This window comes from Cyprinodon tularosa, unplaced genomic scaffold, assembly GCF_016077235.1.
Source record: "Cyprinodon tularosa strain WSP-4 unplaced genomic scaffold, ASM1607723v1 ctg172, whole genome shotgun sequence".
Lineage (NCBI taxonomy): Eukaryota > Metazoa > Chordata > Actinopteri > Cyprinodontiformes > Cyprinodontidae > Cyprinodon > Cyprinodon tularosa.
Genome location: NW_024038551.1, coordinates 638,074 through 744,940, shown reverse-complemented (window position 1 = coordinate 744,940; position 106,867 = coordinate 638,074). Strand labels below are relative to the sequence as shown.

Genomic DNA, 106,867 nt, shown 5'->3' with positions numbered 1-106,867 from the left:
GTTTACTTTTTATGTTTGCAAAATAACACATAGTATTGTCTACTTACTTAAAACTTTGACAAAGTTCTAAATACTTTTTTTCTCTTTTGTTACCGTGTCTTTACATACAGTTACAGTTTTACTTGAGCACATTGGATGACATCTTCCTCTTGGAACTTCCCGTATCCTCCATTTTAACTGAGCAAATAATTAGGAGCACACCAGGATACTACCCGTGACGATAAAGGACTAATAACATAACTTTGAGGTTTGTCTTTTTTTTATGGCAGTAAATCATTTATCTAAAATTGTTGCAGAGCACATTCCTTTTCTTTGATGCAACAGTAAGATATTAAAGCATGCTTCGATGCTTCATTGTAGTTTGCCAGGAGGTTTTTGACAAAAAGCCAAATTAAGAAGATAAAACAAAACAAAAAAACAAAACTGCTGCATCATTTTTTTAAAGCCTGAAAGCTGGGGGTAACTTTTCAATTTGCTGCATTACACTTTGAGGTGGATCCTCCGACCTAACATCGAAATCGAAAGTACATGTAAAAGTAGTTCTGAATATCTTCTAATTAGCGCATGAGAAATTCAAAATAACCACAGGGGTTTGATGAGTTCCAACATTTACTAATTAAACCTCAAGGCGGTTGGATTCGGTATTTCAAAATTATTCTCGGTGTTTCCGTAACATGAGTTAAGTTATTAGGTCAGTGAGAGGTTTGATGTCTCATTTCTAATTTTGTTTGTCACTGTCTACAGATCTATAAAGACTCCACAGAAAGGCTGTGAGAACAAGACGGTTGTCTTTCTGCTTTTGTCTTTTGTTTTCAGCTTTCAGCTAGTACTTCAAGTATTTTCTGGGCTGAACCTTTTCCTTGTGTCATATTTAAGACCTATTACATACAAATATTGCAGACGAATGGACCCATAGGTAATTTCCCATATTTTTCTAACCAAGTTCTTGAGTAGTATGAAATATCTTGACCAGAGAGAACCTTTTTCTTACCATCTCAGAAGTAAAACTAAAAATGGAAAAGGACATAGAATAAAGTAGCTAAAGCTACAGCTAGTAAAATGACAAGTTACTGTTGTGTGACTACTGTGTCCTGGTTAATATTTAGTAGTCAGACAAAGGATGTAGTTTGTGGTTATCCTAATAGTTATTATCATGTAAGCTACATGATAAACCATAATACAGATAAATTACACAACTTGAGTTTAAATGTTTTGACTCTGTTATAACACCATAGTGCTGTTGTGATGTATCTGATAGGTCTGATCAGATGCAGGATACAGCCAGTAACTGATGCCCAAAAAGTATACTATTAGAAAAGAAAATGTTAACCTTCTTTATGTGGTTTGACTAGTGATGACCATGGGTAGGTCAGTCTCCCATTAATTCCCTTTTACATGTAATGATTTATGAGTGCTTAGTTTCATTCATCACGCCTCAGAGCTGCAAGGCTACAAGGTGTCTAAAGGAGAGGGGTTGCTTATCCTATAAAGGAGTGTTTCAGATTAAAATTATGGTTCTTATGGTTATTTCATAACATTATGAGTTATTTCCAACTATCTGTCTTTGGGTAATGATATGTGGAGATCTTCACAGACTTTCTGCAGGGTTTTAATTAGTGAGACAAACATTGTCTAGATCAGAATAGGGCAGAACATCATACTGAGAGGGCTGTTATGATTGTCTTGCAAAGTCAAATATAGTGTCAACTGAGTAAAATCCATTGATCCCTATTTATTTAACTGGAGTGTATAGTTGAATACCACTAGAGGCCATAAAGACTTCTTCTGACCACCAATGTAGTTTCTGTGGGGAAAAGTACTGCAGGCAGACATAAGTTAATCAGAGTCAATCTAACTCTAGAGAGCTTTCACATGTACTGTAAGCATTAATTGCCCTAATGCAATACGAATAAATAATATTTAACAATCTGTAGTAAAGAGACACTCTTTTCTTTACTTCCTTCTCCAACTTAATGACACAAAATATGTCTCTAAACTCAGAGAAGCTACTTATCCATAGGTATTCCTGTCTAGTGCAGATAATTATGAACCCTACAGGAATCTGAAAAACAATTCTCAATTGAATATAATCAATAATGGCATTTTTTTCAACTGTCTAAGAACTGAAAAGCCACTTTTTGCCCTTTTTTGTTTTAAAGATTTGATAATAATTCAGGTCAAAAGAAGATTGTAATACTCTGCATTCATCTATATTTAAAAATGCAGACACATAATCATCATTATCGTTAAGATTTAGACCTGTTAACTAATAATAATCTCTTCTAGCAATCAAGTTTGGAAAACATTTGTGAGGCTCAAAAGTTCATTCTTAAAGCTCTTAGATCAATATTTTGGACCAAACATCCGTGCATTTCTGCTTTCAGACATGTTCTACAGCTCAGACTGGAAATCAACTCTTATTTCCATCATCGAAGAACTTGATGCTTCAGAGTTTGAAAAGATGCTGGAATACCTGGAAGAGATTCCAAAATCCAGGAGAAACCCAAAGTCGAGGATCCAAATGGCCCAGAAAATCATTGAGCAATATGGCGAAGAGAGGTCCATCTCTGAAGTCAGTCGAGTGATGGATCTTATACCAAGAAGGGATTCTACAATACAGAATCTGCTGCAGCCCTTTATTGATAAACTAAAGTCTGGATTGGGAAAAGACAAAATGGGTGAGTTCTCACTTATGCAGTTTTAACAACGCACCAGGCAAAACAACATGGCCCCTGGCTAGTGATGAACAACAAGATAACATCATGATCAAAACCTGGTCAGAACAGATCGACCAACAGCAGAAGGGGGACTGGGTCAGGGGTAACCACAACTCATTGTTGCAGATGGGAATTGAAGGACCCTTTGGTCCAATCCCTCAGACCTATAGTTGTGGATGCAACAGTAAGGAGTATATGCTGGTTTTGACAGAAAGGTGCCACAATCCAAAACGTGTTAGTTTGTTGTAGATGGGGCAGCAGACCAGTCAGGGTGCCCATACCAACCATCTCCACCACCAAACTGGGCATCAGAGGAAAATAGTACGTTTTATTCCCTTTGTACAGGTAGAATATGGTGAATTGACTTTTGTGAGTTTAAGTTGGGGTTAGGGTTAGGTTTGAACCAGTAATAGTTATGTTTAGGGTAAGGATCACAGAGTCAGGCTGTAGACATGGGTTAGAAATAAATGGAAGTATATGGAGAGTCCCCAGAAGGAAAAACAATTGTCTGTGGGGGTATGTTTGTATGTGTGTGTGAATGCAGTGATGTTTTTGTGTTAAGATCTGCCATTCTAGGATTTTTGGTTCTGTTTAGTTTTCACTTTGGGTTTTCAGTTTATGTTTATTCTTTTTTTACTGCTGAGAGTTATGTCATTTTTGAATTACTTCATAGTTTTAATATTCTCGTTTTGTGTTTTTTTTAGTCCAGTCCATTCGCCTATCCTCTAGTTTTTCCCTTGGTCATTCTTTATTTTCTAGTCATTTTTCTTATTTCCTCTTTTGTACATTTAGGTTATTTTCTACTTTTAGTTAAGCCCTGTTTACTCATTGTCATCTCTCTTTCCCGTTAGGCCAGGCAGACACTGTGCGATATTTTCAATCACTGTACTCAGCTACAGCTCAAACTGTATGATGAAAATGCAGAGTTTAAAAGTTCACGATGCATGCTCCCACTGTACGTCCAAAAACCACACATCAGACTTAGTGCTGATAGATGTTGCTTGTCAGACTCTTCAATCTGGAAGAAGAAAAAGAAGAGCTCCTTTGTTTGCACATTCACAGTGCTTGAGGTTCTGGTAAATCGGCTCATAGACGCTTGTAACTCAGAACCTTTCCAACCTTACCAGGGCTAACTGAATTTCAAACATGTTTGATTTTCTTCTGACCTTCCTGAGTGGGAGTTGGCCATGAAAGACTAATCGCCCTTTGTTAACCCCCTGTATACTACACGACGCAGGATGCACAATGAGGCTGAAACTCGGCCGGATCAAAATTTTGCTCGCACAACTGGAGAATCGGCCTGAAAAGAAAAAAATCGTACAGTGTATGCCCAGCTCCAGCTGATTCAGTTCATACCTGCTCCGATTTACACTACACTCATTGTTCTGTCTCCCATAAATATTCCTCCTCTGCAGTTCTTCAGTGCTGGATCATCTTCATTCCTCATGCATGTTCTTCTCTGGCATCTCCTAATTTTAGAGCCTGAGTTCCCTGTCTATAATTTTTGAATTTGTGCATTTGTTACCATCTATCTCTACGTTAAATCTGCAAGAAATTATCTCTGCCTTTTTGTCTCTGTATTTGGGTCCTCAACAAACATCCACTTAACCTAACAGTGGAGACAATTTCCCAGAAATATGCTTGAGATTTATAAGTAATTGTGGGTACCAGAAACTGGTCCCCACAAGGAAATGTCCTTTTATTGGAATGGGGGTTAGGTTTAATACTAAGGTATTCATTAAGTTTAGGTAATATTTAGAGTTAGGCATATGTTGGTAATGGTTACATTTAGGGTAAGGGAACGGGTCAAGGTAAGGCCATAGAAATGAATGCAATTAAATTCAGGTCCACACATGAGGAGTGCAGCACAACATGTGTGTGTGTGTGTGTCAGGTTAGGTGGAGGTTTGAAGGACCCAAATGCAGAGATGGAAGCTGAGGTGGATTCTTAAATATTTAATATAGTTTCAAATGGCAACAGAAGCAAAAGACCACAAACAAAATACTGAAATCCATGAAAACTCACTTGAAGGGCTAAGAAATGATGAGGAAGGAGTGACTGAATGGGAGGCAAGGAAAAGGTGTTGACAGAAGAATCTAGAGGGGAGCTAGGAGGACACTGACACAAGAGGGCAACAAAGGGTAAACAAGAAATACATAAGAACTATAATACAACCAAAAACAACTTGAATAGCACAAAATGGAAATACAACCGTTAAAAACTCATAAAGAAAACTTAAACAGAACCAAAACCACGACAGTGTGTATGTATTTGTATTTGCAAGCGAGATGGAACATATTTTACTAATAGAGGAATTTGATGTAAAGTAAGGACCTTGGACTATTCCTTAATGTTTTGGGCTTTGGGTTAGGCTTAGGATTAAGGAATGAGTTAGGTTTTTGTTAAGTGTGAGTCCATAGGAAACGTTAAAATGAATAAAAGTCAGTATGTAAAAAAAAAACAAGGAAGAGTGAGTTGAATAGTCTTTTGTGGGGACAGTGTAAGTGTACAGATCCTTGTGGGGACCTGTCAATTGGGTTAGGATTTCACTTATAAAGGGCAGGAGGTAACCCTCTTCTGCCCTTACAGGTTCTGGGACCAGCAGGTCTCATCCCTGCTTTTTGCTGATGACGTGGTTCTGCTGGCTCCTTTCTGCCAAGATCTACATCAGACAAGTTTGAGTTTGCATCGCCTGCGATGGGCATCAGCTCCTCCAAATCCAAGGCCATGGTTCTCGACCTCAAAAAGTGACTTGTCTTCTTCAGAATGAATAAGAGTTGTTGCCTGAAGTGGAGAAATTCAAGTTTCTTTGTGTCCTATTCATGAGTTAAGGGGAGTATAGATCGGGAGAGTGATAGACGGGTTGCTCTGGCTGCTGCTGTAATGTGGACCCTGCACTGGTCTGTTATGGTGAAGAGAGAGCTGAGCCAAGAGGTGAACCTCCCGATCTTCGTTTCGTTCTTCGTTTCAACTATCATTTAAGGTCATGAAATCTGGATATTGACTAGTAGTTAGATCTCATTTACAATCAGTTAAATTAGCTTCCTCTGCAAGGAACACTCTCTTAGAGATAGGACGAGGAGCCTGGTCATTTGAGAGAAGTTCAGAGAAGAGCTGCTTCTCTACAGGTGGAAAACATGTCTGAGTTGTCTCAGATATCTTTTTTGGATGGCCCCTGGACGCCTCCCCAGACATAGTCCCTCCAGCGATCCAGGAAACGCTGGAGGAAGGGAGTTGTGTCCACGGGAAAGGACACTAGTAACTGAAAGTTCTGCCTACCATTCTACCTCTAGAAATTCTTTTTTTTTTTTTTTTTTTTAATAATACATTTTATATTTGTACAGGTTATTTTTGTGTGATATATATATATATATATATATATATATATATATATATATATATATATATATATATATATATATATATATATATATATATATATATATATATATATATATATATATATATATATATATATATATATATATATATTTTTTTTTTTTTTTTTTTTTTTTTTACAGTGTCCTGTCTGGCTATGTGGCAATAAGAATAATTGTCTTGATGCCAAAAAGAGCCAAAAAGATTTTACTTTCACAAGTGTAGCCGTATGGCAATTGCCATATTGCTCCACTTGTTTCATGCATATAAATTGCTTTATTATAATTATGCAGGGAGTTTCACAGTTTATATGGACACTGCAATGTAAATAGAGCAGAAAAACAGAAGAAGAAAGGGAAAAAAAGAGAAAAGATGAAAGAAAGAAGAGATAGAAAGGAGACAATGACAAAACATTTTCAGTCTGCTTCATCACCTGTAACGAGATGAAAAAAGAACAGCACAACCGAAAGACATGGTACGAGACAAACAATAAAGCAACACCTTGAAACTATCGCTTAAGTAATATTATTAAGTCTGACATGTACTCTGTGTTACCTGAAGATATGAATGTGGGGTTTCTGTGTGGAAGTGCCTCTAGAAATTCTAGGAACCACTAGTAACCATGTAAATTCAGAGAAAAGTGCTCTGTTAGGAACATATGGAATAATATGAACCATGATAAAAGATGGAGCTTGGTTATTTACGACATCATATATGAGGAAGATTTTGAATTCTATTTTGGATTTAGCAGCATTAATAAAGTGATGCTAAGATAGGTGAAGTATAATCTCTTTTTTATTTTCATAAGAACTCTGATTGCAGCATTTTTGATCAGCTGAACTACAGTTTGGGGACTTCCTGATAATAAAGAATTAAAACAGTCCAGCCTAAAAGTAACAGATGCATGGACTAGTATCTCAGCATCATCCCTGGACAGGATATTTCAAATTTTTACAATATTCAATATTGTAAAAATCATACAATATACAATATTGGATCTAATTGGCAGGCCCTGATAAGCAACACCAAGATTTTTCAATTTATTATCTGAAATCAATTTAATCCCATCCAGATTAGGTGACTGACTGATCACCGTCTTTTTTAAAACCTCTGGTCCAAAGACAATAACTTCTGTCTGGTCTACATTTAGGAATAATTTAGATGAAGTTCCACTTTGTTCAAGTCCCTTTGGGCAATCTCTGCTAGAATATTTCATCCAGCAGTTATGTGGATTTGTGAGAGAGAGAAAAAAAAAAACACTCTTTAGTTTTTGCAGCACTTTAAAGTGTTGATAATTTGATATTGATTTCATGTAATTTTTCATTAAAACCATGCAGTAGGGCATACCAGGTGGTTCTGAGTTATTAGAAATCAAACATGCTTGTCATTTCAATCTGAAAAACTCACAGAGAGACAAAGATGCAATTAGAAGAGTTTATTGATACGATAGTTTGGACTTTGGCGCTCAGGCCTCGGCAGGAACCATAAACGCTGATTTATACTTTAATGCAGATAAACTGATGAATGAGAATAAGGATATTCCCCCCGGGCCTGAAACTGGTGGTGGAGTTTAGATAGACGAAGTTTGGTTAATCCATAGAGGCTGGTATACAAGGTGATGCTTGAGTTAGATGTCACTGAATGAACAAAGTTTGCATAAACTGTCCATGAAGAGCAAGCATGAAGCGACTGTGGAGAGAAAAATCTCCCCTTTGGGAAAAAATCTCTGGCAGAACCAGGCTCAACGTGGCGGTCTTCTGCCGGACCGTTTAAAGTGACAGGGAACTCCATGAAAGTCTGGAGGGAGTACACACTGGAGGTGAGGTTGAAGGAGCATCGAGGAGGAGTCGGATGTGCTTACTACAATGGTGGAGAAGGGGATGGAGGTGGGTTGTCTGAATCAAAGTCCGACATAGGAGCGATGGATCTTGCGCTTGTTGAAGAGCAGGCCTAGAGATGATTTGGAGTGGCTTTAAGTAGAGTGCTGGAAGATGATTGGGCATCGAGGAAAGTGGCTTGAAGCGGATTGGCTGCGTCGGAGGCGGATCAGCCTCAGATTGAATGGAAGTAATCAGAGTTTCTTCAGTTGAATTTCCGCCTTAGCTTCATTTTAACACAAATATCCTACATTAAGTAGATCTACAGCAGCACTAAGATTAAAAACCCATCTCCATGACGTCAGAAGGAGAACACTGTTGGAGCTAACTCGACATGTTATAATGGAGATGGATGGAAACACTCATGCTTGTGCCAGAACATCTGGTATGGAAGGTACAGGTTTCACCAGCATCCACACAGGTTTGTGTGGATGCTGGTGAAGATTCTAATTTATCCAGGTCATAGTGATCCAAAAAAGTTAACATCTTCAGACTTTGAAAACAAAGTCCAGAGGTTTGTTTTTTTAAACTTTTCCTGGTTAGTGTGCTTGAACCATCAGCCAGTTCCAGCTCAGGAGAGGGTAGTGATGCTGAGGAACATGGAGACATCACCGTTTCCAGGTCAGAACCATCCAGAGACGACCTCCAGCCTACAGAGTCAGACTCTGAAGGTGACGCTAATATGACCACAGCAGCCCCGCTAGAAAACACACAGCGGCGAGACACGCCTGCCATGCCTCTGGTACAGATAGCAGAACCAGTCGTTAGTATATAAAATAGAAATTAGTATATAATACTTTAAATGAACATGATTTCTAGGGTTGTCAGATCCACCTGTTTGTCGCCCAAGAACATTGTGAAACCCCCTGCTGTTGAAAAAAAAACAGCATACATTTCTGAACCTTCTGTTAAAACCATGAACCTATAAAACATCCAATACAGAACACAGTTCTTTATTGAATTTTCTGTTCTCTACCAGAAAATTTGGACACCTCAGAGGATGGATGGAGGGAAGCCATGACCAACATGTTCAAGAAGCTGGATGTAGCTCAATATAAAAAAATGTTGGAAGTTTTGGAGATGTCTGGATTTAGCCGACCAAAAAGGATCACTACCAAATTCAAAAATGAGCTGCCACAGAGAATTATGGAGATGTACGGATTAGAGGGGTCTATCTCTGTCATCAAAAAGGTAATGGAGGAGATCCCACGGAACGACCCAGCAATCCAGAACCTTTTAGGCCCCTTCCTGGTAAAAGGTAAAGCTCATGTCTTTTTTTAATAGTTCACTGAAAATGACTTTGTTGCTCACATACATCATAATAAATACATTTAATACATTTTATACATGGACTTATTATGGAGGGTTACCTAGGTAACCGCCTTAGCAACCAAATAACTATTCTGACCATCTTTCTATCAAATACCCACATTATGTCCAATTTGCATAAAATGCCATTTTAAACTAAATAAAAAAAAAGAACACAAAAAAAATGAAAATAATCATAGGTTTTGACAGCTGCTTTATTTGACAGCAATTTTAAGGAAGTCTAATCATTTTTCTAAGAGGCCCAAAATTGTCCCATTTTCTTAATTCAGGTTTAAGTGTGTAATTTGGGGCCTAATTTGAATTTAAAATACATTTCTAAGGAATATCTTGAAGATAATTTTAAAGGAATACATTTACAATAATATCTGACTGTTGAAGGGAAATGCAGAAATGTATGCTGGAATAATAAATTGTACTATGAAGTTTGAAACGCCGAAAAATTCTGTTTGTAATATTTTCTCCTGTTGTGTTTTCTGTTTTTAAGGAATGGAGATATGCTCTCTCTGCAGCAGGTTTGAAAAAGACTTTAATATAAAGAATTAAAGGATTATGAGAACTTCAGCACGAAGAGCCGAGTGGCTTAAACAACAAGCGTCAAGAGCCGCGGCATATAATCAGCAGGAGCAGAGGAGTATAATTCCATCGAACTGAATCAAACAGGCACTCATCCAGGGTGCCATCGAATGGAAGAGACCTGATTAAATAACAAAATAAAAAGTTATAATCAATGAATAAAATTATACTTTCTCTTGTTTTTTCCGTCAGAATTCTTTTTACAAATAAACTATGAACAAGTATTTTTGAGAAGATATTTTTGCTTTCTTTGCAATCTGCATAAGCAACAGCATCCGCCCCTGTCTGCAGGGACTATATAGAATAAAACAGGCTACTCAGGATGTTGCATGTATGATTGACCCTCTGGAGCTACAAACCACTTTGCTTAAATATATATTCCTTGCAAAACATGTAATAAATATCTACAGAGCTGACAATGGCCCCTTGAGAATTAGAGGCCTGCAAAGGCATGGACATTGTGATATCAGGCAAAGAAATCAATTAAAGAGGTTGGTAAAGTTCACAAAAAAAATGTGCTAATGTAAAAATAACACGACTTCATCGTATTTTTACTTAAGTGTAATTTAAAGGTAGCAATCCTAAAAAATTATGGTAGTATAAGAGAGAACTAGTCATAGAAAATCTATGTCCTTTTTCTTCAGGGTTTATATCTGAAACCCTACCGCATAAAAATGAAAAGTATTTACTCTAGATCTAGCATTTATAAAAAGAAATTAATGTTTTACATTACCACTTTATAGCTTGAAGATAAAAATCTGAAATCAGACAAAGACACTTTTAATACTTAGCTGGTGTGGTTTGTTTATAGTTTATTTTATGTTTTTATTTTTTGACTGTGTTTATTTACAGTTCATTTATTTACTTATTGTTTATTTTTTGTTTATGAAAGTTTAAATGACAACCTGCTGCTATTGGCCATTATTCTGCACATGAAAGACGTGCCAGAGCCACTTCATTAGTGTTAAAATACCAATTACAGAAGGCAACTACATCTTAGATTGGCAACATACCTGCATAGCATTCCAGTGAAGGGGAAACCTATGTTTTTTTGTATTACATGGTCATTACAGTGTGGAAGGACTCCAAGGCAGACATCTGGCACTGAACCGGTTGGAGACCCTCTCCAACCGGTTCAGTGCAGCATGTTTAGGACAAACACATAAATGAATTTAGATTGAAAACGCGAATATATATGAAAAGAGTAGCTGAGGAGAGTAGGAAGAGACCGCACAGTACAGATCTCCACCCCAATCTGCTCTGTCTCAGCATCCTCCTCGCAATTTATTGAAGTCAGGGGTTCCCTAGTTACAACAGCTTAGACTGCACTAAAGGGGGGGAACAAGATAAGGAATTCAGACTTACAGTCTCAGTTGACATGTCCTCTAAATTTCAAGGTTCAGTCAAAGTTTAAGTAGTTGTAGCTGTTGACCAAAGTTCAGCAGGTTTAATGCTGCTCGTAAATCAACCACAACCTCCCCAAAAGCAAGTCCACAAATCACAGTATACTTTAGAAAAGGTTGCTATGATCAGATGCACATAGCTTAATGCATTACAACATTAGACAGATACATTTATATACAATTATTCTAACACTTGTAGATCTCAGTCCAGTACAGGTACATTTCAAAGTGTTTCACATGATTTAGGAAATACAACAGAAAAAATAAATAAAAGCAGAATAAAAACAAATTAGGATAAAAGAAGGTAGCAAAACAAACAAAAAAGTTGAACCAAGAAAATAAATAATTAGGGCTGGGCAACGATTAAAATTTCTAATCACAATTGATCACATAGTGTCCCTGATTATTCATGATTAATCGCATTTTATATGCAAATTCCAATAATAAAATTAAAAGTAGAGTAAGGAGTAATTTTATTTCAATGTTCTGCCATATGAATGAAAGTACCATAACATCATGGAAAAACTCATATATCAAATTTGCCAAATGCTCGATGCCATTTTAAAAATTCTTAAATTTAATGTCAGAAAATTTAAATCAAACCGTGATGCATTTCAAATTGTATTTAAAGTCGTGGGGAAGTCATATTTGAATGTCAGCTCATTTGGCTTAAACATGTATATAAATGTACCCTTTATCAGACAATATTGTCCCAAAAGTTAGAAAATTTCTATAAAAAAAAAAAAATGATGTCTTAAAGTCTGTGGGTTTTTTTTCCCGTTATCTTATGCAGGCCAGTTAGTTATATGAACACCTAAATTCGGCCAATCATATATCAATGGTCATCTGTCAATAAAATTTTTTCCGTCATAGCATCTTGATTCATATGTCGCAGCTAATATCCCAGTGTTCACAGGGATGGACGTCTGTGTCTTCAGCAGGCGTAGAGCTAACAGAACTGGCAGCGTTGCGAGGGAAGGGCTCAAACATGTACGGCTCTAAGCCTTCTACGCCAAACCAAGCTTCTGCCGCCCTGGCGTCCTCTAAATAAGAAATGTACAAGGGAGGAGACTCATCCACGACCTCCGACACAAAACTCTCCTCCTCTTGCATGTTTCCACCGTCCATCCACTAAACCTGTTTGCTGCTAAATCTGCGGAAAATAATGGTCAACGATGTGAATACGATTATCAAAAGCAACTTCAAAGAAAGCACAGTTATTTTGAAATAGAATATAAGTAACAGGTAAAATAGTAATAGAAGTTTTAAAAATATAACGTGCAGATCGTGAGGTTTCAAGCAAGTTATATGTGTAGGCTCCAGCATGTGTGTTTTTCCCCATGTATTTGTGAGAGGATAATATTACATTTCTGTTGAGAAAGGTAAATGTATTGGTGGCTTAGCTGAGATTTCTATCTAAAGCAAAGTTCTTTAAATGAGACAAAACAAATGTCAATCTTTATTAAGGAATAAAGTACAAAACAATATAAAACACAAAATTGTACAATAGGGGCAAAAACAAATTGCATGATAAAAGAAATATATGAAATTAACTCTTGAGAAAAGTGGCCACATCTTCTTACACCAAGGAGTTCTGACAGGAGATAACAGCTCCATTGGTGCAAATGCCGTCGGAGAGGCATTTGCTTCGCTTCTTCAAGAGGCATCCCTTGGTGGGATAATGTTATCCCACCAAGCGGAAATTTGACACATAACCAAGACCATATAAAAACAGACTAATAGCAACCAATCAGGATAAATAGGAATAACAAAGAAAGGGTGAACAGGTTGTAAAGGAAAAGGGACAAGCAGAGTACATATTGTGTGGTTATCAGAAAGTCTTGACCCCTTTTTACTGAATTAGATGTGGAGCATAGTCAGGTGACATTAGTGACACCATGTAAACACTACTTGATGATAAAAAGTACCAAAATTGGTATGAAGAACATCATGAAGGACTCCAGTCATCCTGCACAGAAACTATTCCAGCCTCTCCCATCAGTCAGGAAGCTGAGATGCATGAGGTGGGAAACCGCCTACGTCATGTGCTCACTTCATGGCCTGCTGTTGTTGAATAATCTCTCTTACTTTTCTTTTCAGCGTGTGGCAACCAAGCCACTGTATAAAACAAGCATACTAATAACAGTGGAAATTGGGGAAAAAAAGCACTATGAAAACATGTTTTGCCAGAGATCTTTGCCAATAGGCAGTAATATGTAAATAACTAAATAAGGACACTGTAGAGGGAAAACAGGCCCAGTAAATGACAAATTCATCATTATGTCACTGATTTATCAGTAGAAATATATTAAAAAGACTTGTATTATTTCCAGTGTTGGCAGTGACATATAATTGACCTTTCTCCCACACTAAATTACTGACAAGAATTTACAGGATCAAAAATGGCCTAAAACAACAAACAGCAGCAGGTGAAAATTGTTGCACATGTGTAATCGATTGATCACACGCAACTATAGAGCATATCGTTTGAATCGGAAATTAAAGCAGCATAAATGTTAGTTTTAACCACACAAATCTGCACTAACAAAGCACTAAAAAAGGAGACTACTTTGGTTCAAATCGGAGTTTAATGGAGGGATGGTGACCTCTGTATGACCTAAAAAATTATCTTTAATATCACTTAAACAAAAGTAGCACAAACAATATTTTTTATGGACAAATCTGCATCAACATAGCACTAACCATTCAGTCTACTTGTAGAGTTTTTGACGTGGGTGGGGTGTCAGCTTCACACCTCCTCCTATTCTGTGGAGGGGAGGGCTGGAGTATGGTAGACCAATCCTGCCATAATTAAAAATAAATACAGAAATATATAAATGCTCCAAAAATAAATAAGCATACAATTAATTCCCCCCTAAAAATGCAGTAAACAAATAAATGTAGATAGAAATTAACTTATACAGTGAGACATAAATGTATATATCTCTTTTCACCCTTTTTTATAATTATAACAGACAATAAATAAATAAGAAAATTATTACAAAGGTGGAAAAAGAAAGAAGCTAATTAATTAGATTTCTATCTACATTTATTTGTTTATTGCATTTTTTGTGAGGAATGAATTGTATGCTTATTTATTTTTGGAGCATTTATTTATTTCTGTATGTATTTTTAATTATGGCAGGATTGGTCATCCATACAGTGCAGCGCGACAATTGGAAAAAAAAAGGCGCCTTTTTTTACTAGAGCTCCGCTTTGCTCAAGTCTGTGGAGAAATTTGAGCAGATTAGTTGAAGCTTTAATCTAAAAACGTGACTACTGAGCCACTAGTTATACTTACTAAAGATAGATATAGATTTCCGAGTTTAAAGGAAAATCAGTGGAAATCAGGAGAAAAGAGATTTGCCATTGGACGTGGAGGTGAGATTTCAGCAGATAGAAGAGATACTGAGCTAAATTAAAATCCTGTGCAAAGAAGAGTAAAATATTTTACTCTTTTTGCCACAGAAATCACCTTTTCAGAGGAAAACTTTAGTGATAAAAAGTTTTGGTGAGTAACAGACAAAGCTTTGGGTTTTTAAATAAAAGTATTGATTTATTTTAAATCAAATTCTGTTTAATCCTAAAAAAATATCCATACTTTAATTACTTTTTCTTTTCTTTCTTTCTTTTTTTTTTTTTTTTTTTTTTTTACTTTTGCTCTGATTCAGCAGCTCCTGATTATTAACTGAAGGTTAAAGTCCTCTAGGTTATTTTATAGCTTTGCGTTTGGTTTCGTTTCCTTAAAACCATTTCAGTTCTCTCTGATCCCATCAGTTCTGGTCACAGGTTTACATCAGCTCACTTAATTTTTTCTTTTTTTGTCCAAGTTTCCACATTAAAATAATATATTTTAGTTTCACAACAGCTATTTCTTCTGGAAGGTGTCAAGTCCTGTGAATTAATAATAATAATAATAATAATAATCATCATAATAATAATCATAATAATAATCATAATAATAATAATAATATACTCGGACTCGTCTTCCGCTTTTCTGTTATAGATGTGTAGGCCTATGTTCTGTCGCGGGAACGCGCACCGCAATGCACATTGATTATTAAAATATGTCTGATTCTGATTCTTTGGCTGAACCTAACCACTTTTCCTAACCACTAACTCCTATCCATCAAGTGTCACTCGAACAGCTATGAAGAGCATGTTGAACGGGACCATAGACATATGTCAATGGGTGAGTTCGATTTCAGAGGTTGCATCCTCAAAGGACGCGCTCTATCTGGATCCTTCGAGGGCTGTTAGAATAAGAGACGTTTTGGCTGTGAATTCAAGCAGGTGCACATAGACAATTATAGATTGCGTCCTAATTCATGGGATGCAGCCTCTAAGGGTGCATCTACCCGGACTGGATCCTTCGAAGTTTTGGCTGTGGATTCAAACAGACTTTTGGCTATCGCGACTTTTTTATTTATTTATTTATTTATTTTTTTTACCGCCGTACGCTCTGTCGCCTAGCAACCGTGAAAGTTGACACACAAAGCAGTTTCTTTTATTTTTTTATTATTGTAAAGTGAACAAAGACCACACTCATGACAATCCAGAGTGGAATAAAGGTGCCAATCACCGAGAGCATGAACAAATAAAAGCCAATGTAATAAAGATATGTGGTTCTCAATGCACAGATATCTTTTTTAAAATATTCTTTTAAAAATAAAAGTCCTTTAACTGGATTAGGATATAAGATATTTGTTGACACTTTTCTTTAAGATTTTTTTTTTCTTCATTTTTCGTCGATTATATTGATTCCTACAATAAATGTATTTTTAAGTTTAGGAACTGGAATATTACTGAGGCAGCCTTGAACTAAAGTGATCAGTGTTTTTGGGATATCAGTTATAATTTGTTCATTGGATGAGAATTAGGCATTAAATATATTATTTGAATAATCCATTGACAATAACTCTCCATCACTTCTGACTGCTGTTATGGGTGCTGATAACATTTTCGAGGATTTATAGTCCCCACACTGCACATATATTGTAATCTGTGCCTAAATTAGGGTGACCATATTTTCATTTTGCAAAACCAGGACACCTTGGAACGGGGGGGTGGGTGGGGGTGGGGGGGTGGACTCTGTTTTTATTGTATTTATTCAAAATTAATAAATAGCACAATGAAAGAAATAATGTCTCATCATCGGGATTTGCTCCGTGATCAGAGTAAATGTTACTTGGCGCCGAACAGTGGTGAAAATTGGAAGTTCAGTTTATTATAATTCAACTCTGTGAATAGTTCCGTCTGAAATTAATGAAAATAGTTGTTTTAATGGTTACTGAGTCAGATATGTGGCGGTAATGTTTGGTTTATCTAAATGTTTTTATCTGTTACTGTGTAAATGGGTTTGGCTGTAATTTAAGGACAGATTCTAATATATCTGCAGGGTGGGGACTATAAATCTGATAGGAGTTTAATTTTTTTATTGCTGTTTTGCACAATATGCTTAACTAAGTATTTTTTGTTGGTGAATATTACAGATTTTGCAGATATATTTTGTACGTACATTGTTTAGATTTACTTATATATTTCTAACCCTTTTATAGAATAGAAAATCCATTTATTGTCCCCCAATGGGCAAATTTACAGCAGCAGAAAGATTATTGAAAATGGTCACACAAATGCGGACCTTAGAAAAATTTGTAAGAATAACATAATAGGGAAGAGTTAAAATATAAAAAATAAAATTCTGTAAAGTGTTTTAACAATATAAAACTGGAGAATAAACAACCAATATGCAGCTATGGACATTTTTACAGTAATGGATATTTGAAAATAGCAGCAACATCAGAGATGTGCAAAATGACAGCAGCAGGTTATTTAACTGACTAAGGTTTCTATCATTACATTTGATTTGATTTGTTCCTGCTCCCGGTGGTTGGAATCTTTATTCCACTCTGGATTCTTGTGAGTGTAGTCTTTGTTCACTTCAACTTTTTTTTAAAAGTAAACAAATAAACAAACAGTTTTGATAACCTTGGTATTCATTCTTTTCCTGCTTTGTGTGTCAACTTTCATGGTTGCTAAGCAACAGAGCATACGAATTCACAGCCAAAACTCTTCCGGCCTCCTTATTTTCAAGGACTTCGAAGGATCCAGTCTAGGTAGACCGCGTCCTTGGAGGATGCAGCCCAGGTTTTCGAACAGAGCCTCTGATTAAGAACAGGGCTGCCCGCACTGACGCGGCTCAGGGATTACGTCACATGCAGCGTCGTGCGCAGTGCCCTAGTGCCTGTAAATTTAATGGTCCAATTAAGGTTATTTAAAAAATCAGGACATTTCCTCACTTTCTAAAAAAAAAACCGGGACATCCGGGACAGGACGTGAAATACGGATTTGTCCCGGGAAATACGGACATTTGGCCACCCTAGCCTAAATATCAACCAAACCATTTACACAGGGACAGATCAAACTTTTCAATAAACCAAGCATTACCTGCCAAATATCTGACTCAATAACCCGTTTAAAACAACTATTTGCATTAATTTCAGACAGATCTATTCTCATACGTGTATTATACTAAACTGCACTTACAATATTCACCACACTTCAGCGCCATTGACCTATTTTTTCCTGAGCAAGGAGCAGCCGGCTTGCTTGGACTCACAATAAATCACAAGATACTCAAGGCCAGGGCCGTGCAGAGACTGCTGGAGGGGCAGGTGCTCAAAGTTAAAAGGGGGCACATGGAGCACGGATTTAAAACACGATACAAAAACAATAAATAATAAATAAATAGATAATAATATAATATAATAATTTATAAAAATAATAATAAATAAAATGTTGCTATAAAACCGGTTGAATTGTACCAACGCACACTATAAAGAATGTAACATGGAATCACAACACACCATAAAACACATACATATTTGTTAGAGGTCAGTGCAAAGTGAAATGAGTCTGTGTTTTACCTAATGGGTGGATCAAACAGCTTCTGTTGAGGGGGTTGGGGCTGCTGTGTTGCTGGAGGTGGGCTGTATTGATCTGATAGTGTAGGAGAGATAGTAGCTTATTAAACAAATGGTATGCAAGATGCAAAGATAACTAACATTAAATATGGCTCACTGTGACTGATCTGCCTCACTGCTGATGGTTTGCAGGAGACTACTTGCTGACAGAGGCTGCTGCCAAAGCTGGCTGCTTAAAAGCAAGTGGCTAATTCAAAGCTAAAAACACAAACAAGACTTCAAGATTAAAGGTTTCCACTCCATGTAAATCTGAAAACCAGGCACACTTTCCTCTTGGATCAATCTAATTAACACCTCTTACGATGATCGATAATGTAGCAGAACAACTCTTTACTGTTGTTTTCTCTAACTGAATATATCTGTAAATAAGTGGTGCAAGTGTTACTCTTATCTTTTTGTGCTCTTTGTCATCCAGCAGGTGAGTGATCCACTGCCTTTTGCAGCCTCACACAGCTCCTTTTTTTTGTCTGAACCTCCTGTACTTAGTTGGCATCTCTGCAAAATGAAACACGATCCTTAAACTACAATCTGTTGCACATAAAACTCACATATTTAATCCAAATAATAATTTACCCTTTATTATTCCTAGTATTGTAAATAGAAAATTAATTAAATGATATAGAAATCAGTTATTCAGATATTTTTTGCTTTTATTTAGTTTGACTATTTACTTTGTGCACGACAGCATGGGTCTAACAGTTATATGATTTGTGTGCATATTAGCCTATATGGGCCTATTAAATTTTTAATTAAATAAATCAGAGGTTTAGAAAATCAAAACTTAAATTCTTCTATTTTTGTTGTCTTAAGAGCATAACTACTTATTGCCCGAGACTTATTCCTGCCATTGAGCTGGCTCCTTAGGACCTGCCTTACTTGTTGGAGGTATTTGACAATAGCTGCTTTCCTTGTCACCTCTTCGAGGTTGCCATTTCCTTGTGGGATTCCAAGGTACTTAAAGCTGTCCTAAATGTCTGCTATTGTTCCTTCTGGGAGTGAGACCCCCTCTGTGTGGACTACCTTCCCTCTCTCAGTTACAGTACCATCCAACCACACTTCTCAAGTCCGAATTACATCCCGATGTCTGTGCTGAAGATCTGGGTGGTATGGATCACTGAATCAATGTATCGCTCATTCTTAGCATATAGCTTGATGTCATCCACGTAGAGGAGGTTCCTGAGTCCGTATCCGTAGCCAGTCTTGTTGATTATTTGGCTGAGGGGGTTCAGACCTATGCAGAACAGCGGTGGTTACAGTGCATCTCTTTGGTAAGTGCCACATTTGGTGGAGACCTGTGTTGGTTTTCCATAACCTCTTTGAGTTTGCAATGAAGTCTCCTAGAGTCATGTTGATGTTGTATAGCTCCAAGCATTCAATGATCCAAGTATGTGGCATTGAGTTCTAGGCTTTCTTGTAACCAGTCCAGACATTGCTTAGGTTAGTGTTTTGGGTTCTGCAGTCTTGAGCGACTGTTCTATCTACCAGGAGTTGGTGTTTGGCACCTCTGGTATTTTTGTCAATTCTTTCTGAGCTGTGCTCATGTATTGATCCATGTGCCCACTTATTTTAGCTACTATGATCCTGGGCATGAGCTGCCACGTTGTGGATAGGCAGGTTATGTGCCGATAGTTGGATGGGACTGTACCCTTTGGGCAGTCCTTCAGAATCAGCATTGAGCTCCCTTCTGTTAGCCATTCAGGGTGGTTTCCATCTCTTAGCAGCTGGTTCATTTGTGCTGCCAATCGTTTGTGAAGAGCCGTGAGTTTCTTGAGTCAGTAGGTGGTATCATGTTGGGGCCTGGTGCTGTCCAGTTTTTCATGCCTGAGACTCTTTCTTGGATGTCTGCAACTGTGATGTTGACTGGGAGGTTGCTGTGGTCCTCCCTTTTGTGTGCTGGGTCATTCTCCGATATGCCTTGCCAGTACCTTTCAGTTTCCAGCCTTGGTGGGGTCGTTCTAATACTGTTCCCCTGCCACTGAGCTTTCTCTTGTTGAGTAGCGGCCGGCTTACCCGTCTGGCTTCATCGTCTCCCGTGTATCTCTTTAGGCATCTGGCCAAGGCTTGGAGCCTTTATTTGGCAGTTTCCAGTGCTTCAGGTATGGGCATCTGACTATACCTCTTGGGTACCTGCCTTTTTGTAGCCTCTTGTAGCCTTGGTCAATTGACTCACTTTTTTCCTTGTTACCTTGGTATTATCCTCCAGCCTTCTTTCAGGCTGCATATATATATATATACATATATATATATACATATATATATATATATATATATATATATATATATATATATATATATATATATATATATATATATATTAGGGATGAAATGGTTTATGAAAACCGTCCGAATCGTTCGGTTGGACTGTCTCGGTTCGATTCGCATGTGTTGCGTTCCGTTCATGCGCTGCTCCTTTTTCCCATAGGCAAAGTGTGTACACTCCAGAGCAGAAGGTGTCGTTACTGCGGCCAAAGCCAACCACCAGTAGTAAACAAGAAGAAGAAGCGAAGCAGCGTAGCTGGGTGTAGCAGAAAAAAATCAGTTGTTGTGGAGAATTGTGTGGGTATGGCGAGTGGGAAAAAGTAGGAGTTGGAAGACGCGCCAGCAGCACTTTATAGGTCTGCTCTATGGGACCACTTTGCATTTAGAGTGACCTACGATGACGGCGGAAAGAAAGTTGTGGATAAAAGTGCAACAGTGTGCAAGCATTGTGCAACACGTGTTATACTATACAAGACATAATAGATTTTCCTAACAATCAAAATATACCGAACCGAACAGAAAAAGGTGAACACGAAACCGTGAACCGAACCGTAGAAGAAGGCATAGACTGTGGCTGGGTCAGAGCATAAAGAGACATAAAATTATCTTGATTCTGGACCTCTCTCTTCTTCCATCAGACTTGGTATCTTTATTTCTTAATATAATTTAAACTTTGCTTTTATTTAGAATCTTTTATCCATAGAGCAGCAGCCCCGTTCTGTTTGTCCTCAAACCAGGAAAGATGACACCATTTTTTTCCCCTTTTTCCTCAGATTTAGTCATTCCTCTAATAAACCGTTTTGATTTTTCAGATAATGGCTTCTGAATTGGTGAGTAAAATCCTTGGTGTTCAAAAATAGCTCAGAGTATTTTAAACATCTATCTCTGTAATTAATTCATTTGTTTTTTAATTTTGTTAATTTTTGTTCTCATCCTTCTCTCGTGGATCAGCAGTGGAAGGTTGTCAAATTTAGACAAAATACTGCAATCTCAAAGACTAATCTCCCCAAGAACATGGAAGCAGGAAAAGTTTTCCCCATCAGAGATGTGAAAATGTCCACACAAATCAAATATGTTAGTGTTCAAGGCACTATAAAAGAGGTAAGAGTCCACCAGTTGTGAAGAATAAAAAAATCTTGATTGTTATTTTTGGGATGTCAGATGAAATATCTGCAGACTTCAGGCTTCAGTTTTTTTTTTATTGATTAAATAGCTCTGGTTCGCAGGACGAGTCTAACAGGTGAAGGTTTTGGTTATTATAGATGGCAGCTTTGTGAAACACTCTTTTTGTTCCACTAGCACCTTTTTCATGTTGATGTTTTTTCAAAATGTCAGACATTAGTGTTTTGTATTTTTTAACCCTTTAAACCCAGAGGGTCTTAGGAGCAATTTCCGCCTGAAATTACATATGTGAATTAAGTACAGCTCCCAAACTATAAATTGTCAATACAATTGTTTGTGTTTGTATAACAGAAAGTCATTGAGGAATATTTTTCAGGTGGAATCGCTATTTTAAATGTCACATGTCTGATTTATAGGTGATTAAAGAAAGAAAAAATTAAAAATATTTAGCCTCACCAAACCAACCTTCAGACTTTGTAGATCCACATCTTGACTATAACTCAAGCAAACTTGGACTGAATAAGCTGAAGCATGTTTTTTCACAAACGTTTTAGTAGTGCAGTAGCAGTGTGCTAGGTGGAAATGTGATTTTGGGACAGTGGTGCCAAAAATTGGCCAAATTGTGCCAAATGCATTTTTCCACTCATAAAAGGGAATCTAACCAGACAATATGCTGATTTAGATTATTGGAGCCCTTTACCTTTCGATTTAGCCATTGTTTTATTGAAATTTAGCATTAAACACACAATAATATAACCAAATTGAATAGAAAACAAGACAAATTGTATAATTTTTGTCACCAAACAGGGATATTTTATTGAAAACAAGAAGTAGAAATCCCAAAAAAAATAAACTGGAATCAGAAGCTTCTATCAAGAAAATGTGCAAAATATTTATTCATGCAATGTTTATGTAAAAAAATGTCCTAAAAATGTTTCAATTGTGAGGTGTGACCATTTAATTTTCTTTCCACCAGCTAGTATCCTTTCTGCATTTTGATTTGTGTTCCTAACAATGTTTAGGCTTGAGGCTGAACGTAGCTGCCTGGAAGGTGGCTGGTACTCCTCTTCTGGAGCATCATTGCTGTTAAACCAATCAAATATATGTTGAAGAATATATTTCCTCTAAAAACAATAACACTGTAGCTGCATCTGACAATGACTTCTAATTACCATAGGAATAAAAACCTACGGATGTTATAACACATCAGGACTAACATATGTATCTATTCAGGTCTTTGCAGAATGGAAATCTCACCTTGAAGAGAATGCAGTCTCAGCTGTAGCAGGGGACCTGGCCTGCTATATTTGTGATGGTCTTGGGACATCCTCTGGACTATAAAAATAAATAAAAGTAGTTCATTACAACAAAGTAGTTTATTACAATTAGTGATGCGCAATACCGATACTCTGTACCTTTCTGTGTAGTATGGGCCGATACCATACTGTTACCATCTCTTTGAAATTGATGTATTTGTATATATATGAAGAACTGCATTCTATTTGGATGTAAAATAATTGCCATCATGGCTTTGACAAGCTGCTGCCTACCTTTGTGAAGCAGGACATAGACTAATACAAAGTGAACCCAGTAGAACTTTGTATTTCCTACCTGGAATGGGTGACAATAGTTGAATAAACTTTTGGTTCTCAAAATGGTATCGGTGCCCTATTTGTTGGTACTCGCCAATACCATTGCCACCATTTTAGAGCAGTATCGGGGCCCCGCACCTCACAATCAAGGTTGCTGCTGTCTGACGATTTCTGAATTTCACCGTTACTGGTCCGCCAGATTTCCTCCAAAGCTTCTGTGCCATCATGGTTTATTGAAATAAAATTATATAGAGATCCTTGGGGCAGAAGAACATCGTGCGTAAAGTGAACCAAGCACATTGCTGATATCCTGAGAGCTTTTACGCATACAGCAAGCATATGTTACACATGCCTTTTACATCGCCTGAAACAGTTGCTCAATTATGTCCAGAACCTCGTGGAAAGTACTGAGCCTCTAGTTTCCAATGATGCTGGCTAATACGTGTCATAATCTGGCCTGATAGCTCACCTTAATTGTTCATTTCACTCACCTGCCTACCTCTGCCCCATTTTCTAATTATCGCTCATCTCATCCACCTGCGTCTGTTGCTTTGTATTTGGTTCAGCCCGAGCGATTGGGACCTGATCATTATTTGTTTTCCCTTTTTCTGTTTTGTTTTTAGTTTATTCCCTGGCTCCTAACCTGGTTCCTGGCGGCCATAGAGTTGAGAGGTTTCGTGTTTGTCTTGTCTTCTGATCCTGTTCTGATCCCTCTCCGTAGAGCCCTCAGGGTTTTAGCTCGGAACGCAGGGAGTTCGGTTTTATTCCCGTAAGCCTGGCTCCAAGGAGGAGGCCAGTTTAAAGTCCTGCATAAATCCTGGCACAACGTCTCAACTCTGCTTCCCTCAACCACTGAGCATGCCCGCCTCTCTCCTTCTGTGCATGTGTGTGTGGGCATCTGCACCTGTATGACTCTGGACTCTGAACCTGCCTGAAAGCTTTTTGGATTCCTCCGTTTCTGTTCTGTTCCTGTATGGATCTGTACCTTTGATCAAAACTGTCCATTTCTGACCTGGATCGGTCTCCTGTCAGCTCTCAGTGGTTGCTGCTCTGATCGGGGACACCCTGGACGGCTCTGCACTGGATCCCATTTGGGACTCCATCGGATGGAACCTGCCTATCATGCAGAAAATGGACTGAACTGTTAAACCAGAATCAGTGATGGGTTGCGCCCCGCCCCTGCAGTCGCTGCGGTCGCAGTTTCACAGCAACGCGCTTCTGTTCTGTCTGTTTTTGTTTTAATAGACATTTTAAACTTTCCTACATGCTGTCTCACCTGAGTCAGACATGTCAGGTGGAATTTTAAATCTCATTTTATTTGTTTACACAGCTATAGAACAAAAAGTAATTGTGAAAAAATTATTTTTGAAGCATTTAGAAAATTTAAAGCCGCATTTTGAAATGCATGTGAATGAAACACCATGGTACTGTGTTCTGGCCATTTCTAAAAATGGATGAACCTCAGCAGGTGTCGGTTCGGCCCGTTACTGGGCCCACTGGGCTTAAGAGTTTAACTCAGATGAGAAGATTATTTAGTTTTCAAACGTCATAAATTACCGTTTTGTATTTTTTTTTTAATCGGACGAGAAGATTATTCAGTTACAATAGGTTCAAGCTTAGTGAATTAGTTCTTTTGCCTAAAGAACCAACTGCATTTCTTTGTTTGGGTTCCTACAGATATATGATGTGAAAACCGTCCAAATGAAAACAGATAAAGGAATGAAGAAAGACAAGCAAGACTTTCAACTGGAGGACGGTACTGGATCCATCAAAATCAGTTTGTGGGGTGACGACACCAGACACTTGAATGGGATATCAGTCGGAGATGTTGTTCAGGTCAACAATTTAAAGACAAATATCTTTAAGGGCATAGTGTCTCTAAACTCCACGGACCAAACTACAATCACCAAGGTTGGTCTAAACACCAGCTCCCAACCCTTGTATTTGGATGTTTGAATGAATGTTTGAAATGCTTTGCACATATTTAGTGTTTTAAACATAATACCCACTGGTGTCCCCCAGGGTTCTATCCAGGAGTCTTTGTTCATCATTTACATTCTCTCCCTTAGTCACCATATCTGCAAATAGTAACTTTATAAGAAACTATCAACAAACTATTACAGTACACAATATAGACAATATTGAAAACAGTGGAGGCAGTCAGTGAAATACTGCAGACTGGAACAGCATTGATTTAAACATAGGGAAATTGTCAATATTATGAAAATATAAATCCCTGCTTCACCTCAAATTTCGTAAAATTAAATTTCAATTAAACTAAATTCATATTTAATATTGAATTTTCTACTCCCACTGCATGAAAAGTGAGATTTTCGTCCCCGTAAACCCCCGTAAACTCCCGCAGATCTGCCTGATTTTCGTCAGTTTCCGACAATTTGCAACCCGTGCTTGTCCGCGTTTGTCGTGCCACAAATTGTCGGAAACGTACCGTGACGTATGTGGAGAGCGATCAGCTGTACTAATGGCCCTAATTAGCATATGAATGCAGCAAACCCGCGCGGCTGGCCAGGTCTGGCTTGAATAAACTTCTCAGTATTGGCTGAAACCACTATTCTCAAACAAGTGAAATCGCTCGTGATTGGCAGCAAAACCACACATGGCCACGCCAGGCTTTAATTTTCTTACTGAGTATTGGACGGAACCACTTCTTTTTAAACAAGTAAAGTCGCTCGTGATTGGTTGGCATATATATATATATATATTTACATATATATATTTATTCATTCATATATATATATATATATATATATATATATATATATATATATATATATATATATATATATATATATATATATATATATATTCATATATTTATGCATTCATATATTTGTTCATTCATATGCTGTGTATTTATGTTATCCTACACTACTACACAATTATTATGCTACCATCAAGGACATGAATGAATTTATACAGGAAATGAAGATTTGCCAGGAAGCTGTTTATGCAAAGAAAGAGCTTTATTAAAACACACACAACTATATACAACGCGTATCCAAACACATGCGTATCTAAAAATTACAACTCCGTGAACGGTCCGTTTGCTTCCTCGAGGTTGGAGGTAACTGGCAGCATTCCCTCCGAGGCAGGTCCGATGTGCAGACGCCTACTGTGCGTGGCCCTGTACTTCGGCATCGCTTCTAACCGGGACTGCAGCTTAACACAGAGTTCAGTGAGATCCGGCCTACGAAATGGCGGCGACCGTACAATCCATCCAGAGACACCGCCGACGACGCCATCTTCTTCGTCGGACATGAGGTCGACGGTGGCGGACTTCCAGAGTTCCACTTCCTCATCTGCCAGCACACTCTGCCTCGCCTTCAGCAGCTGAAAAAAAAAACATGAATCAGCGCACTGCATATGGACACAACACATCTATCAATGCACCTGAAAAATAGTCACCAAATAAAGTCTTACCCTCTTTCTTCTGGCCCGACTCCGAGCAGATAGCCTGGCAGCCTCCGCACGCAGCGTGCTGGCTAGCAGCGTGTATCTGAAGCTCCTGCATACCGTCTCATAATACGTCTTACAGGCAGCTGGAAAACAATTAAATGAGAGTGGTATGAATAAAAAAAAAAATCAAACGCAAGTCACAGTAACAAGGAAGGAGAAAACATTAAAACAAGTCACTTACACACAATGTCGTCTTTATCAACATCGTGCAAATCCGAGCAAATAGGAGGTCACCGCCTCATTGTGAGGCGACTGTAGTCTGTGAAAAAAAAAAAAAAAAAAGTACAGCTATGGTCGGTATCCATCCGTATCCATGTCCTTTTACCACAGAATGAAAGCATATTCTTTAAACCTTACCCCTGCTCCGGTTCATAGCGCCTGCAATTAGTCTCCGAGTTGTTAAGACGGCATATTGCTTCCTGTGAATCACAAAAAATACACTTTAATAAAGCTTTAGGCTAGGCTGCTTTTAGCTTACCTAGCTAGGCTAGGTTGTCATTAGCTTGCCTAGCTAAGCTAGGCTGCTTTTAGCATAGCTACCAGTAATCGAACATATATTTACTGCTAGCGTGGCGTTGTGCACCCGTCTTCTCTTCCTCGAGTTCGTAGCATCGAATTCTCCAGCTGAGTGAGGCGCTCATTCATGTCGGCAGTATGTTGGGCAAGCTGACGAGACAGTCCGCTCATAGCAATCAGCAGTTTCTTCTCGTCAGTCTGCGGGCTGGCCGAAAGTTGTGGACTAAGAGCAGTTGGAGGCGAGTTGAACGCGAGACGTCGTGCAGCCATTGTTCACGTAACAACAAAATACAAACACGGTAACTGGAGATTAAGTTCACAACACAAACATGTCTGCTAATATGCTGGTCTCGCGAGAAGTCGTAGTGCACAAAAGCTCACACGTGATTGGACGATGGGGCCGAAGGCTCATCAGGCTCCTCCAATCACATACGACGTCATTGTTATACGGAAGGACTCGCGAGAAGAGCTTGCGTCGCTCCATTCTGGAAGGTGGCGGTAATGCACCTATAAATTGTTTGCAATTGCAATTGTTTGTCTCCATAAGATTGAATTTGAGCAGGTGGACATTAGAGATAATAAATGCAACAACAAGTTTTTGAATCAATATTCTATAAATAATATGTACCCAGGAAGAAAAAAAAGCACAGCTCTCTTACAAAATTTTAAGAAATCTATGATAGTCAAAATTAGGACACATTATTTGAAATTCCCAATTCCTCCTAAATATAAAGAATTACAGTTTAAAATAATAAATAACATATATCCTTCAAATGAGTTTTTAAGGGAGAGATTTAAGTTTAATGTTGAGAATTGTGGCTTTTGTACAACTCAATTGGAAACAACTAAACATCTTTTTTATGAATGTAAAGAAGTATTAAACTTATGGGATCAACTTCGAACCTTTCTGTCTTCTAAAACAATAAATTTAGATTTTATTTCCTGGCAAAATATTCAATTCGGTTTATCCATTAAAGAAAAAAAAATTGGAATTTTTAATCAATATTCTAATAATTGTAACAAAGTATTATATCCATAAATGTCGCTATGCAAAATGCTCCCTCTCAATCTCTGCTCTCAAAAATGAACTTTCCCTTTTCAAAAGATGTCTGAGAAAGATGCAGAATTTAAATGCAATTAAATTGTTTGAGTTAATTGAAGAATTTCAGTTGGTAGTCCCCACTGATTAATTTACTTTAACTACTATTATTATTTTATTTATTTTTATTTATTTTATTTTATTTTATACTTTGTTCCAGCCTGCGCATTTAATTTTATTTTTCAAAAGCAGGAGTTGTGATATTTCTTCTTGTATTGAAATATTTGTTATTGACTTGTTATTTGAGATTGTTATTGTTTTCTTATATATTCAATGACAAAAAAAAAAAAAAAGTGGAAATCTAAAAAAAAAAAAAAACATTACAGCCAACTGATTCTGATTAAAACTAATTTATTAAATTATTTTGTGTATTTTTTTTCACATAACATTTGCATACACAGTAATCTAGCGTACTTTAATTAAATAAATCAATTCAAGCTAAAATGTAAGAGTCTATAATTAGGCTATACTGAGCCTGATCTATTTCTACCATCTATTTGGGGGATATTTATTGCCACACTTTGGGCCACTTAAAACCAATTTAGCATGCTGACCTATGTCCTTATGACCACAGTGTACCAATCTTCTGATGGCTACTTCCAACAGGATAATGCGCCATGTTATAAAGTGAATCATCTCAGAATCACTTCTTGAAACTTTTCCACTTAAGTAATTGTGAATTGAGCATATTGACAGACAACATTTTATTTTTTATCTTAAATGCAAATTAAAAAAAAAAAATTACTGCTCTAAATGTATTGCTCTGTCAGCTAAAGATCTGTTTTGGTCTCTATACTTTAATTAAATAAATCAATTCAAGCTAAAATGTAAGAGGCTATACCTGATCTCTTTGTATCAGAGATTTTCTTACCCAGGGTTGCAGGGGGGATAAAACCCCCCCTGCAACCCTGGTTTGCATTTGTATAGCTCACAGCATGTTCATTTACATGTTAAAGCCTCCCCTAGAATTCCATGGGGGGGAGGCATGGGGGGAACACTGCCTAAGAAATTCCACGTCAATTTCTGACAATTTACGGGAGTTTTCGGCGAAGCCTGCAAATTGCCGTATACTGCCGCTAACCTGAAGTTCCACGACAATCTACAGTGCCGTATATTGACGAAAATCCCACTTTTCATGCAGTGTCCATCTTTGATTCTAGTCAAAGGTCTGGCTGTTATACTCAACAAAACCCTTTCCTTCACTTGCCATGTTAAAAACTTTGCTGGGACTCGTGCTATATTTATACCCTTTCTCTCATTCCTTACTCCAATAAAGTTCTTGTTCACACTCTGGTCACTTTTAGTTTTGTCTATAGAGACTTACTTGTTTTTGGTCTTCCTAATACAACCCTTTATAAATTACAAATGGTTTAAAACTCAGTGTCCTGTGGTGAGTAAAGTTCTTGGTGCTCAAAAACACCTCAGAGTATTTTAACCCTTTATCTCTTTGAGATAATTTTTGTTTGAATTTTGTTAATTATTGTTCTTATCGTTCTCTCGTGGATCAGCAGGAGAAGGTTGTCAAAGTTGGACAAAATTCCGCAATCTCAAAGGCTAATATCGGCAACAACATGGAAGCAGAAAAAGTTTTCCCCATCAGAGATGTGAAAATGTCCACACAAAAAAAAGACGTTAGCGTTCAAGGCACCATAAAGGAGGTAAGAGTGCATCATATGTGAAGAACAAAAAAATCTTGATTGTCATTATGAAATGAAACTCCAATTATGCTGCTTAAACATAACGGTCTTATCCAAAGCTAGAGGTAATTTTTGGGATGTCAGGTGAGATATCTACAGACTTCAGGCGTCAGCTTTTTTAGTAATTGATTGATTAAATAGCTCTGGTTCCAAGGACGAGTCTGATAGGTGAAGGTTTTGGTTATTATAGATGGCAGCTTTGTGAAACAGACTATTTGTGACCCACTGGGACCTTTTTCACGTTGGTGTTTTTTCAAACGTCAGAAATGACTGTTTTGTATTTTTTTTTTTAAATCGGATGAGAAGATTATTCAGTTACAATAGGTTCAAGCTTATTGAATTTGTTCTTTTGCCTAAAGAATCAACTGAATTTCTTTGTTTGGGTTGATACAGATATATGATGTGAAAACCGTCCAAATGAAAAAAGATAAAGGAATGATGAAAGACAAGCAAGACTTTAAACTGGAGGACGGTACTGGATCCATCAAAATCAGTTTGTGGGGTGACGACACCAGACACTTGAATGGGATATCAGTCCGAGATGTGGTTCAGGTCAACAATTTGAAGACGAATGTCTTTAAGGGCATAGTGTCTCTGAACTCTACGGACAAAACTACAATGACCAAGGTTGGTCTAAACACCAGTTCCCAACCCTTGTGCTTGAATGTTTGACTGAATGTTTGATGTATTTAAGCCGCATAGAGGTCCACCCCTGTGCACACATTCCAGGTCAAATGCTAATCAAATAGCCACCACTTGTGCTTTTGGATTATTTGAGCCTTTCATTCAGCATGGGTTATGTGATTGGTCTATTGAATCAATGAAATGTTCTGCACAAATTTAGCTTCTATAACATAACCTTTGATGTCCCCCAGGGCTCTAGCCTGGAGCCACTGTTCATTTAAATTCTCTTCCTTATTTGCCACATCTGCAATTCTCAGTCATCACTGTCATGGCAACAACAAATGGGCTCAAACTGGACTTTCGCTCAGTTTAAGATTTTTCGACACCTATCCAGGAGTCTTTGTCATTCTGTTGGCTTTCACCAGAGCAATTTGTAGTTGGAGTGCTGATGTATTGAAGCAGCATGGAGCTTCATCCTCCTGCACACATTCCAGTTCAGACGCTAATCAAATAGCCACCACTTGTTCTTCTGGATTATTGGAGCCTTTCGTTGATTGGTCTTTGAATAGTAATGGGAAGTCTTATCTAATTTCTTTTAGTAATGGGTTTTCTCTTTTCACAAAGATAGCATCACGTGCTTGTTTAAAGCACACACAGAGTAACATGGGACCCCTACATATCACACACATTAATGCTTGTTCCTTCTCTGCACATGTGTGGTTTGATATCCATGCATACAAGGCCTGCCTCTTCTTCATGCGAGTTGTTTCTGTGCTCTTATGTCTACTTTTGTAACTTTGAAATGATTTGAGCAGACAAAGCAACCCACCTCATAATGGCTACTTTCCAGGAAATCAAATAACTTCCAAACTGCCATGTGTTTTCTGAACACCTTCCCATTTGACTGTTAGGACAACAGATGAAAGTGTAATGATCCAGTCAGAAGACCCAAAGTTTCAGCCAGAACACAGAATAAGGATTTAAACAGTTTATTAAAAACTCAGGACTTCAGGAGCACATCCACCGTGGGCCAGGGATTTCTATCCCCTTGCTCACACTGGCTCTGGTGCAGTTACCGAGCCGACGGAGACCGCAACTCCCGCACACCCCCTCTCACACTGCCCTTTTGACTACGGTGCGGTGCGGCTCTGCGGCTCTGGCAACAGGTCCGGAGATTTGACAGAAGTTCACTTGAGTTAACGTAACTTCACGCGATAACACGGCCCAAATAAAGGATTTTTGCGAGAGCTTGTTGCGGAGGGCTCCGGCACGCCGCAAGGATAGCTTTCTTGCGGAATTTTCTGCAGCGCCGGAGTGTCTCGGTAACCGCAGCCGGACAGCTCAGCAGCCGGTGAGAGAGGGTTACGTCTTTTTAATGACTTGGAATCACTGCGGCGCCGCACCCACCGCACCGCAACGGTAAGACCGGAGTCGGTGTGAGCCTGGGGTAAGAAGGGAGATTTAGGTTAGTGGCTTGAAGTAGTTCAAATAATGAAAAGCATGAAACCAACAAAACCACTAACCTTAAAAGAGTCCTCCCTTCAGTAAGATCAGCAGCTTGAATAGAGCAGATTCCTCCTTTAAACTGTTGTTGGGTGGCCAACAGTTGGGTGGCTTGGAGCACAGAGGCAGGAATTAGGTCCTGGAAGTCAGACTCAGGCTTAGTGAACAGGGAGCTTGACAGTAGGCAGAAGTCAAGAGGCAGAAACAGGGTCATTGTCCAGAGGGCAGAGAAATCCAAAAAGGGGCTAGGCAAAAAGGGAAAATCCGTGAAGCAAAGACTTATATGCTTGCTAGTTGGTTTGCAATTATCTGGCCCTGTCTGCCTGCCACAGGCTGCCTTATAACTGCTTAAACACAGGTGAGAGACATTCTGCTGATTACACTGCAGTGCAGCAGCTGGAGATGATTGTTCACAGGGAGAGCAGAGCAGGCAGACAGGCCAGAATCATAACAGAAAGTGCGATTCAAGCTCAGATCGCAGTGAAACAGCCCGCACACATATGGAGTAAATTCACAAGTTCTATGCAAAATATATTAATTTATTATAGAAAAATAATTAAAATTCAGATTAAGAATATTTCAGTTAAAAACTCTGAACTAAGCTAATGTAACCTAGATACACTAAATACCCAATAGAATGAAAATTGATTAAAAAAAAACCCATAATTAATAAAAAGATGAAAAGTTTTAATAGGTCAGCTGGGATTTTATTTATGAGAACCAAAGTTTCTTAAAAAGAAAATCTGATTATTATCACAAATTAAGTTGTTTACAATTTGTTTCAAGAGATCTTATGTTCAGTAAACGACATTTAATTTTAAACATTAATTTTTACCAGTTGGAGTTGTATGATTTTTTAATGTGAGAACCACTTCTTTAAGATCATTTTCTATTATATTTTAATTTAGCTGAGGGTGAGACACTGAAGGGTTAATGGGTGGGTTTAGAGCTGAGGAATATCTTAAATCATTATACATTGTGATGGACACCTGATCTTTATATATATATATAGATAATACGTCCCATAAAATGTACAATAATTCAGCTGAACTACAGCCAGAAGGTTTTTGTAGGACTTAATATTTTTTATTGTCATGTCTTGGTTGTAGTTAAGAGGACCCAAAATGCAGAGGCAGAGAGGCTGAGGTGAATTCTTGTAGTTTTAATAAAAAAAACACTAATAACAGAGGCAAAATCCAAAAATCTTACTAAAATGTAACTCAGACCAGAACCCCGGAGACATCAAGGGAAACACGCACAAGGAGCCAGGGAGAGACGAGGTGAGAGGACAACGGCGACAACAGGACCAGCAACAACAAGGAAACAACAAAGAGTGAGAGCATAGGGAGAGCATATATAGCTGATAGAGACAAAGGGAGGGCTAACGAGCTGACAAGGGGCAGGTGTGAGAGGAGACAACGAGGGAGCCAAGGGGAAAGGAACACACACAAGAGGGCAATAGAGGACAACAGAAAAACATGAGAACTATCAAATCTAGAAATTACAACAAAAAGGGAATTAAACCAATAAAACTAGGAAACATAGAGCAAAGTAAAGCACAATATAACCAAAACCATGATATTTATGTTTAAGAGGATACGATTTATGTATAAAGGGAGTTAGGGTTATAGTTTAAACTAAGGCTTACCCCCCTAGCCCTAACTTCAAAGGTAAAGATGAAATTAGGTGCTGCTACACACTAGGGCTGTGCACAGCCCTAGTGTGTAGCAGCAGAAAAGCTGCAGAGATGTGTTAAAGTATGACTGTACTCCTGAGAGTGGATAATTGTGCTTATGTACTTTTGTCTCAGATCCCTGTGTTCTGGTGTTTGTGTTTAGATGGACATTAAGACACTCCAAGACTCCGGAGCAGAGATGAACAAAATGAAGGAGCATGGACAGGACCAGCAACATGATTTTAGCGTCGGGAGCAGTGAGTGTTGCAGGACTTTAAAGATGGGAGAATGGAACACCAAAGGTTTTAAAATAAATTAAATAAGTCATTGGGAAATAAACATCCACTTTAATAAATAACACATAATATTGAATGTGGCAACACAATTATGGAATAACTGAATGCAAGTAAACAAATTATTTACTTTCACACATTTTTCCTGATATAAAAAATAATTGTTTGCCTAATTTCAGCGGCTTTTATTTGAAAAAGTCAGCCCTTATTTCATAATGATGTTTATCTTCATCACCTTTTTATTTTATAAAGACTCTTTTCAACTGATTGACTGTGTCAGCCAATTAGCATCAGCAGATTGGACCTACAACCCAGTGGCTGATCCCAAACACTGATTAGTCTTCCTCTTGGTACCTGACTGCCTGGTTGTTCAGCCAGCAAGAAACAGCTTGGTAGAGTTTCATGAACAGAAACCAATCAGTGGGTGGATCTAAGTCAGAAGACACTACGGTATTTTAAATTACTATAACTATTTGTATGAATTATCTGCATGATGATAACTACATGATGTAAGCATCGATGACGGCATGGTGGAAAGAGCCGTTAAGCTGAAATTGGATTATGATTGTTGCTTCTGAATATTTGGTCAACTGCTTGATAGCTAATACAGGGTTTTTTACTGCCTTAGATACTTCATTCTGCTCTAGTTTAAAAAAATACAATATTAGAGTTTTCAAACCTGGATTTTATTATTCTACAGAAATAATGGAATAAGGGTTTGCTCTGCATTTGACTAGAATTAATTACTCTACTAATGAACAGATTTTATATATACACTGGCCAGTCGACAAACTCACAAAAAATGGACATTCATGCTGTGCAACAGCGGTAAGGTTCCTCTTTTTTAAACGTTTTTCACAAAAAAGTAAAAGTTCCATTTCAACTTGTATCCTTCCTCAGTCAGTTTCATTTTTTGTAACAGAAAAATAGGAAAAAAATCTTAAATCTTATGTTGGCCGGCATCAGACGGCTCCGCTTCTTTTCATTTCTCCATAAGGGAAAAAACAGGAAAGGCTCAACGTAATATTGGCAGTCTTTTCAGCCTCGGTTCTTTTGTTATCCATTTAAGGGAATGAACAGGCTTAAGTTTTCAACCCTTATGTTGGCTGGTGTTAGAGGGCTCAGCTTCTTTTCGTTTCTCTGTAACGAAAAAAAACAGGAAAAACTCAACCTAATATCTGCCGTCTCTTTTAGGGATGCACGATATAATCGGCCCCCTATCGGTATCGGCCTTAAAACTGAATATCAGACATCGGCCACCCCACCGATATTTAACCCGATATTTGATTAGGATAAAAAAACTGCTATTTTCAATGACTACTTATTTTTGTCTAGCTTTAACATCGGTATATCGGTATATCGGTCATCGGTTAGCGGCTACATGAGTTTTAAAATATCGGCATATCGGATATCTGCCAAAATCCCAATATCGTGCATCCCTACTCTCTTCAGCCCGCTTCTTTTGTTTCTCTTATGGAGAAACCAGGATAAAGCTCCCAAACCTTATGTTGGCTGGAACCGCGTGCGACTCTGTTTTCAGAAAGGTATCTTTTGTGTCTATTGGGAATACAACAACGTCCCTTCCTTCATGCAGAAACCGTTGAGCTCTCCAATCAACCACTATCCTAGTGTGTAGTATAATTTCTAAAGGCTTTGTGCTAGACCTTCTCGGATTTTCAACCGAGATCGCGCAACTTCTTTTTTTTTCATTTTCTTGTATTCACATTTGCAAGAAAAAATTACTCTGAGCAATTTCTCTGTCTTCAGATGTATAAAACTCTGCTCACCTTTAGGAGTAAATCCCTGCAGCATGAGGAAGATTTATCATTCTTGGTTTTTGGGACCGATTTCATTTTCTTTTAACCTTCGATAATATTCTTTCATAATTTGTCCTTCCTCTGACATGTATCGCATCTCTGCAGATAATATGATTTTATGTATCTCTTAAGCACCACGAGCTGGATAAACTGGAATCAACATTAAACCCAGAAATCTGGCTGGTTCTACAGGTACTGTCCGGTTATGTAAGCTGCATTCTAAAATTGATTATGGAATTACTTATAATTCCTCGTTAGGCTTTAACATACACATCAGTACTATTTCCTGGGTGTTTTATTATAATTTTAGAAGCATTTTTGAACTTAACAGAGGGTCTCCTGAGAAGACCTAGAGAACATTACTTTTGAATTTGTTATTTCTTCAACCCTTTTTGACCGGTCAGGACAGATAACCCATTTCACGTCTGAAGCTGTGAAGAATATAGCTGTCAGACTTCCCACTAAATCCAGTCAGTGCACTCATAGACCCCAGTCTTATTCTCAATTCAGTGGCTTTAGAGTTTGGTACAAAGCCTCCCTGATTCACCAACAGGGCTTTAACTCTTTGAGCTCCTGATTATTCACGTGAGCTTTTATTAAAATCCTCTGCTGCTCAAAGCCTAAGGTTCCAAATCTAGAGGCAGGCCGTTCTTCTGTTAGGGTTAAAAACTAAGGGCAAAATGGACATTTCCGTATGTTGATTAATTTGCTTCTGCTGCTTGAACATGTTGATTCTCTGGGTGTCTTTAAAACCACGCGTAAGCTGTTTTTTTCTACCAGGTTGTAATGTTATGATTTTATTGTGCTACTTAATTATAGTTTACAATATATAAATTTAAAAATAGTTTATTGTCCCGCAGAGCTTTGTTTCTCATGAATGCTGCTTCATAAATTACCTTTACTATCATATGTGAACATCTTACAATGACAACAACAAAATTTTATATGAATACATTTTTTTTTTTCATTTTCCAGGAAGGGCTGCCATGGGAGATCAAGTTGGAAAAGATGAGAAGAGTTCTGGTGAACCTTCGAACCTGAAAAAGAGACAGGCCTCAGAGTGTGGAGTAGGTTTCACTAACTTTGTACTTTGCATGGACTGAGTTTTCCAATATTGGCGTGTTTGGTAAACTATACGTATTTACCTCTGAAATAAAACCTGTATCTTTCCAGATGGACTCACATGGCCCAGAAGAGGCCAAGAGGAAGAAGATAGAGAAAAATGATCCATCTCAGATCACGTCCTGTGCAGCTCTGCAGGTTGTGTTTGTGTGTTTATTTAATTTTTTTTCTGGGCTATATGAAAGGTAACTGTTTCATAGAAGCAATAAACTGCTTTAATCTGTAGGTTACAGGGATTTTGCCATCCGCTTCATGTCCTTTCCTGCCCTTGTACAATCTCTCTTACCCACAGCTTCTCGGGGCTTTGCTTTAATCGATACGGTGTAATACCAGCTCGGGTGTTTATTTGTACCCTTTTCTTAAAAAACTGGAATCTGAACTACTTTTATTAAGTCTATATGCTAACCTATGGAGTATTTTTCCCACAAAAAATCAAGAGCACGCATTTGCAATTTGAGAGCCGGGTTTCCTCTTCTTGCATTCAAAACTTCTGCTTACTTTCAAATATATTCTCTTCTACTTCAAATCTTTGTTTCTGCTCCCAGGCTTAATGTTTCTAGCACAAAAGTTTTTTCCCCCTCTCTTTAAGTTCCTTCTCCTCACACGCAAACCAGCCTCGACTCAAGTCAAGTATATGCTTTTTTATTTTATGAAAACTTATACTGAAAAGCTATTTTATTGTCAGTAAGCACTTACAGATAAACTCAGTAGAACAAAAGAAGTGCACTCCTTCTGAGGGTGTCTTTCTATTGGCTGGAAAGGTTGCTAGGTGATGATCCGGCAGCAAATAAAATCTACAAGTAGAGCCAGCAGGTTTGTGAATCTCAGACTCAAGCAGAAACTGTTTTTTCACACGAGGAGAAGGAATTAAACGAGATGAGAAGATATTTGTGCAAGAACCATTATATCCGAGAGCACAAACAAAGATTTGATGCAACAGAGAATATATTTAGGAGAAAGCAGCAGCTTTCAATGTGAGCATTACAGGTTTTCAGTGCAAGAAGAGGAAATCTTGGTCTCACATTGAAAATGTGTGCTATTGATTTTTTGCAGAAAAAAATCACCCATACTAACCTCCACTGTGAGAGACATACTCTAAAAAAGTTCCAGAAATCACAATATATGATTTTTTAACTATTAACATATATTGATACAGCTGTAAGTGTTTGAACATCAACATTAATATTTGGTAATATTGGCAAAACAAAGGCAAAGCCAAAACAATTGCCTTTATTTGCAATTACAGAAGTCTAACATTTCCTTTAGTATTTCACCAGGTTTGCAGACTGCAGGAAGGATTTTGGCCCACTCCTCCATACAGATCTTCTCTAGATCAGTCAGGCAGGATCCAGCTGGTTTTGGAGGGAGTTTAAGTTCCTTCAAAAGATTCTCTATTGGGTTTAGGTCTTGAGACTGGCTAGGCAATGCCAAAACCTAGATACCCGGTATGCTTCTTCCAGAGCCGCTCCTTGGTCATCATGGCTGTTTGCTTTATGTCATTGTCATGTTGTCATTGTTTACCAAATTCTCGCAATACATGGCCCTGGTCATCCTCTCCTTAATACAGTGCAGTCACCCTGTCCCATGTGCTGAAAAGCATCCCCAAAAGCATGATGCTTCACAGTAGGGATGTTAGGACGATATCATCATTATTCTTCCTCCAAACATGGTTGGTGGAATTATGACCAAAAAGTTCTATTTGATCTAATCTGACCACATGACTTCTCCCATGACTCCTCTGGATCATCCAAATGGTCATTGGCAAACTTAAGATGGGCCTTGACATGTGCTGATTTAAGCAGGGAAACATGACATCTTAGTCTATTAACAACAGTAACCCTGGAAACGATGGTACCTGCTCTTTTAAGGTCATTGGCCAGCTCCTTCCGTGTAGTTCTGGGCTGAGTGTTCACCTTTCTTAGGATCATTGAGACCTCATGAGGTGAGATCTTGCATGGAGCCCCAGTCCCAGGGAGATTGACAGTCATGTTTAGCTTCTTCCATTTTCTGATTGCTCCAACAGTGGCCTTTCTCTCACCAAGCTGCTTGTTAGTAGCCCTTTCCTGCCTTGTGGAGGTGTACAATTTTGTCTTTAGTGTCTTTGGACTGCTATTTGGTCTCGGCCATGTTAGTAGTTGAGTTCTTACTGATTGTATGAGGCGGACAGGTGTCTTTATGCAGCTAATGACCTTAATCAGGGGCATCTAATGTGTAAATGGAGTGAGGATGAACAATTTGAAGGCAGACTAAGGAGAGTAAAGGAGAGAACTGTCACTTGGATTTTCGAAGAGGACTTGAACGGATCATGTGGAGCTTTTCCTTCCAGGGGGAAAAGGTCCAGGTATCCAGTTACTCAGGAAGGCTTTCTGCCAAAGAGCAAAGAGAAAAAACTTGATAAGACTCAGAGAAACAAAGCTTAGTTTAGACTCAGCTAATCTCAGCTTGGCTAGAGTACCCAAAACTGGCAAACACTCTGGCGTCGAGGTAGTGACAGCCCATTGCTCAAATACTCCTCCAGTAATGATCCAACGAACCGCAGGTGTACAGGGAGGCCCATCGAGGACAGGGGACTACCTGGTGGTGGAGAGAGAAAAACACACAAACAACCCACACAAACTGGATTCCTAACAACATATTCCAGATTTTTAAACATAATTTAATAAAAGCAACATTTAGCCAGACACAACAGATTGATGTTTGAAGATGTATTGAAAAGTGTGTTTGATAGAATGTTAGTAAGACACCAGCACCAGGATATGGAACATATGAAGTGACAGATATAGGTCAGTGACTGAGAATGAACTAGTGGACGAGGTAAAATTTAGGTATAAAGCCACTAACCTTCCAAGAACCCTGGGATGCTGAATTTAATCTTCTGAGTGTAGCAGGCTGAGTTCTGAAGGGTGATGTCACTGTGGAAGTGATATGATGTAAATGTGAATACTTGGTTTAAGACGAGAGTTGGAATCCAACCAAGCTGCAATCAACACAGGGCAAATTTTTTTAGGTTTACTAACCCACAAGGTTGGCAGGAAAGGATGGTCTGGTGAGAAAGATGGCGACTGAATCTGAGAAACTTTTATTTCATAAGAGGTAGGAGACAGGATCTGAGGGTCTGGCTTAATTCAGTTGTTGCACATAAACAAGGTCGAACAATAGTAGGTTGACTCATACTGACACATCCAAGGGTTAGGCACAAACTTGGCGTCAGGATGCAGAAACAAGATTTACGTCTGAAGATCAGAAACCAGAAGAATAGCCAACATTTGCAAAGCAGAAAAGGGAAGGGGGACAAAAATGTAATCAGGCAGACAAAGAAAGAGTGTTGTGCGCTAAGGATTTTGATCATCTGGAGCTGCTGATTAGCCAGAGAGCATTATTGATTAGGATGCACTAAAGGCAGGATCATTAGCAGTGCATGTAGTGTCCGCCTTTCAAGCTCCAGCTCCTTTGGACATTTAGGTTAATCAGGATGAACCCATTGGAAGTCCCTGATGCGGGTCTTGTTATTACCAAGTAAGCTGTAATCCAGGTGCACATCTCTGACCCATAACCTTCAGTTTAGCTCCCCAAACCCCCTACACCAGAACAATGCCACCTCGTAGTGACATTGTAGGTGAAGGAACTCTGCAGTTACACTGAAACATCTCTGATTGAAAAAAAAATGCTGCAGCTAAGTGACAATATCATCATAAGATTTTATCATGTTTTTCAACATACATTATATGCTGTACCAGCATGCATCTTTGCTTAATGCCCACCCACCTTATTTTCCCTCAGCCAGACAGCATCACAGTGGGGTCTTAATAAATGCTTTTTGAGTTATCCAAATATCTGCTGGCCTTGAATACTGGGTCCTCTGTTCTGAATTTGTGACAGGATAATCTGGCCAAACATGGGCCCATTGGCAGACAAACAGTGGCGTTCGGGCATTGAACTAGGTTTTTGTCGAGTCGGGCATACAATTCGATTAAATTCAGTTTATTCATATAGCACCAATTTAAAACACGTGTCATCTCAAGGCACTTTACAGTTAACCAGATCATCCAGTCAAATTGATTCAAAGTTTCCTATCTAAGAAAAACCAGTTGATTGCATCGACTCATTGACTCGAATGCAATCCCTCACACTGAGCATGCTTGTAGCGACAGTGGAGAGGAAAAACTCCCTTTTTACAGGAAGAAACCTCTGGCAGAACCAGGCTCAGTGTGAGCGACCATCTGCTGATGCGGACTGGGGTTCAAGGAGACAGAAGCAGAGATACAAAAGACAACTGTTAAAAGTGGCTTCATCTAGGAAACACACAGCCAGGCAGACGAGCACCGAGCCAGCTCCCATGTCGAGGATGAAGAGAGCACATCCAGCCAGTCACAGCCAGTGAAACAGGACTAAACTGAAAAAAGGCAGATCTGGAACATCTATAAACAAAGGTGTTGATTGCAGCAACACAGCTGATATTTATCTCCAGGATGGAGTCACAACAATCAGGAAAAGACGAGGCGAGGCTACTATGAGAAAAAACAGAGAGAGCAGAACTTAATAGATTGAGAGAACAGATTCTGCAGAATGTGAGGAGGTACAGGAGGTTCCGTATTGCCTGTGTGGTCAGGCTTTTTCCACGTTTGTTGTCAGAAGCTGCGTCTGTTTTACCATACATTTTTCTTTTTACTCAAGAAGCGTTTATTGAAACACAGATCGGAGTAGCAGCGGCTAGGGCACCTAAGACTAGAACTTCTGCAGGAGAGAAACACAGGTCAGTGACCATGATAATCTGACAGAGAATGATTATTCATATGACTCACTAACCTGGTTTCCAAGTTCAGTTCGTGCCAAGACAACGAGGCAGGATCCAGCCGGTGGGCTGACAACAAGATGCGGTGGGCGCAGGCTCAGAGGTTCAGAAGTTTAAAGGCATTATGAAAACCCAGGAAATAAACACGGGGACATATGTGCTTCAAGTATACTAGTTCTTTTTTTTGAAAGGCTTCGAATTAACTTTGCTGTTTGCAGGTTTGCAGCTAGAATGTCCTGAAAAAGTGTGCTTTTGCAAAGTTGCTTTGATTGAACAGGTTGTGGTAGATTGTATATAATATAAGCATTACCAATATGTGAAGATTAATTTGTTGAATTACTTTTTTGTCAAAACGTAATACTGTTACTAATAATGTTATTACAGTGCTGTTACTCTCAACACTATAAATGATTTTAGACCAATATTTGTTACAACTGTTTAGAAACAAGTCAGAATTTGAAACAATTAGATGTTCTCTGTTTTTTCTTGTAAACCTGTAGGGAATAACAATCACGCCAGAAGAGACCCTTTTGAATCTGTTAGATGACCTGAATCGTAAGGAACTTAAAACTTTCAAATTTCACCTGAAAAGAGGACACAACAGTCTAGGCCACCCAGGCATCCAGGCGAGTGCAGTGGAAGATGCAGATCCAACAGACCTGGTGGATCTGATGTTACAGACCTACACCAAAGATGCTTTGGACGTTGCCGAGGACATTTTAAAGAAAATGAAGAGAAATGATTTGGTATAGATGTTTTCATGTACCTGCTCGTGACCCAGGGGTGGAGCTAGATGAGCTAGCCATGGCCACCCTTAGCCAATCATTGACCACCCCTGTGGCCACCCCTACCATTTTCCCCCTCCAATAGTGGTGGCAGCAGTAATACACTCAAGTGGAATATTCAAAACATTTTAATTTTTGTTATTTACACTTTCAATATACTAACATCAAATATGAGAAGTACATAATTCATACTCTTTTCAGAACTACATTTTGTGTTATATGGGGTAAAGACAAAATTATGTGTCACTGCAAGTCATCTAGGAGTCTTCAGTGAACTCATAGATAAATAATTGTTTTAATAAAAACGTATCAAATAATCAATGTATGTATATGTAGATATTAGTGCTTGTAAATATCAATTTCATGCAGAATGTTTATTGACATGACAATGGAAATTATTTACGCCCCAGAACTCAAAACTGAAAGAGTTTTATCCATTATACCTTTTATCTAGAAATCATGGATGTTTAAATATATCCATCTATTTGTTAGCAAAGGCTGTAGGAAAGTATAGTTTGTCTTTATTTAGAAAATATGGATTTTTTGCTCATTAATTTCCCTGTTGCCACAGTGTAGATTGACCCTAAGGTTCTGGTGCCTATCCGCTTTCGGCCACCCCTCCGTGTACATTGGTTATTGCCTGGCGCACCCTTATAAAAATGTTTTGGCTACACCTTTGTTGTGACCGGATTGCATTTTATTTGTTTTAACCCATTAAAGCAAATAAACTCCACCACTGTCCAGATCCTGGGGACAGACTTGTCTAATATTCTCACAACGATCATTCAAACTCATCGCCATTCTCCCCTTCAATGCCTTCTGCCAGGGTCCAAGCACCAAAGAAATGTCAGATTATCAATAAATCTCTCTAATTGTAACTTTTCTGTTGTGTGTGAGTCTCTCCAGGTTGAATTACTGTATTACAAAATCCTTACATCACCTTTGGCATCTTAACCAGAAGTAAATATTATCCTTGACCCGTCAAAATTTAGTAAACAATAACTTATGTCTATATTATTAGTACAATTGTTTTGTACACTTGTTGATCCATAAACCTAACTTTAAATTATCCCATGAATTGCTTCCCTTTATTTTTGACCATAGAATCAATCCATAACTGGGGGCTAATATAAAGTGGCAATGACACAATTTCGATTTCGTGTAATTTTGCATTGAAATCATGCAGCAGGACTCAGCAGGTGGTTCTGAGTTATTCGAAATCAAACATGCTTATTTTTAACACTAATATCCTACATTTAGTAGCTCCACAGAAGCACTCTGATTAACATCCAGTGAAAACCCATGTCTATGTTGTGACTTCAGAGGGACAACACTGTTGTAGCTAGCTCAGCATGCTATAATGGAGATGGATGGAAAGACTGATGATTGTTGCAAAACATCTTGTCTGAAATTGGTTTGTGTGGTTGAACCACCAACCTTTTCAAGCTCATGAGAGGGTAGTGATGCTGAGGAACATGGAGGCATCACTGCTCCCATCTCAAAAATCATCCAGAGTGGATCTCTAGCCTACATAGTCAGACTCTGAGGGTGAAGCTTATACGACCACAGCAGCGACATTAGAAAAAAAAACATGATACAAATAGAACGGTTTTTAGTATATAGATATAATTAATACTTTAAATGATCATGATTTTCAAATGAATACCGAATCTGAGTTTAAAGGAATTATCTACAGTATTCAGTGTAGCAACTCCAACTGTTTTTTAACCTCCAGGGTCGTCATATCTTCCTGTTTCCAGACCAAGAACAATGTCAAGCCCTCTATCTCAATTAAAAACAGCATAAATTCCTCTGAACCTTGTGTTTACACCATGAACCTATGAAACACCTAATAAAGAAGGCAGAGCCACTTTATTACCACAAAGTTAGCCTATATACACTCACCGGCCACTTAATTAGGTACACCTGTCCAACTGCTCGTTAACACTTAATTTCTAAGCAGCCAATCACATGGCGGCAACTCAGTGCATTTAGGCATGTAGACATGGTCAAGACAATCTCCTGCAGTTCAAACCGAGCATCAGTATGGGGAAGAAAGGTGATTTGAGTGACTTTGAACGTGGCATGATTGTTGGTGCCAGAAGGGCTGGTCTGAGTATTTCAGAAACTGCTGATCTACTGGGATTTTCACGCACAACCATCTCTAGGGTTTACAGAGAATGGTCCGAAAAAGAAAAAAACATCCAGTGAGCGACAGTTCTGTGGGCGGAAATGCCTTGTTGATGCCAGAGGTCAGAGGAGAATGGCCAGACTGGTTCGAGCTGATAGAAGGGCAACAGTGACTCAAATAACCACCCGTTACAACCAAGGTGGGCAGGTGAGCATCTCTGAACGCACAGTACGTCGAACTTTGAGGCAGATGGGCTACAGCAGCAGAAGACCACACCGGGTGCCACTCCTTTCAGCTAAGAACAGGAAACTGAGGCTACAGTTTGCACAAGCTCATCGAAATTGGACAATAGAAGATTGGAAAAACGTTGCCTGGTCTGATGAGTCTCGATTTCTGCTGCGACATTTGGATGGTAGGGTCAGAATTTGGCGTCTACAACATGAAAGCATGGATCCATCCTGCCTTGTATCAACGGTTCAGGCTGGTGGTGGTGGTGTCATGGTGTGGGGAATATTTTCTTGGCACTCTTTGGGCCCCTTGGTACCAATTGAGCATCGTTGCAACGCCACAGCCTACCTGAGTATTGTTGCTGACCATGTCCATCCCTTTATGACCATAATGTACCCAAATTCTGATGGCTACTTTCAGCAGGATAATGCGCCATGTCATAAAGCTGGAATCATCTCAGACTGGTTTCTTGAACATGACAATCAGTTCACTGTACGCAAATGGCCTCCACAGTCACCAGATCTCAATCCAATAGAGCATCTTTGGGATGTGGTGGAACGGGAGATTCGCATCATGGATGTGCAGCCGACAAATCTGCGGCAACTGTGTGATGCCATCATGTCAATATGGACCAAACTCCAGCACCTTCCAGCAATGCTTCCAGCACCTTGTTGAATCTATGCCACGAAGAATTGAGGCAGTTCTGAAGGCAAAAGGGGGTCCAACCCGTTACTAGCATGGGGTACCTAATAAAGTGGCCGGTGAGTGTATATTCCCTCTGGGACAATCTCAGAAGCCAGTTAAACAGACTTTTAGGTTTTTCTTTTCTTTTAAACTAGTCATTTAGTCTACCTCGTGTTTAGTTTCTAATAGCGTCTAGTGTTTGCATAGATGTCAGATTTCTGAAATCTTGAATTTGTCATGATCTTAACTATGATCAGACCCAAAAGCAGTAAACCAATACAGAGAGACCAGTGAAAAGTTTAACAGGTTTATTTAGGAGATTGTGAAGAATCCAGTGTTACTCTGAACACTGCTCAACCGGAACTGAAAGGTGAGGGGAAGACATTGCGGTTAGTTCAGGCTCAGTGGGAAATTTGATTGCTGACTCACGTTTCCAGAGAAGTTGTTGACTCTTTGACTCCAGTCTGTGTGCGGTAGTTCCAGTGTTTGTCTGATTCAGTGGAAGGCGGACAGGGTTTACCCAGAATGCGGTTATTTGTAGGTGAACGGAGAAGCTGACTGCCACTCAGATTTACTGCGGTACTTGAACGGGTCGTAGTGGAGATTAATCCCTTGCTCAGTGTAAAGTTCAAACCATCTCTTCAGGGGAAGTGGATTCAAACCTCCTTTTTGAACCCCAGCTCAGTTTGAAGCTCAGATGATCCTTCCAGTGAGAGAAGGTCTGAAACATCCAGTTTGCAGGGTGACTTCCTGCCGTGATGCAAAGCAAAAAAACAAGATTAAGACTCAGGTTGACAAGAACTCAGTTTGACTCAGCAAAACTCAGCTTGGCTAGAGTACCCAAAACTGGCAAACACTCTGGCGTTGAGGTAGTGGCAGTCAGCAGCTTAAGAGCACTCTGTTAACAAGGTAACCCTCTGCAGGTGTGTGGGGAGGCGGACCAGAACAAGGCGCCTCCTGGTTGAGGAAGGGAGACAAACACAGAAACACAAACACACAGACAGGAATCCTGACAGAATTATTAGAATAAAGACGTCATTGCTTAACTTGCAGTGGTTGTAATTCATATACAGATGGTTTATCACTCAGGCCAGATCCACCCTCTTTTGGTAATAGTGTGAATAAACAGAGACAAACAGTTCTTTGATTGATAATTAATAACTCTGTTGATAACCTAGCCTAGGTCACTAAATTGGTGTGGATACCTGGATTTTAACAGCCGGTCCAGGGACCATCCAGAGGTGAAAGGCATAAACCCTATAAGTAAGCAAATTAAAGCTACAATTATTTAACTAAGAACACTAAATTGATTTCACCTCCGATTTCAAATAAGTTAAATAATTAACTATAACTCTAGTTCTAGTTAATCATTTATTCATTGTCTGCAGGATATTATTTTGCACAGCAGATATAAACATTTACGTCACACTGGTGAGTCACTATTTACCTAGGGTGTGACTTCACTGAATTAAATGAGCTACAAGACCTTTGATACCAAACCGAATCAAACCTGGGAAGCAAGAGTAAACGACAGGCCAAGAAAACTGAAGAATTTCACCTGAGAAAAGACAAAGGTAAGGATTTTAGAAGTTTTTCAGGCCTTTTTACATGTTATTCAAAACTGAGTAACCATTTTGTTTATTTAACATAAAGTATTCCGTAAATTCAGCTCACAGAGAGGAACTCTTCAGTTCACATTTCTTCAGGAAAGCACAATACATAATTGAGGACAAAAGCCCAACCCAGCATTTATATAACTGTTGCCCTCTGTCAGACATTTCAGGTAGAATGAATCAACAAGCCGCCTCCGTCCACAGACGCTCAGATATTTTGTAGTCTCTGATAAGCACTGAAATTATGTCACCAGGACAGATCGTAGAAAAATGTGTCATACATTACTGGAAAATCTAGAGCGGGGTTCAATAGTCAGAAATCTTCAGGGTCTGAACATGGAAAATCAGCAAACCAAAAAAGATTAAAGATTTTTCTGAGTGTAACCTGAATCATGTCCTATGATCACTTAAGTGTGGTGGGGTTCTCTCTGTAGTTATACCTCAAAATATGAAACTATTCAGTGAGTGGGCAAAACTCAAATATATGTTTCAAATAAAACATTTATTTTAAACACATTGAATAACACAAACGATAATTCCCCATTAACCCCACAATAAAAAAAAAAAATACTCCTCAGCCGCTAAGGGCAAATAACCTCTTAAAATGACAGAAAAAAAACGTGTGGCCACACTAACACAAAAACTTTGAAACACCTGAGCAGGTACTGAACAAAATAGCTGGCACATACAATAAAATACCCCCCAAAATAAATCGTTGCAGGCCTGTTAGCTGTGTTAGCTGAAGAAATAATCCTTTTTCCAAATGTCCTTTACTCACAGTAAAGTCACAGTCTTCCAGCGAAACAAAAAAAACTGTGTGCGAGCCGCACAAGATGTCCGGCCGGGTGGCTGATGATGAGGTCCCTGCCTAGTCGCCGGAGGAGCCTCTGGCTTCCCTGGTCACCAGGGCACTATCCGGGCAGCGTTGCTGGCTGTTCGGAAACCAGGGCGCTAACTGAGTAGCTCCGAGCTGCATCTGGCAGGGGCTAACTTTTCTCGGCCTGCCCTCAAGCTGGGTTGAGGCTCATCAACTCGGCAAACGTGTAAATTATGAACTAAAACACTCAATGCAACTATGTCCCTTGAACATGCCCCGCATATTAGGTATTAACTCCAGTGGCTTTCCGGCAGAGTTTTTCCCTCCGAGCAAACTGTCTCTCTTTCTACCTTATTTTTTTCTTACCTAGCAGAGCTGAATCGGACTTCCCCCTTACAGGGAAGAAAACAAGCCTCTCTCCCTTTCCGTCTCCTGCGTCTTTTACTACACCCTTCTTCCCCGTTCCTCCGTTGCATTTCCAACCAATGAAATGTCCCTCTGGCATGCATGACATCGTTAAGTCATTCACAGACAGTGTTAGGAAAGTTCTCATTCCACGTGAACTAGTTCACGAATGAACTAGTTCAGTTCATAGTTCATAATTCAAAATTTTGAACTAAGTTCACAGTTCCAAAAAATGAACTAGTTCATAGTTTTTTTTTTCCTATTTTGCTCTATTACACCATAGCCTACTGTAGAACCACAGACAGCAATTATTTTATCAGTTGTAACACTGAAACTGTGCGTCACATTTCATCTTCATATCCAGTTTTGAATCCTTATCCAACCACGATTTACATTAGCATTGAGGGGACAGCATTTCCCCATTGTTGCTTTAAAACTGCAGTCTGTAACATTGAGGAGAGAGTAGACTTCGGCTGAAAATTTGAAGAAAAACAGGTTTCACGCCACTCCCCCACCCTCTCTGCTTCACTCATGCCCCACCTCCAAGCTCCACCCCTCTCACAGCATCTGCGCGGCTACCGCATGCGACCAGAAGGGGGGGGGGGGAGCTGTGATTGACACTCCATCAGACGCTCCTCTGGCTGTGATTGGTTGTTTTGACTCGTCCCGAATTATTCTTTCCAGATTGAAATACAGGCAGTATGCGGTACCAATTGAAGCAGTTTTTTTCACAGGTTACATATCACATGTACTGCTGTCTGGGCATAGGGACAGTTTTAGCCAATATCAGAATCAGAATCAGAATCAGAAATACTTTAATAATCCCAGAGGGAAATTACTTTTGTTACACGCTCTAGTTACAGTTTTACATGATATATACACACATCCAACTATACAATATAATAAAGATAAAAAATAAGAATAAAAAGAGATAAAATATATATACACATATAGCTCTTCTATATATATATCTGTACGTATATCTATGTATATGTAAAAACCTAAATCCAAATAGAGTGAAAAGTCCAATTAAAGTGAATAAATCCAAGTAAGGTGATAGGTGGCGTGCAAAAGTAGTGCATAAATGTCAATTACAGAGGGGGGGGGGGGGGGGGGGGGATGCTGAAAAACCTGAGGGAGGCGTTATATAAATTGATGACCACAGGTAGGAATGATTTCCTGTGGCGCTCTGTGGTGCATCTGGGTAGGAGGAGTCTTCTGCTGAAGGAGCTCATCTGCTGGACCAGTGGGTCGTGGAGAGGATGTGAGTCATTGTCTAAGATGGACTGAAACCTGGACAGCATCCTCCTCTCTGCCACGGTGGTCAGGGTGTCCAGCTGCTCCCCCACAACATCACCGGCCCTCCTGATCAGTTTGTTCAGTCTGTTGTTTTTAGCGGCCCTCAGCCCACTGCCCCAGCATGTGACAGCAAAGAAGAGCGTGCTAGCAACAACAGACTCATAAAACATCCTCAGCATGGTCCCACAGATGTTAAAGGACTTCAGCCTCCTCAGGAAGAATAGTCGGCTTTGGCCCTTTTTGTAGACCGCCTCGGTGTTTCTAGTCCAGTCCAACTTATTGTTAAAGTACACTCCCAGGTACTTATACTCCTCCACAGTGTCAACAGGAACCCCCTGGATGGAAACAGGGGTCAGAGGTGTTTTTTTCCTCCTCAGATCCACTATGAGCTCCTTAGTCTTTGTCACGTTGAGCTGCAGGTGGTTCAGCTCACTCCAAGTGACAAAGTTGCCCACCAAAGTCCTGTATTCACTCTCCTCACCCTTTTCAATGCAGCCAACAATTGCTGAGTCATCAGAGAACTTCTGAAGGTGGCAGGACTCAGAGCAATAGCTGAAGTCAGAGGTGAAAAGGGTGAAGAGGAAGGGGGAGAGGACAGTCCCCTGAGGCGCCCCAGTGTTGCTGACCACCCTGTCAGACACACAGTTCTGTAGGCGTACATACTGTGGTCTGCCCGTCAGGTAATCAACAATCCAGGACACGATGGGGGCCTCCACCTGCATCACAGTCATCTTCTCACCTAGTAGAGCCGGGCGGATGGTGTTGAAGGCGCTGGAGAAGTCAAAGAATATGATTCTCACTGTGCTCGCTGGCTTGTCCAGGTGATTGTAGACTCTGTTCAGCAGGAAGATGATGCTGTCCTCAACTCCCAGGCGGGGCTGGTAGGCGAACTGTAGTGGATCAGTGAAGGGCCTGACCATGGGCCTTAGCTGCTCCAGGACTAGCCTCTCAAAGGTCTTCATGATATGGGACGTCAGTGCTACCGGTCTGTAGTCCTGAGGGTCGCTAGGGCGCGACGTCTTTGGCACCGGAACGAGGCAGGACGTCTTCCACAGCACGGGTACTCTCTGGAGGAGCATGCTCAGGCTGAAGACTAGGCTAAATATTCCACACAGCTGGTTGGAACAAGCTTTGAGCACCCAGGGGAGTACACCATCGGGGCCCGCAGCTTTGCCAGAGTGGAGTCTGGTTAGCTGTGATTAGCTGGTTAGCTATGACAAAAAAGTGATTTTTAAAAACTTTCAGACTTCAGCTTTAACGCTTTGTTGCTGTCCATTCACTTCACACTAGTAGCAGCTGCAGCTTTCACCCCTACAGTATATTCTCAAAAACATCCGAAAAAATGTGCTGCTTGAATGGTCTTTTTTATGAGGAATTATTAAAAGAAAAACAGGAAAGTAGTCTTTAAGGTGCAAATGTTTTTTTGTTTTTTTTTATTATTTTTTCCATTTGAAATTTAATTTCAGTACATACTAAAAAGGAATAATGGAATCGTGGAAAATTATACTAGGCAGGTTTAAGTGCGGATTTTTAACTGAAAGCCGGCGGGCAAAGTTTGCAGAGAAATGTAAGATTGTTGCCATCATCCTCACCGACCACCTGGTCATAAACCTGTTTTAAGTGATCATTCTGCTGCTTTGTCGCATCCATGCTGCTGTGGCTTCCACGCTGCATTTTGTTTTGATGACGCACGCGGCTGTAGGCTACGACACTGGTAGCTGGTGTTGCCAGATTGGGTGTTTTTCCCGCTACATATTAAGGCCTGTTTACGGTGTGATTTAGCCGGGGTTTCGCCTGGAGGGCTCTATAGAAATCTGGCAACCTATTGAACGGAGTTGAACTGAGAGAGCGTGTCGTTCACAGACACCAGAATGAACGAGTTCACAATAACGTTCATCAGGCAGTAATGCAGTACGTTCAGTTCACCTTCGCCCGAATATGAACGAGTTCATGAACTTTCGTTCAATGAACGCGTTCAGGCACAACACTGTTCACAGAGGTCTATACAACACAGCTCTTTTAAATCAAAAACAGGTAAAGTAAATCTCTGCAAAATATTTAAATGCATAGCACATGAAAATAAACCAACTGTATCATACAGGACACCTATGAAGGGTTAATTTTACGTTAACCCCTTGTGGGGGTTTTACAGCAACATCACACAAGATGTAGCTAGCTTGAAAGTGCATTTTCTTTTTTAGAAGAGCACATGGGGGGTGTGTTAGCCTCCTTCTCACTGTGCTAATGCATTCAATAAATCAAAAGAGCTAGTAAAATTACATATATTACAAAACATTATATCCTGACTGGTTTTACATCTCAAAAAATATATATATTTCATTCACAGGTTCATGTGAACTCACCAGGATATTCTTCAACACAATAATACAGCAAATCTTCCTGCTCAACCGATTACATCTCCTGTTTCTACAATACAAATATAATAATCAAAATCGCGTTTTATACAGATATCTTAAGATTTCAAAACCAAATGGGAATGTTTTGAAAGTTACCTCTCTCCATGCAGACCAAGGCCTTAAAAGAAAAGCACGCTAGCTCTGAGCAGGGAGGAGCCGTGACTAACTGCTGTGCAGGTGTGGTGCATTCAAAGTCTATGGGAATTCTGATATCAGTACTGAACCAAAAACTCCCCAAGACTAAAATTCTTGGGGAGCTACTACTTTACAGACATCAAGGCCAAACAACCTCCACATATCACTCCTATATGCATGAAGTGCTGTCAGCGACTTTTAAATATGTGCACTCACCAATTGGTCTTGTTTGCAGTAGCCCTGCTTTGATCCATTAAACAATACTAATGAAATGTTCTTTTTTGAACACTTGAGACAATTGTAATGTGTTAAGTTTATTTCTTTTGCATTTGGCCAGTATTAACTTTTCTGTTGCAATGTGGGTTATGCTATTTGTTAGATCATAATGTAGCACTGCACCAGCTTTAAACCACTTGCTTTTCAGCAGAACACACATTTTTGTGCACCTGTACTTTTGAAGTGAACATTTAGTGTTTTGTTCAATGTGGTTTTGTGTGTAAGATGTATTGTATCATATTTCTTTTTCAAAACTTATTAAACATTACATAACAACTGCAATAATTGCTATCTGTGTACTTTACACACAGCACAAAATTGCATAATAGGGTTTAAGTGCATTTTTGTAGTTATACTATTGAACACTTTCCAAAAGAATTACCTGAAGTACAAGCGTATATAACTTCACTTCATAATTAGATTCAAATGTAACTTAAAATGCACTCAAACTTAATATTACAGTGTCGATATTAAAATGTGTACTTTTAAAATATGCTTTCAATGTACGTTACAATGACAACTTTGAGCATACAATTTAAAATATAGCAAAAATATATGTAAAAACAAATTTAAAATAAGTACACTTTAGAAATTACACATAACTTTCACTTAAAGTATACTTTTTTAATAATATATTTCTATAAAGTGTAACATAGTGTAATTATGTTAAAGTGTGTTAAAAGTATTAGCATGAAAGCGTAATGTTAGTATACTTTTTATATATTTACAAAAAGTACAATTTGTCTAAGTACATTTTCAGTAAACTATAGGAAATATGAATATACTTGAAATACAATAAAGCACATTTTTTTTTTACCAGGGTGTTTCCCAATGTAGTCCTGTTTCTCTGTGACTGGCTGGATGTGCCCTCTTCATCCTCTGACATGGGAGCTGGCTCGGAGCTCGTCTGCCTGGCTGTGTGTTTCCTGGACGGGGCCGCCTTTTACAGCTGCTTTTTTTATCTCTGCTTCTATCTCCTTGAACCCCAGTCGGCCTCAGCAGATGGCCGCTCACACTGAGCCTGGTTCTGCTGGAGGTTTCTTCCTGTTAAAAGGGAGTTTTTCCTCTCCACTGTCGCAAGCATGCTTGGTGTGAGGGATTGTATTCGAATCAATGAGTCGATGCAATCGACTGGTTTTCCTTAGATAGAAAACTTTGAATCAATTTGACTGTATGATCTGGTTGAACTGTAAAGTGCCTTAAGATGACATGTGTTGTGAATTGGCGCCATAGAAATAAACTGAATTGAAAATTGAATTGAACATGGAATAATGGTTGACATGAACATAATTGACATAGGTTTGTCAAGTTAGTCAATACAACTAGCAGGAAGAACAGCATGGGTTTCAACACAGAGGAGAAAACAATGAGATGCGCAAACATTATAACTTAATTTGTCAGGAATTTCTGAGAAACTTAGAAGAATTTTCCCCAAATATAGAATAGCAGTGAATTTCAACCCAACAGCTCACCTACAGAAAGTGGGATCCATTTCATGAAGCAGGTTTAACAAACTCGGGAACTCTGAGTTTTCAGTTTCATGACATCTGCTATGAATTAGCTTAATCAATTTTAAGAAGATGCACTCAGTGTTTAATGTGTGTAAAATTTTAAGTTTAGTTAATAAAATGAAATTTATTTTCTTAACGATGTGATTGGACACATTTAGCATATGGAAATCAGTTTCATATGTTGCCAGGGCTTTTTGTCCCGGAGGTATACTGTTGCGCACTCTTCCTCTTGCCCATATATGGAAGACACTGTGACAGAGCACAGCTGGTTTTTTAGAGAGACAGGTAATCAGTGTTTACATTTAAAAGCATGTAGATCACTCAGGAGATCAGATCCCAGGATGATGATTCCCGCAGAGGTATGTTTAACATTGAGCGTGAGGTGTGTTTAGAATTAATTATGACTCCTCCTTTTGATTATTGTTGATAACACATTTCTAGAGTCATGCATAGAATGCTGTTGACTGTTTTCACCTTACAGAAGTTAAAGGCAGTCCCTTATTACCTGGCTACTGAAGGTGCTCATCTAATTGATATCTTCTGTGTGTAGGTTGGCCTGCTAATGTTTCAGTTCCACTTTTAGTTTCAGTCCCAGATTTTGCTTTACTTTAGAATTTAATATTTTTTTAGGGATTAGTGGTCAAAATAATTATTTTTTTGTTCTTGTTGGTTTGGTTGAAGGAAGGGGGCGTTTTACGGTCCTCAGAAAGAAAAACAAAGGATTAGTGTTTTGCTATTAGGATCTGAAGTGATGGTTTCAGATAGGTTTACTCGGTTGTGGTTGTGGTGGTGACGGTGGGATTTCTAGTTACAGATGAATCATAAAATTGAGTGGAAAAACAACCAGATTTGCTGGAGGGCAGACAGGGTTGGACCAGATGAGTTGGTCCAGGAAGGAATGGAGCTGCCAGCCTGAGTCCTGATAGCAGAGATTACAGGGAAGATCTGCTGAGGATTTCTTGGAGTCCAGTAGTTGTGAGCTGGGTCCGAATCTGAAAGCTAATGATGGATCTAGCAACATCGATGCGCCTCAGTGGATGCGTTGACCTCAAACACCAAACTCTTGCTGAGTTTGAATTCAGTGGCTGCATCGTCTGAAGGCCAGATTCGTTAGTTAATTTTTTAATAAAAAAACTCCTAGTCCACAAGCATCCTATTTTACATGTTTACCTAAATATTGCTGTAATAATTAATGTTCACAGTATTTATTCACAGCATCTAAATATGTCAAAGATATTTTCAATTCAAATGAAGATATGAAATAATACAATATAACACAGGATAACTTAAATACTATTATTGTATTAGGGTCATCAAATCAGTGTCCATTGTCTAATAGGCTGCTTGTTGGGATTTTAGAGGTCTAGCAGGTGTCAGTATTCATTGTTTCCATGGGAAAAAGAAAAAAACCCCACAGAGTGAGGTTCTTTCCACAGACAAATACCAGGAGCGACCAAAATTCAAAGGCCTTACCACTTCCACTAGGTTTAAGACTCCGGCATCAGGCAGAGTGTTGGCAACAGACCCCTCTTATACCCCTCAGCTGATGAAACTAATTGTCTGCAGCTGTGAACAATTACTTACTAGCCAATGATCTCAGTGACACCATCTGGTGGAAGACTGAAAAAAAAAAAAAAAACTGACTAAATTTGTTGCCAAACGCGAACAATAATTCTACCTGTGACTATGCCACTTTCACATGCCCATTGCAGGACAAAAAAGGAATTTTTATCTTGTATTAGGCCCCGTCCACACGAAGTCACACTCTGGCCTAAATTTACAAATTTTTCACCAAACCAGCCTCTCATCCACACGAAGCCGGCGTTTCGGGGGTCTGTAAACAATCTTTTTTTTATTAAGCCTTCAGAGTGGGAAGATTTTGAAACACCGTTTTCGCGTTTCCATCTTTAAGCTCTGACCGCATTTTTTTTCTTACACGCATGCGTCATAGCGTCGCCTCTAAACACGCATGCGCGACACAGTATCACAACAACAATGGCGCCGTACTGTGTTGAATGGTTGCTCACCATCATGCTACTCACCCTGCTGTCGGGCTTACAACAGAATCTTCTTCTTCTGGAATATCTCCAGGAAGAACAGAGCAATATCGACGACATAGTTCAGCACCTGAATTTGACTGAAGCACAAAAATGGACCCGCAGGGCCATTTTCCGGTTTTCCGGTTTGGTTGTTGAATAAATATTACTGCGAAAGCCCAACATTTCGTTGCCTGTTTTCGCCTTTTTTTTTGCTTTGGCACCACAGCGCCACTTACAGGCCTGGCATACATTTTGCAGTGTTTTCATACATTCATGTGGTCGATCACATTTATTTTACGTCTCCATCTTTAAGACAAACGTTCTGGAAAATATTAGCGTTTCATGTTCATTTTGACTTCGTGTGGACGGGGCCTAAATTTCTCTATTTTTATCTCACTTCTCTCCATTTATTCCCCCCCCCCCCCCCTCTCTCTCTCTCTCTCTCTTAGTGAATGGCGGAGTGCATGGACCTTAAGACCAGAGTGTCAGAGTGAGTGGTTTTTGAGTGTTCTACCTTTTCTTCGTAAGGTGCTTTTTTTTTTTTTTTTTTTAAAAGCACCTTCTTCTACATACTGTTTTTTTCTATGCTTAAGTTGATTTTTGGTTGTTCCTCACTGGCGTTGCCGTTGGCGTTTTGGCGTTTTTTGCATCATGCCTGTGGTGGAGGGCGGTGCAGAGTTTGAAAAGTTGACACGTCAGCATGCTGTCAAACTCATACCGACAGAGAATTGTTCAGTGGAGGAGGCAGCCTTAGCCGCTGGAGGAGTGGTGGGTTGTGACAGTGTGAAATCTGCTTCTCGTATGAGTGGAGCGATTGTGATTTTTCTTGATGAAACATCTAAAGTAAATGATTTGGTTGAAAGGGGCGTGGTAATTTATGACACCTTCACGCCGGTTCTCCCGCTGGTTACACCAGCTAAAAAGATTATTATTTCTAATGCACCTCCGTTTATTAAAAATGATCTCCTTGCTAAAGAGCTGTCCCGTTATGGACAACTAGTTTCACCCATAAAGATGGTTTCTTTGGGCTGTAAATCTCCGCTTCTCAAACATTTCGTGTGTCACAGAAGACAGGTTTTTATGATCCCAAAAGACACAGCTACCGACCTTAACCTGTCCTTTAATTTTAGGGTTGATGGGTTTAATTATATGGTTTTTGCTTCCTCCGAGAATATGAAATGTTTTGGCTGTGGTGCAGAAGGTCATATAATCCGATCGTGCCCAGAGAGACTTAAAAACACACGCTTGGTGAATGCTGAACACGGTTCCGCCGAAGCGGGCCGCGGTGCCGCCGTTGCGGAACGCGATGCCGCCGATGCGGGTCGTGGTGCCGTGGGAGAGGGTGAAGCTGTAACTGTTGATTTCATGGCAGTCGGTTCGGGTGTTGACGTTGCTGGAGCTGGGGCTCCGGAAGATCCTTCTGCTGGTCCTGCAGAGGAACAGTGCGATCCTTGATAGACTGTGATCATTCTATTGATGCTGATATCACTGACAGTGAGATGAAACAGGATCAGCCTGTGACTAGTTTTCATGCAGACTCAGGGGAAATAACTGATCAAGTTTTTTGTGAAAGCTTTTGTGATGATGACAGTATGCTCGATGAGGATTTTTTGAAATTGTCCCAAAAAAGGAAAAGTTCTGAGGCTGCAAGCAGCAGCATTAAAGCTCTCAGAGCTAAGAGAGCAAACAAAGCAGGAGATAACAGTTTGGAGTCTGATAGTAGCTTGCCTTTGAGCCAGGATCAACAGAATCTGTATCATCCTGCTGAAATTAAGAAGTTTTTACAAATAACAAAAGGGCTGAGGGTTAATGTGGAGGAATATTTTCCAGATTTAAAACTGTTTGTTGAGTCCTCTCGGCCTTTAACAAAGAAAACTGGACATCTTGTTGATGACGTGTTAACAGATCAAGAAATTTATCGCCTAAGGAAACTGATTTTGAAAGTCAGAGCCCAAGCAACTACTGCTGATGAAGATGAGGATATTTAAAGAAACGTTTTATGTTTCTTTGTGCTTTTTCTTTTGTTTCTTTATCTCTATGTGTGACTTCAAAATAGGCACCTTAAATGTAAATGGTGCCAGAGATGCAGTGAAAAGGGCCGAGTTCTTTAGATTTATGACTCTAAAGAAAATTGATATAATGTTGATTCAGGAAACGCATAGCACTGTTGATAACGACAGCGATTGGAAGAAGGAATGGGGAGGGGAGGTTTTTTTCAGTCACAAATCGAGTCGTAGTGGCGGTGTGGGGATTTTGTTTTCTAAAAGATTTTTGCCTATCTCTTGTGAAACAGAAGAGATAAGTAAAGGTCATTTATTGAAAGTCAAAGCCAAATATGAACACGTGAATCTAGTTTTTCTTAATGTGTATGCTCCAACTAAAGGAACTGATAGAATGATTCTACTGAACATCTTAGGGGACACTGTAAATGATTGTAGTGATAATGATTATTTGTTTTTGTGTGGTGATTTTAATTGTACTGAAAATCCTTCACTTGACAGGAACCACTTAGAGCCTCATGCTGAATCCTCTCGGAGGCTTAGGCAGATGACTACAGCCTCTGATCTTTCAGATGTGTGGAGAGCTTTCAACAGAAATCAGAGACAGTATACATGGTGTCATTCTAAAGATAATATTTAATCTTTAGCAAGATTAGACCGTGTATATGCATTTAGGCATCATCTGAATGTATTTAAGAATTGTCAAATAATTCCTGTTAGTTTTTCTGATCACTGTCTGGTTTGTTGCTCTGTATTTTAAAAAAATGTTCGTTTACAGAGTGTCTACTGGCATTTTAATACCGCTCTTTTAAACGACAGAGCTTTTAGGGAAGCTTTTGAGTGTTTTTGGCTCAGTCATAGACAATCAAAATCTTTATTTTCTTGTGTCCAACAATGGTGGGATTATGGTAAATGTCAAATTAAGCAGTTGTGTCAACAGTTCACTCGCAATGTCACTAGAGACATAACTAGATCTATGAAAGACTTGGAGACTCAGATAGTAGAGCAGCAGGGTTTGGCAGCATCTACAGGAAATCGAGGGTTTTTAGATTCCCTCAAAGCTAAAAAGGCCGTTCTGGCCAACCTGTTGGGCACAACAGCAAAAGGAGCCCTGGTCAGATCACGCTTCCTAAGTGTAACAGAGATCTGGATTTGGTCTTGAAAAAAAAATGGACAAAGAAAGATTGTTCACTCCCTAAAGACTGACTGTGGTTCTACTATCTCAGGTTCTTCTGAGATCAGTAAGTTTGCTGCCAGTTTCTATAAAGACCTTTTTAAGAGTGAACATTTGCTGAATCCAGATGTGAGCGATGGTTTCTACGAAGGACTTCCTCAGGTGGATGCTGAAGCCAATCAAAAACTGGAGGCTCAGGTCACACTGCATGAATTGCATGCTACCTTGATGAGCCTAAAGAATGGTAGATCCCCTGGCATGGACGGTCTTCCTGTTGACTTCTACAAGTCCTTCTGGTCTGTGATTGGTGAGGACTTGCTGGACGTGATCACAGACAGCCTGCAAAGAGGTTGGCTGCCTCTGAGCTGCAGACGGCCAGTCGTTACTCTGCTTCCAAAGAAAGGAGATTTACAGGATCTAAGGAACTGGCGACCAGTCTCTTTACTCTCTACGGACTACAAGATATTTTCCAAAGTCTTGGCTACCAGACTTAGAGAAGTTATGTCTACAGTTATTCACAGAGACCAGACGTATTGTGTGCCTGGCAGGTTGATAAGTGATAACGTCACTTTAATCAGGGATGTTTTGGAAATCTCCAGCTCATTGGCTGTGACGTCATCCTGGAAAAAAACATCAGCTGTGCTGCTTCTATCAACACCCTTGTTAATAGATGTTGGAGATCGGCCTGTTTTCCAGTGTGGTCCTGTTTCTCTGACCGTGACTGAGTGGATGTGCTCTCTTCGTCCTCTGGCATGGGAGCTGCCTTGGGGCTCGTCTGCCTGGCTGTGTGTTTCCTGGACGGGGCCGCCTTTTACAGCTGCTTTTTGTATCTCTGCTTCTGTCTCCTTGAACCCCAGTCGGCCTCGGCAGATGGCCGCTCACACTGAGCCTGGTTCTGCTGGAGGTTTCTTCCTGTTAAAATGGAGTTTTTCCTCTCCACTGTCGCTACAAGCATGCTTAGTGTGGGGGATTGTATTTGAGTCAATGAGTCAATGCAATCAACTGGTTTTCCTTAGATAGAAAACTTTGTATCAATTTGACTGTATGATCTGGTTGAACTGTAAAGTGCCTTGAGATGACATGTGTTGTGAATTTGGCGCTATATAAATAAACTGAATTGAATTGAATTGAATTGGGAATAGATATTGGTCTGATTTCTATAGATCAAGAAAAAGCTTTTGACCGGGTTGAACACCAGTATTTGTGGCAAACTTTGGCTGCTTTTGGTTTCAGTCCTGGTTTCATAGCTATGATCCAGGTTTTATATCATGACATTGCGAGTGTACTTAAAATAAATGGAGGCTTAAGTGCTCCTTTCAATGTTTCAAGAGGTGTGAGGCAAGGCTGTTCTTTATCAGGGATGCTTTATTCTTTGGCCATTGAACCTTTGCTTCATAAGCTGAGGAAAGATTTATGTGGTGTTTCTATTCCTGGGTGTGATGTCTCTTTAAAATTGTCAGCTTATGCTGATGATTTAATTGTTTTTGTAAACACACAGGAAGATACTGATGTTTTAGTCAATACTGTTTTTCATTTTGGTTGTATCTCTTCTGCAAAAGTAAACTGGAGAAAGAGTGAGGCTATAACTGTAGGAAGTCGGTTGGGGGATCAACTCGGTCTGCCTGGAGGCTTAGTGTGGAAAAGGGGTGGCCTTAAATATTTAGGTGTGTTCTTGGGTAATGAAAAGTTTGTGCAAAAAAAATTGGGAAAATGTTTTGGATAAAGTTAAGGGTCGACTCTTGAAGTGGAAGTCGATTTTACCTAAAATGTCATATAGAGGACGAGTTCTTGTCATTAATAACCTAGTTTCTTCCACCATGTGGCACCGGCTGATGTGTGTTGATCCTCCAGTTTCTCTTTTATCAAATGTTCAAAGGGTTCTGGTAGATTTTTTTTGGGATAAACTTCACTGGATTCCTCAAAGTATCCTGTTTTTGCCGAGAGAAGAAGGTGGTCAAGGCCTGGTCCACCTGGCCAGCAGAGGTGCTGCTTTTCGTTTTCAGTTTATTCAGAGACTGCTCACAGGACCTGCAGATCTGGTGTGGAGGAGTATATCTTGCTGCATTCTTCGGAGATTCGGTGGCATGGGTCTGGATTTGCCTCTCTTTCTGATGGACTCTAGCAACTTAAACTCTTCTCTTTTTCCAGTTTTTTACAAGAGTATTTTCTCTGTGTGGTCTTTGCTGAGGAAGGAGAGACAACAGCAGGCTGAGTCTCTACACTGGCTGCTCCAGGAACCGGTTCTGTTTGGGAGTTTGTTGGATTTTCCTACTTGGGGGGCAACAACCTGCCCCAGACTGCTCCACACTGCAAAAGTGTATTGCCTTGGGAGGGTGGTGGAGCTGGCTGGACCTCGGCTGGATGATCCTGTTAAGCTCGCTGCCTGTTTGGGAATAAAGTCTGTTCGATTTGTCGGCCAGCTCTTGTGCTACTGGAAGCACAAGTTAAGTGACCATGAGTGTCCACTTTTGGCTGATTATCATGAGGGTTCTGTGTCACCAAATCACTTGGATCCTTTTCCATCCTTCAAACTGTTTCCTGGAATAAAGAACTGCTCTGGCCCTTTTTTGGATTCAGTGAACAATAAAGGAATCTCCCTGGAAGGAGCTTCTGGAAAAGTTTTCTATAGAATGATTGTTAAAACTCTCAATCAACACAAACTGAATGGACGCAGTGACACAGTATGGAGAACTCATTTCTCCTTAAAACCTGAATTCAAGCCTGAATGGAAATCGTTGTATAAGCCTCCACTAACGAAAAAACATGCAGATTTACAATGGAGAATCCTTCATGGTATTGTAGCTGTTAATTCTTTTGTGTCTGTTATTAATCCTTCTGTAGAAGATAAATGTCCATTTTTTGAACAGAGAGAAACAGTGTTTCATTGTTTTTCTGACTGTGTTCGTCTGTCGGCTCTTTTTGTGCTTTTGAGAACTATTTTCAACAGATATGGTGAAATGTTCACTAAACATGGATTTATTTGTGGTTTTAGATTCACACGCCAAAAAAAGAGCAAATGTGAATTGATTAATTTCTTGTTAGGACAGGCAAAAATGGCCGTGTAAATAAGTAGAAAGAGGAAGGTGGTGGAAGATTTGAATATTGACTTGGTTTCTTTGTTTATTAACTTGGTGAAGTCTAGGCTAATACTTGAATTTAATTTTTACAGATCAGTTTCAGATTTAGATACTTTCTGTCACATCTGGAGTTATGGGAAAGTAATTTGTAGTGTGGTAGGAGGAGAACTAATTTTTGGAAAAGTGTTAATGTAATATATTCTTTGGTGTTTGTTTCTTGTTGTTGTTTTTTCTGTTACATAGTTTGTGATACTATGTCAATTTATTGATAATAAATGAGTTGTTAAAATCTCAAATCTCTCTCTCGCTGTCCATTCAATGTGAAATAACTCCAAAGAAATTTATAACAAAGTTCCCGGGATGGCAGATGCCATATTGGTACTCGGATGACCACCATAAGAGCTATACTTACAGGACATGTAAAAAAAAAAAAAAAAAAAAAAAAGGTTAAATAAAAATGTTCCTCCTTTTTGTCACTGCATGCATGCTCAGCGCGAGAGATTGCTGCAAAGTCAACAATGCAAGCCAATATCTTCTGTCTCTACCTGCTCACCCAGGAGAAGTGTCATGATTGGTTCAGAGAGGCCCAATATGCAGAACACCACGGAGACGGAAACTAGAGTAAAAGTTTAACAATGTTTATTGTACACAAGCACATGGAAATATGTCAGGTACTGGTTCACGTCTGGGGATCTGGTTCACAGGATACTGAAAGGGAGACAGTTCAGTTAGCCACGTAGCAGAAGAATGTGGAGATGTTATCTTCTTAGATCTACCTTGAAGAATCCGGGTTTGGCTTTGAGAGAGGCACTGTTGGGTCCAGAGACTGTTTGATTCAGCAGAGTTCAGTTTCAGGTTCAGCGTCTTGCATCTAACGTTAGGACAGACCTTGGCTTTCCAGCTCTTAGTCCAGAGCAGCATGGGTATCCAGAGAAGGTTCTTCAGGTTTGGCTCAGAGGGCAGGTTCGACAGGTTAAGCTCATCCAGAGGTTACAGGACAAAAACTGGTTTCCTGTAGGCAGAGACAAAAAGGGAATTAGAATCCAACTAGGAGACTAGAAGCAACAAAGAATTCACAGAGGTAGTGAGGCTCAGGTGCTAACCAAACTGGATAAACACTGCAGCGTTGATGCGAGGTCTGAGGACTGCTTATATGGTGGAGGATCCTCCTGATGATGAGATGGGCTTCAGGTGTGTCGAAGGCTCAGCTCAGGAGGATCCACAGCGAACTCTGCTGGAGAAAGGTGGTACAGCTCCAGATCCCAACAAGAAGAGAATTCTGTAAAGTCAAAAACTGGATGCAATCAGCTTTTTTCCTTTAAACCTATAGTGTGACTGAATTAATTACTTCTGTAAAGAGCCTTCAGATAACATGTGCTTGAAATTTGAGAGAATTTAACTTTTTTTTTTCCTCTGCACCACAGATGTCAAACATCACAGACCAATGGAAAAGCACCATGGCCAAGATCTTTGAGATGCTGGATGATCAGCAGTACAAGGAGATGGTGGAATTCTTTAAGAACAATAAAGGTCCCTCACAGACAAGGGTCACTGAGATGTTTAGGAAAGAACTTCCTAATAGGCTCATTAAGAAGTTTGGCACGAAGGGATCCATCTTCTTCATCAATAAAGCAATGCAGGCAATAACAATTAACTCTGATGTCCATGACCTGCTGCGTCCCTTTGTGGAACAAATGCGAATAAACCAAGAAAACCAGGCAGAAGGTGAGTTCCCACTTATTGGAGCTGTAGAATGTATCATGGCCAGGGCTGATCCTTTATGATGTTGGTTAAAATGTTTCTATGAACTCCTGACTTCCTGTTTCTGAGGAGAACAATGAGAAGATCCATGGTTGGTGGAGGTTTCTGGGTCCACATCAGAAGCTGTTGATGGTGTTTTTTACACCAGCTGAGCTTCATGGTCAGGTTAAGATCCTCCATCCTTCATGTTGGTCAGTAAATACTGTTTGCATTTAGTAGCTTCAGTAACAAATAGTCAAAGCGATCTCAGGATATATTCTCCATCATGGTTGAAGATTCTGGTCCTCAGCACCAACTTCATGGTCAGACAACACCATAGCCCAAAAAGAAACACTTTAGCAGAACCTCCCCCTGCTCGTAGCATGGTGGAGGTGCCCACACTGTGGGGTGTGGTTAGGGTCACTGTAGGACTTTTCTGCTGATGTTCTGAGCTAAGTGAAGAGAACATCTCTGGAACTCTACAGATAACAGGAAGAGAGGCCTATTTATCAGCTTCACACATGTTCTAACGGGTCTCTGTGGGTCGGGTTCATCCTGACTGACAGAGACACAGCAGTGCTGAGAGGAACTCTGATGAAAGCTGCTTGTTTTTACCTTAAGATCAATGAAACATCTCAACATATTTTATTTCACTTACAGGTGCAGAGACCAGGAGCCATCACGAGCAGGTTAGCCCTTTAAATGTTTAATGATGTTGACGGAAATGCTTATTTTGGGTCATTGGTAAAAGTTTCCAAATATGATAACGGAACTAAAGCTGTTCTGTTAAAATCCGATGACCCAATTCAGGAGAAAACCTGATGATTTGTTTTTGCTACACAGAATCAAACTGTTTAGTAAAATCCTTTCAGTTTTCTGCTTTTCGGGTTCACCATTTTATATCTTGGTTTGAGTCAAAGAGGATTTTTTTACCAGCTCACTCACTCTTTTTTTAATACTTTATATGTTGAAGCAGAACCACCTGATGAAGGATGAGGTCACATAACTGAACTGTTGGTGACAAAACTTCCAGATTTCAACTTCTCTGACTGAACATCTAAACCAGACATTTATTAACACTATAAACAAATCATCTCTGTATATTCTACCTGTTATTATTTTTATAGTGAGTAAAAACTGAAAATAGGAAGATGTGTGTGTGTATGTGTGTGGGGGGGTGTTCTCCTTCTGGTAGAACAACAGCTGTGTGGATTCTTCCTGACCCAGCTCCCTCAGCAGCTTCTCTTCCTGTAAGAAACAGAATTTAGAGAACATTTGTTTTTCTAGGCCATTTTTCATCATTACAGTTTTTAGGTTATTTTCTGTTGAGGTTGACCACCGAACCTGAACAAGGCCATTTAGGCTAAGGAACTAGATCCCTTTAGGTCCTGTGAACAGATTTCTGATTCTGTTCCACTTCTAATGTTAGCTCTTGTCCCATTAGTCATTTAAACACACTAAATTTAACATCTCCATTATCTCCTCAAACACCATTCCATTGTTATTAATGGTGTCCTTTTGTGGCGCAATTGTTAGTGCCCATGTAGTCCCGGGGAAGACCCGAGTTCGAAACCTAAACAAAAATTGGCTTCGTTGGCAGCATGTCAGTCTCATAATATGAAGGTCTTAAGTTCAACCTTCACATGGGGCATTTGGGGGAGTGTTGGCCTTGTGGGATAGAGCATTGCCCTTGTTCCGTGAGAATGGTCCAAGTACCCATTTTGATCCCCACAACCTGCACTCTGGGTTCCTGAGCAAGACCCTTAACCCCACACTACTCCCTGGGCACGCACAATGGCAGCCTACTGTTCCCCAAGGGGATGGGTTAAAGAGGTAAATTTCTCCAGCGTGAGATCAATAAAGTTCCATTATTATTACAGTTACCCCATAATGTGCTATGACGTTGAACAGGTTTATTGATAAAACAAGCGGGGGTTGGATTCAGGAAACACAGTGTACTGTTGAATCGGTACTGGAAGAGGGAAGTATCAGTGGTTAGTTCAGGATCCGTGGGAACTTTGAACGATGACTTGGAGAGACAGAGGCTCTGTTCGAAAACCTAGGACGCATCCTTAGAAGACCGGATTCGAAGGCTGATTACGTCATAGCGCGGCGCCGAGGTCTGGTCGGATTCCAAGAGTCCTCGTTATGCGGCCTTAAAATGCGTCCTTCTTTTTGCCCGATTTGAAGGACGGGTCCGATGTATCCTCGGTATTCTTGGATATCCCAGGATTCATTGCGAGACCAAGCAAGCTGTGATCAGAGGAAAGGTTACTTGGCGCCGAACAGTGGTGAAAATTGGAAGTTCAGTTTAATATAATACAACTCTGTGAATAGTTCCGTCTGAAATGAATTAAAATAGTTGTTTTAATGGTTACTGAGTCATATATGTGGCTGTAATGTTTGGTTTATCTAAAGGTTTTAATCTGTTACTGTGTAAATGGGTTTGGCTGTAATTTAAGGACAGATACTAATATATTTGCAGGGTGGGGACTATAAATCTGATAGGATTTTTATCTTTTTATTGCTATTTTGCACAATATGCTTAACTTTGTATTTTTTGTTGTTGAATATTAGAGATTTTGCAGATATATTTTTTGTAAATATATTGTTTAGATTTACTTATATCTTTCTACCCCTTTTATAGAATAGAATAGAAAATCCCTTTATTGTCCCACAATGGGAAGATTTACAGCAGCAGAAAGATTATTGAAAATGGTCACACAAATGTGGACCTTAGAAAAATGTATAAGAATAACATAATAGGGAAGAGTTAAATATATAAACAATAAAATACTGTAAAGTGTTTTAACAATATAAAACTGGGGAATAAATAACCAATATGCGGTAATGCTTTCCCGGCCTAAATGGGTTAAAATCTAACTTTGATGTGAAATCTTGAATGTAATCAGCTTCAGCTGTTATAAGAGAAACAAAACCAGATCCAAAGATTTTAGGTTCTGGTAGAGGGAGATCCAGAGTCCTGGGCTGCAGCTGAAGGAAGGTCCTTTTGGTTTCCAGCAGGTTCTGATCTGAGAACCGTCATGATGTATTTAAGAGATCTGACCCAAAATGCAGAGAACAACTCAGAGAGACAAGGGAAAAGTTAAACAAGTTTATTTGAATGAACCATGGAGGTAAACAGAGAAAACAGGACTTACGTTGTGGAGAAAACTTTCTTTCCAGAATCCAGTGTTGTGTGGGTTAATCAGAGGGAGTAGCTCGTTAGAGGGCGGACAGGTTTAGACTTGGTTGGTTTCTGAGGCAGTATGGAGCGGACTGTAACTTGAAATCCAGGAGGTCTTGAACGCAACTTGTGGTAGTTAATCCCCTGCTCAGTGTGAGACTCAAACAATCCTTCTAGGGGAAGAAGGCCAAAAACATCCAGCTTGCAGGATGGCTTCCTGCTGAAAGGCAAAGACAAAAAACACAGTTAGACTCAGAGAAACAGAGACTCAGTTAGACTCAGCTAATCTCAGCTTGGCTAGAGTACCCAAAACTGGCAAACACTCTAGGGTCGAGGTAGTGACAGTCCACCTCTGAAGTAGTCCTCAGTGATGAGCCAACCAGCCGCAGGTGTGCCAGAGGACCAACGAGAACAGGGCACCACCTGGTGGTGGAGGAAGAGAAAGACACAAAAACACAACCCACACAAACTGGATTCCTAACAAGAACAGATTATCTGCACTGACAGAAGAATCCATCCACCTTTCTGCCAATCAAACACTTTATCTTCTGTGGGCTTTGAACTTGTGGTTTCTGCTTTTTACAGACTGGTTTAGCTGTAGCAGTAAAGCCTGAGCAGAAGCAAGATGGAGGATCTGGAGTCACTCAAAGTCCACAGGTAGAAAAATATCTCAGGGTCCTTTTCTGTAACTACTGACTAAGTCTGCAGAGTTAACTTCTCATTCAGCAGCTCATTAAAAAACATATTCTTCCCAGTAACTCAGGTCTGAAAGTAAAAAGCCTAGGATTATTTACAGATATGTATACCATATTTATATAATGTTCAATCACAGTACAAATCTAGATGAATTTCTTTGTTCTGATTATTCTGGCTTAATTTATTTATTTTTTTTGGGGGGGTTGCCTATCCTTTTATAGAATGTAAGTATAGAAAGTACACTATTTCCCCAATTTGGGACAATAAAGGGTTTTTCTATTCTATTCTAAAGCATATGTAAACCTAAAATTTTACATCACAGAATCTGCAATAATAAATCAGACTAAAAAGTTTTATTTGACAGAATCAATGAGTGAGCTGCTGAGCAAATTTTTTTTTGCAGAAGACAGTTTTCCTGACTGACTTCCTTCACAGGAAGGTGAGACGCTGGCTGTTCACAGAGAGCTGTATCTCAGCTGATAGATGGAAAGTTGAAGGAAAAGATGGCAAAGGAATTATATAAATCCCTGCAATCACTAAGGACACATCAGAAGAGCTATAGCTACAGGTTCCCACAATCCTTTGCGGTACAGGTCATATAAGCACAACCAGCCTCACAGAGTTTAACAAATACATTAGTTCTTCACGTGTTCTCTGTGTGACACATGCTAATATGTGTGGGTTTTTTAATGGAGAGCTTCAGCTGTTTAGTAAATGTGAGGAACTTCTGTTTTCATGGTTCTTTTTTTTAAAGCTGAGGTCCTGATTTGACGTTGCCGTCCTGTAATGACCATAAAGTCAGTCTGGATTTCATTATTTATAGTGTCTTTTATTAATATAGAAACTTTGCAACATCTCTCACTATTTCAGCAGGACCCAGAGAGAAAGGTGGAATCTGGCATACCAGTTATAAGAAGTGACAGACAATTACTGACAATATATTTATTTTAAGCTCTGAAAATCAATGTACATGTACAAATGCATACATGTATTTGCTTATAAAGCAGTCAGTGTGTCTGTGTAAGAGAGACGGTAAACACTCATGCCATCAAATCTTTGATATATCCGTGTTTCTTTGTTCTCAAAGCAGCAGTTTTTTATAAATATTACTGTAAGCAGCTGATTGCCATGAACAGATTAGCATTAGCACAGCCACAGGATCTTGTCTAACCCTGCTACTCATTTCTGGTTGAAACAGATGCTTAGAGCGAGCTATTAAACATGTACAGTGGCCAGATAACTGTTAAAATATAAATTTCATACATTCAAATCTAGAAAAAATGCTGTACATTAAATAAAGCCACAGTTTTTAAAGCCACCCTCTTGAGTCAAGTGTAAATTTAAACTATAAATGTAGATTAGAACAAGAGTGTCAAAATATATTCATAAGCAACTGAAATGTAATTTTAATAACAGACTGTGATTAGGAAGTCATAAATAATTGTGACAATCATATCAAGTAACTAGTTGAAAAGATAACGGACAGATTATTTCACAGAGTTGCAGTTAGAAGTATAGTATATGACAGACAAGCATCTCACCTTTGCTGAAGAGGAAATGAACAGGTAAGGCTGCTGTTCTATGGTCCAAAGACCAACGTTTCCATGTGAAAGCAAAGTTTAAATGTATTATTTTACATTAGGGTCTAGAGGAAAAGCAGATAGGCACATAATACAGATTATGTCATAGGATCAGTCTTTTTCTTCAGATAAAGTCACATATCTAATCAACTTTTCGATTTTCCAGAGAATACGTCCTAACATGGTGAGTAGAATTATCGGTTTCATTAACAGAGTATTTCACCTTTTAGTTCTTTATGTGTTTTTGAATTCTGTTCACCTGTGATCTGATTTCTATTCAGAGGAAATCCATCAAGGATCTGAAGGCCAGTGGTGACCTGTTTGGAAAAGAGAAATATCCAACCATTCAGGAAGGCAGCTTCTATACCCTCAGAGAAGTTCTCATGGATCAGAAGGAGAACATTCTCAAGGTTACAGAAAAGAATATGGAGTTGAAAGCCGAAAAACTTCTCAGTCCAGTTTTCACCATCAGAGAAGTAACACGCTTTGAAGACAAAAAGGAAGTGAGCGTTAAAGGCACCGTGAAGGAGGTAAGGAGGTCCATCAGACATCATATAGCTCTGCTGGTTAGATGTCTGCTGAAGTTTGGTGCTCATGTTCAATATGCGGTCACTGGAGGCAAACTGTTTGAGACTGTGTATTTAATGTGACCTTAACTCTGAATGAGTTATAGCACCATCTACTGTCCTGGTAAACATCTCCAGATACACTTAAGAAATATTTGAGATTTACACAAAAAATGAATCAAGTTAAACATAAAAGAAAACAAATGGACGTTTTAGACAGTCTTTAAAATGGTAATAAAAAGACCAAAACATTGCAGCGATGTAAAGCTGACATGTTTTGGTCTTTAAACATTAGAAAATAGCACCAACATTGGGTTTTAATAGAAACTCATCATGGTTAATTATAACACTTAAATCTTCTGGATCAGTGACTAAAAGGGCTGAAGAGGAGCTGAGTTAATCTCCCATCATGCATTTTGAGCATGTTAGATATCTGCAGACAATCTGGCTTCCACAGGATGGGTCCCATTGGTAAAGGTTCTGGTAATGTGTTCTGTTGAGAACCATGATGGCAATTTAAGGTTTATGAAACAGGGATGTTTCCTAATTCAGTGGTTGCATCCTGACGACTCCAAAAACAGTGAAGGCCAGAAGTGATCAGCTGCTAACGGACATTCTAGTCCTCAACATAACTAGAGCTGCCCAGCAACTGCAACAATATGAGGCATAGACCTATAAAAACAATTTAGTCTAAACCTTTTCTTTTTAAAATGTCCTTTATCCTGATATAATCATCCATCCATCTTCAACTGCTTAGTCCTATCAGGGTCGTGGTGAGGCCAGTGCCTATCTCCAGCAGTCTATGGGTGTGGTACAATGTACAGATCACCAGTCTGTCACAGAGACACACAACCATGCACACACACGCTCACAACCTATGGACAATTTAGAGAAGCCAATTTACCTAACAGTCATGTTGTTGAACTGTGTGAGAGGAACCCATGCATGCAGAGGTAGAACATGCTAATTCCATGCAGAAAGGCCCGGGCCAGGACTCAAACCAAGAACCTTCTTGCTTATTCCTTTTTCTATAACTAGTCTTTACTAAAAAAAAGTAGTGCCCATCCACAGCTGATAAGAGAATATATTGAGGACTAATTTAAAATTGTCTGAAGCCCCACTATTGCTAATTTAAAAAAAATAAAAGCTAGAGCGCAGGATTATTATCCAAGTGAGAAATTTACCTGGTTTATCAATTCAGTCCATCTCTATCGGCTCCATACATGTTGGAGCCAGAGGGCTTCCAACTAGGTGAGGCTGGCGCTGCCCAGAGTGTCACCGAAGCTGCCGTCCCGAAGGGAAAGCAGGAGTCCGAGGCAGGTCAGGGCAACAGATCAGAACAGGAAGGTCCTGGAGTCCAAATCCCAATCAGGGATACCAATCAGCAGTGTTGTGCCTGAACGCGTTCATTGAACGAAAGTTCATGAACTCGTTCATATTTTGGGCGAACGTGAACTGAACGTACTGCATTCTTGCCTGATGAACGTTATTGTGAACTCGTTCATTCTGGCGTCTGTGAACGGCACGCTCTCTCAGTTCAACTCCGTTCAATAGGTTGCCAGATTTCTATAAAGCCCTCCAGGCGAAACCCCGGCTAAATCACACCGTAAACAGGCCTTAATATGTAGCGGGAAAAACACCCAATCTGGCAACACCAGCTACCAGCCTCGTAGCCTACAGCCGCGTGCGTCATCAAAACAAAATGCAGCGTGGAAGCCACAGCAGCGTGTAGGCGACTTAAAACAGGTTTATGACCAGGTGGTCGGTGAGGATGATGGCAACAAGTTTGCCCGCCGGCTTTCAGTAAAAAAAATCCGCACTTCAGTAACCTTAAATTCCTACCTCAGCCTGGTCCCTCAGTTTGTGTTTGTAAAATCTTCTTGAGCGGAGGTCTTCAACAGGGGATCCGCGACCCCTAGGGGGTCTACGGAGGTACTGCATGAGGGTCTGCATGGTTAGTTGATATTTTTATATTCCCCCCCTGCATTTATTTTCCCCACTAATTGAAATGTCTTTAAATACTCATTAACATGAAATCAACACACTGTAGTAAACAGATAAATGGAGACAAAAGATGTCTTTCAGTCATCAATGCACACATTCAGCGACACACAGGAGCTCTTTCAAGCTGGGCACCGTTTCCTTCACAACACCTGTCCCATCAACCAGGAATCAGAATCAGAAAAACTTTAATAATCCCAGGGAGAAATTAATTTCTTTACATTACTCCATCTGTAATAGAGTGACTATAGGACACAATTTCATAAAATATATATAAATAGGGGGTCCCCGCTCCATCTCACCATCAGTTTGGGGGTCCTTGGTCTGGAAAACATAGAAGACCCCTGTTCTTGAGGGTTTTACTATCCATGTAACTTGTTTGTAAAACCTGCCTGGTATAATTTTCCAGGATTCCAGGATTCCTTTTTAGTATGTATTGAAATGGAATTTCAAATGGAAAAAATTATTAAAAAAAAAAAAAAAAACATTTGCACCTTAAAGACTACTTTCCTATTTTTCTTTTAATAATTACTCATAAAAAAGACCATTCAAGCAGCACATTTTTCCTGATGTTTTTGAGAATATACTGTAGGGGTGAAAGCTGCAGCTGCTACTAGTGTGAAGTGAATGGACAGCAACAAAGCATTAAAGCAACAATGGGGAAATGCTGTCCCCTCAATGCTAATGTAAACCCTGGTTGGATAAGGATTCAAAACTGAATATGAAGATGAAATCTGACGCACAGTTTCAGTTACAACTGATAAAATAATTGCTGTCTGTGGTTCTACAGTAGGCTATGGTGTAATTGAGCAATATATGAAAAGAAAAAAGAAAAAAAAGAACTATGAACTAGTTCGTTTTCTGGAATTGTGAACTATGAACTGAACTAGTTCATTTTAAAATGTGTGAACTGAACTTTGAACTAGTTCACGTAGAAAGAGAACTTTCCCAACACTGCCAATCAGAACAGGAACAGGCTGGTTCAGGGTTCCAGGATTCCACAGAGAGCTCAGATAGAAAGTTCAGATAGGAACAAGCAAGTTCAGTGGTTTACATTTATTGCTGTTCCATCTGTAGATCATTTCTATACGAATTATCCTGATCAAAATTACACTCCTAGACCTAACTGTAATAGTATATCTTCTAAATTACGTGTTTGAAGCAGAAAATTAATTTTATTAAGTTAAAAAAAATTGAATAAAATTATACCGGTAAAAATAAAAAAAAGTTTATATTATATATCACATTTTAAGTGGCCATTCTGATATTTATTTGCTTGACTGCATATATATTTATGATATATGAAAAAAAAAATTATAGTTAAAATAATACAAATGCTGACCAGTAAGATAAGCAATATCTGAAATTAATTTCTAGACCTCTAGAATGTTTATTCTAGATGTGGAGAATGTCATTTTGTTCGAAATGCTCATTTAGACAAAGAAAAAGTTTTTGTTTTTTTATTCAGATATCAGAAACACATATTCAGTAAAACTAGTACATATCAAAACCTCTTACCATAGTTTTGTTACAGCGAAAATATTAGGGGATTTTTCTCGTGAATGGTGGCAGATCAATGAATCTATTTACGTGAAATCTTCTGGCAGCAGGTGAAAATGAAGAATAAAAATGTTCCATTATAAAGAACCTGTGGATCACCTCATGCGTCCCTCCTCATGTTGATTCTGTCTTATTTTACACAGTTAAGTGGCTGTTTGTGGACAAATGGCCATTATAAGTGGCTATCAGTCCCCTAGAATGGCTTCAGGTTGTGCCAGAATGCTCATTAGGTCATCAAGTGAATCCTAATCCTAACCCTAAACTAATTCCTGTTCACCCATTGAATTATTCCATTTACATGTAATGTGAAAATGATGTTTGTAGTTCTTCATTTACTGTAAATTTTACCAAATAAAAATAAAATGATCCACATCTCGCTTATATTAAACAAACGAAAAACAAGTAATCTCATGTCCTGTGAGTTGAAGAATCCTGTCCCTATAAGAATTTTTATTCTCTGTGAAAACAGAGAATAAAGATCCTCATCAAACGGACACGCAGTATTTGTTTTTAAAACCTAATGTGTCTAATGGACCTAGTGAAATATATATATTTTTTATGCACAAACATATGAGAAAAATCAAACTAAATCAGGAAATAAAACAGCATGATTGGCTGTAAGGAGAGCAGAGACAGAGGACACTGAGTTTACTAAAGAAAACCTGCTGCTGACCAGGTTAGCTCCAGGGAGAATGTTACTACGATGACTGAAACATAGTTGAGGAACCTCTCTGCATCAACCAGAAAAGTAAGAGTTTCCCTGTTTTCAGGTTTAGACAACTTTGAGTTTTCGATAAACCTGCTTAATGAAAGGGACCCCTGTTCTCAGCTCTTATCCCTTAAATTTTGGTGACGGTTTCCAGGGAACCTAAACACATCATTGAGCCGATCTATAGGTCCAACTGATGACAGCTCTTAAAAAATGTATTTAAAATATGTTCAAACATAATGAATGTGTTTAACTGAATCTCTTGGTTTGGGTTTATGCAGATTGGTGAACCCACGAAAATAAAGAAACTAAAGAGAGACAAGCTGGACTTTGAACTGGAGGATGAAACTGGATCCATCAGAATCAACCTGTGGGGTGAAAAAAGCAGACAGCTGGATGGGATATCAATAGGAGATGTGGTTCAGGTCCAATACCTAAAGACAAACCATTATAATGGAACAGTGTCTCTGAACTCCACAGACCTCACCAAAATCAACAAGGTCAGCTTGAAATTTAATTTCATTTGTTTGAAATCTTGCTTTTCTTTGTTTCTGTATTTCTTCTTTGCTCATGTCTCCGCCTCTTCTGGGAATCACCCTCAGTATTTATTTATCCAGCTTCATCCTCTGCTGGTTCCTTTTCTCAGCCTATAAAATCTAGTTGGCTGGACAGAAAGAATTCAACAGGGCTGGCTGAGACCGGGACCAGGATCTGACCATAAAACATCAACACCTAGGCTGAATTTTTTTAGATTTATTTATTTTTTAACCACAAAAGTCAGAAATATATGCAAGAGTAGGTAATAAATCTACCAAAATTAGTTTGTGTTTATATACCTATAATGGTAAAAATAACTATAGTTTAAAGATAATAAATACAGCCTCACATAGATACCTATTCTACGAATTTAGTTGATTAGTTTACATTGCATATCGAAGGATTGATGGTTCAAGCCCCGATTCTGACTTTAAGTGTCGTTGTGCCCTTGGGCAAGACACTTCGCCTGCATTGTCTACTGATGGTGGTGGTCTACACCAGTGGCGCCAGTGTACGGCAGCCTCGCTTCTGTCAGTGAGCCCCAGGGCAGCTGTGGCTACAATGCAGCTTGCCACCATCAGTGTGTGAGTGTGTGCGTGAATGGGTGAATGAATGTAGTGTAAAGCGCTTTGGTCAAGTCTCCTAACTTGAAAAAAGGCGCTATATAAGTACATGCCATTTACCATTTACCATATTAGCTATATGACACATTTTAGAAAACAATAAGAGTAATAAATCTTTATCATACTATATTGTCTGATTTAGAGCAGCTGTAAAGGTAGAAACTTCTTTGTTTTTGGTTTGGATTTTTGTATTTATAACCATGGACACCATAGATTACTGGGACCATGTGGAAACATTAGATTTATGTTTTTGGCTTTTTGAAATGAGCCTCTTTGTTTCCCTTCATCTGCTGGTGCAGTGGGTTTTGCATGTAGAGCTGTTACTGTTAAGCTTGCATACACGCCTCAGTCGGCAAGATTATTAGGTACAGGTCAGAGGGGAAATGAAGGCACCCTGAGCTAAGATCAGAAACCGCCACTGATACTGATGCGATTGGAAAGAAGAGTTTGGTTTGTAATGAAAAGATCAGTGTTGCTCCACTGTTGGTTTGTGGGTTTTCTATATATGTTTTTTTACATTTGTTTTTAATTAGCTGATTAGTTTTAAATTGTGTATTGTGTCGCTTGTTCAGGTTAAATAAGTGTTTAAACACGTAGTAACTGACATGGTCAAATTGCCTTTTGTTCTGTCGCCTGTACATGTAAAGTTAAACTAGAAGTAATTCAGCTTAATCCTGGAGGTGGACAGATTTTAAATAAATTCTCTGTATTTTTTTATTTCCCTTTCCTTTACACTTTTCATGTTTTTGAAAGGTAAATTCAATAAATTAATTAATATAATCCACTTCTTAATTTGTATAATTAATTGCTTATTTAATCAATAGTCTTTTCTATGAAAAGGAAGAAAGCAAAGAACTATAAGCAGTGCTTTTTTATTTTATCATACTTCCCTATTAAAGGTTAAATTTAGAGTAACTTGTCACATCATGACAGCAGATGCTATAGATGTTAGCTTATACTCATATTCATTGATTAGATTATTAAGGTCAAACCTTCTAACCCGTCTGTCATCCTGTTCCTGCTCAGATTGAAAGTGCTGAGGTCCAGAAAGTCACCATCAACATCATGGGGATCAGTAAGGCAGACAAGATCATGACAGAGCTGGATGTCGAGATCAGCAACCAGATGAAGATGTTGGAGGTTTCCTCTCCTCTTCTGGCAGAAGTATTTGGTCTCTGTCTGGATGACAACTTTCAAAGCAAACTCCTGGAGAAGATCGAGTGTGAACTGGAAGCAGAAATACAAGGAAACAAGATCAAGAACCTTAAAGCCAAAGCATGAACCTTTCCACAGTTCTGTGTCATGGCTGCTCTAGTTTGTAGATAACCGTCAGTGCTGCCATCTGTTGTTATCATTAGAATAGCGCAATAATTACTCTTAATCTGTTTTTGATTATCAAAACTCTTTCCGACTTCCCTTTTATCATGAAAACATGCATGAATAAAAATTAGGAGTCAGTTTGTAGATGGGAAAATCTGGAGCTCATGACTTTCATCCTGGTGTTAACTGCTTTTTACATTAACTACTCCTGTTTGCATACGGTATATAATACTAACTGTTGATCCAATGCATAATATTATGAATATGATCTAAAATAAACTGATCTTATAGTTTCTTTGAAATAATTTCACAGTTAAATTGAAGCCTGAGGCCTTGGATAATTTTGAGTCTAATTTCCTTAGAAAACATTTAACCAGTTGGAGTGTGATCTGATTCAATCGAGTTGTGAATTGGGGCTATATTAATAAACTGAATTAATTTTATCACTTCCTGTTTTCTGATGTGTAATTATTTAGATGCTCTTTAAATTCTTCATTTTAATTTTTTTCATTCTGGAGTTTTTGTCAATATTTTAGACCAGAGGTCACAGATTAGCGGACCGCGATCCAGATTTGGACCCACCTGCTGGCTAATCTGGACCCAACGCGATTTTAAACATTTATAAATTACTGCATGTCTGCATGACAGTATGTAACTTCACTTAAGCCACTTCTCCTGTTTGTACGGTAAAGCCCTCCGGAGCGATGGGTAAGAAGGAGAAGATGATGACAAAAAGAAAGCAGAGAAAGTGTGGACTGCTGGAAGAACTGCAGTGAACTGATGAAAGAAAAGTGAAATGGTGTGCTCGAAGGTGACGCTGCAGATTTTCAATATATTTGGCTCAACCTGCTGCTGTGAAGCAGGATTCTCCACCATGAACAGAATCAAAATTAACTATCTATCCAGGCTCAAAATGAACACCTTGATATGTGCTTTAGAATGGCTTTCTCGCCATTCAAACCCAGGTTTAAAAGCCTTGCAGGGCAGCATAAAGAACCTCAAGCGTAAAGAACCTCCAGCTGTAGCAGGAAATGTGTGTCTAATTATTTTCAAGGCTGAATTATTTCCCTTAAATTTGTACCACAGTACTACAGTTCTCACAAGGTTCAGCGATTATTCTCAATAGTATCTTTAAAGGTCATATAATACTAATAAAACAGTTATGATTACATATTTGTCATTCCTCATCATAAGCTAGTAATTGTTTGTGCTGTTAGCTCATTCATTAATTTTCCGACAAAATTAATTTCAGTAATGCAGTAATGTGTCATGATAACATAGATGGCTTCCTTCACACCCCTCTCAAACCACCTATTTTCTTTATCCAGAAAGAGAGAAAGAGAGAAAAAACAACTTTAAACAGAGGTGGTGGACTCCAGCTTCCAAAAACTTACAATTCAGTTATAGAGATGATGCCGTACAGATATCACCACACCCCCCACCCCATCACAGAGGAACAAAGTACCCCTCTTTTCAGCCGGTGAACAATACCTCCTTAACGACCGACCCTTAACAATTATAGACAGGTTTCAGGTATTACAGGCTAACAATGGAACCAAACGACCCATTCATCGGTTTCCATTTGCATGTTTCCAAGCAATACAAGGCCCTGTCTGTATAAACACTCAAACTCACTGCGGATCCAGACATTTGAATTGAGAAAGCTTCCTGGAGAGGTGCTGAAATGTCTTGAAACCTTGTAAACCAAGTCCAGTGGATTGTTTTTTAAACTTTTACGGAATGACTATAAGCTGAATGATTGAGAATCCTCATCAGCATATTTACATGTATGGTTAATGCACTATTACTTATTTGTGCATATTAATTTTGTTTTTGATAAAAATCCTTTTGCTAAAATGCCATCAGAACGCGGAAAATATCAAGTGTGTCTCTTTCAGTGTCCACCATATTGGATCACTCTATTTGCTGTGCGTGTGCAGAAAGGTCCAAATAGACAGCAACAAAAAATTTGAAAACATACTCTGAAAAGAGCAGTTTTGCCAAACTTTCCAAACGCTTTTGTCGCTATACTTAGTGACTTTTCAGACCCCTCTAGTGCTTTATTTCAAAAAAGCGCCTAGAGCCAAATCTATCAACTTTTTTCTGCTACTGGAGACTTTGGCGAAAACATATAAAATCGAACTCTGCTCTCTATTGCAAGTAGATTGGTAACCCCGCCTCCTGCTCTCCTCTATCTTGTCTGCTGTCATGGTTCATGTAGCTATTACTTCATCGTACTCGTACTTGTCGTCTCCCGCTTTATCCGGAACCGGGTCGCGGGAGCAGCAGACTAAGCAGAGACTCCCAGACTTCCCTCTCCACAGACACCTCCTCCAGCTCTTTTGGGGGAAGCCCTAGGTGCTCCCAGGCCAGCCGAGAGACATAGTCTCTCCAGCGTGTCCTGGGTCGTCCCCTGGGCCTCCTCCCAGTGGGACGTGCCTGAAACACCTCCAGGGGGCATCCGAAGATGCGGAGGAGAACCGGCTCTACACTGAGCCTCTCCCGAATGGCCGAGCTCCTCACCCTCTCTTTAAGGGAGAGCCCAGCCATCCTGCGGAGAAAGCTCATTTCAGCCGCTTGTATCCGGGATCTCGTTCTTTCGGTCCAGATCCAGATTTCATGACCATAGGTGAGGGTAGGAACGTAGACCGACCTGTAAATTGAGAGCTTTGCCTTTTCACTCAGCTCTCTCTTCACCACGACAAACCGGTGCAGCGTCCGCATTATTGCAGCAGCCGCACCGATCCGTCTATCGATCTCCCGCTCCATTCTTCCCTCACTCGTGAACAGGACCCCAAGATACTTGAACTCCTCCACTTGAGGCAGGGACTCTCCTCCAACCTGAAGGGGACAAGCCACCTTTTTCTGGTCAAGAACCATGGCCTCGGACTAGGAGGAGCTGATTCTCATCCCGGCCGCTTCACACTCGGCTGCGAACTGCCCCAGCGCACGCTGTAGGTTTTGGCAGGAGGGAGCCAGGCTCTTGTCCCTGCAAAAAGCAGGGACAAGATCCGCTGGTCCCCAAACCAGACCCCCTCCGGTCCTTGGCTGCGCCTAGAAATCCTATCCATAAAAGTTATGAACAGGACCGGTGACAGAGGGCAGCCCTGTTGGAGTCCAACATGCACTGGGAAAGGGTCCGACTTAATGCCGGCAATGCGAACCAGACTCCTGCTCCGCTTGTACAGAGAACGGATGGCCCCTAGTAAAGGGTCCCCGACTCCATACTCGTGGAGCACCCCCCACAGGGCAGCACGGGGGAAAAGGTCGAATGCCTTCTCCAAGTCCACAAAACACATGCGGACTGGTTGGGCAAACTCCCAAGAACCCTCAAGCACCCTGCAGAGGGTGTAGAGCTCGTCCACTGTTCCACGGCCAGGACGAAAACCACACTGCTCCTCCTGCAGCCGAGGTTCAACAATCAGCCGGACTCTCCTCTCCAGCACCCTGGCATAGGCCTTTCCGGGGAGGCTGAGAAGTGTGATTCCCCGATAGTTGGAACACATCCTCCGGTCCACCTTCTTATGGAGGGGAACCACCACCCCAGTCTGCCAATCCAGGGGGACTGTCCCTGACCTCCACGCGATGTTGAAGAGACGTGTCAACCATGACAGCCCGACAACATCCAGAGCTTTAAGACACTCAGGACGGATCTCGTCCACCCCCGAAGCCTTGCCACCGTGGAGTTTTTTGACCACCTCCGTGACTTCAGCCTGGGTGATAAACGAATCCAGCCCCAAGCACCCCGTCTCTTCTTCCCCCATGGAAGGCGTGTCTGTCGGGTTGAGGAGATCCTCAAAGTATTCCTTCCACCGCTCGACAATATCCTCCTTCAAGGTCAGCAGCTCCCCACTCCCACTGAAAACAGTGTTAGCGAAGCACTGCTTTGCCAGAATCGCTTTAAAGCCAACCGATAGTCTTTTTCCATGGCCTCCCCGAACTCCTCCCAGGCCCGCGATTTTGCCTCTGCAACCGCCCGGGCTGCAACGTGCTTGGCCTCACAGTACCTGCTTGCTGCTTCAGGAGTACCACAAGCCAGTCAAGCTCGATAGGACTCCTTCTTCAGCTTGAGAGCATCCCTTACTATCGGTGTCCACCACCGGGTTCGGGGATTGCCACCACGACAGGCACCGCAAACCTTACGGCCACAGCTACGGGCAGCCACATCGACAATAGAGGCAGAGAACACAGCCCATTTGGACTCCATGTCTCCAACCTCCCTCAGAACCTGAGAGAAGCTCTCCCGGAGGTGGGAGTTGAACATGTCCCTCATCGAGGGTTCCACCAGACATTCCCAGCAGACCCTTACTACATGTTTGGGCCTGCCGAGTCTTTCAGGCTTCCTCCTCTTCCAGCGTATCCAGCTCACCACCAGGTGGTGGTCGGTGGACAGCTCAGCCCCTCTCTTCCCCTGAGTGTCCAAGACATGCGGCCGAAAATCCTGGTCCTGTCCAGGTGCCAGGTGCACCGATGGACATCCTTATGCCTGAACATGATGTTCATTATGGACAATCCGTGACAATCTGTTCCTCCTGATCACGCCCCTCCAGGTTTCACCGTCGTTTCCCACACGGGCGTTGAAGTCTCCTAGTAGAATGATGGAATCCCCGGGAGGGGTGCTTTCTAACAGCCTCCCCAAGGATGCTAAGAAGGCCTCGTACTCTGTACTGCCTTTCGGCCCATAGGCCGAAACAACTGTCAGAGTCCTCCCTTCGACCTGAAGGCGAAGGGATGCGACCCTCTCAACTACCGGGGTGAACTCCAACACAAGACGGCTGAGCTGGGGGGGAGACAAGCAGCCCCGCCCCCGCCCTCTGCCTCTCCCCGCGGGTCACTCCAGAGTAGAAGAGAGTCCAGCCTCTCTCAAGGAGCTCGGTTCCAGAGCCCTGACTGTGCGTAGAGGCGAGCCCAACTATTTCTAACCGCTATCGCTCCACCTCCCACACAAGCTCGGGCTCCTTCCCCGCCAGTTAGGGTGACATTCCACGTCCCCAGAGCCAGTTTAAGCGCCCATGGATCAGGTCGCCGAGGTCTCCGCCTCTGGCTGCTTCCCAATCCTCTATGCACCGGTCCCTCATGGTTCCCCCTGCAGGTGGTGGGCCCACTGGGGGATGGCCTCGCGTCGCTCCTTCGGGCTGGGCCCGGCCGGGTCCCGTGAGGAAGAGCCCGACCACCAGGTGCTCGCCGACGAACCCCAATCCCAGGACTGGCTCCAGGGTGGGGTCCCGGCTCTGCCGTACCGTACCATCTGGTTACTCTGTCTTGAAGGACTTGCCTACAAGTCTCAAATATCCACACCTGCAACAAATCATTCATCACCTCAGATGAGTATGTGAGTAGCATCACTTCTTCACCAGTGTTTGCCTGTTTTGGGTACTCTAGCCCCTTAGAGCTTTGCTGAGTAAATCTCTGAACTTTTTTAAGTTCATTCGTGCTCTAAGCCTTCAGATCCTCCGCTGCTCCTCTGTGCTTCCATAAACTTATCTGTCCGCCCTCCAATGTCATATCCACCTTGAACCAGCCAAGTCCCCCGCAACTGGAACCACATACCACCCTCCAATTCTGGCAGCAAGTTCAAGCAAGAAGAGAGCATTCAGTCATCTACTTCACACCAACCTTGATCTCACCTGTTCTCTCTCTCCTTCTGTGCAGTCGCACCTGGATACCTGGCCGCAGGTCCCACCAAGCTGTGTTATCCATATTCCTTTTTTTTTTTTTACTGAAAATAAACATTCAAACTTTTACAATCTCTCTGTGTTTCTGCATGTGGGCAAAAAATAAAAGACCCATCATGACAGGATGTGATGAATCTGAGAAGGAGATTGTCCTCTGCTTTAAATATATGTGTACTTGTGTGTTATTGTGTGCTCGTGAAACGTCATCAGCTCAGGCCTTCACAAAAACACAAGCCAGAGAACGGACATGGTCCCTGGATTTTGTTCTCGCCCCTCAATCTTTAAACAGCCTGCATCAGAGCAGACTTGTCTGTTATCAAGATTGATAGCCTGTCCCAGCATGCACCGCGGAAGCAGCAGCTTCCAGGCGAGGACTCACAGAGTTCAGAGAAATAAGTTAAAAGTTCTCTTTTCTGTTTCTGTGGTTGTATAAAAGTACATTTTAAGATAATTTGAGGCGAGAAAATATACTTCTAACCATCACTATATGGCCCATTTACTGATTTAGTGCGTAATTTAAAAAAAGTTCTTATGTTGAGAGAACCGTGGCAACAGGCGGACCTCCGATGTTAACCGCAGTCAGGTCTAACATTAGCTGCAGCAGCCCTCTCTTGGCATAGCCGTGTGTGAAGAACCGCTGGCTCTGATGGAGGTTTTTTCGCTGAGCTAAGATTGTCCCCCGAGCTCTGGGGCCGGCTGGTGAGCTGATGCCAACCAACACCAAGGAGCAGCTGTGTCCTGAAGGGAATATATGAGCCAAAGTCATAAGAGAACCAAGTTCATAAACCAGGATATTACAGAGCCAATGAGGTACATCGGCTGGATGTGGAACATCCCACTGCTGGATGCATAAAACTATGTGCACAAAACAGTTCAGATTTTATTTTCTTCTAAGAGAAGAACCATGCAGTTTAATGCTAATCCAGGCCCTGAAATATATTGATTATATTTTAAAAGTTGCATTGTCTGTTTTTATAAGTTTTTTTTTCCACAAATTCTAGCAGCTATTTCTGCTGTTTTTTTACCACTGAATACCAAATGCTCAGTCTGATGCAGTGGGCCTATTTTTCAGTGTTTATTGCTGTTTCTCTCCTATAGGTAGGGTGGCCATTTCTATAGCACCAAAAATGAGGACATTGTGCGGCATATCAATAAATTGCTAAGGTGTACATAAGAATCGGGTAAAGACACATTTATAGTACAATTCTTAGTAGTTTAAAGAGGAGGCTTGTGTAGCTGAATAGAACAAAATATTAAAGAAATGTTAAAAAGAATTGGTTCCCAGCATTTGTATTTATTTAATACATTGTGGTGTTTAAAAAGTGACCACCGACATTAATCTTTAAAGTGCAGAATACCACAAAGCATAAGATGTGTGGACTTAAACGTAAAAAAAAATATTTTTAACAAGAAATTTCATAACAAAATAGCGTAATATTTTTTTTAGACAACAAAAGAGATTGTAGAAAACACATTCATCTGCTCTAAAAGTATAGCTTTTTTTTGAGAGCCTCAGTCTTTTGGGAACTTATCTTAAGTGTCTGTGTGCAGCAGACCTGTCTTTATGGTAATGCCTTTAGCTATGGGCGAATCACTGAAATCCACTTTCACCTCACAGTCTACACTTACGTAAGACTAGTGATGTTTTATAGTATACCCCACCTTGCAGCTCTGCACACATTATTTTGGCATCCAGGGGCGACGAAACTTAATGTAAAAGCCAACATTGAAGAGTTCGCTGCTGCACGTTTATTACTTTTATCTTAATCCGTGCTCGCAGTTCAATTGCAGCTTTTCCTCGCCTGTTTACGCCCACATCGCTTCGACGAAGTGGTAGAAACCATGGAATGAATCTCCACTACCTTTGGTTATAAATTCACGCTCTTTTGTCCATTCTGGGTTAAACGACGTCCTGGTTTTGACAGGATGCTAACTTTAATGGCATCAGTAATTCTGATCCTTGTTTACTTTTGTAACCAATGACAAGCAGATCTTTATCTAACATGCCGCCACTCTTAGCCAATCATCTGATATATCAGATAGTGATGCATTTTTGATGATTGGATATTGTGCTGCAGCCCAGCAAAAATAAAAAAAATAAAAATCTGCTCTTCAAGTCTTGTGCCTCATAAAGGAGGATAAATACACGTCCGGTTGGACGCTGCGAAATGAAAATCCTGACTGCTGTAAGTTTGCTTGAATTCATGACTATGGTGCGCATTAATAAGTTGGTTATTCCACTCTGTAGTACAATCTCCACTCTGCTCTGGAGCAGTAGGCCACTGGTCTGTCAGACCAGAGAGAAAAAGCAATAATTCAGTCAGAACAGTCGTCTGGTGCTGAACTCTTTCGGCAGTTAATTATTTCAGATCGCTTCACAACGGCTATTTTCACCCATTGTAGTCACTTGATTTATGTATTTCAACATTTGCCAATGCACATTGACGCTGACCTTGGTTGTGGTTTTGCTGGAGTTTTCTTCCAGTTAAAAGTAAGTTTCCTTTTACTCCACTGTTGTTGCATGAATGCTTGATGTGAGGGATTGCTTTACAGTCAATGACACAATGCAAGCGAATGTGTCATGATCGGTACACGAATGTGACCCAATTATGCAGAACACCACGACACAGGAAACAGATGAAAAGTTAACAGAGTTTATTGAATACAATCCAATGGTAGTTTGTTCTGGTATGGTCCTGGGCAACGGGTTCACCGGAATCTGTGAGGAAGACAGTTAGTTAGCTGGGCTCTTAGCGGTTTGTCCTTTGATAGTCTCTGGTTTGTACCTTGTGGGTCCTTGAATGGATCTTGGAGAGGAAGGTTGTTGGAACTGGAGAGAGTCTGATTAGCTGAGTCCGTTAGCTGCTTCAGCGTCTTGCTTCTGAAAGGTAGCTGACCTTGACTTAGGATCTCCAGCTCTTGGTCCAGAGCTGCAAGAGAATCCAGGGGAAGTCTTCAGGTTTGGCTCTGAGGGCAGGCTCGGTGGGTTAAGCTCTTCCAGAGCTTCACGAAGGAGAATCAGATTTTCCTGGAAAAACAGAGACAAGATTAGGATCCTGTCAGGATTTCAGAGCAAGCAAAGTTCTCAGAGGTTCAGGGCTTAGGTGCTAACCAACTGGCTCAACACTGCGGCGTTGAGGCAAGGTCTGAAGACAGCTTAAGTAGTGGGTCCTCCTGATGATGGTAACGAGCAGCAGCTGTGCAGAGGGCTCTGCTCATGAGGATCCATGGCGGACTCTGCTGGAGAAGAGAGGTACTTCTCCAGCTTCCAACAGTACCCCCCCCTCAACGACCGCCCCTTGGCGGTCCGGAGGAAGTAGATGGGCAGGAACGCTCGTACTCCTCGATCAGGGAAGGATCGAGGATGTAAGAGCCGGGAACCCACTGACGGTCTTCAGGTCCGTAGCCCTCCCAGTCGACGAGGTACTGCCAGCCGCGACCTCGCCGACGGGAGTCCACGATGCGACGGACGGTAAACGCAGGATGGCCATCGACTTCCAGGGCGGGTGGTGGGGAGTCGGATGGCGGGCACAGAGGGCTAGAGACTACGGGCTTGACCTGAGAGACATGAAAGGTGGGATGGATGCGTAGACTCGGAGGTAGCTGGAGACGGACTGCGGAGGGACTGATGACCTGGGAAACCTTAAACGGACCGATGAATCTGGGAGACAGTTTCCGAGACATTCCCTTGAGGGGAATGTCCCGGGTAGACAGCCATACCTCCTGTCCGATGGTGTACTCAGGAGCGGGACGTCTCTTAGAGTCGGCAAAACGTTTGGTGGTCTCTGATGATCTGTTGAGGGTGGTGATGATTTCCTTCCAAATCTTTTGACAGCGGCGGATGTGTTGGTTGATGGTCCTGACTGCTATCTCCTTTTCATCTGCGGGAAAAGGTGGTGGTTGGTATCCATGACTGACCTGAAATGGTGACTGGCCGGTGGAAGAAGATCTCTGGGAGTTATGGGCGTACTCGATCCAAGGGAGGTATTGGCTCCAGTCGGTGGGGTTGTTGGAGGTTAGGCAGCGGAGGGTGGATTCAAGGTGCTGATTCATGCGCTCGGTCTGACCGTTGGATTGTGGATGATAACCTGAAGTTAAAGCAGACTTACAGCCCAGAGCTGAGCAGAAGGCTTTCCAAACTTGAGAGATAAATTGAGGACCACGGTCTGATAGGATTTCCTGGGGAATGCCATGTAATCTGAAGACGTGTTTCACAAGAAGCTGAGCAGTCTGGAACGCCGAGGGGAGCTTCCTGAGAGGGACTAAATGACAGGACTTGGAAAAACGGTCAACGATGGTGAGTATTGTGGACATACCTCGAGAGACGGGGAGACCAGTGACGAAATCTATGGCAATGTGGGACCATGGACGTGAAGGGATCGGAAGAGGTTGTAGCAGACCAGAGGGTGGCTGATGCGAGGCCTTGTTTCTAGCACAAGTGGGGCAGGCCAGCACATATTCCTTTACGTCCCTGTGGAGAGTGGGCCACCAGAAGCGTCTGGTGATGAGAGCGATGGTTCTACTGACTCCAGGGTGGGCCGAGAATTTGGCAGTGTGCATCCATTGAATGAGCCTGGACCTGACGGAAGACGGAACATAAGTTCTGTTAGCCGGACCGTTACCTGGGTCGGGTTCCGTGGCCAGGGCGGAGTTAATGAGATCGGATATCTCCCAGTTCACGACTCCCACAGTACAAGAGGCCGGGAGGACTGGCTCTGGTGTCTCGGGTTGATCGACGGAGTATAGGCGCGAGAGGGAGTCTGGTTTCACATTCTTTGATCCGGGTCTGTAGGAGATAACGAGATTAAATCTGGAGAAGAAAATGGACCACCTGGATTGACGAGGGTTGGCCTGTTTGGCAGACTGGATGCTAGCAAGGTTCTTGTGATCAGTCCAGACTAGAACCGGGTGCTCAGCTCCCTCTAGCCAGTGTCTCCACTCCTCCAACGCCAATTTGATGGCTAATAGTTCTCGATCTCCAACGCCGTAGTTCTGTTCTGCTGATGAGAGTCTGCGAGAGAAAAAAGCGCATGGATGAATCTTTTGATCTGAGTCGAGTCTCTGGGAAAGGACGGCTCCAACGCCAGAATCCGAAGCATCGACCTCCAGGATGAACTGTTTAGAAGGGTCAGGCTGAATTAACACCGGTGCTCTGGAAAACAAAGATTTCAGTTTATCAAAAGCAGCCTGAGCTTCGGGAGTCCATTGAAAATTCCTCTTAACCGAAGTTAAAGAGGTCAGAGGTTGAGCCGTCTGGCTATAATTTCTAATGAAACGACGGTAAAAATTGGCGAACCCCAAAAACCTTTGAAGCTGTTTTCGAGTTTCAGGAATCGGCCAGTCCAATACCGCCTTTATCTTGTCCTCAGCAGGCTTAACCTGCCCGCCCTCGAGCACAAACCCCAAAAAGGTCACTGATGGTTGGTGGAACTCACATTTTTCTGCCTTGACGAATAACTTGTTCTCCAGTAGCCTCTGTAACACCAGGCGGACATGTTTCTTGTGATCAGTTAAGTTCCGTGAATAAATGAGTATGTCGTCTATATAGACAAAGACAAACACATTTAAAAAGTCTCTGAGAACATCATTCACTAGTGCTTGAAAGCAGGCGGGGGCGTTTGTTAAACCAAAAGGCATCACCAGGTACTCGAACTGACCTAATGGTGTCTTGAAAGCAGTCTTCCATTCATCTCCTTCTCTGATTCTGAGGAGATGATATGCGTTTCTCAGATCCAGTTTGGTGAAGACTGTTGCCCCCTGAACAGGTTCAAAAGCTGAGGCTAGGAGAGGTAGAGGGTACTTATTCTTTATAGTGATTTGGTTCAACCCTCTGTAGTCAATGCATGGTCTTAATGAACCATCCTTCTTGCCAACAAAAAAGAAACCAGCACCCAAAGGAGAAGAGGACGGGCGAATAATTCCAGCAGCTAAAGACTCGTTAATATACCTCTCCATTGTCTCTCGTTCTGGTTTGGAGATGTTATATAAACGGCTGCTGGGTAACGGTGCTCCAGGTAACAACTCAATTGCACAGTCATATGGTCTATGTGGTGGAAGGGACGTAGCACTGACCTTACTGAAGACCGGGGCCAAGTCATGGTACTCAAAGGGAACTGAAGATAGGTCAGGAGAGTCCATCTCTCCCCCCCCTCTAGGAGGCCCCACCACGGGGGCTGCCGACCGAAGACAAGTCTCATGACATGACGAAGACCATGCTTCCACGTGACGTTCAGTCCAATTAATGCGTGGATTGTGTTTCTCCAGCCATTCGAATCCGAGCACCAATGGGGAACATGCAGAAGGAATGACAAAAAATGTGATAGTTTCCCGATGGTTACCTGAGAGGAGGAGCTCGAGGGGTTGAGTTTGATGAGTAACTTGGTAGAGATTTTTCCCATCAATGGCAGAGACACGGAGAGGTTGAGAAAGGGGAACAGTTTCAATCATCAACTGTTGAACAAGGTTAGCGTCTATGAGGTTCCGTTCACAGCCTGAGTCAATAAAGGCAGAAAAGGAGAGGTTCTGATTATCACAAAACAAAGTGGCAGGAAGCATCAATCGAGGAGATTTCTTAGAGTTGGTTTGGCCCGCCAGACTCCTCAGATCCTCTGGCGGGCCCTGCCTTTTAATTTAGCCGGGCAGGAAGCAATGAAATGTCCACTTTCACCACAATAGATGCAAAGTCTGCTCAAAAAACGTCTTTGTCTCTCCTCAGGAGTAAGCCGAGTGTGTCCCACCTGCATAGGTTCGACCTCCATACCACCTGAATGTGAAGCCTGAACAGGCAGAGGGAGGGACTGGGCCTTTGGTCGCTCTGTGGGAGGAGAAGAAACCGTCACGATATTTGAGGCAGATGTAGGGGCGTGAGACCCAGAGTTTCTTATCTTGGAGCTGTTTCTGGCTCTAATTCTGTTGTCCAATCTAATTGTTAGTTTGATTAGATCCTCAAGGGAGGCTGGCTCGTCGAGAGTCGCCAGTTCGTCTTTAATATTCTCATTTAAGGCCATGAAATAAGCTCCCTTCAGAGCACTTTGATTCCATCCGGAAGCTGCTGCCTTAACCCGGAAGTTGATCGAAAAATCAGCCACAGATGAATCTCCCTGCTTAATACTGAAAAGAGCACGAGAGTCAATTGTTTGATCAGTTTCTTGATTAAAAACCTGGGAGAACTCAGAAATGAAATCAGAGTATCGGCAGTTGAGACTTTCATATGAGGGAAATCTGGCCTGGGCCCACTCCAAAGCTCTTCCTGTTAGTTGAGAGAGAATAAAGGTTACTTTCTTAAAGTCCGTCGAAAAACCGTTGGGAGAGTTCTGGAACAATAATCTGCACTGAAATAAAAATCCTCTGCATTCCTTCATATTACCCGAGAATTTTTCAGGTAGGCTTAGGCGGAACTCTGATGACGTCACTTCTGGTGACCTCAGAGGGGGAATTGGACCCGGAAGTGGTTGCGCTGCCGGAACGGCATTAGCGCTTCCAAAATAGCCGGTGAAAGACTGTAAAGTCTGGTTATGGTGTTCAACAAAAGCATTCAACTCACGGAGAGTTTTGGCTTGACCATGGACTTGAGCTTCTAGTACTTCAAGCCTCCTCCGGAGGTGCTCTGCTGGGTCCTGTGTTTGGCCGCAGTGTTCTGTCATGATCGGTACACGAATGTGACCCAATTATGCAGAACACCACGACACAGGAAACAGATGAAAAGTTAACAGAGTTTATTGAATACAATCCAATGGTAGTTTGTTCTGGTATGGTCCTGGGCAACGGGTTCACCGGAGTCTGTGAGGAAGACAGTTAGTTAGCTGGGCTCTTAGCGGTTTGTCCTTTGATAGTCTCTGGTTTGTACCTTGTGGGTCCTTGAATGGATCTTGGAGAGGAAGGTTGTTGGAACTGGAGAGAGTCTGATTAGCTGAGTCCGTTAGCTGCTTCAGCGTCTTGCTTCTGAAAGGTAGCTGACCTTGACTTAGGATCTCCAGCTCTTGGTCCAGAGCTGCAAGAGAATCCAGGGGAAGTCTTCAGGTTTGGCTCTGAGGGCAGGCTCGGTGGGTTAAGCTCTTCCAGAGCTTCACGAAGGAGATTTTCCTGGAAAAACAGAGACAAGATTAGGATCCTGTCAGGATCTCAGAGCAAGCAAAGTTCTCAGAGGTTCAGGGCTTAGGTGCTAACCAACTGGCTCAACACTGCGGCGTTGAGGCAAGGTCTGAAGACAGCTTAAGTAGTGGGTCCTCCTGATGATGGTAACGAGCAGCAGCTGTGCAGAGGGCTCTGCTCAGGAGGATCCACGGCAGACTCTGCTGGAGAAGAGAGGTACTTCTCCAGCTTCCAACAGAATGTCTACTATTGCTGCATGGTCCTCAAAGAGAATCATGAAGAGTCATTGAGTCAATTCAATCAGCTGGTTTTCCTTATATAGAAAACTTTGAACCAATCCGATTGGATGATCCGGTTGAATTTTCTCTGTAAAGTGCCTTGAGCAGTCAATGCAGTAAAATAAACAGCAGCTAATGGCGTCCTGCTCTTTGAAAACAAAGCTGCATTTTTCAGCTTGTAAGACTCAGAATAGAGTTTGCATTACAGGCAAATAACCTATAGGCTGACATGAATCATAGGGAAATAAACACTTAAGTCACACTGGTGAGTCACTGATTTACCTAGGGTGTGACTTCACTGAATCTCATGAGCTATAAGACCTTTCAATTCCAAACCAATTGAAACCTGGGAAGCAAGAGTAAAGGAAGGCCAAGAAAACTGAAGAATTTCACCTGAGAACCGACAAAGGTAAGGATTTTAGAAGTTATTCAGGTCTTTTTAGATGTTATTTAAAACTGAGTAACCATTTCATTTATTTAACATAAATTATTCCGTAAATTCAGCTCACAGAGAAATTTTTTGAAATTATTTCCTGAATAAAACATAAAAAAATAGAAACCAAGAAACTCAAGGGATTTTGCTTCCTTTTTTTTTGGGTTAGAGTTAAACCTTACTTTTTAATGCTAACCCAAGCCCTGAACTATATCAATTATATTTTTAAGTTGCAGCTGCTGTTTTTATCATTTACTTCACAAATTCTAGAGGCTGCTACATCTTCCTTAAATTAACTTTACAGACCTGAGCCTGCAACATTCTCTTGGGAATGCCTAATTCCATCTCTAGATGAATTATTCAGTTCTCACTGCATCAGGAAAGCACAAAACATAATTGAGGACAAAAGCCCACCCCAGCATTTATTTAACTGTTGCCCTCTGGCAGACGTTTGAGGTAGAATAAATCGACCAGCCGCCTCTAACTGCTGGATGTTCACATATTTTGTTCTCTCTGATATGCACTGAAATTATATCACCAGGACAGATTGTAAAAATGTGTTATTCATTGTTGGAAAACCTAGAGCAGGGTTCAATAGTTACAAATCTTCAGGGTCTGAACGTGGAAAATCAGCAAACCACAAAAGTTTAATGACATTCAATATTTATCAGTTACTTTGAACAATATTTAATACAGAAATAAAATGCATTTGTTTATACACCTGTGTTTTAATTTACATATAACGAATAACTTGAAAGTATAACTTTAAGCTTCACAGACCTGTCCTTATTGGTATCTGAAGTGCTTTTTGAAATAAAGAACAATCCTTGACAATTCAGGTTGCCCTGAGAGGTTTTAAAAACAGGAGTTGGAAGGTAGCAAAGCCATTTTCAAGAACACATCTAGGTGCTCATTGGTGAACATGGAATAATAATATATTTATTTTTGATTATCTTCATGGTTGACATGAAGATAATTGAAATTTGTTAAGCCAGTCAATACAACTTAGACATATTTTTTTGATCATTTTGTATACACAAGTGTAGACAAAAAGAAACTTCGTTTAGAACAGCTCTTTAGACAATTTTGTTTTTTAAAGAGCAGCCTTGGTAAGATACTACTGCCTCCAGCTCCTGAAGCACCCACTTCTCCTGGCTCAGGGGAGGAAGAGGATGATGATGACGATGCAGTGAGGGTGGTACCCCCTGGGTTGAAGATGCTGACGTGGTTGAAGCAGCAGTTGTGCCATCTGCAGCTTTTAGCAGCGGCAGACGATGCTGGAGGTGTGGAAGCCGGAGCGGGCAGGGAGGAGCCGGCTGGGGATGTTTCAGCATTTGGCAGGGAAGCATCTAGAATGCTCCCCTCATTTTCACCTGCAGAGGGCAGTGCTTCCCCTCTAGATGCTGAAGATTGCCTGGGAACAGTCTCAGAGGAGCCTCCATTCATGCAGAGCTCTTTGTTTCTATTGGCACGGTACAGCATCAGTACCCCAGGCCAACAGCACCGTCCAGTATTGCTGGATTCAGCCAAGACCTCGTCAGAATGATGGCGCAGCAGTTACATATCTCCTTTTTTGAAGAGAGTTTGAGTCAGAGATTATCCATTAGCCAAACATACTCAAAAGGTAATGTGCCCTTAAGTGTCTAAATCCCCTGACAGATTTTAGACTAACATTTTGATCAAGGCTTACTGATAATTAAGCTTCTGTTTTTTCCATTCGGAACTGATATAGGCTTATCTATTTTGGATAAACATATTTTGAACAGTAGGATTAAGGTTTAGTATATCAAGTTTATTTCGTGGAATGTGTCTTTTCGAAATCCTATTCTGTGAAATTAAGCTGGCAAATCAAATCATTTTTTTTTTCCTTTAAATAAATGTTTCAAGAATTTAATTCATTTTCTAATCCAGCTGGGAAAGCTTATCATAGATTTACTGGAAGTGTAAGGTTTTTGTGTGCTGAAGAAAGAGTAATATATTTTCTGCTTAACTGATTTTTATGCACTGCAAAAAAAGTAAATATAAGTGAGTCATTTTTTTCTTGTGTATTTTTCTTGAACTGAGCGGGTAAGTGGGAAACTTTACCAATGTAATAAAAACATTTGCATTTAAAATAAGAAAAGAAAATATTATCTTACTTGAAGTGTATACTATCTAATAATCTTATTTTAAGGGTAAAAATACTCATTCATCTTATTTTCCTATTCAAATTAAGGGTAAATACTTTTATTTTGAAATTTTTTTACTCATTTTCAGAATGTTTTTGCAATGTGTTCTATCTTCTTGCATTTAATAACTTTAATAACATTGATTTTATCCGATTGCTGCAGCTTGTGGTTCAATCCATGTATCCTTGTTTAGTGCCCCATTGCAGATTAACGCAGAAAGAAGTTTGATTATTTGTTTTACTAAATGCTGTTGTGATTTTTAACCAATTTAGGAAATTGTGTACGAAGACAAAATATACTTTGAGATGCAAACAAAAACTTCCTATTAACTTTATCAACCACTTATTTGTGTGTCTGGTGATAATATGTTGGTTTTAATGTTTCACTGTAGGAATTGTCTAGTAGATTTATTAATCTCTGAACATTGATAGATGCATGCCTTCCCTTTATGATACCAGGTTGTTCTAAATATATCTAACAAGAAATAACTTTTCAAATTATATTAAGCTCAACTTTAATTAGATCCAAAGGTGGCAGAGATGAGTTCGTGCAGATTTATTTGATGTTGTAGCATCAGAACAATAAATCCAATCAACAACAGGCAGGGAAACCAGGAACCAAAACAGGGAGACATTCAGGAGGAACATACATTAGAAATTAAGTAATGAAGAGAAACCAGCACTGGGGAACTGAACATGAGGAGTTATATACGGGAGACAGAAGAAATACTGGGGTAATCAGCTGACTAGGAGCAGATGTAGACAGAAGCAACTAGAAACTAGGGTAAAGGAGACTGGCTCAAGGGGGCAACAGAGAGTAACACAGAAAACAACACTGCTAGAAAACAATCACAATGGCACAAAATGGGAAAGAAACCAATGAGCAAGAAAATACAAAATCACACAGCAACTGAAAACTAAAAAAAGAAGTGGGCAGAACCATGACAGGTAGGATAGATAAGGACTGATGTTTGCAGAATTCATATTTGGCAGAAGCTTGTCCCTTTCCATAATTTACAGCATTTTCTGGGATTTTGGTTCCAGATTATATCAGAATTCTTTATAAAATTCTTCTGGAAACCCAACAGGACATGGAGACTTTTATTGGGCATGATTTTTGAGAGCTTCCTGAAGTTTAACTGTTGTTAGCAGATAATCCAGGGCCTTGGTTTGCTTATCACATAATGTAGGAAGTGTTATTTTGTCTAACAATGTATCATTGTTACTATCTGATGGATTTATTGTTGATGAATATATAGCTTTATTAAAGTATCTAAAACAGCATCTACCCTGTTAAGTCTATACCAGTACAGACAGTTGTTTTTTTCTTTATTTGTTTTAAGCTGGTTTGCTAAAAAGCTTCCTGATTTAATGATGAGAACATTTTTTAATGCAAAATATTTATATTAAGATATTGCTTAGGAATTCATAAGCAGGGTTTAAATGAAAAACTTAAGCAGTGTTTGAATGAAAAAACTTTTGAATTTGCAGTGTTTGTAACAACTAGCATAAAAAATGTCTGACACATTGTTTATATTATTACCATAATTTTAATTATTATTGCACTAAATTGAACTGAATACCAAATTTGAATACGGAATTAAATATAGCAGCGATCATTAAAAAAAATCTACATTGAAAACCAGTTGGAAATGGTATGAAACATGCTCTCATTGATTCCTGGGTCAGCCTTTCTCAAAAGCTTCATGTTCTGGGGCTGGTACTATCAGGGGTTATTTGCATTATGATAGTGACAGTTAGCAAGGTGGAGTGAATACACAAACTTTGGGAGGGGAGTGGAGATTTGCAGGAAACCTGAAATTCTTGGGACTTGCAGTGTTAAAGCTACATGATGTTTTATAATCTGATGTCTCAGTGATGTTAATGGGACATTTTTAGTAACTAATTTCCCGTATTCTGTGCCAATATAGTACCAAAACAAAATGTACTTTAATGCCCAGGTGGACACCTGACCTGACTTTCTTAAAAAAAAAAACTTGTGGGTAAAACATCGAGACAGCAGGAAAAGTTGCTAAGCTTAAAGTGACAGTATTGGTACTGCAGTTGGCGTTAATGTACAGAATTATTTTCTAATACCTTGTATTTTCTCAGTATAGCACTTTGCAAAGTAATTGCAGCCCTTTTTAGATTAGAATTCTTCTGCCACAAACATAGGAGGGTTTGTTAACCTGCTGACTGTGGCAAATAAGGCTCATTGTTGATGTGTTGTTGATAATTCTCTTTTAGTTGTGCCTGTGGAGTCTCTTTATAAATATCACAGTAGTGCATTTTTTTCACCACCTTCATTCAGTTTTATGGCACTCCATATATTAATTTCTAAATACTGGAGCATTTCTCCATGGAGATTTCATCTTTCCAGAGACAACTTTAACTGCAGCAATGGAATCCATTATGCCTGCAGCTTTAGAATGGAAACTATCTACCAGCTCATCTACTGAGTTACAGGGTAAAGTGGAAACAGAAGGATAAACCTGGGTTTAGTTTACAATTGTACATTCCATAATAACACGTTTTCTTATAACATCTTTAGGCCATTAGATCAGTGGGAAAAAATTGTTTCAAAGTAAAGAAACAAATGGTCTGATAGGGCAACATGAACTACTGAAACATTAGATATAGAAGTCCAGCCGACTTGATTGTGAGTTGGCTGTTTAACATGATGAGTCAAATTAAAAATACAAGTATATCAGTTTGATAAGGTTTTTTCTGGTTTTCTTCAGTATTAGTTAAGCTAGATTTTACAATAGAGAAAAATCACTAAAATGTATCCTGCACCTTATGATGACATAAAATAAATGCTTTAGACTAAGATGTACAGTCAAATTATAATTTTTAATAAGGTCCTGCAACACAGTAATGATTGAATTTTAAGATTGTATTGGAAGAATGTTTTTATGGTTCATGTTTCCATAGTTTCCTCAGTACATTTTAATCAGGGTGTGGACTTCTAAGTCCTGCAGATGAATCCCTCTACTGGTTCAGCTGCAGTCCGACTGAAGAACAGACAATGATTTCCAGAGTTGATGAAATTACCTGAATCTGTTCCTTTTATGGATGTTTTTGTCTTTTTCTACACCACAGATGTCAAATATCTCACAACATGATTGGACATACACGATGGATAGAATCTTTCAGAAGCTGGATGACACTCAGTACAAGGAGATGGTGGATTTTTTTGATGAGCAACCTGAATTTACCTCACCAGCAAGGCTCAATGCCAAGTTTAAGAAGGAGCTTCCTGAGAAACTAAATCAGGTGTTTGGCATAGATGGATCCATCAACTTGGTCAACGAAGCAATGAATATGATACCAAGAAACGACCCTGGTGTCCAGGATCTACTGCGTCCATTTGTGGCCAAACTACGACCACAGGGTGAGTTCTCAGTTATTGGAAGTGTAATGTTGAATCATGTTCAGGCCTGATCCTTTACCATATTGGCTAAAATTATTCCTTTAACTCCTGATTTCCTGGTTCTGGGGAGAAAAATTAGAAGATCCATGGCTGGTGGAGGTTTCTACAGTAGGTCCTTATCAGAAATTGTTGATGTTGTATTTTACAGCAGCTGATTTGATGATCAGGTTAAGATCCTCAATCCTCTATGCTGGTCAGTCAGTTTGTCTATTAGATATTTTTGTATTTGAGGTTATAAGACACATCAGAAAAAATTGTTAGGGTGTTCTAGGGGAGGTTTTTGTTACTTTTCTCAGTAGTTTTCTTGTCTTGGCTTGGATAAACTCCTTGTCATGCCTGGTATGTTGTGTCAGCTCATCTAAACAGACGGCAATCCTCATTCTTACATATGAGATGCCTGTCTGAGGAGCAATGTTAGGTCTGAATTCATCTATAATGTGGCTGCAGAGCAGACGCTACCTTGCAGCTCACCTATTCCCCAGCTTACCAGGGCACTTGAGACCAGATTGTTTGTTGAAGACTATCTTTCCTGCATTACAAAACTCCTCAACTGACTCATCAGGGCCCTTGGAAACAGCCTTAAAAACCTAGTTGTTCATTATAGCAGGTGATTGATATTTTCGAGGAGCATAGAAGCAACATCGACCTCATATGTACCGTTATCTTGTGAGTGTAAACAGGATTCTTTTCTCTGATGTTAAAAGCAGAAAAATAGGCCAGGTGGGCCAAATCAATCACTTTGATTTTTGCTGCCTTTCCTGTCCTCGTCAAGAAAATTTTGCTGCACAGAATTGGCAGGTCCTTCCCAAACTTTTCTCTATGATCTTCAGGGTTTGGGAGAAGTTTGGCAGTAGACTGAATGTCATTAGCGATCCAGGGACAATAAACTCCATCAGGGTCACTGTTGAGGCCAGCACCCTCTATCAACGGCATAGTGATGCTGCTGTTGGATCTGCGAGCTTTTTCTTTAAGCAAGCATGCTTGTGCAGGGTAACAGGGTAGAAGTAGTTTTCAAAGCCAGACTTGCACAAAGGGGTCTTGGAATATGGTTTCGTCTGACATCATCAGCACCCTTATCAGATGGTGGTGGTTTCTGTTGCACTGAAGCTGCTTGTGCTGGGGATCGATTGGGTCACTGGATCAGAAGGAATGTGTCCAGGTCTAAATCAACCATTTTCAATGTGTGGAAACCAGCCTGTAATGGAGCATAGTTAGATTGGGGTGAAGTATCACTAGTGGTATATGAGGGTAGGCCAAGCCAAACAGTAGTAGCTTCAATAACAACTGGCCTCATGCAACAACAATTTCATATTCTTGTCATAAATTTTTCTTTTCTTGCTTTTTCTTTTACCACAGGCTGCTACAAATGCACCACATCAGATTCATCAAACACTCTCAACTTCATTGCATTATCCTAAATGATCCTCCTAAACCTACTGTGAGCATGTTTTCATGAGAAATGTAAATCTGCATAATTACCGCGCCAATAATGCCATACAACTGCTACGTCTGTTAGTGCTTGTCAGGCTCTGTTCATTCATAGAAATGGCTTTGAGGAACAAGAAGAGAGACTTTACGGGTTTAGAGATCAAGGTTCTAATGACAAAGAAATGAGCAGAACTGAGTTTTCGGTTTCACAACGGCTGCAATTAATTATTTCAATAAATTCTAAATCAATGGTCCCTAACCTTTTTTGCGCCACGGACCGGTTAAATGTCAGACAATATTTTCATGGACTGGCCTTTGAAGTGTGGGGGGTAAATACAATTAAATAAAAAGATACAACTGTCATAAAAACAAATACAAACCGCGTAAAAAAACTCACCATTACGTTGAATTAGTTGGAGCAATGAGCTTGTCCCATCTAGGAGTAATCGGAGGCAAGGACACACGTAGTCCGTTCCTGATGTCCAATCTGCTCCTTAGATTTTTTGGTTGCTGTAACCACAGAAAATCCCACTTCACAAAGATAGGATGTTGGAAAGGGAAGCAGGGTTTTCAGGGCCTTTGTGGCAATCTCAGGATATTCTGCCTTGATTTTAATCCAGAATGCTGGCAGAGTTGTTTTCTGAAACAAAGTTTTGAGGCCTCTGTAATTTTCAATCTCCAGGAGTTATTCCGCTTCTTGTCATAAAACGGGGCAGATGCACCCACTATTCAAGGTGAGACAGCCAGTAGGAAAGTTCAAAACTTTTATTAAAGTAAAACAGAAACGAGTTGCTGTGGAACTGCGACCGCAGCAACTGCAGGTGTGGGGCACAAACAATTACTGTTTCTCTGGAGAGAAACACAGGTTAGTGGCCACGATCATCTTAACAGAAGATGATAATTAGAGTGAGTCACTTATCTAGTTCAACAGTACAGTCCACTCAGGAACGGACAGATCCGGGTTCCAGGAATCCATCAGAGCGCGAAGGTAGGTTCAGAGTCCTGTGCGTCGAGCATCCAGCTCAGACAGAAACACACCTTGGAGGACAGGTTCAGTCAGGGTCCAGTGCGTTGAGCATCCAGCTTAGACAGAAACGCACAGACGGGCAGAATCCAGCAGCAGTCCAACAGAGGTTCAGGCAGGCAGGTGAGACAGGGACAGACAGGGCCAGTGGGTGAGAGGAAGCGGAAGCAGGAAAATAGAATAATTAGGGAAATGCTGAAACGCTCTCACCACTGGTCAGGGAATTAACTCACCTAAGGACACTGGCTGAAGAATAAACTCCTCACTGGACCAGGGACATGAACCTTGGAAATGAACCTAAAGCAGAACTGACAGACTAGACAAGCTAACAATGATCTGGCCATGATAGCTGGAACTGAGCCCAATATAAGGGAAACCTGCAGGTGGATTAGATTAATTATAATTGGGAGCTGGAGAGAGTTAAGCAGGTGAAAGGCATGAGTAATTTAGGTGAGCTATCAGGGCAGATCATGACACTTCTCACAGTGTCGATTCAGGCTCGATTCACATGATTTTTTTATAAATGGATCGCGGATCCATTCTTTTGCAGTTCGTGGGTCTTTTGTGGTTGAGCAGTACTGCTCAAACTCTTTTAAAAGCAAAACATGTGATTGTGCACCAGCTGTGAGAATGGTGGTTCAAGGTCAGTCTCTTCCAAAATCCCTGCTAATGTTTGAAACATGTTAAATATTCTTGTGTTAACTCGCCGTCCCCAGAATTCCAGTTTGGCTTTAAATGCAGCTACTTTATCTGCCGTCTTGAAGACAGTTGTCATTTTCCCTTGAAGTGACAGATTGAGTTCATTGAGCAGGTTGAATATATCGCATAAGTAAGCAAGTTTGATGACCCAGTCCTTGTCACTGAAATGTGCTGCCAGTGGTAGCTGCTCAAACAGATGCAAGTTAAGGGCATCCACTTTGACGTGGTTAATAACTTTAACAACATCATTCCATACGCTGTTTCAACCAACTGGAACTAGAGATTTTAATGAAGAAATAAAAGAGAAAGGAGAATGTGTTTAAAAGACTGTGAAACAGTGCTAAAGCTGCAAAGGAGAAGAAGATGGCAAAGGAGAAGATTGTTGCTCGAGTTGATGCATAGGTTTATACAAAGTATAAAAAAATTAATTAATAAACAAATAAATAATGGGGATTGATGGCATAATGAACCCAAGCATTGCAGTTGTGTCCTGGAAGTTTTGAGTTCAAATACCACGGCCTCCACTCTCGGTCACTGAGTTAGACACTTAACCCCACACTGCTCCCCAGGCGCCACACAGTCGCTAACCACTGCATCCCCGAGGGGATGGGTTAAATGCAGAGGTCATTTTCTTCAGTTTGAAATTAATAAAGTTCAATTATAATTATAAAGTTCAGTATGGCAGGTAGTTTTAACATTTATTGTGTGTTGTTCCCTTGGTAGATCAGGGGAATAGGGCTGTTCCTGTTATAACTGTAATAACAGATCTTCTAAATTATATATTTGCAGTAGAAACTGAAATTCACAAAGTAAATAACTACATTGCACTAGAAAGAATCAAGTTTTATAATATTAAGTTTTATCCAGATATGTTTAGACACTTTAAGTCATTGTTTTGATATTCATCAGCTTGACTGAATATGTATTTATGATATCTGAAATACATTTCTTCATAGTCAAAATAATTCCCCCCCGGCAAACGTCCAATTAGACCTACGATGTATCTTAGGGACGGGACCATGTGTTTACAATTGCTTGTTTGCTTCGAAATGTAATGTTAAGTATACTTTCTTTAACTTATGACTGGATCTTTAAGACATTTAGTTGAATCTGCTTTAGATTCTGGCAATAGTTTAGATTCTGATTCTTGCTTTAGCCATGTGCAACAAACAAGGAAATGGGTGTTCTGAAGTTGAAGAAGACAGAATAAAGCATGTTGGGAAAATCTGTCTCTATCCTTCGGCTTCTCCTTCTAAAGAGATTCAATCATCATTTAATTGTACCCTCATGTTACATCTATTTATCAGCTTCATACATGTTATAACGGGATACTGTCAGGTTCATCTGCACTGATGAAGACACAGCTGTGCTGAGATAAACTCTGGACAGCTGCATGTTACCTGAAGATCCATGAAACATCTCAACATATTTTCCTTCTCTTACAGGTCTGAGAATGAGGAGCCGACCCGAGGTGAGAGCTGGTTCTGTTTAAAGCAGTTCTGTTCTGACTCCATCTCATTGCATGGACCTCAGAATCTAAAAACAAGTCCTTTAAATGTTTTAAGATGTTGATGCAAAAGCTGATTTTGTGTCACTGATAAGTGCTTCCAGATAAAATATTTAAGTAACAGAACCAAAGCCATTCTGTAAAGATCCAGGGATCCAATTAAGGAGAAAAACCCAATGATCCATTTCTTGCATCACAGATATAAACTGTACACTAAAATTCTTTCAAGTTTCTATACTTCAGGTTCCTCAAACTTTGTCCTGGTTTGTTGGATATCGGGTACTGAATTGAAACATCACAACAGCACTGTAGTGTTTAATCAGAGTGAAATCATTTAAACTCCAATGTGTTATTCCCAAGCTGTATAATTGATCAAATAATAATTCAATATCTAAGCAAATTATTAATGTCAAAATAACCCAAATCAATTTACTTTGTTAAATCTGTCACAATCTGTTATATTTTTTTAAATACCAGTAGAATATAACTAAATAGTAACTTTTTATTCAGATCCAGACAACTTTATTTATCCCCTAGGGGCAAGTCTATCCATAGACATTGGTTGCAGCAAATAACAAAAGCATTCCACACATATACACAGAGTTCCACAGGAGTATCTCAATGTCTAATTTGTTGTTGATTCTTCTCAAAAATTACAATTTGATATTTTTATATTTGAATCCTTAAATGTGTAAAATTTAAAAAGTTTAAATAGGCCAAACGCTTTTGCAAGGCCCTGTATGCTAATAATAAAGCATTTCTCCTTTAAAGTGAGAGGGTAAGACCCATTTCTGTCCAAAGGACTTGACTTCTTCTGTTTAACTGAGACATGGGTAAGGATTCTCTATCGGTCAGTCTGGCTGGCCAGTCTAGGAAACACACAACTTGACAATTCATGCACATTTAGCCCTGTTCATGGGGAAGTCAATTTTCAGTACAATATGTATCTTGGGATGGCAAATTGGTGCTATTTAAATAAAATGAATCAATCTGATAAATGGGCCGATGGTTAGATGGAGGGGTTTTTTTAAATTCATTATTTACTTCAGACTTGGACTTTTTATGTGGATAACTGATGATTTCCTGATTGAAATAAATGATCTGAATCTGCCACTTTTGTAAAGAAATTTTTTCATCCTCTGCACCATAGATACCAGGCATCTCAGAAGATGATTGGACAGACACCATGGCCAGAATCTTTAAGATGCTGGAGGACGCTCAGTATAAGGAGATGGTGGATTTTTTTGATGAGCAAGGTGTAATAGATGCTCCAGCCAAGTTCACAGCCAAGTTTAAGAGGGAGCTTCCTGAGAAACTGATTCAGAAGTGTGGGATAACTGAATCAATCTCTGTGGTCAACGAAGCAATAAAGGAGATACCGAGGAACGACCCTGGTGTCCAGAACCTGCTGCGTCCATTTGTGGCCAAATTACCGCAGAACTCAGCATAGAGGGTGAGTGTTGGGTGTATCATGGTCAGGCCTGATCCTTTACCATATGGGTTAAAATGTTCCTGTTAACTTCTGATTTCCTGGTTCTGAGGAGAACGATGAGAATATCCATGGATGGTGGAGGTTCTGGGTCCGTATCAGAAAATGTTGAGGTTTTTTTTTTTTTTTCAAGCTGATCTACATGATCAGGTTAAGATCCTTCATCCTTCATGTTGGTCAGTCGGTGGTTTTCTACTCAAACTGTTTGTATTTAGTAGCTTCAGTAATGATGAGTCAAAGTGATCTCAGGTTTTATTCTCCATCATGGTTGAAAGTTCTGGTCCACAGCCCCACCTTCATGCTCAGATGACACCATAGCTAAAAAAAAAAACACTTTAGCAGAACCTCCCATGATGCCCCTGCTGGTAGCATGGTTTTGGTGCCCCAGACTTCTGCTGATGTTCTGAGCTTTGTGAAGAGGACATTTCTGGAACTCCACAAATAGCAGGAAGAGAAGCCTATTTATTAGCTTCACACATGTTCTAACGCAGTGGTCTCCAACCCTGGTCCTCAAGATCTACTGTCCTACAGATTTTAGATGCATCCCTGCTTCAACACAGCTGAATCAAATGATTGATTACCTTTTTAAGCCATTCATTTGATTCAGCTGTGTTGAAGCAGGGATGCATCTAAAAGTTTTAAGAAATTATCTGCTTCAGTTTATCTCAATAAACTAAAATGAGAAAAAGGGATTTTAGCTAAATTAGTGATGATTATTTGAAAAATTTCTAATAAACGTTGTAAGCTGTAAAAACTGATTCGAAACCAAACACGTCTCTGTAGGTAGTGGATAAAGTGTTTTTTTTTTAGTTTTTTTTTATTTTTTATGTTTTTTGCTGGAAGAATCTTTTCATTAAAAGGGCACCATGGTAAATGACCCCTGAACCCATCTTGGCTTTATTAATCTGTTTCCTTTTCTCTAAACAGAACCCGGAAGATTTCCGCGTCTAAAAGTTTTATCCATATTACCACATGCAGAGATGCTTTCCACATGGCCAGAAGAAGAACCAAAACCATCTTTGGATAAATTCCTAGATATTAATACATTTAAAGATAAATGATTTATGAATAAATCAGACTGTCAAAATAAAAGAATTTAAAAGAAAACTTCTGCCATTTGTCTCCAGTTATTGTTTGAAATATCTCTAAAATGTATAATTAGAATCAACGTTTGTTCCTACAACTCTGCACAACATCTAAATATTTCACATTCAAATTTAATTGTTGGGTTTAAATCCAGAGAAATGTGAGTTTAAGAGTTTAAAGAGGATGAAATGATCAAACACAGACAGGGATTTGCAACATCAGCCTCTGCACAGGGGAGAAGAACTGCTGGCTCACAACCAGCACCTTTTCTCACTGTTCCCTTCACAGCAGAGCCTTTTATTTACAGTTTACAACATAATAGGGCGGGTCTTAAACAGAAGACCCTGTAATGATTGTCTGGCAGGATGCAGGTCATAAGACAGTGTGACTCTGCCTTATGACCTATTGGCCGGAGGCAGGTCATAAAGGAAATAACCCTGAAATGACCATCCGGCTGGATGCAAGTCACAAAACAGTGTGACTCTGCTTCACTACTGGATGCAGGTCATAAAAGTTTATGACCCTGTAAATGCCTTCTGGCTGAAGGCAAGTCTAGAATGACCCTCCTGATTGAATCACAGGACAGAATGTAGCATCTTATTTCTTCAATGTTTCATATGCACACATATTAATTTTATAATTGTCATTCAATAACCCTAGCATTAATATCTCAAATCAGACCAGTAAATATGATTTTATTCTACAAATGGGCTGGGGCCCCTAGACTGGGTTGTGGTCTCCCCCAGGTGCTTAGCGCCTAACTCCACCGATGGAGGTTGGGGAACAGGGTAACTACTGGGGTCAGTAGGGGAGATGGCTCCCTGGGAGAACCCTATTCCCCAGTTCTTTCTTCCCCATCTCTGATGCTTCTCTTCTCCTGCTCTATCACACTATCACACACATAGGATCTCGGAGAGGAGATCGTCCCCAGGTTGGTCTTATGCAAAAGGTCTCCAATAATGTAAATCTGCACATTTATCTGTCCATATTCCTTTTATGAGGGAAAAATGCATTTGGTAAAATTTGACCACTTTTGGCACCACTGTGCCAGAACCACATTAGACAAAGTTGCCTCATTAATGCTGACATAATCCTCTTGCTGCAGGCAAGTTTCTGTAAGAAAATGTAAATCAATATGATCATCACAGATCAATGATTTAGCTAAAATACTTTTTTTTAAGAAAGACACATTTTGTTAAATAAACCACATTTAATCAACTTTTTCCCCTGTTGGAGTAATTTGAATCTTAATTAGGTAATCATGATTTACTTCTTTAGGATTCTTTTCTAATTTATTTGATTGTGGGCAAGACACTGTCTGGATGGAGTAGGGAGGTGTGTTAAATTACAACTATGCTTCCTGAACTGCATGGGTTGTGAGAGTGTTCTATGACTAGTAAATTTACCCACATTCCTAGAAAGAAGAACTGCACCATCCAAAGTGTGATGGATGTGGCTCCCCGAATCAGACCAAGTTTTCCTCAAAAAGATTTGTAGCCTAAGGTTAGGCTATGGTTTAGGCTACAGACCTCAATAGAAGCTGCAAACACAGGGCTCTGTTGGCTCATTCCAAAAGAACCCTAAATTGACAGTGTTTTAACCTAAGTGAACTGAGGCATTGAAAGAACAGAATAAACAAAGAATCTCCAATAAGACTTCAGTATGATGATGTATTTTGATTCCAATAGGATGATTCCAGAACATTAGATTTCATAATAACCAAAAATGTCCTTTCAGTGCTGAGATTGTTAAGATTCTCAAGTTCATAGAAGGAAACAGCAGAATTATAAAAACATAAGAGATGAACTTCTTTACATGTTTTAAGTCAGAAAGAATCATCACAAGATAATCAATTATGCTACATGAGTTTAAAGAGCCATCTTCTCCAAAGACAATTAATAGGTTTATAAAATTTTAAAGGACAGTTTCCTTATTCGTCTACATTTATTTATTAAGTTTAAGTTGAATTATCTTGTTTCCTTTGATATTTGCTTCCTTCCGCTGAAATAGGCATTTTCTCCAGGAGTTCGTCTTCAAAGTCGTCCTCCAGTTTGATACCGAGAACTTTAGCCACGGAGGAGAGGCCATGATGAAGGTGTCCGTCTGTTTATTGATCTGCACGTCTAGCTTAGACTCCTTCTGGTCAAATCCTATGATCCCTACGATCTCGTTGGAAACATTCTGCACATCAGCTTCTTGGATCTGGACATAAACCGATAAACAGAACATTTGGACATTAGCAAAAAGACAGATTGCTTGGATCTGTTACAAACTCTGTCAAAAGGAATTTACCCAATGTAATACAAACTTTATAGTCAGTATGTTTGCTCAGATAAAAAATAGTAAAAAATTTGAAATTAGGCTTCAGATTGCTTGCATGTTGTTTTTGATGTTCTGCTAAATCATTTCAATATCTCCTTTAGTTCAAAACGGCTAAAGCAGAGATTACCGTCTGTTGACAGAGTGGTGTGGTGTCCACCATAATGCTGTCAGCAGATGTAAAGAATTAGCAGTTGTTCTACATTCCTACCCTGACTTTAGGTCATGAAATCTGGATCATGACCATTATGGACGAGATCCTGGATACAAGCGGCTGAAA

At 40.2% G+C, this 106,867-nt stretch overlaps 3 protein-coding genes across 3 annotated transcripts; all 3 read left to right on the top strand.

Moving 5' to 3' along the window:
• Positions 1 to 14,522: 14,522 nt before the first annotated feature.
• LOC119781206 lies at positions 14,523 to 36,083 on the top strand. Its single transcript, XM_038281607.1, has 8 exons — positions 14,523 to 14,658; positions 21,332 to 21,349; positions 21,471 to 21,620; positions 24,911 to 25,144; positions 29,834 to 29,983; positions 30,416 to 30,649; positions 33,988 to 34,081; positions 36,067 to 36,083. Exons 2-8 carry the CDS (start codon positions 21,335 to 21,337, stop codon positions 36,081 to 36,083), a joined length of 894 nt encoding a protein of 297 aa, XP_038137535.1. The 5' UTR covers positions 14,523 to 14,658; positions 21,332 to 21,334.
• An 11,076-nt stretch (positions 36,084 to 47,159) lies between these two features.
• LOC119781157 lies at positions 47,160 to 77,404 on the top strand. Its single transcript, XM_038281537.1, has 8 exons — positions 47,160 to 47,250; positions 63,864 to 64,164; positions 64,840 to 64,868; positions 67,952 to 68,023; positions 69,809 to 69,826; positions 69,924 to 70,172; positions 74,760 to 74,978; positions 76,665 to 77,404. The coding sequence occupies exons 2-8, from the start codon at positions 63,864 to 63,866 to the stop codon at positions 76,917 to 76,919; spliced, it is 1,143 nt and encodes a 380-aa protein (XP_038137465.1). The 5' UTR covers positions 47,160 to 47,250; the 3' UTR covers positions 76,920 to 77,404.
• Positions 77,405 to 91,299: 13,895 nt separating this feature from the next.
• On the top strand, positions 91,300 to 104,289 carry LOC119781197. The gene is made up of 5 exons (XM_038281596.1): positions 91,300 to 91,411; positions 96,705 to 96,996; positions 101,632 to 101,657; positions 102,844 to 103,146; positions 104,110 to 104,289. Exons 2-4 carry the CDS (start codon positions 96,705 to 96,707, stop codon positions 103,141 to 103,143), a joined length of 618 nt encoding a protein of 205 aa, XP_038137524.1. The 5' UTR covers positions 91,300 to 91,411; the 3' UTR covers positions 103,144 to 103,146; positions 104,110 to 104,289.
• Positions 104,290 to 106,867: the final 2,578 nt, after the last annotated feature.

Bases quoted from the DNA above. Each gene is read 5' to 3' on its own strand.
- LOC119781206 (XM_038281607.1), top strand. The intron at 25,145-29,833 runs GTTGGTCTAAAC...CTCGTGGATCAG, and splicing joins ACCAAACTACAATCACCAAG to CAGGAGAAGGTTGTCAAAGT. The intron at 30,650-33,987 runs GTTGGTCTAAAC...GTTTGTGTTTAG, and splicing joins ACAAAACTACAATGACCAAG to ATGGACATTAAGACACTCCA.
- LOC119781157 (XM_038281537.1), top strand. From the start codon at position 63,864: ATGTCAAACATCACAGACCAATGGAAAAGCACCATGGCCAAGATCTTT. The intron at 64,869-67,951 runs GTTAGCCCTTTA...TGCTTTTTACAG, and splicing joins CCAGGAGCCATCACGAGCAG to ACTGGTTTAGCTGTAGCAGT. The intron at 70,173-74,759 runs GTAAGGAGGTCC...GGGTTTATGCAG, and splicing joins TTAAAGGCACCGTGAAGGAG to ATTGGTGAACCCACGAAAAT.
- LOC119781197 (XM_038281596.1), top strand. From the start codon at position 96,705: ATGTCAAATATCTCACAACATGATTGGACATACACGATGGATAGAATC. The intron at 96,997-101,631 runs GTGAGTTCTCAG...CTTCTCTTACAG, and splicing joins GGCCAAACTACGACCACAGG to GTCTGAGAATGAGGAGCCGA. The intron at 101,658-102,843 runs GTGAGAGCTGGT...TCTGCACCATAG, and splicing joins GAATGAGGAGCCGACCCGAG to ATACCAGGCATCTCAGAAGA.